General features: G+C 44.1%; 1 protein-coding gene across 1 annotated transcript; it reads right to left on the bottom strand.

Annotated features, from left to right (window-relative positions):
* Positions 1-31403: 31403 nt before the first annotated feature.
* EPGN (epithelial mitogen) lies at positions 31404-111374 on the bottom strand. Its single transcript, XM_073601312.1, has 5 exons — positions 111301-111374; positions 104367-104432; positions 96977-97091; positions 68783-68935; positions 31404-32036 (listed from the first exon to the last, which is right to left on the bottom strand). Exons 1-5 carry the CDS (start codon positions 111335-111337, stop codon positions 31985-31987), a joined length of 423 nt encoding a protein of 140 aa, XP_073457413.1. The 5' UTR covers positions 111338-111374; the 3' UTR covers positions 31404-31984.
* Between the last annotated feature and the right edge of the window lie 10522 nt (positions 111375-121896).

Consider the following 121896-nt stretch of genomic DNA (forward strand, 5'->3'; position numbering starts at 1 on the left):
TTTGTATATTGAAATCATGCCCCCTCTCAAGCGTCTCTTCTCCAGAGAAAATAAGTTCGGTGCTCACAACCTTTCCTCATAACTAATATCCTCCAAACCCTTTATTAGGTTTGTTGCCCTTCTTTGTATTCGCTCCATTTCCAGTACATCCTTCTGGTGCCCAGAAATAGACAGCATACTCTAGGTGCAGCCGGACCAGAGTCTTGTAGAGCGGGAGAATTATTGTTTTATCTCTGGAATTAATCCCCTTTTTAATGCATGCCAATATTCTGTTTGCTTTGTTAGCAGCAGCTTGGCATTGCATGCCATTGCTGAGCCTATCATCTACTAAGACCCTCAGGTCCTTTTCCATCCTAGATTCCCCCAGAGGTTCTCCCCCAGTGTATAGATTGCTTTCATATTTTTGCCACCCAAATGCATTTTTTTACATTTTTCTACATTGAACCTCATTTGCCATGTAGTTGCCCACCCCATTAATTTGTTCAGATCTTTTTGCATGGTTTCCACATCCTGTGGAGAAGTTATTGCCCTGCTTAGTATCATCCGCAAATACAGAGATTGAATTGTTTACCCCATCCTCCAGGTCGTTTATGAACAAATTAAACAGGATTGGTCCCAGCACAGAACCCTGGGGGACCCCACTACCCACCCCTGACCATTCTGAGTACTCCCCATTTATCACCACCCTCTGAACTCGCTCTTGTAGCCAGTTCTCAATCCATGTACTCACCTTATGGTCCATGCCAACGGACCTTATTTTCTACAGTAAACGTTTATGGGGAACTGTGTTAAATGCTTTTGCAAAATCCAGATACACCACGTCTACGGGCCTTCCTTTATCTAGATGGCAACTCACCTCCTCATAGAAGGTTAATAGATTGATTTGGCAAGAACGATTCTTCATGAATCCATGCTGATTACTGCTAATGATACCGTTCTCATTACTAAAATCTTGTATATAGTCCCTTATCATTCCCTCCAAGAGTTTACACACTATTGATGTTAAGCTAACTGGTCCCTATTTTGGGCCCTTTTTGAATATTGGTGCTACGTTGGCTTTTCTCCAATCAGCTGATACCATTCCAGTCAGTAGACTGTCAGTAAAAATTAGGCAGAATGGTCTGGCAATTACTTGACTGAGTTCCCTAAGTACCCTCGGGTGCAAACCATCTGGTCCCGGCGATTTATTACTGTTACGTTTCCCAAGTCTAATTTTAAATCTGTCCTCTGTTAACCATGGAGGTGCTTCCTGTGATGTGTCATGAGGATAAACACTGCAGTTTTGGTTACTGAAGCCCCTCAATTCCCTCGTGAAGACTGAGGTGAAGAATAAACTACGCCATCTCCCCATCCTTTGTAACCAGATGTCCTTCCTCATTCTTTATGGGGCCAATATGGTCTGTCCTCCCTTTTTTACTGTTTACATACTTGAAGAATTTATTGGGATTTTTTTTTTGCTATCCTCCGCTATGTGTCTTTCATGTTCTATCTTGGCCGTCCTTATTGCACCCTTACATTTCTTGTTGCATCCGTTATAAAGTCTGAATGCTGATGATGATCCCTCAACCTTGTATTTTTTTGAAGGCCTTTTCCTTTGCTTTTATATGCATTTTTACATTGGAGTTAAGCTATCCAGGACTTTTGTTCACTCTTTTAAATTTATTACCCAATGGGATGCATTGGCTAATGCCCTTATTTAATATGCTCTTAAAGCAAACCCATCTCTCCTCCATGTTGTTTGTTCCTGATATTTTATCCCAATTCATGCCTTCTAGCAAGGTTTGTAGTTTAGGGAAGTTGGCTCTTTTGAAATTCAGCGTCTTTGTATTCCCCTTATGTTTCCTATTTGTGTGGTTTATACTGAAGCCAATTGACCTGTGATTGCTGTTACCTAAATTGCCCCGTATTTCCACATCCGTGATCAGGTCTGTATTGTTGGTAATCAGCAGATCCAGTAACGCTTTATTTCTAGTTGGTGCGTCTGCCATCTGACCCATAAAATTGTCCTGCAAGACATTTAGGAACAGGCGAGCCTTAGATGAATGCATGGTTCCCTCCACCCAGTCTATGTCTGGATAATTTAAATCCCCCATTATGATAACACTTCCCATCCTTGCTGCTAATCTAAATTGTGATAGGAGATCTGTTTCCCCTTCCTCCCTCAGGTTAGGGGGCCTATAGCATACTCCCAGTATTATTTTCCCTTAGCTTCATCCCTTTGGAGCTCTACCCATAAGGATTCCACCTCCTCCCTAGCTCCCTTAGTGATGTCATCTCTCACATTCACTTGTACTGGGAGAAGTATAATAGAAGTTTTATGAATGGCCGAGGGGACAGGAAAAGGAGGGTGAGTGGCACAAATCCTTTTGTGTCGCAGCCACTGCTTCCCACAGTGTTGGAGGGTCACAGCTATGGGGGGGGGTCTTTGGTATTAAAGAGTGGTGAATTACAGTATCTGGCGGTCAGCAGAATGTGGGTTACACATCATTAAAAAATGTATTAAACTTCAGTCTTAAAGCTTAATTAAAGTTAAAAAAAGAACAAAAATTACACATATACTTCACATTTTAATTCTCAATGGCTTCATCCTGTTGGTTTAAAATGCTGTCTATGGATGAGCCGAACACCCCCCAGTTCGGTTCGCACCAGAACCTGCGAACGGACCGAAAATTTGCACGAACGTTAGAACCCCATTGACATCTATGGGACTCGAATGTTTCAAATCAAAAGTGCTCATTTTAAAGACTAATTTGCATGGTATTGTCCTAAAAAGGGTTTGGGGACCCGGGTCCTGCCCCAGGGGACATGTATCAATGCGAAAAAAACTTTTAAAAACGGCCGTTTTTTCGAGAGCAGTGATTTTAATGATGCTTAAAGTAAAAAAAAAAAAAAAAGTGAAATATTCCTTTAAATATCGTACCTGGAGGGTGTCTATAGTATGCCTGTAAAGTGGCGCGTGTTTCCAGTGCTTAGAACAGTCCCTGCACAAAATGTCATTTTTAAAGGAAAAAAAGTCATTTAAAACTGCTTGCGGCTTTAATGTAATGTCGGGTCCTGGCAATATGGATGAAAATCAGTGAGACAAATGGCATGGGTACCCCCCAGTCCATTACCAGGCCCTTTGGGTCTTGTATGGATATTAAGGGGAACCCGCACCCAAATTAAAAAAGGAAACAGCAGTATACAGGCTCTGTACTCTGAACAGCAGTATACAGGCGGTGCAAACAAGATAGGGACTGTAGGTTTGTTGTTAAGTAGAATCTGTGACCTGGTACAGTTTTAACGTGTTTAGCTCCAGCCAAAAAATCTATTTTAAGCTTTTTGGAAAACATAGGGAAGGGTTATCACCCCTGTGACATTTGTTTTGCTGCCTGTGCTCCTCTTCAGAAGATTTCACCTCACTTTTTGTCCCAATGACAAATGTTTTTTGAAAATGTGTTTTTTTTGTGAAACAAGAATTGGTGATAAAGCATCAGTGGAAAGGAGAAATGTTTTTCCCATATTAACTCTTACAGGAGAGAATTTCCCTTCCTAGGGGTAGATTTCATCTCACTTCCTGTTGTCTCCTTCCGTTTGCAAGTAGGAGTCGTTTGTAAGTTGGATGTTTGAAAGTAGGGGCCTGCCCTATATAATCAGCAGAAATTTGGGCCTTAGGTGTTGTTGTGGCCACAACACTGTAAGCCCTCACAGGGCCCTGTTGTGAAATATTAGATCAAGAATTGTAATTACATGCCCAACAGAGGCAGAAAAATTGGGCCTTTGGTGGTGGTGGTGCTGGTGCCACAACACTGTAAGTCCTCACTCACTCTTGGTGGGTGCAGAAACGGGCCCTGCTGTGAAATATTAGATCAAGAATTGTAATTACATGCCCCTGTTGAACAGGGGCTGAAAAATTGGGCCTTAGGCACTGGTGCTGGTGCCACAACACTGCAACCCCTCACAGATACTCTAGTTGGAATGCAGGAACGAGCCCTGCTGCAAAGTATTGTATCAAAAATTGTAATTACACGCCCCTGTTAAACAGGGGCTGAAAAATTGGGCCTTAGGCACTGGTGCTGGTGCCACAACACTGCAACCCCTCACAGATACTCTAGTTGGAACGCAGGAACGAGCCCTGCTGCAAAGTATTGCATCAAAAATTGTAATTACACGCCCCTGTTAAACAGGGGCTGAAAAATTGGGCCTTAGGCACTGGTGGCGGTGCCCAGAACCAAAAATGTTCTTACAAGCTATCAGCGTGATCATTGAGGAGGAAGAGGATAATTACTCAGGATAGTCACTCAGCATCAGCATAGGCAGTCTTTGAAGGGATCTGAGATTTCAAAAAAAATTATTCGGTTACATCAGCATTAGGTGCTTGGTAGCTGGTGGTGATCCAAGACTGATTCATTTTTATGAAGGTCAGTCGATCGACCAAGTCGGTGGACAGGCGCACCCTGTGATCGGTTACAAAGCCTCCAGCAGCACTGAATGTGCATTCCAAAAGAACGCTAGATGCAGGACAGGCCAGTAGCTCAATTGCATACTGTGCAAGCTCTGGCCAGTGATCCATCCTCAAGACCCAGTAACCCAGAGGATTTTCGGTGGGAAAGGTGTCCAAGTCAGATCTTACCCCTAGGTATTCCTGCACCATGTAAAACAGACGCTGGCGATGGTTGCTGGAACCGATCATACCTTGGGGCTGCGGACTAAAAAATTGTCTGAACGCATCAGTCAGACGGCCACCTTCTCCACCGCTCCTTCTTTGACTGACCAAAGCCTCAGTAACACGTTGTCCAGAAACAGGAGTTTGTAACCTCCCAGTCTCTGGGAACGCGTTGCACAGACCTTTCTGCAAGGCCTCCCGAAGATGTTTCATCCTCTGCTCCCTCTGCGACGGCAAGATAAGGTCTGCAACCTTAACCTTGTAACGTGGATCAAGGAGGGTTGCCAGCCAGTATTGGTCCTTCTCCTTGATACCACGAATACGAGGATCCTTACGCAGGCTTTGCAGGATCAGGGAGGCCATGCAGCGTAGGTTTGCTGAGGCATTCGGTCCGGAGTCCTCTGAGTCACTAAGGACGACATGGTCCGCAGCCACCTCCTCCCAACCATGTACAAGTCCATGTGTTTCTTGGGACTGATCCTTTAAAGACTGCTGCTGATGCTGAGTGCCAGGCTCCACCTCCATGCTGACACAATCCTCCTCTTCCTCCTCCTCCTCCTCGTCCTCTTCCTGTGTGATCGGCGGGCACGCAGGAACACTGTCTGGATAAAGGGGGCCTTGAGAGCTAAGGAAGTCCTCCTCTTCCTGCCTCTGTTCTGCCTCAAGTGCCCTGTCCATTATTCCACGCAGCGTGTGCTCCAACAGGTGGACAAGGGGGACAGTGTCACTGATGCATGCACTGTCACTGCTCACCATCCTCGTGGCCTCCTCAAATGGTGACAGGACAGTGCATGCATCCCTGATCATGGCCCACTGGCGTGGGAAAAAAAACAAGCTCCCCTGACCATGTCCTGGTACCATAGTCGCACAGGTACTCATTGATGGCCCTCTGCTGCATGTGCAGCTGCTGCAGCATGGCCAACGTTGAGTTCCACCTGGTGGGCATGTCACAGATTAGGCGGTTCTTGGGCAGGTTAAACTCCTTTTGGAGGTCTGCCAGCCGAGCACTGGCATTATATGACCGGCGGAAATGCACACAGACTTTCCTGGCCTGCCTCAGGACATCCTGTAAGCCCGGGTACCTGCCCAAGAACCGCTGCACCACCAAGTTAAGGACGTGAGCCAAACAGGGCACATGGGTCATTTGTCCCTGTCGGAGGGCGGAGAGGAGGTTGGTGCCATTGTCGCAAACCATCATTCCTGCCTTAAGTTGGCGTGGCGTCAACCACCTCTGAACCTGCCCCTGCAGAGCTGACAGAACCTCTGCTCCAGTGTGGCTCCTGCCCCCCAAGCACACCAGCTCAAGCACCGCATGGCATCTTTTGGCCTGCATACTTGCGTAGCCCCTTGAACAGCTACAGAGCACCACTGGTTCCGAGGACAAAGCACAGGAAGAGGCCATGGAGGAAGAAGAAGAGGAGGGGGTGGAGGAGAGAGGTGTGTCACAATCATTAGTAGTGGCATTTAGGAGGCGTGGTGGTGGAACAACATCCAACACTACTGCACCTTGTCCTGCATCCTTCCCAGCTGCCAGCAGAGTCACCCAATGCGCCGTGAAACTTAGGTAACGTCCCTGTCCATGCCTGCTGGATCATGTGTTAGTGGTAATATGCACCTTACCGCTGACCGCCCTGTCCAGCGAGGCATGGACATTGCCTTCCACATGCCGGTAGAGAGCCGGAATCGCCTTCCGTGAGAAAAAGTGGTGTTTGGGTACCTGCCACTGAGGAACCGCACATTCCACAAACTCATGGAAGGGGGCAGAGTCTACCAACTGAAAAGGCAGCAGTTGAAGTGCTAGCAATTTTGCCAAGCTAGCATTCAACCGCTGGGCATGTGGATGGCTGGGAGCAAACTTCTTTCGGCGGTGCAGCAGCTGGGGCAGGGAAATTTGCCTGGTACAATCTGACGTCGGTGTACCGAAAGCAGATTGCCCACAAGTACTTGGCTGTGACCCACCTAATTCTACACCTTCATTCCTCTCAGTGCAGGTCTTAGAGAGGACTGAAGGTATAGTGGGGTTGGAGATCTCAGCTGATGAGGAGCAAGGAGAGGTCCTCTTTGTTCTTTGGTGTGGGTCTTTTAGATACGCTTGCCAATGAACTGCATGGCAGGTCAACATATGTCTGGTCAAGCATGTGGTGCCCAAGCGGGAGATGTTTTGGCCACGCGAGATACGCTTGAGACATATGTTGCAAATAGCAGAGGTGCGATCTGATGCACTCGTCTCAAAAAAGGCCCACACCAAAGAACTTTTGGAATAACGCGCAGAGACAGCAGCGCCCTGCACATGCGGAGCTTTGGGGTGTGATGCAGTCAGTGTGCTGCCCTTAGGCTGGCCCCTGGAGGGCATCCTGCCTCGTTGGTGATGTGCCTCCTCCTCCTCTCTCCTATCAGGCACCACGTTGAGTCAGTGACCTCATCATCCCCTCCCTCCTCATCACTGGAGCAAACCTGGCAGTATGCTGCAGCAGGGGGAGCATGACTGCCAGATTGCTGTCCTTCTTGGGCACCACCTCTGTCCGTGCTCTCGTTACTGCCTTCATCTAGCTCAGTATCATCATCAGAGCCTTCTAAACGCTGGGCATCCTCCTGGAGTATATACCCAACACTGTGGTCAAACAGTTCGAGGGACTCCTCAGGAGGACATGGTGGGGCTAGGGAAGGAGTCACTGATGCCATTGAGCCGAGGGAAGAGGCCACGTTGGCAGCTGCTTTGCCAGACAAAGTACCCTGAGCATGGGTGAGAGAGGATGAGGAGGATGAAGACGGCTTGGTCATCCACCAAGTCTTCAGCATGTTGCGGCTCAACACGGCCAGCTGCCGAAAAAAAGGCCAAGTGTGTCCCACAGCAATGTGCTGATGAGGATGCACCGTCTCCACGACCAGCACTGTTGCCTCTAGACACAGAGCCTGCTTGCCCTCTTTTATTGGCTTGTGACTGCCTCTCCTTGTTGGCCTTCCAGACATACTAATGGCCTGTAGATGCACTAAGCTGGGATATATATATATATATATATATATATATATATATATATATATATATACTGATACTACAGCTAGCAAAATCAACTGCCTGCCTGTAGTATGAGAACACCACCAACCTTCTACAGGTAGCTTTAGCTGAACACTGTGCAGAGCTCACAAAAAAATAACTTGTAGCTTATTTAGCTGCCTGCGGTAGTGATAGGATCAGGAAAACACCACCAACCTTCAACCAACACTGTGCAGAGCTCGCAAAAAAATAACTTGTAGCTTATTTAGCTGCCTGCGGTAGTGATAGGATCAGGAAAACACCACCAACCTTCTACAGGTAGCTTTAGGTGAACACTGTGCAGAGCTCGCAAAAAAATAACTTGTAGCTTATTTAGCTGCCTGTGGTAGTGATAGGATCAGGAAAACACCACCAACCTTCTACAGGTAGCTTTAGCTGAACACTGTGCAGAGCTCGCAAAAAACGAACTTGTAGTTTTAGCTGAACACTGTGAGGAGGACGCACTACACTAACTTGTAGCTTTAGCTGAACACTGTGAGGAGGACGCACTACCCTAACTTGTAACTTTAGCTGAACACTGTGCAGAGGCCGCACTACACTAACTTGTAGTTTTACCTGAACACTGTTCAGAGGACGCACTACACTAACTTGTAGCTTTAGCTGAACACTGCGCAGAGGTCGCACTACACTAACTTGTAGTTTTAGCTGAACACTGTGAGGAGGACGCACTACATTAACTTGTAACTTTAGCTGAACACTGTGCAGAGGTCGCACTACACTAACTTGTAGTTTTAGCTGAACACTGTTCAGAGGACGCATTACACTAACATGTAGCTTTAGCTGAACACTGTGCAGAGGTCGCACTACACTAACTTGTAGTTTTAGCTGAACACTGTTCAGAGGACGCACAACACTAACTTGTAGCTTTAGCTGAACACTGTGCAGAGGTCGCACTACACTAACTTGTAGTTTTAGCTGAACACTGTGCAGGGGACGCACTACACTAACTTGTAGCTTTAGCTGAACACTGTGCAGAGGTCGCACTACACTAACTTGTAGTTTTAGCTGAAAACTGTGAGGAGGACGCACTACACTAACTTGTAGCTTTAGCTGAACACTGTGCAGAGGTCGCACTACACTAACTTGTAGTTTTAGCTGAACACTGTTCAGAGGACGCACTACACTAACTTGTAGCTTTAGCTGAACACTGTGCAGAGGTCACACTACACCAACTTGTAGCTTTAGCTGAACACTGTGAGGAGGGCGCACTACCCTAACTTGTAGCTTTAGCTGAACACTGCAGGGGTCACACTACACTAACTTGTAGTTTTAGCTGAACACTGTGCAGAGGACGCACTACACTAACTTGTAGCTTTAGCTGAACACTATGCAGAGGTCACACTACACTAACTTGTAGCTTTAGCTGAACACTGTGAGGAGGACACACTACCCTAACTTGTAGCTTTAGCCGAACACTGTGCAGAGGTTACACTAAACTAACTTATAGCTTTAACTGAACACTGTGAGGAGGACGCACTACACTAACTGTAAATAGTCTAGCTGCCTGACTGTGGTACTAATAGGATCAAAAGAACACTAGCAATTTTCTTCAGGCAGGGCCGGACTGGGAATAACATCCAGCCCTGGAAAAAATTTCATACCAGCCCCACATCATTATTATACCACCGCAACAGCATTAATAAACCAGCGCAACAGCATAACGTCATTGATTTCTTGTTCATGAAAGGGAAAACCATAAAATGCACATTTGAAGAGTGTATTATATATAGATAAGACAGATATGAAATCACATAGGGCTTTATATATATATATATATATATATATATATATATATATATACATACATATATATATAAAAGCAAATTCCAGTTAAAAGTGGTAAGTGATCAATCATCAAGGGGGACCTCAGGATTCAGAACGTGGGAGGGGGGGGAACCACCTTCCGCAGAAAGAATACACTAAAGTAAGGGGGGGTGGGTTACTGATATAAGGCTGTGCTTTATATTGGTGCCGCCTTACATTATCGTATTCACTCCCCTTTACATCAGTGACCCCCCCTTCAGACTGGCCTAGTGGTGCTGTCACTGACCTCCTCTCAGGTGCACCGTGTAGGGCTCAGTCAGTCGGCTTCAGCTCGGTGGCTCTGGTTTTATCCTATAGTCTTCTCTCCACAGTCCACACTTGTCTGACTTCTCCCATGACCCCCATCCCGGCGGTGCTCCCACTCTTGACTCCTCTGCAGACTCCCTCAGAGACTGCAGACATGATACAGGAGATGGTCAGAGACTGCAGACATGATACAGGAGATGATCAGAGACTGCAGACATGATACAGGAGATGGTCAGAGACTGCAGACATGATACAGGAGCTCAATGCAGCCTCACCAGTGCCCATCAAATGCAGCCTCATCAGTACCAATCAAATGCAGCCTAACTGTGCCCATCAATGCAGCCTCACTGTGCCCATCAATGCAGCCTCACTGTGCCCATCAATGCAGCCTCACTGTGCTCATCAAATGCAGCTTTACTCTGCCCATGAATGCAGTCTCACTGTGCCCATCAATGCAGCCTCACTGTGCTCATCAAATGCAGCTTTACTCTGCCCGTGAATGCAGTCTCACTGTGCCCATCAATGCAGCCTCACTGTGCTCATCAAATGCAGCTTTACTCTGCCCGTGAATGCAGTCTCACTGTGCCCATGAATGCAGCCTCACTGTGCCCACCATTGCAGCCTCACTGTGCCCACCATTGCAGCCTCACTGTGCCCATCATTGCAGACGGCCCTGCATACACACACACATATACACACACACAGACACACACACATACACACAGACACACACACACACACACACTGTATTGAAGATTCAGGAAAATTAATCTTTAGGGATGGACTAAGGATATACACACATTCTCTGCAATATGAGATACCTTCAAAGTCCCTTGTTTTGTGGGCTGTAATGATGGGGCCCTAGTACCAGAGTCTAGAACTAAATTAACTTGGTGCATTTAATCTCTCTTTAACCACTTGCTTACTGGGCACTTAAACCCCTCTCCTGTCCAGACCAATTTTCAGCTTTCAGTGCTCTCACACTTTGAATCACAATTACTCAGTCATGCAACACTCTACCCAAATGATTTTTTGTCCTTTTTTCCATACAAATAGAACTTTCTTTTGGTGGTATTTGATCACCTCTGGGTTTTTTATTTTTTGCGCTATAAATGAAAAAAGACCGAAAAATTTGAAAAAAAAACAAATTTTTCTTAATTTCTATGATAAAATTTTGCAAACTGTTAATTTTTCTTCATAAATTTTGGCCACAATTTATACTGCTACATATCTTTGGTAAAAATAACCCAAAATTAGTGGAAATTATTTGGTCTGTGTAAAAGTTTTAGAGTCTACAAGCTATGGTGCAAATCATAAAAAATGTATCACATCTGATGTACTGAAGGCCTATCTCATTTCTTGAGACCCTAACAAGCCAGTAAAGTAAAAATGCCCCCCAAATGACCCCTTTTTGGAAAGTAGACATTTCAAGGTATTTAGTAAGAGGCATAGTGAGTTATTTGAAGTTGTAATTGTTTCCCACAATTCTTAAGATTTTTATTTTTTTATTTTTATTTTTTCACAAAATTGTCATTGTAATAGTTTATTTCTCTCACATGGCATGTGCATACCACAAATGACACCCCAAAATACATTCTGCTACTCCTCCTGAGTATAACGACACCACATGTGTGGGATTTTTTCACTGCCTGGCAACATACAGAGGCCCAACATGCAGGGAGCGCCATCAGGTGTTCTAGGAGCATAAATTACACATCTCATTTCTCAACCACCTTTTACATTTTTGAAGGCCCTGGAGCACCAAGACAATGGAAACACCCACAAAATTACACCATTTTGGAAAGCTAACACCCCAACGTATAATCTATGAGGCATAATGAGTCTTTTGAATGGTTCATTTTTTTCCAGAAGTTTTTGGAAAATGTGGAAAAAAATGAAAACGCATTTTTTTTTACACAAAGTTGTCAGTTTATAAGATATTTTCAACACATAGCATGTAGATAGCAAAAATGACATCCCAAAATACATTCTGCTACTCCTCCTGAATATTACAATACCACATGTGTGGGACTTTTTCACTGCCTGGCCACATACCCCAACATGCAGGGGAGCACCATCAGGTGTTCTAGGAGCAAAAATTACACATCTCATTTCTCAACTACCTATTACACTTTTGAAGGCCCTGGAGCACCAGGACAATGGAAACACCTACAAAATGACCCCATTTTGGAAAGCTAACACCCCAACGTATAATCTATGAGACATAATGAGACTTTGAACAGTGCATTTTTTTCCAGAAGTTTTTGGAAAATGTGGAAAAAAATGAAAACGCTTTTTTTTTACACAAACTTGTCCGTTTATAAGATATCTCCAACACATAGCATTTAGATAGCAAAAATGACACCCCAAAATACATTCTGCTACTCCTCCTGAGTATGGCGATATCACATGTGTCAGACTTCTACACAGCCTGACCACATACAGAGATCCAACATGCAAGGAACACCGTCAGGTGTTCCAGGGACACATAGCATGCACATACCAAGAATTACACCCCAAAATACATTATGCTGAGCAAAGTGTAAACAAAAGATTACCTGTGGTTGTAGTAGCGCAGTTGTACACAGGAGGATAGCACTGGTCCAGGCAGCAGGCAGGGACTTGGTCAGCAACGGCAAACACAATTGTCCAGGCAGCAGGCAGGGATACTGTCCATATACAGTCCAGGGTTAGTGCAGGCAGAAATATTGTCAGAAGTGCCATAAATATTGGTCCTGGTAGTAGGCAGGAATATGTGGTGTGGTAAGTGCAACAGGCAGGGACATGATGGCAGTAAGTCCTACAGGCAGCAGGCAGAAGTAGGGCCTCGTTCAGGACAGAATGGGGACAGGGGTAGAGGCTTCTCCCACCCAAATCTCTTTGAAGCCTCCGAGTCTCCAGACCCTAATCTAGGAATGAGAAAACAATAAAAATAGTTTTCTTCATCCTGAAAAACAATTCTCGAGCCCCTCACATATGTGAGACCCCTGTGTTGAATCCCACTAGTCCAGTTGCAGGGTACAATATCAGTCCAAGAGGCAGGCAAATATCATGGTCAAACAGTCCAAGGTCAGTTCCAGATCAGGCAGAGGTATGTACAGAATCGTTAGGCAGAAGCATGGTCGAATAACAGTCCAGGGTCAGTTCAAGATCAGGCAGCGTTATGTTCATTCATTCGTTTATTGAAGTATGGTAACGGTGAAAACATTCACCTATGCAGAGGCCTGGTTCGGAAGGACATTGGGCATAGTAATAAGATGTGCCTCTTCTGACTCCTGCTCTGGTACACACCTTACATTTTTTTTGACGTCGTTGGCCTGTTGGTCTGGGAGGGAGTCTATCTGGAAAGTGGCGTTTGGAGAGTCGACTAAGAACATCTGATTGGATGTTTTCTGGGGGGCCGTTCGGGAATATAAGGGCAGTGTAAATTTCCTCCTGGTAGCCAAGGAAGCGTTTGGGGTTTTGGGTGGAGTTGCGGTAAATTACATATGAGTTGTATATGGCCAATTGAAAAAAATAAATTGCGACTTTCTTATACCAATGGTATGTCCGTCTTGTGGCAAGGTATGGTTCCAACATTTGGTCACTGAAGTCGACTCCCCCCATAAACAAATTATATTCATAAACGCATTTTGGTTTTTGGATGGGGCCATTTCTTCTAGGGATTTCTACGAAGGTATCATTGTGGATCGAAGACAACATGTAGACAGCCCTTCTGTCCCTCCACTTCACTGCCAAAATCTCCTTGTTCCGCAGACTTGCCGTTTCTTCTTTCCTCCACAGGCGCCTTCTTCCGGTGAAGGTTGTGGAACAGGGGCAGAGATGTGTAGAAGTTGTCTACATACAGGTGGTAGCCTTTCTCCAGTAGGGGGTATATCAGGTCCCAAACAATTTTCCCACTTGATCCCAAGTAGTCTGGGCAATTAGGGGGTTGCAGCTGGGTGTCCTTCCCTTCGTACACTTTGAAGGCATACATGTACCCTGTGACTCGGTCACATAATTTGTATACCTTCACCCCATAGCAGGCTCTTTTGCTGGGAATAAGCATTGCTTGATTTTAAGCCTGCCACTAAATTTAACAAGGTACTCATCCACACATATGTGTTGGTCCGGGGTAAACAGCTGGGGGAATACTTCAGAAAAATAATTTAATATTGGCCGAATTTTGAAAAGTCTGTCATAATTTGGGTCGGGGAGGGCACTGGGTGTTATCATTGAAATGAAGGAATCTCATTATCATTTGGTATCTGGTTCTGGGCATTACCTTGGAGAAGATTGGCATGTGGTGGATGGGGTGGGTTGACCGATAGGAATTCAAGGTGTTTTTTTTGGTGAGTCCCATACAAAATGTGAGGCCTAAAAAAACCTTCAACTCCTCCACCGTTAGGTCTCTCCACTCGTAGGGACGGGCATAATAGGACGTTGGATTATTTTAAATAAATTGCTGTGCATAAAGGTTGCACTGGGCCACAATTATTGATAGCATGTCCCCTGTAAAAATTAAATTAAAAAAATTGATTGGGGAAAAATTTTCCGTGTCCACCTGGACTCCTGGCTGGGCAGTGAAATCCTGAATTAGGAGAAAGCCACAAGGGGTTTTGAAGGGCATAGGGAAGGCTGGCATGGGTCCTTGGCCTTTCTTGCCGAGGTACTGCGGTGCTGGTGGAAGGCACTGCGGTGCTGGTGGATGCCACTGCCTCCTCACTAGAATGCCTTCGTTTGGCGGGCCGAATATCTTCCTCCTCTGAGTCACTCAGTGTTCCACTACTGAGGACTGGCTCATAATTGATGTCCGACTCAGAATCGGAGTTTGAAATGGAATCCGAACAAGAGAGCTCCCAGTTGCTCTCGTTGGCCTGGGAGAGTACCTAGTATGCCTCCTTGGCGGAAAAGCCTCTTTTGGACATGCTTGTTGGTGATGATGCGACTACACAGGTGTGTGCTAAGCCTGCACTGATGGGCACTGATGAGGCAGTACTGATGAGCACAGATGGGCACTGAGGTGGCACAGAGGGCGGTACTGATGAGCACAGATGGGCACTGAGGTGGCACAGAGGGGCACTGATGAGGTGGCACAGAGGGGCACTGATGAGGTGGAACAGATGTGCACTGATGAGGTGGAACAGATGTGCACTGATGAGGCGGCACAGATGTGCCCTGATGAGGCGGCACTGATGAGGATGCACAGATGTGCACTGATGAAGCAGCACAGATGTGCACTGATTACACAAATATGCACTGATGAGGCGGCACAGATGGGCACTGATGAAGCTGCACAGATGGGCACTGATTGATTGCACAGATGTGCACTGAGGCGGCACAGATGGGGACTGATTTATGGCACAGATATGCACTGATGAGGTGGCACTGATGAGATGGCACAGATGGGCACTGAGGTGGCACAGATGGGCACTGAGGTGGCACAGATGGGCACTGATGAGGTGGAACAGATGGGCACTGATGAGGTGGAACAGTTGTGCACTGATTGATTGCACTGATGAGGTGGCACAGATGTGCACTGATGAGGTGGCACAGATGTGGCGGTACAGATGGGCACTGATGAGGCGGTACAGATGGGCACTGATGAGGTGGCCAAGATGGGCACTGGTGAGGCGGCACAGATGGCCACTGATGAGGCGGCACAGATGTGCACTGATTGCACAGATGTGCACTGATGAGGCGGCACAGATGGGCACTGATTGGCACAGGTGGGCACTGATGAGGTGGCACAGGTGGGCACTGATGAGGTGGCACAGGTGGGCACTGATTGCAGATGTGCACAGATGTCCAGACACTGATCACCAATGGCACAGATGGGCACAGGTGGGCACAGGTGAGCACAGATTGGCACAGGTGGGCGCAGGTAGGCACCGATTGGCACAGGTGGTCACCGATTGGCACAGGTGGGCACTGTTTGGCACAGATCCCACTGTACTGGTGGGGCACTGTTTGGGCACTGTTTGGGCACTTTTATTAGAGTAAAATATGTTTTAACACTCACTGAAGGCACAGATCGCTGCAGCTATCCTCTCTCTCCTCACACGCGGTCTCTGTGTGAGGAGAGAGAGACGGCAATTAGAGATGATCTCATATGTTTACATTTGAGATCATATCTCATTGGCACCGTCGATCGCGCTGTAAACGGCCGCTGTGATTGGCCGTTTACCGCGATCTGTGACTGGTTGTGTCCAAGAGACACGGCCAGCACAGAATTTCCCCGATGCGCGCACGGGGAACGAGGTAAGGGGAGGACGTCCCATGGCGGCCTCCCGGGGATTGAGGTCCGCGCTGTAGCCGTCATTCGGCTATGACCCGGACCTCAAGTGGTTAAAGGCCCGTACACACGATGTGAATTTCAGAAGGGAATTGTCGTTCGACAGCCTGTCGTCTGAAATTCTTACCATTAGTATGCTCTTTTCGACATCCGATTTTCATTTTTCATAAGACAAAAGCTGGATGAGCAGACTAGTCAATTTTTGATGAACGACAGTTCAACGTCCGATTTTCAGATGGTCAGTACAGAAATCGTAACACAAAATTCGAAAGCACAAACACGCACGATCGGAATACAGGAACGACCGGAAGAGTTTGGTCTTGTAAACTAGCGCTCGTAATCTAGAATTACCATTCGTGACGCGGCAGTGGAAGAAATCTCGAAATGCAGCGCACATTCTCATCTTCTTTAATAGGATAATAATGAAGCTGTTTTGCTGGTGATGCTGATGAAGTTATGCCAAACGTATTTTAAAAAGCATTTGTTTTGTAGTGATATAAATAATATTAATATTATGGTTGTTGTTTGATTTTTTGGGGATGTTACCACAACACCATTATCCTTGAGTTTTTAAAATCAAAGATACAACTATGTTGGTGTCCCTTGTTAATTTTCCATTGTGTTGTTTTTAATGTAACTGTCTACTCCCAAACTGTCATTTGAAGATCAGGAACGATCTGAAAATCAACACTCGCGAATCAACACTCACCAAACTTCTACTAACATGAAATTAGCAGAAGGGGCCCAAAGGGTGGTGCTTGAGGAATGAACTTCCTCTTTATACTCTCATAGTACGTCACCAATTTCGTGTTTGTCGAATGACAATTTGCGGATAGTTATGCCCCGTACACACGGTCAGATTTTCCGATGGAAAATGTGTGATAGGACCTTGTTGTTGGAAAATTCGACCGTGTGTAGGCTCCATCACACATTTTCCATCGGATTTTCCGGCACACAAAGTTTAAGAGCAGGATATAAAATTTTCCGACAACAAAATCCGTTGTAGGAAATTCCAATCGTGTGTACACAAATCCGACGGACAAAGTGCCACGCATGCTCAGAATAAATAAAGAGATGAAAGCTATTGGCCACTGCCCCATTTATAGTCCAGACGTACGTGTTTTACGGCACCGTGTTTAGAACGATCGGATTTTTCGACAACTTTGTATGACCGTGTGTATGCAAGACAAGTTTGAGACAACATCCGTCGGAAAAAAATCTTAGGATTTTGTTGTCGGAATGTCCGATCAATGTCCCACCGTGTATACGGGGCATAAGTCTGCTAGACAAAATCCTGCACACGCGCTTTTGACAAAACTCAGACGCTCGTATGTATTTTTTTAATAAAAATATAAAAACGCAATCTGCCTCTATATACAATTTTGCTAGTATTGCTAAAATATTATCTAATGCCCAATCCTGCCTTCATCTTTTTTTTCTCAGGTCTTCATTTGTTTCCGTTAGTGATGTCATTTCTTCCGGCGCTGTGTGTAGGAATGTAGATTTCTTATCTATTCTTCAGAATTTGCATGTCACAGATTCCTTCCATAAGAAAGGTTACAAAGACAAAACCATCAACAACAGCATAAACACAGCCTTGAAAACCCGAAGAGAAAATCTCCTCCAATACACAGAGAAAACAACAAATAACCGAGTACCTCTAGTCACCATATACAACCCAGCACTTGAAGGGATCAAAAAGATAATCAAAGATTTACAACCTATTGAAACTCTGAAAGGAATATTCCAACAACCCCCATTATTGGCTTTCAGACAACCACCCAACCTCAGACACAAACTAATCAGCAGGAAACTTCACTCAGATTATGAAATCACAAATAATGGAAGCAAACCCTGCAATAAAAAATGCTGCAAACTATGCAACCAGATCAATCTATCCAAAAGTGTTAGACACACAAATGGGACCTTCAATATCATGGGATCTTACAACTGTACCTCCAGTAATGTTCTGTAACTCAAACCAATGCAAAAGGTGCAGCAAAGGATTATATTGGTGAAACAGGACAGAAGTTGCAAGCGAGGATAAATTTACACAGACATTCCATCAAAGAACATAAAAAAGATGCACACCTGTGGGACATCATTTCTCACAACCGGACCACACTATAGAAGACCTCAATGTTTTAGTTCTTAAAGGGAATTTCAGAACTATCCAGGAAAGGAAAACGTTTGAACTAAGAATGATACTTCTTTTTGACACGAAAAATAATGGCCTGAATTTAGATATTGGTTTCCTTACACATTATGCTAAAGTTTTACAACCTCCTCTGGGACTAGTATCCCCCCCTGCATTCTATAGCTCTCCCTCTGTCTTATCTCACTAACTCTGCTGCTATCTTTATTACCATTGATTTGTATGTGCGGAGGAAGATGCCGGACGAGAACATCGGAGGAAGAACCAGAAGAACCAGAAGAACCAGAAGAAGAAGAAGATGGAGGAAGAAACCGAAGGAAGATAGAAGATAGAAGAAAGAAGTAAGAAGATAGAAGATAGAAGAAAGAAGTAAGAAGATAGAAGATAGAAGAAAGAAGAAGCATTTAAATAAAGGAATTGCCAAAAACTGTCTCTTGTCATTTTTAACATTTTTGACACTTTTTTTGTGAAATGGTAGGGGTACCCCCTTACCATTTCACACAGAGGGGAGGGCCAGGATCTGAGGTCCCCTTGTTAAAGGGGGCTTTCAGATTCCGATAAGCCCCCCGCCCGCAGACCCCCACAACCACCGGGCAAGGGTTGTGGGGATGAGGCCCTTGTCCCCATCAACATGGGGACAAGGGCCTCATCCCCACAACCCTTGCCCGGTGGTTGTGGGGGTCTGCGGGCGGGGGGGCTTATCAGAATGTCCCCATCTACATGGGGACAAGGTGTTTTGGGGGGCTACCCCAAAGCACCCTCCCAATGTTGAGGGCATGTGGCCTGGTACGATTCAGGAGGGGGGGGCGCTCTCTCGTCCCCCCTCTTTTCCTGCGGCCTGCCAGGTTGCGTGCTTGGATAAGGGTCTAGTATGGATTTTTGGGGGGACCCCACGCCATTTTTTTTTTAAATTTTGGCCGGGGTTCCCCTTAAAATCCATACCAGACCTGAAGGGTCTGGTATAGATTTTGAGGGGGACCCCACACCATTTTTTTTTTTAATTTTGGCCGGGGGTTCCCCTTTAATATCCATACCAGACTTGAAGGGCCTAGTATGGAATTTAGGAGGACCCCCCACGTCATTTTTTTTTAAATTTTGATTCGGGGTTCCCCTGTGGGGAATTCCCATGCCGGTTTTATCAATGAACTTTTATGTGTATTGTCGGACCGGCAATTCATTAATAGCTGCGAGTAGTTTTAAATTACTTTTTTCCTTTGAAATGTCATTTTGCTGTCAGACTGTTTTAAACACGGGAAACATGCGCCCCTTTACAGGCATACTATAGACACCCCCCCAGGTATGAAATTTAAAGGAATATTACACTTTTATTGTTTCACTTTAAGCATTATTAAAATCACTGCTCCCGAAAAAAACGTCCGTTTTTAAAACTTTTTTTTGCATTGATCCATGTCCACTGGGGCAGGACCCAGGTCCCCAAACACTTTTTATGACAATAACTTGCATATAAGCCTTTAAAATTAGCACTTTTGATTATTCATGTTCGTGTCCCATAGACTTTAACGGTGTTTGCGTGTTCGAACAAATTTTTTGCCTGTTCGCATGTTCTGGTGCGAACCGAACAGGAGGGTGTTCGGCTCATTCCTATTCGTGGCATATGTTCAACAAGGTGTTGGAAACATTCCTCAGAGATTTTGGTCCATGATAGCATCACGCAGTTGTTGCAGATTTGTCGGTTGCACATCCATTAGGTGAATCTCACAGGCAGGATGGATCCATGCTTACATGTTGTTTACGCCAAATTCCGACCCTACCATCTGAATGTTGCAGCTGAAATTGAGACTCATCAGACCAGGCAATGTTTTTCCAATTTTCTATTGAGCCTGTGCGAATTGTAGCCTCAGTTTCCTATTCTTAGCTGACAGGTGTGTTGTGTTCTTCTGCTGCTGTAGCCCATCTGCTTCAAGGTTCAATGTGTTGTGCGTTTAGAGATGGTATTCTGCATACCTAGGTTGCAACAAGTGGTTATTTGAGTTACTGTTGCCTGTCTATCATCTCGAACCAGTCTACCCATTCCCCTGCGACCTCTGACATCAACAAGACATTTTCATCTATACAACCGCCACTGACTGGATATTTTCTCTTTTTCGGACCATTCTCTGTAAACCCTAGAGATGGCTGAGCGTGAAAATCCCAGTAAATCAGCAGTTTTTAAAATACCCAGACCAGCCCGTCTGGCACCAACAACCATGCCACTTTCAAAGTCACTTAAATCCCCTTTCTTCCCAATTCTAATGCTCGGTTTTAACTTCAGCTATTCATCTTCACCATGTCTAGATGTCTAAATGTATTTAGGGTTTCCGCCATGTGATTGGCTGATTAGCAATTTGTGTTACCAAGCAATTGAACAGGTGTACCTAATAAAGTGGCCGGTGAGTGTATATATTATTTTTGATTATTCTTTTTATATGTAATATTTAGACACTTTTGAGGTTTTGTAAAACTGAATGGATGTTATATTTGTGTTTTTTGGTGTTTTTAATGAGATATGTACAGAGGTTATATAAAGCAAATCTTGAATGAATTAAAAAAAAAGTAAGCATTTAAAATACTCGTTTTTTTCTGTACTGTTACCTGGATTTTTTTCAGTTGCTAACAGTTTTTTTTTTAAACATTCATTTTACTATAGGACAGGCGGGAGCACTATTGTTCTGGAAGGACATCACATGACAGCCTTTCAGAACATGCCATGCATCAGTGCGATCTGTCAAACGATGTGTCCAATGACTGATCAGTGTACCAGCCTGCTGCCAGTGATCAATCACAGCAGATCACACGACAATTATAAACAATGGATAACTTCCTTTCATGCCATCCATTGTATACAATTGTATTGCTCGCTGTGATTGGTCACAGTGACCACATGGTGCAGACAGGGCCAATCACAGCCCATCTTTACCATGTGATTAGCTCTGCAAATCATAGCTAATCACAACAAAACAAAGTGAATGAATCAATTTCATTCAGTAAAATGCTTGCTTATAGCAATGAAATTCACTGCTATAATCAATCATAATGTGCAAAAAAAAAATCTTGATCACTTCCCCACCACTTCACTATGGTAAAACTGTATTGCTCTGATCACAGTGTGTTAGAAAAAAAAATTGTAAAAAAAAAGAAAAAAATGTAATAAAAAAGAAAAAAAAATTGGAAAAAAATGTATTATTATTATTTTTTTTTAACCTCCCTGGCGGTATGATTATTTCATATTTTTGATGCTGAAAGCGGTACAATTATTTTGCATGGAAATTTGACGTTTTATATTGTAGGCCTGTAATTCTTAGCAATAACTCACTTAAATCTGTCCAAACCAGAGTCTAGTAGACATCCCGGGTATGATAAAGTTTGAAAAACGAAACCATAAATTATAATATAATAAATAACTATAAATAATTATAACAAATAATAATATAATAATAATAAAAAATATTCAATAATGTAATCAAATAAAAAAATTACCCACTAATCACTATCGCTCAATTCTGCAAGTGTTTCTAATTTATCATCACTGTTTTCTAGCTGGTCTAAAACCCCTTTTGATATAAAGGGACGGTTTTGGTTGCTATGGACAATCTCCAGTTTCCAGGCAGAAAGAACAGTTTTTATAATATAAAACTGCATGCAGGGCACTGGACAGACCACTAGGGACAAAAGGGATGTGAAATAAATTGATACAGTAATATAATCTGTAAGATTACAGTGTATTGTATATGTATTGTGTGTTTTACTTTTTGAATCTGGCGCCGTTCTCTGTCCAAGTGCATCGCAACGCTCGCAGGGAACGGAGCTTGGCTCCATGATAAAATTATGGAAATGTGATGCTCGCAAATGTTATTAACATGTGTGACAACTTCAAAAAAATCACCATGATTCTTCCAAATACCTTGGACTGTCTACCTTCAAAAAAGGGTTCATTTGGGGGTATTTGTACTGCCCTGGCATTTTCGGGCCTCAAGAAATGATTGATCAATTTATATATATATATATATATATATATATATATATATATATATATATATATACAGGGCTTTTTTGCTCAAACAATAGGTGCTGGAACCACGACCCCCCTAAACTCCCCCCCCCCCCCACACCCTCCAAATCACATCAAATAGTGGGTGTGATCAGATTTTACAAACAGTAGGAGGGTCTTAAAGGGGCATTAAATACCAGGATTGCATTACAGAGTACAGAGTTCAGGGAGGTTACACACAGAGTGCAGAGCTGTCACTTGTAAACACAGAAACCGGACTTACAAGTGATTGTGGTGAGCAGGCACCAAAGGGTCTGAACCAGAAGTGGTGGAACTGAGTTCCACCAGAAAAAAAAACATATATATGTATATATATATATATATATATATATATATATATATATATATACAGTATCTCACAAAAGTGAGTACACCCCTCACATTTTTGTAAATATTTTATTCTATCTTTTCATGTGACAACACTGAAGAAATTACACTTGCTACAATGTAAGTAGTGAGTGTACAGCTTGTATAACCATGTAAACTCAACACACAGCCATTAATGTCTAAACCGCTGGCAACAAAAGTGAGTACACCCCTAAGTGAAAATGTCCAAATTGGGCCCAAAGTTTCAATATTTTGTGTGACCACCATTATTTTCCAGCACTGCCTTAACCCCCTTGGGCATGGAGTTCACCAGAGCTTCACAGGTTGCCACTGGAGTCCTCTTCCACTCCTCCATGACGACATCACGGAGCTGGTGGATGTTAGAGACCTTGCACTCCTCCACCTTCTGTTTGAGGATGCCCCACAGATGCTCAATAGGGTTTAGGTCTGGAGATATGCTTGGCCAGTCTATCGTCTTTACCCTCAGCTTCTTTAGCAAGGCAGTGGTCATCTTGGAGGTATGTTTGGGGTTGTTATCATGTTGGAATACTGTCCTGCGGCCCAGTCTCTGAAGGAAGGGGATCATGCTCTGCTTCAGTATGTCCCAGTACATGTTGGCATTCCTGGTTCCCACAATGAATTGTAGTTCCCCAGTGTCGGCAGCCTCAGACCATGACACTCCCACCACCATGCTTGACTGTAGGCAAGACACACTTGTCTATGTACTCCTCACCTAGTTGCCGCCACACATGCTTGACACCATCTGAACCAAATAAGTTTATCTTGGTCTCATCAGACCACAGGACATGGTTCCAGTAATCCATGTCCTTAGTCTGCTTGTCTTCAGCAAACTGTTTGCGGGCTTTCTTGTGCATCATCTTCAGAAGAGGCTTCCTTCTGGGACGACACCCATGCAGATCAATTTGATGTAGTGTGCGGCGTATGGTCTGAGCACTAACAGGCTGACCCCCCCACCCCTTCAACCTCTGCAGCAATGCTGGCAGCACTTATATGTCTATTTCCCAAAGACAACCTCTGGATATGGCGCTGAACACTTGCACTTAACGTCTTTGGCCGACCATGGTGAGGCCTGTTCTGAGTGGAACCTGTCCTGTTAAACCGCTGTATAGTCTTTGCCACCGTGCTGCAGCTCAGTTTCAGTGTTTGGCAATCTTCTTATAGCCTAGGCCATCTTTATGTAGAGTAACCATTCTTTTTTTGAGATCCTCAGAGAGTTCTTTGCCATGAGGTGCCATGTTCAACTTCCAGTGACCAGTAAGAAAGAGTGAGAGCGATAACACCAAATTTAACACATCTGCTCCCCATTCACACCTGAGACCTTGTAACACTAACAAGGCACATGAAACCAGGGAGCGAAAATGGCTAATTGGGTCCAATTTGGACATTTTTACTTAGGGGTGTACTCACTTTTGTTCCCAGCAGTTTAGACATTAATGGCTGTGTGTTGAGTTATTTTGAGGGGACAGCAAATTTACACTGTTATACAAGCTGTACACTCACTACTTTACATTGTAGCAAAGTGTCATTTGGAGATTATAATAAACTCCTTCTCCAGAGAGAATCTCACTGGATCATGGAGTTAAGTGCCACTGACATACCTGGCCTTAATAGTATCCTTAGTTACAGACCTTTCATAGATGGATTCAATTCTGGGGTATGTGAAAAGGATATGTGAATTATCAAGGTTTTGTTTTTGAATGCTAACTTTATGCATTACATTGTATGGTCAAAATATGTTATTTTGATCCATTAATTTGTATCTCGCCTTTTATATACCTATGTTCCTTTTTGTGAGAATACTGGTGAACCTGTAACGTGTACTATGCTTTCCAATGATGACTGTATAATCCCTTGAGGGTGGGAGAGTGTTTGGTCTGTTATCCCTGCCCATTGCAGTCCTCTACCTCCAGTGTTTTTTTTTTTTGTTTTTTTTAATAAATTTTCAGGGGTTTTTTTGGACCCGTTAGCTTTATTACTGAGCTAATTATATTTTATCATTTTGTGATTAGTTGGTCTACCTACTTTCGTGGGACTGGGCAGTGCTGGTGTTTGTGACCCTGGCGGTTTTCGGCGCTCCTTGCACATTTGGTGTTGGGCTGGTTTGGCGCTGTTTTGTTTATGTGCGGCTTGTTCGGGTGTTTTGTGCTCTGGCCCTTCCGTGTATATGCTGCCATGCATGCGCAGTTGTGGGTTGCTCTTTGTTGGTGCGATCAATGGCTGTTGCGTTCTCGCGAGATTTCGGTGTCATCGCGTCCTTGCACTGGTGCGCAGGCGGCGCTAGGGTTTGGAAGATGATTGACGTGGCGCCATTCTCTGAGCGGGTATTTTGTTTGTAAACACGGCGCCATTGTCATGATGCCCTCTTAATGAATTGTACGCCCTATTGTTGACACCTGACAAATCATGTGATCCCTTTGATTGATGCTGCTGCCCACATGATCAAGTACTCATTATGTTGCAAGCCACTAGAGCTGTTGCCTGATTCACACGGCGCAGACGCCGGCATGTTTGCAGTCTTTTATGAACTTGCTTTTTCAAACATTCATTGCCATCACTGCTCCCTGACTAAAGGCTCTCCTGATACATTGCTTAATAGACGTTAAGGTATTGTTATTGAATTCTGACCATATTTGTATGTGTTAGTTGATATTATTTTACTTTCAAGGTTGAAATTTATTATACTAATTGTTGGAATATCATTACTATTAATTCATTCAGAGTAACATCTCTGTTTGAATTGGATTATATATGGTATTGATTGAACTGAATTTTTCTTAGGTACTCTTAGTACATTGAAATTTTGAAACAGACACAGAGGCAATTTATTATTTTTTGTCCTCTTTACTTGATGCTTTTTTTGCAGTTATGGTACTGACTTTTTATATAGCAACGTAAGGCTGTTCTTTGCCTACTTCCATTATATTATATACTTTGTTGGCGGATTGCCAGTTGACAAATGCCATATACTGCAGCTTTAGTGTAACTATATACATCAACTCAGTATAATATTCTTTATACTTATTTTTCGTTCTTACCTTATAGCACCTGCACTGGCGACTATTACTCACAACTTTTGTTGCTCACATGTGGACATTTTCCAGCCACATTCTCTGGCTTGATTGCCGCTTAACAGCTACTTCTCCAACCTAGTGGCGTTCTTATTACTATGCGGTGCTAATCAGGATTGTTTCAACATTGTGCCTTGGATCCTACTTCCATTTCAAGTCAGGTTTTACCCAACAGTGGAGTTACTTTCTTCCTACATCAGGTTATATTTTAATATATACATAATTTAATTTTTTTTTCACATACTTTTATTATATTTGTTGGAGGTGGGGTTATGTTTGCATGGGTTGGAACTATGATTTTCTGCACTCCCCTGCCCTTAACGATGCTCACTTCATGTATTTTGTATATATGCTTCCCAATGTTGATATATGTTTTTATTATAGATGTACGTTGTTTTCCACAAGGAACCGTCCCTGAAGAAAGGACAAGTTCCTTAAAGGCGTTGGGCGTAATTTCCACTCAGGAGACAATACTTATTTCATTTGAGTATTTTTTGTACATTCTGATATTGTTCTTAAATAGTCAATTGCAATGTTCATGCAGATATTGGCTTTTTACAATATTTAATAAATGACAATTTGTTATAAACTATTACTTGGTTGTGTACCAATATCCAGTTGCCCTTAAAGTCCCAATCCTCTTTGGGGGACCCTTTCTCACTTAACCCCTTGATCGCCCCCTAGTGTTTAACCCCTTCCCTGACAGTGACATTTACACAGTAATCAGTGCATTTTTAGCACTGATCGCTGTATAAATGCCAATGGTCCCAAAATAGTGTCAAAAGTGTCCTATCTGTCCATCGCAATGTCGTAGTCAGGATAAAAATCACCGATCTCTGCAATTACTAATTATTTTTTTTTAACAAAAAAATGTAGAGGAATACATATTGGCCTAAACTGAGGAAGAAAATTTTTTTTATATATTTTTTTGGGATATTTATTATAGCAAAAAATAAAAAATATATATATTTTTTTTAAAAATTGTCGCTCTTTTTTTGTTTATAGCACAAAAAATAAAAACGCAGAGGTGATTAAATACCACCATAATAAAGCTCTATTTGTGGGAAAAAAAGGACGTCAGTTTTGTTTGGGTACACTGTCACACAACTGCGAAATTATCAGTTAAAACGATACAGTGCCGTATCGCAAAAAAAGGATTGGTCGGGAAGGGGGTAAATCCTTCTGGGGCTGAAGTGGTTAATCAATCTTAGTATAGCGGATGCCCACAACCACGCACAATCCATTCATGATTGTTTATGTTCAGGGCATGTTCTAAAGACAAAAGCAAGGAATGCAATGCGTCATATATAAACCTTTTGCTTTATTTATTTTTCTTTCATTTCACTTTTAACATCTTTTCATCGTTTAAAGCCAAATTCTTTTGGTATGTGGTAAAGGTTAACAATAAAAACACATACCAAACTTATCTAGAAAATAAAAATTACATTAGACAATGCATAATATGCAGACCATTGCTTTTTAGTTTGACAGCAATGTAACATCTTTGCATCTCCTGTGTAGGATCATTATTTTTTTTATAATGCAAATTTAATAAATAGGGTATGTCACTGTCTACAGCACAATGATGTATTTATGAATATTAGTTGATGATCATATAGGTAGCCCACATGACTGGGTTTGATCGATAAGGTGGTAAACGTGTAATGTGCGCATTGCTGCAACCAATTATTCCTTTTAGTTAAAAATGTTGAAGGTCATCTCCAATAAACCACTAAGGTTCAATACATATATTTCCATTCATGTGACATTTATCAAATGATCAACCATGGCAGTGGTGTTGCTAGGGGGGTGCGGGGGGTGCGGTCCGCACCCGGGTGCCACCCGCTGCAGGGGTGCCACCATCTGAAGGGTGGGGAAAGCCCTGGCTGACTGTGGAAGTTTTTTTTCTTTCAGCTGGAACAGCGCCGCGGCAGCGGGTGTTCTCCTCGGCTCCTCCTCTGTCTCTCTCACTACGGCGCTGCTGCTTGTCACAATCAATTCTCCACCGAGCGGCATGGCTGCACACTGTCCTTTCCTCTCCAGCTGCTGCCCGGGTGTTCCATGTATCTGAGCTGCCCATGCTAGTGCGGTAACGGGCGGGGGTAAGGGGGTATTGGCTTGCGATGAGGGAGGGAGGGATGTCCTCTGTGGTGTTGACAGGTGGGGGGGGCTGTACTACTGATAAAGGGGGTAGTTTGTCCTGGGGGGCTGTACTGACGGGGGTAGTTAGTCCTGGGGGGGCTGTACTGATAAAGGGGGTAGTTTGTCCTGGGGGGGCTGTACTGATGGAGGGGGTGGTTTGTCCTGGGGGGGGCTGTACTGATGGAGGGGGTAGTTTGTCCTGGGGGGCTGTACTGATGGAGGGGGTGATTTGCCCTGGGGGGGGCTGTACTGATGGAGAGGGTGGTTTGTCCTGGGGAAGGAGGTGTACTGATAGAGGGGGTAGTTTTTCCTGGGTGGCTGTACTGATGGAGGCGGTGGTTTTTCCTGGGGGGGGCTGTATTAATGGAGGGGGGTGGTTTGCCCTGGGGGGGCTGTACTGATGGAGGGGGTGGTTTGCCCTGGGGAGGGGGTGTACTGATAGAGGGGGTGGTTTCGCCTGGGGGGGGCTGTACTGATGGAGAGGGTGGTTTGTCCTGGGGGAGGGGGTGTACTGATAGAGGGGGTAGTTTTTCCTGGGGAGCTGTACTGATGGAGGGGGTGACTATAGTTGGGGGGGTGACACCATGTTTTACCGCATCGGGTGACACCAACCTTAGTGACGCCATTGAACCATGGGCCTGTCACTTAAAAAAATACTGTGCATAAAGCCTGGATTATTGGCCTGATTTACTAAAATGTGAAGAATATTTATTCATCTCCAACACACCAACATCAAGTGTATATAAAGGCAAAAAAAAAAATGTAATACACCTCTGCAATACATACACATTTTCTCCATATTTAATCCTTTTGAAGAACCTGCAAGTACAGAAAAATACCTGATTTTCTTGCAGAATTGTGCTCTTAAGGCATATCATTCTGTAATGAACAAGACAAGAACTAGGAAGGCAACACAGGAAGTGTGTGTGTGTGTTTGTGTGGTTTTTTGTTACGCGTAGCAAACAGGTATATCGAAATTCTTCTAATGTTATATAAAACAGATTAAAACTGGGCTTTTTTTAAGAAGCTAACATCTACGAACTATTATAATTGCATTTCTTCCAAAGCAGGTCTGTAAAGGGTAAGGAAACCAAAACATAAAGCTGAAATGTTTTTAACCACTTGCCGACCGACCCACGCCGATATACGTCGGCAGAATGGCACGGACAGGGATTTTAACGTACCTGTACGTTGCCCTTTAAGACGCGGCATTGTGGGTGCACGCCCGCCGCGAGCTCCGTGAGTGTGATCGCGGGTCCCGTGGACACAATGCCGCGGTGATACCTGCGATCATCTCATGGAGAAGAACGGGGAATTGCTGATGTAAACAAGCATTTCCCCATTCTTCCTAGTGATAGGACACTGATCACCGCTCCCTGTGATTGGGAGCGATGATCAGTGTCGTCACACACGTAGCCCCCCCTCTACAGTTAGAACACATCCCTAGGACACACATTAACCCCTTCAGTGCCCCCTCCTGGTTAACCCCTTCACTGCCAGTCACATTTACACAGTAATCAATGCATTTTTAATCGCACTGATTGCTGTGTAAATGTGAATGGTCCCAAAATAGTGCCAAAATTGTCCGATGTGTCCCCCATAATGTCGCAGTCACGATAAAAATCGCTGATCGCCACCATTACTAGTAAAAAAAAAAAAAATTACTAAAAATGCCATAAAACTATTCCCTATTTTGTAGACGCTATAACTTTTGTGCAAATCAATCAATAAGCGCTTACTGCGATTTTTTTTACCAAAAATATGTAGAAGAATACGTATCGGCCTAAACTGAGGAAAAAAAATGCTTTTTTATATATTTTTTGGGGATATTTATTATAGCAAAAAGTAAAAAATATTGCGTTTTTTTTTCAAAATTGTCGCTCTTTTTTTGTTTATAGTGCAAAAAATAAAAACCACAGAGGTGATCAAATACCACCAAAAGAAAGCTCTATTTGTGGGGAAAAAAGGACATCAATTTTGTTTGGGAGCCACGTCGCACGACCGCGCAATTGTCAATTAAAGCGACGCAGTGCCGAATCGCAAAAAGTGCTCTGGTCTTTGGCCAGCCAAATGGTCCGCGGCTGAAGTGGTTAATATATTTATTTTTAGAAGGCCACTTGAGAGGTTACATAGAAGCAAGGGCTGCCAGAAAGAAGCACTGCAATAATAGCAAGCCATGTAGTGATGAGTAAGCATAGTGTAGCTGTGCGAAACTAGTCCCCCTCTGTTCCGACCTCTGCAACTGCGGTGTGTCATTGTTTGCAAGGAATATTCAATAAATGGACTTCAATCACGTCAGTGTTTAGCCAATTTCTTCCTTTATTAAGCCATGTAATCTAACATACTAGCTCCATGCTGATTTATGGGGTTAATTTACTAAAGGCAAATAGGCTGGTCATGTTTATTTATTTATTTATTACAGATACTTATATAGCACCATCAATTTATGCAGCGCTTTACATATATACATTGCACATTCACATCAGCCCCTGCCCTCAAGGAGCTTACAATCTAAGGTCCACATTCATACATACACATACTGAGGCCAATTTAGAAAGAAGCCAGTCAACCCACCAGCATGTCTTTGGAGTGTGGGAGGGAACCAGAGTACTCAGAGGAAGGGAATTCTCCCTAAGCTTAGTCAATGTGGTGAAAATCCACTTTGTAAATGCCCAAGAAGATTTTTGTCTGCACATGATTGGAAGATAAATGTTAGTGGAGCTTCACAACATGTAAGGGTGAACTTCCTTGCAAAGTGAACAGCCTATTTGCTCCCAGTAAATTAATTGACCCCTATTTATCAGACCTTGAAGAGGTGAAGGATTAGCTTTGTACAGAAAGAACCCCAAGTCTCCACACCACAAATATAAATATAAAATGAAAAAATTCTTTATGGTCCTTTTATAGTCCTGAATAATAATAATAATTATGGCATTCTATGCATTAAGATAAAAAAACCTTCAGTGTGCAGCAGCCCCCCTCAGCCCCCCCTAATACTTACCTGAGCCCTATCTCCACCCATCGATGTGCACTCGGACATCCGGGACTCTCCCTCCTGATTGGCTGAGACACAGCAGCGGCGTCATTGGCTCCTGCTACTGTCAATCAAATTCAGTAAGCCAAAGAAAGGGCAGAACCGCAGCTCAGTGTCCAAATGGAAACACAGAGCTGCAGCTCGGCTCGGGTGCCTCCATAGTATTAGTATCACTTTAACTAATTGTTGTCAAGTGTGAAAATACGCAGTGAACTATTTATCAATGTTTTCACCCCAAGATTCACACAACTTTCATATGCAGATGTGTAAATCTTGGGTGGAAACACAAAAAAATAGACCCCTTAGTATACATTGCAGTGCTTTCAAAAGTACTGAATTGCCTTAGTTTAGAATAGCAATACAGTACGAGAAGTCAATGTTATAAGCACATGACCATCAGGCTCAACATATGTCATAACACTAAACAGAAAAGGTTTCTGCTCAGTTTATCAGTAATGAAAGCTAACCTAATCACTTAAAGGAAATGTATAGTTCTTTTAGTTTTTTCAAGAGCTTGCAAAAGAGGTCATATTGAAATAAATAATGTTATCAATGCATGTTAATAGTTTGAAATTTTATATATATATATATATATATATATATATATATATATATATATAATGACAGCCATATTTGCTAATTACATACATAGGCTTCCTGCTTTGCAGAGACCACAAAAGTTAATGTACCATCTCACAATGCAAGTCTGAGTTGACTGACCCATTGAACATAATGCCCTTCGTATGTGGTTGATATGTAATCGCAACAGTTGTTGAGTAGTTAGACAGCGTGATTGTAACGGCTATATGTTAAATTTTAGCTTGTACACACAAATTGCAAAAATTAGTACTATAATACTTTTTAAGTGCAGTAACATAGCAAAAACATAATTGTCCTTAGATTTTCTCTAGAAGAAAACACGTAATGCCTGTTAGCGGAACCAGTATTCATGAAAGATGTTTTCACAGTCAGAGGGACTCTGCTCAGATGCACTCTAGTAAAAGAAGTAATTAAAGTTAAAGTCTCTGAAGTCACTGCAGTTCTTGAGATAAATAGGAAGACTCAATATCCATGTTTGTGGAGAGAATGAATCGCATCTGAAATGCCGATTGAATTTTCAGCTGCCGCTTTTGCAAATGAAGCATCTATGGTGTATTCTCTCTATTGCACGTTTCGTAATCTGGAGTTGGCTTACATCTGAAAAAAATAAGAAGTGAAAAAAAAAAAACGAATGTGTTTGTTTTTCAGTGTAGAGTTTATAGAGAGATAAAAGCAATGTAATCACTTGATCCAGAATATTTCTTGATTCCAAGTAGATGACATTAGAAGTGGAATAGGAATGTATGTTAAAGAGATAATAACTGTTTTGAACAATTTCAGTGAACACTAAATAGCTATAATCTTACTTTTCTTGTGAAACACCAACATCAACATGCAATATGAATTGACATTTTTTTAAGATTAAAAAAAAAAAAGCCTAACCAAAGGCAAAACTATTTTTTTGTGTTGGATAGAGTGGAGAGGGATTAGAACACTTGTCAGTTTTTATTACTGTCTGTGTCCCCATTAGGGAGATTCACCCTCTCTATTTGTCCTGTTTACCATTATTATTAAAAGTGAAAATAAAAGAAAATCCCAAATTTTGGGTTGTCTCCAGATAAGTAATAGAGGGGAAATCTTCCAATGAGGACACTAGTTCTGGTGACCTGGGGGGGGGGTCCCCAAACGATTCCTTTAATTTGTAGGGATTTCCTCTCACTTCTTGTGTTGGCTATGGGACAGGAAGTGAAGAGAAATCTCCCCAATGGGGCAGGGATGGCTAACAAAAAAAATAGATAAAGGTTATAGTTTTCCCTTAATCTAAAATGAAAAAAAAAACAAGTTTTGCTTATAATTCTACTTTTATTACATTTGTGTGAATAACCATAGAAAAAGTAAAACCTGAATAGTGGGGGTCAAAGAACACAATTACAGCATTACTAGATAATAACGTGGTGTGGTAGTGCAGATAATTTATAGCAAGTATAATAATAATGTTCACAGCAGAAGAATCCCTTTAGAACACAGACATTGTGGAACTTTTGAGGGTAAGGCAATATATAAATATACACAGTAATATATTTGCATAAACCAAATCATGAAGGGAAGTAGGCTATGGACATTTTTTTTTCAAAAAGATTAGAACGGCTCCTACAATTATATGCTAATGGATGGAAAGAACACAAAAGCTGGCCATAAACAGTTAGAAAATTGTTGGAAAAAGCGTTCGATACGCTGGATTGTTCGTTTTTTAAAACGTTAGTTGGCTAATTCTGATTATCAACGTACAAAGTTTTATGGCAAAAAACAAAGCGTCATGTTGGATTTCTTGAACCTAAACAAACAACTTTTCAAACATTAGTAGTGGAATTGATCAAAAACAGTTTGAAAAAATCTACAGAGCATGCGTATGCTAAAATGTAACCCCGGATTGTGTAGCTGTTCGTGAACAATGTACTATTTATGTTATCGATCGATAATATGGTGATAATTAGATGGCGTTATCGCATGCGCGTTCCACAAAAATCCAACTTTTTTTTGTAACCATTTTCTAACCGTGTATGGTTAGCTATAGAAAATGTTAGAGGGTGGGGGATCTTCCATTTAAGATAGACTTTGGTGCATAAAAAATGTAAGGGCTTTGCTAGGTACACAGGAAAGAAGAGGAAAGTGAATGGATACTGTACATTTAAATATTGCCATAATTGGTATGGGACTGGTGAAAATAAATACACCAGCTTTGGTTAAAAAAATCATTTTAACTAAATTAGCACTGCCCATCACGTTACTTGGGGAGGACATTCACCACTTAATTTTTGAAGCCAAAGAATGTAAAAATTGGGTAAGGTTATTAACCAAATAAATGGTTAAGTGGAAGAGCTGCAATGGATTCTGGGACAAGCAGTTCCTTCACAAAAGGCCCCATAGACTGGTATACAGGGAGAACTGCAAACCCCATGATGCTGTGCTGACAGGAAAGTAAAAGACTCCATTTTGTGTCCTGAGGTAAAAGTTCAGTCAGCCATGAGGGAGTGAAGAGACCAGACCTGAAGGAGAGGTGCTGTCTCTCAAATGATCTCCCCACGCCATTCAGGCCTCCACCGCTAGTTGAGACATCCAGCCTGAGAGAAGGGGATCCTCTGTGTATATCGAGGCGCATCTCCACCAACGGTGAACCGTTCCAGTGTGAGGGGACTGGTTGGATCGCCATAAAGCCTGCCTGTTCCAGGACGTTTGTTTGGGTCTTGATCGCAGGATTTGGTGAAAAGGCATTTCTGCCCATCTACAGGGAACAGAGACACTGCACTACAGAAGGAGTTATTTGAACACTGTATCCAGAAATCGTTGCTTGTAGTCATCTTGCTGACACTTGTAGTACCACAGGGATAAAGGATAAGACTACCCATTTCTGGGACATTGTATACAGACATCATTGTCCTCTCACCTTGTTGAATAAAATCCTGTCTGTTTCACCCGATAATCTGGTCCGGTTATATTGTTTGCCCTGCTACCCAGGGGTTAAAGTGCACCAACGAAAGTGGCTAGCTGAAGACACCACAGCTTAACTTTTCTTCAAAAAGGACTGAAACTACTAGTACCATACGGATCCACACACACACACATACTCCGGGCTCTGTATATGTATTGGATGTGTGGGACAGTTTATCTATAAAGTTAAGCCATTACTTGCTGACTTGAATAGGTGTGTAAAGTTGGGCCTGTGGTGTCAGGGGATAGTAGAGAGAGGTCTGACACAAAGGGAGTCATTCCTCTGCTCTCCTCCTGCCTGGACTCATAGAGCCAATCTGAGTAGAGGTAACCAATCTAAATTTGAAGTACCATATTGTGCTTTATTTACTATTAAAGTGTGCTCTTGGGGACCTGTCAGGTTTGGAATCCCCTGAAAGCAGCTTGAATATAGGATTGAAAGCTCTATTGCTCTTAAATCTCAGTTATTGATCTCTAGTTGATTACCCGACTATATAGAGGCATACCCCACTTTTAAGTACACAATGGAGTTTATTTACTAAAGCTGGAAAGTGCGAAATCAGGCTCACTTCTGCATAGAAACCAATGAGCTTCCAGGTTTTATTATCAAAACTTAATTGAACAAGCTGGGGTTAGAAGCTCATTGGTTTCTATGCAGAAGTGAGCCTAATTTCGCACTTTCCAGCTTTAGTAAATAAACCCCATTGTGTACTTAAAAGTGGGGTATGCCTGTACTGTTACTGTTTGTTATTCTTCCACAGAAATATTGCAGTAAAGGCAATTTCTGTGTTTTATCATAACGTGAGCATTTCTCATTGATCATTGCACTTACATTATTGCCAAGTTTGCCAGAGGGGGCTGAGGCTATTATTAGGGTTGAGGGGCAGAGTAACGGACTGAACATACTTAAGCAGCCTCTGCAAGTGTATTGCTAAACTTGCGATATTAAAAGGTCAGAGTCAAGAGGAAAAAGAATGGATTTATATCAGTTTACCCAAAGGCCTGTATTATCCAAGGCTTAATGTACACGGGACATTTTACAACCTCTCCTGAACAATTTAACTTGACAGATAGTAACAGATTTTAAAAATGTCCATTTCGCAGTGTTTAAATGCCGTGTTTGCGTTTACAAGCATTTTTTTTTTTTTCAAATAGTCAAAAATTCAAAACGCCTGTAAACAAAACATGGCTAAATACGAGTTACTGTGGTTACAAGCTGTTACAGGCGTTTCAAATGCCTCTGAACATCCGTCCTGAACGCATTTTTTTTGCTTTCCAAAAAATGCTTCTAAACTCAGCTGCCTAGAAACAAATATAAGCAACCCTGTGTACATGTACTGATAAGATAACATAGAGGAAAAAAACACCCAACTGCTCCTAAACATCTGTTTACTAGCTGCAGTGTACATGAAGCCTTTCTGGTCAATTTAAAAAAAGGAAGAAAAGCATTGATGGGATCAACCAAGTAAATGAAGGCATCAACTACATATAAGGATATTTGCCCTTCTAAAGAGTTAATGCAAAATCCCCTAATAGTGGAAGACATTCATATTAAAATAGCTAAGGGCTCGATGGACAATGCAAAAGAGGCAACAATGGACACTCCTGACTGGTGCGCCTGCAAATAGGAAAGATTTCAGAGATATTTTGATTCATTTCAATTCTGGCTATATAATAGTTTAATCCATTTAGGGATATTCATTAGATGTGCACATCTTCACTGGTCTCACGATTAGATTAGATTATAATTATCCTGTTAACGATTCAATTCAATTCTGCGATGCATCACGATTACTGCCCATGGTTTTCATCAAAAACCCATCAGTGTAGCACTATCAGTGCCCATCAATGCAGCACTATCTTTGCCCATCAATGCAGCCTCATCAGTGCCCGTCAAGGCAGCCTCATCAGTGCCCATCAATGCAGCCTCATCAGTGCCCATCAATGCCGCCTCATCAGCCATGGCGGCCCGTGCACTGTGGGAGCATGGGCGTCGCCCCCCCATCCATGCACCCGGCCCCTTTCAGGACGCCGGACGCATGGATTCCTATGGTGGGGGTGGGAGGGGGTGGTATATTTTGAAGCACATGATTAGAGTCAGAGGCTCTAATAGGCTTCAAAATAGGGTGGGCTTGGGGCACAAAGAGTGCGCCTTGATCCCACCCAATTGTGTGACAATAGTGAATTAATTTTCGCTATTTTCACACTAACTTTCCTCTCGACCAATCAGGAGGCAGGATGTCAGATCTGCTTCCTGATTGGCCAAAGCGCCAGGTCGCCCTATAGGATGCCTGGCTCTTAGTAAGAGGAGTGAGGAGACTCGCGCTGGAGCGGAGGTCGCCGCCCCTCTGAGAGATAAGTCCCCTCGGCTGAGTCGGCTGCATAACACCCACCCCCCCACGTGCGTGGATGGCAGCTCTGGCGCGCAGGGGGGATGCAGCCAAAGCCGCAAACCCCGCGTGTGGGGGTGGGTGGGTGGGCACAGTGGCTGCATTTGGTGGGCACAGGTGGCTGCATTTGATGGGCAAGTGGCTGCATTTCATGGGCATCAGATGGCTGCATTTGATGGGCACAGGTAGCTGCATTTGATGGGCAAGTGGCTGCATTTGATGGGCAAGTGGCTGAATTTGATTGGCACAGGGGCTGCATATGATGGGGAAGTGGCTGCGTTTGATGGGCACAGGTGGCTGCATTTGATGGGCACAATGGATGTGTTTGATGGGCACAATGGATGCGTGGATGGGCACAAGTGGCTGCATTTGATGGGCAAGTGGCTGCATTTGATGGGCAAAGGTGGCTGCATTTGATGGGCACAGTGGATACGTTTGATGGGCACAAGTGGCTGCATTTGATAGGCAAGTGGCTGCATTTGATGGGCACAGTGGCTGCATTTGATGGGCAAGTGGCTGCATTTGATGGGCACAGGTGGCTGCATTTGATGGGCAAGTGGCTGTATTTGATGGTCACATGTAGCTGCATTTGATGGGCACAAGTGACTGCATTTGATGGGCACAGGTAGCTGGATTTGATGGGCACAAGTGGCTGAATTTGATGGGCACAGGTGGCTGCATTTGATGGGCACAAGTGGCTGCATTTGATAGGCAAGTGGCTGCATTTGAAGGGCAAGTGGCTGCATTTGATGGACACAGTGGCTGCATATGATGGGCAAGTGGCTGCATTTAATGGGCACATGTGGCTGCATTTAATGGGCACAATGGATGTGTTTGATGGGCACAAGTTGCTGCATTTGATGGGCAAGTGGCTGCATTTAATGGGCACAGTGGCTGCATTTCATGGGCAAGTGGCTGCATTTCATGGGCACAGGTGGCTGAATTTGATGGGCACAGGTGGCTGCATTTAATGGGCAAGTGGCTGCATTTGATGGGCACAGGTCGCTGCGTTTGATGGGCACAAGTGGCTGCATTTGATGGGCACAGGTGGCTGTGTTTGGGCACAAGTGGCTGCATTTGATGGGCACAGGTGGCTGCATATGATGGGCACAAGTGGCTGCATGTGGGCACAAGTGGCCGCGTTTGATGGGCACAAGTGGCTGCGTTTGGGCACAATGGATGCATTTGATGGGCACAATGGCTGCGTCTGGGCACAAGTGGCTGCATTTAATGGGCACAGGTGACTGCATTTGATGGGCACAATGGATGCGTTTGGGCACAATGGATGCGTTTGATGGGCAAGTGGCTGCGTTTGATGGGCACAATGAATGCGTTTGATGGGCACAATGGCTGCGTTTGATTGGCACAAGTGGCTGTGTTTGATGGGCACAACTGGCTGTGTTTGATGGGCACAATGGCTGCATTTGATGGGCACAATGGCTGCGTTTTATGGGCACAATGGCTGCGTTTGAAAGGCACAAGTGGCTGCATATGATGGGCACAAGTGGCTGCAATTGGTGGAGGAGGGGTTTCAGTAATTTTCAATTTGTTTGCGCCCCCCCAAAAATTTTGAGCACTGGCCGCCACTGCTCCACAGTGCTCATTAGGGATGAGCGAACACCCCCCGGTTTGCGTTGCACCAGAACCTGCGAATGGACCGAAAATTTGCGCAAACTTTAGAATCCCATTGAAGTCTATGGGACTCGAACGTTTGAAATCAAAAGTGCTAATTTTAAAGGCAAATTTGCATGGTATTGTCCTAGAAAGGGTTTGGGGACCCAGGTCCTGCCCCAGGGGACATGTATCAATGCAAAAAAAAGTTTTAAAAACAGCCGTTTTTTCGGGAGCATTGATTTTAATGATGCTTAAAGTTAAAAAAAAAGTGAAATATTCCTTTAAATATCATACCTGGGGGGTGTCTATTGTATGCCTGTAAAGTGGCACGTGTTTCCCGTGCTTAGAACAGTCCCTGCACAAAATGATATTTTTAAAGGAATAAAAGTCATTTAAAACTGCTTGCGGATTTAATGTAATGTCGGGACTCGGCAATATGGTTGAAAATCAGTGAGACAAACGGCATGGGTACCCCCCACCCCCCCAGTCCATTACCAGGCCCTTTGGGTCTTGTATGGATATTAAGGGGAACCCCGCACCCAAGTTAAAAAAAGGAAAGGCGTGGGGCCCCCAGGCCCTATATATTCTGAACAGCAGTATACAGGCGGTGCAAACAAGACAGGGACTGTAGGTTTGTTGTTAAGTAGAATATGTTTGTAATTTTCAACTGGTACATTTGTGTACAAGTGTAGCTCCAGCCAAAAAATCTATTTTAAGCTTTTTGGAAAACATAGGGAAGGGTTATCACCCCTGTGACATTTGTTTTGCTGTCTGTGCACCTCTTCAGAAGATTTCACCTCACTTTCTGTCCCAATGACAAATGTTTTTTGACAATTTGGAGTTTTTAGTGAAACAAGGATTGGTCATAAAGCATCAGTGGAGAGGAGACACATTTTTCCCATATTAACTCTTACAGGAGAGAATTTCCCTTCCTAGGGGTAGATTTCATCTCACTTCCTGTTGTCTCCTTCTGTTTGCAAGTAGGAGTCGTTTGTAAGTTGGATGTTTGAAAGTAGGGGCCTGCCCTATATACTCTGCAGAAATTGGGGCCTTAGGTGTTGGTGTTGCCACAACACTGTAAGCCCTCACACTTTTGGTGGGCACAGGAACAGGCTCTGCTATGAAATATTAGATCAAGAATTGTAATTACATGCCCCTGTTGAACAGGGTCAGAAAAATTAGGCCTTTGGTGGTGGTGGTGGTGGTGCTGGTGCCACAACACTGTAAGTCCTTACAGTTACTCTTGGTGGACGCAGAAACGGGCCCTGCTGTGAAATATTAGATCAAGAATTGTAATTACATGCACCTGTTAAACAGGGTCAGAAAAATTGGGCCGTTGGTGGTGGCGGTGGTGGTGTTGCCACAACACTGTAAGTCCTCACATTTACTCTTGGTGAGCGCTGGAATGGGCCCTGCTGTGAAATATTAGATCAAGAATTGTAATTACATGCACCTGTTAAACAGGGTCAGAAAAATTGGGCCGTTGGTGGTGGCGGTGGTGGTGTTGCCACAACACTGTAAGTCCTCACATTTACTCTTGGTGAGCGCTGGAATGGGCCCTGCTGTGAAATATTAGATCAAGAATTGTAATTACATGCACCTGTTGAACAGGGGCAGAAAAATTGGGCCTTTGGCGGTGGTGGTGGTGCCACAACACTGTAAGTCCTCACAGTTACTCTTGGTGGGTGCAGAAACGGGCCCTGCTGTGAAATATTAGATCAAGAATTGTAATTACATGTCCCTGTTGAACAGGGGCAGAAAAATTTGGCCTTAGGCACTGGTGCCACAACACTGCAACCCCTCAAAGATATTCTAGTTGGAGTGCAGGAATGAGCCCTCCTGCAAAATATTAACATCAAAAATTGTAATTACACGCCCCTGTTGAACAGGGGCTGAAAAATTGAGCTTTAGGCACTGGTGCCACAACACTGCAACCCCTCACAGATACTCTAGTTGGAGCGCAGGAACAAGCCCTGCTGCAAAGTATTCCTCAAAAATTGTAATTACACGCTCCTGTTAAACAGGGGCTGAAAAATTGGGCCTTAGGCACTGGTGCTGGTGCCACAACACTGCAACCCCTCACAAATACTCTAGTTGAGCGCAGCAACGAACCCTCCTTGCAAAATATTGCATCAAAAATTATAATTACATGCCCCTGTTAAACAGGGACTGAAAAATTGGGCATTAGCCACTGGTGGAGGCGCCCAGAACCAAAAATATTCTTACAAGCTATCAGCATGATCATTGAGGAGGAAGAGGATAGTCACTCAGCATAACAGGATAGTCACTCAGCATCAGCATAGGCAGTCTTGAAGGGATCTGACATTTAAAAAAAAATTATTCAGTTACATCAGCATCAGGTGCTTGGTAGCTGGTGGTGATCCAAGACTGATTCATTTTTATGAAGGTCAGTCGATCGACCGAGTCGGTGGACAGGCGCACCCTGTGATCGGTTACAAAGCCTCCAGCAGCACTGGATGTGCGTTCCGAAAGAACGCTGGATGCAGGACAGCCCAGTAGCTCAATTGCATACTGTGCAAGCTCTGGCCAGTGATCCATCCTCAAGACCCAGTAACCCAGAGGATTTTCGGTGGGAAAGGTGTCCAAGTCAGATCTTGCCCCTAGGTATTCCTACACCATGTAAAACAGACGCTGGCGATGGTTGCTGGAACCAATCATACCTTGGGGCTGCGGACTAAAAAATTGTCTGAACGCATCGGTCAGACGGCCACCTTCTCCACCGCTCCTTCTTTGACTGACCGAAGCCTCAGCAACACGTTGTCCAGGAACAGGAGTTTGTAACCTCCCAGTCTCTGGGAACGCGTTGCACAGACCTTTCTGCAAGGCCTCCCGAAGATGTTTCATCCTCTGCTCTCTCTGCGACGGCAAGATAAGGTCCGCAACCTTACCCTTGTAACGTGGATCAAGGAGGGTTGCCAGCCAGTATTGATCCCTCTCCTTGTTACCACGAATACGAGGATCCTTTCGCAGGCTTTGCAGGATCAGGGAGGCCATGCAGCATAGGTTTGCTGAGGCATTCGGTCCGGAGTTCTCTGGGTCACGAAGGACAACATGATCCACAGCCACTCCTCCCAGCCACGTACAAGTCCATGGGTTTCTTGGGACTGTAAATGATCCCTTAAAGACTGCTGCTGATGCTGAGTGCCAGGCTCCACCTCCATGTTGACCCAATCCTCCTCCTCGTCCTCTTCCTCTTCCTGTGTGATCGATGGGCACGCAGGAACACAGTCTGGATAAAGGGGGCCTTGAGAGCTAAGGAAGTCCTCCTCTTCCTTCCTCTGTTCTGCCTCAAGTGCCCTGTCCATTATTCCACGCAGCGTGTGTTCCAACAGGTGGACAGGGGGGAGATTGTCACTGATGCATGCACTGTCACTGCTCACCATCCTCGTGGCCTCCTCAAATGGTGACAGGACACTGCATGCATCCCTGATCATGGCCCACTGGCGTGGGGAAAAAAAAAACCCTGTCCTGGTGCCATAGTCGCACAGGTACTCATTGATGGCCCTCTGCTGTGTGTGCAGCCGCTGCAGCATGGCCACCGTTGAGTTCCACCTGGTGGGCATGTCACAGATTTGGCGGTTCTTGGGCAGGTTAAATTCCTTTTGGAGGTCAGCCAGCCGAGCACTGGCATTATATGACCTGCGGAAATGCACACAGACTTTCCTGGCCTGCCTCAGGACATCCTGTAAGCCCGAGTACCTGCCCAAGAAACACTGCACCACTGTCAGGAGACTAGTAGACCAGACTGTGTGGACTGCACAGAGGAGACCAGAAACACATGTAAGTGAAATGGTGTTTATTAACAAGTGATAAGTGACAGGAACAAACAGTGCAAAAACCCACACAACAACCCACTACAAACAACAATATATATATATATATATATATAAGTAAAGGGAGATACCGTAATCGTAAACAAGCCAAGCCAAGGTCATACACAGGGAAGTCAGCAGAAGGGTAAGGACGGGAACCTGAACAGGACAAGGAGAGGATGGATGGATGGGGTTCAGGGCAGGGATCCAAGGGAGCCAGGAACAGAAGGGACAGGACTGGGAAGGCCTCAGGATAGGGATTGGGTCAGATCAGGACAAGGCAGATAGCAGGCTCAAGGTTAAACAGGCAGCAAGGTCAGAACGCAGGGAGAGAGAAAGATACCAAGGCGAGCAAGTGAGGGCTCGCCGGGTATTTATAGGGCTGACTAATTGGCTTCAAGTTACACCTGAGCGCAGGGAGTGTTGTCTGCCCCCTACTGCCAGGATCCATCCGCTGGTGGACATCAGTACTGCAGCCAAAAGATGACAGGACACCAGCAGGGAAATATTCTCCTGACAGTTCAACACTGCCAGGAGACACCTGCTGGTGGACCCCAGTACTGCATGCCAAATAATATAACTTACCAGCGAATGGACCCTTTCCTGACAGTACCCCTCCCTAAAGGAGCGGCCTCCGGACGCTCCAACTGGTCTTAATTGTCCATGGTCTATGGCATCAGGCAGAATGGTGGAGGAAGGTATGTCAGGCTGGTCATCAGGCACATCTGGGCAGACGGCTGGCATGTCAGAGTCATTAAGCTGGGCAGCAGACGACAGGAACCACTCAAGCTGGGCAGCAGACGACAGGAACCACTCGAGCTGGGCAGAAGACGACAGGAACCACTCGAGCTGGGCAGAAGACGACAGGAACCACTCGAGCTGGGCAGCAGACAGGAACCACTGGAGCTGGGCAGCAGACAGGAACCACTGGAGCTGGGCAGCAGACAGGAACCACTGGAGCTGGGCAGCAGACAGGAACCACTGGAGCTGGGCAGCAGACAGGAACCACTGGAGCTGGGCAGCAGACAGGAACCACTGGAGCTGGGCAGCAGACAGGAACCACTGGAGCTGGGCAGCAGACAGGAACCACTGGAGCTGGGCAGCAGACGGGAACCACTGGAGCTGGGCAGCAGACGGGAACCACTGGAGCTGGGCAGCAGACGGGAACCACTGGAGCTGGGCAGCAGACGGGAACCACTGGAGCTGGGCAGCAGACAGGAACCACTGGAGCTGGGCAGCAGACACCCGGACATCAGGCTGGAGGGCAGACACCCGGACATCAGGCTGGAGGGCCGACACCCGGACATCAGGCTGGAGGGCAGACACCCGGACATCAGGCTGGAGGGCAGACACCCGGACATCAGGCTGGAGGGCAGACACCCGGACATCAGGCTGGAGGGCAGACACCCGGACATCAGGCTGGAGGGCAGACACCCGGACATCAGGCTGGAGGGCAGACACCCGGACATCAGGCTGGAGGGCAGACACCCGGACATCAGGCTGGAGGGCAGACACCCGGACATCAGGCTGGAGGGCAGACACCCGGACATCAGGCTGGAGGGCAGACACCCGGACATCAGGCTGGAGGGCAGACACCCGGACATCAGGCTGGAGGGCAGACACCCGGACATCAGGCTGGAGGGCAGACACCCGGACATCAGGCTGGAGGGCAGACACCCGGACATCAGGCTGGAGGGCAGACACCCGGACATCAGGCTGGAGGGCAGACACCCGGACATCAGGCTGGAGGGCAGACACCCGAACATCAGGCTGGAGGGCAGACACCCGAACATCAGGCTGGAGGGCAGACACCCGGACATCAGGCTGGAGGGCAGACAACCGGACATCAGGCTGGAGGGCAGACAACCGGACATCAGGCTGGAGGGCAGACAACCGGACATCAGGCTGGAGGGCAGACACCCGGACATCAGGCTGGAAAGCTGGAACGTCAGACTGGAAAGCTGGAACGTCAGACTGGAAAGCTGGAACGTCAGACTGGAAAGCTGGAACGTCAGACTGGAAAGCTGGAACGTCAGACTGGAAAGCTGGAACGTCAGACTGGAAAGCTGGAACGTCAGACTGGAAAGCTGGAACGTCAGACTGGAAAGCTGGAACGTCAGACTGGAAAGCTGGAACGTCAGACTGGAAAGCTGGAACGTCAGACTGGAAAGCTGGAACGTCAGACTGGAAGGCTGGAACATCAGACTGGAAGGCTGGAACATCAGACTGGACGGCTGGAACATCAGACTGGACGGCTGGAACATCAGACTGGACGGCTGGAACATCAGACTGCAAAGCTGGAACATCAGACTGCAAGGCTAGAACATCAGACTGCAAGGCTAGAACATCAGACTGCAAAGCTGGAACATCAGATTGCAAAGCTGGAACATCAGACTGCAAAGCTTGAACTTCAGACTGCAAAGCTTGAACTTCAGACTGCAAGGCTGGAACATCAGACTGCAAGGCTGGAACATCAGACTGCAAAGCTTGAACATCAGACTGCAAAGCTTGAACATCAGGCTGGAAGGCTGGAACAGCAGACTGGAAGGCTGGGACATCAGACTGCAAAGCTGGAACATCAGACTGCAAAGCTGGAACATCAGACTGCAAAGCTGGAACATCAGACTGCAAAGCTGGAACATCAGACTGCAAGGCTAGAACATCAGACTGCAAAGCTGGAACATCAGACTGCAAAGCTGGAACATCAGACTGCAAAGCTGGAACATCAGACTGCAAAGCTGGAACATCAGACTGCAAAGCTTGAACTTCAGACTGCAAAGCTTGAACTTCAGACTGTAAGGCTGGAACATCAGACTGCAAGGCTGGAACATCAGACTGCAAGGCTGGAACATCAGGCTGGAAGGCTGGAACAGCAGACTGGAAGGCTGGAACAGCAGACTGGAAGGCTGGAACAGCAGACTGCAAAGCTGGAACAGCAGACTGCAAGGCTGGAACAGCAGACTGCAAGGCTGGAACAGCAGACTGGAAGGCTGGAACAGCAGACTGCAAAGCTGGAACAGCAGACTGCAAAGCTTGAACAGCAGACTGCAAAGCTTGAACTTCAGACTGCAAAGCCGGAACATCAGACTGCAAAGCCGGAACATCAGACTGCAAAGCCGGAACATCAGACTGCAAAGCCGGAACATCAGACTGCAAAGCTGGAACATCAGACTGCAAAGCTGGAACATCAGACTGCAAAGCTGGAACATCAGACTGCAAAGCTGGAACATCAGTCTGGAAGGCTGGAACATCAGACTGGAAGGCTGGAACGTCAGACTGGCAAGCTGGAACGTCAGACTGGCAAGCTGGAACGTCAGACTGCAAAGCTGGAACATCAGACTGCAAAGCTGGAACATCAGACTGGAAGGCTGGAACATCAGACTGGAAGGCTGGAACATCAGACTGGCGAGCTGGAACGTCAGACTGGCGAGCTGGAACGTCAGACTGCAAAGCTGGAACAGGTTGGGTTACTGGCAAGATGGTGTGGGTCGGGAAGAATTTTTGCTTCTTCTTTGGTTTAGCCCGTGCAGTTTTGTATGTAGGTGCAGGGCTGTAAGCAAAGAAAGTAGCTGGATCGAAGGAAGACCAAGGAACTGTAGCTAGAGAGGGGTTTTGTGGGACTGTTACAGGTGGAGGAGGAGAGACAGGTGAATTGAAAGCAGGATAGGTGTGACACTTGGAGACTGGGTGGTAGTATTTGGTAGGGAACTGATTAAACTGGGTTGTAGCTGAGGTTGCCATAGGTGACGGGGAGATAGATCTTTTGGAAGGCAGATGATTAATGGCAGGGCTGGAATGTTGTGGCTTAGCTAAAGACAGGAGATCTGACCATGCCTGCAGCAAAGGTTGAACAAACGCTGATTTACATACAGCCTGACTAACCAGAGATTGTACTGAATAAATGCAATCGGACAACACCTGCTGGGAACAAGCGGAATAATGTTCATCAAAGTAAGCCGGATCATCCTCTAACAACCATACCAGGGATTCCACCTGGTCACAACTGAAAGGAGGGGAGTAATCGTCACTACCTTCGGGAATGCATGACAAGGCTGACTTTATACATAATTGAATCAAAGGCTGAACATCCTCAAATAACGCATGACCTTGATCTACAAATAAATGGGCTGTTTGTATCGTTTCCAGCAGTTGGTCACGGGTCCAATCTTTAAGAGTCTGACAACAATATTCATTATCCTCTGCCGCCAGCAGAGAATAATAGACAATTTCATCAAAGTCCATTTTGCGCGCCCACCGTAACAGGACGGTTTCTCAGTGCAGCCACGTCTGGTCAGGGATGGCCTTGGTATACTGTCAGGAGACTAGTAGACCAGACTGTGTGGACTGCACAGAGGAGACCAGAAACACATGTAAGTGAAATGGTGTTTATTAACAAGTGATAAGTGACAGGAACAAACAGTGCAAAAACCCACACAACAACCCACTACAAACAACAATATATATATATATATAAGTAAAGGGAGATACCGTAATCGTAAACAAGCCAAGCCAAGGTCATACACAGGGAAGTCAGCAGAAGGGTAAGGACGGGAACCTGAACAGGACAAGGAGAGGATGGATGGATGGGGTTCAGGGCAGGGATCCAAGGGAGCCAGGAACAGAAGGGACAGGACTGGGAAGGCCTCAGGATAGGGATTGGGTCAGATCAGGACAAGGCAGATAGCAGGCTCAAGGTTAAACAGGCAGCAAGGTCAGAACGCAGGGAGAGAGAAAGATACCAAGGCGAGCAAGTGAGGGCTCACCGGGTATTTATAGGGCTGACTAATTGGCTTCAAGTTACACCTGAGCGCAGGGAGTGTTGTCTGCCCCCTACTGCCAGGATCCATCCGCTGGTGGACATCAGTACTGCAGCCAAAAGATGACAGGACACCAGCAGGGAAATATTCTCCTGACAGTTCAACACTGCCAGGAGACACCTGCTGGTGGACCCCAGTACTGCATGCCAAATAATATAACTTACCAGCGAATGGACCCTTTCCTGACAACCACCAAGTTAAGGACTAGAGCCAAACAGGGCACATGGGTCAGTTGTCCCTGTCGGAGGGCGGAGAGGAGGTTGGTGCCATTGTCGCAAACCACCATACCTGCCTTAACCCCCCTAGCGGTATTCCCGAGTCTGGCTCGAGGTGGATTTTCAATACCAAAAGCGGTAACCCCTAACCAGATTGGGGATCGCATCGCAGGATCCTTGTAGAGTTTACTTACCTTGTCCCCTGGATCCTGCGATGTCTCCCCGCAGTGTGAGCGGCTCGTCTTCCGCTCGATTCATCACGGAGCCCATCTCCGTTGACTGCGAGCGTTGCGACGCACGGGGATGGAGTTCGGCACCAAATTCAAAAAGTAAAACACACAGTATAGATACAGTATACAGTAATCTTACAGATTACAGAACTGTGTCAAATAATTACACATCCCCTTTGTCCCTAGTGGTCTGTCCAGTGCCCTGCATGCAGTTTTATATTAAAAAATACATTTTATATTATAAAAAACATTTTTTATATTACAAAAATATTCTTTCTGCCAGGAAACTGGAGATTGTCCATAGCAACCAAAACTGTCCCTTTACATCAAAAGTGGTTTTAGACCAGCTAGAAAACAGCGATGAAAAATTAGAATCACTCACAGAATTGAGAGATAGTGATTTGTGGGAAAATCCGTCATCAAACACTGAAGTAATGACAGTTTTTGATTTGATTACATTATTGAATAATTTTTATTATTATTATATTATTATTTGGTATAATTATTTATAGTTATTTATTATATTATAATTTATGATTTCGTTTTTCAAACGTTATCATACCCAGGATGTCTACTAGACTCTGGTTTGGACAGATTTAAGTGAATTATTCCTAAGAATTACAGGCCTACAATATAAAACGCCAAATGTCCATGCAAAATAATTGTACCGCTTTCAGCACCTAAAATCTGAAATAATCATACCGCCAGGGAGGTTAAGCTGGCGTGGCATTAACCACCTCTGAACCTGCCCCTGCAGAGCTGACAGAATCTCTGCCCCAGTGTGGCTCCTGTCCCCCAAGCACACCAGCTCAAGCACCGCATGGCATCTTTTTGCCTGCCTGGTTGCGTAGCTCCTTGAACGCCTACGGAGCACCGCTGGTTCCAAGGACAAATTAACACAGGAAGAGGCCATGGAGGAAGAAGAAGAGGAGGGGGTGGAGGAGAGCGGTGTGGCAGAATCACCACTAGTAGAATTTTGGAGGCGTGGTGGGGGAACAACCTCCAGAACTACTGCACCCTGTCCTGCATCCTTCCCAGCTGCCAGAAGAGTCACCCAGTGCGCGGTGAAAGATAGGTAACGTCCCTGTCCATGCCTGCTGGACCATGAGTCAGCGGTAATATGCACCTTACCCCTGACCGCCCTGTCCAGCGAAGCCAAGACATTGCCTTCCACATGCCGGTAGAGAGCCGGAATCACCTTCCGTGAGAAAAAGTAGCGTTTGGGAACCTGCCACCGAGGAACCGCACATTCCACAAACTCACGGAAGGGGGCAGAGTCTACCAACTGAAAAGGCAGCAGTTGAAGTGCTAGCAATTTAGCCAAGCTAGCATTCAACCGCTGGGCATGTGGATGGCTGGGAGTGAACTTCTTTCGGCGGTGCAGCAGCTGGGGCAGGGAAATTTGCCTGGTACAATCTGATGTCGGTGTACCGATAGCAGATTGCCCGAAGGTACTTGACTGTGACACACCTAATACTACACCTTCATTCCTCTCAGTGCAGGTCTCAGAGAGGACTGAAGGTATAGTGGGGTTGGAGATCCCAGCTGATGAGGAGCAAGGAGAGGTCCTCTTTGTTCTTTGGTGTGGGTCTTTTAGGTACGCTTGCCAATGAACTGCATGGCAGGTCGACATATGTCTGGTCAAACATGTGGTGCCCAAGCGGGTGATGTTTTGGCCATGCAAGATACGCTTGAGACATATGTTGCAAATAGCAGCGGTGGGATCTGATGAACTCGTCTCAAAAAAGGCCCACACCAAAGAACTTTTGGAATAACGAGCAGAGGCAGCAGCGCCCTGCACATGCGGAGCTCTGTGGTGTGATGCAGTCGGTGTGCTGCCCTTAAGCTGGCCCCTAGAGGGCATCCTGCCTCGTTGATGATGTGCCTCATCCTCCTCCCCTCTCCTATCAGGCACCCACGTGGAGTCAGTGACCTCATCATCCCCTCCCTCCTCATCACTGGAGCAAAGCTGACAGTATGCTGCAGCTGGGGGAACATGACTGCCAGATTGCTGTCCTTCTTGGGCACCCCCTCTCTCTGGGCTCACGTTACTGCCTTCCTCTAGCTGGGTACCATCATCGGAGCCTTAAAAACGCTGGGCATCCTCCTGGAGCATGTACCCAACACTGTGGTCAAACAGTTCGGGGGACTCCTCAGGAGGACATGGTGGGGCTAGGGAAGGAGTGACTGATGTCATTGAGCCGAGAGAAGAGGCCGCGTTGGCAGCTGCTTTGCCAGACAAAGTACCCTGAGCCTGGGTGAGAGAGGATGAGGAGGATGAAGACGGCTTGGTCATCCACTCCACCAAGTCTTCCGCATGTTGCGGCTCAACATGGCCAGCTGCCGAAAAAAAGGACAAGCGTGTCCCACGACCACGTGCTGATGAGGATTCACCGTCTCCACGACCAGCACTGTTGCCTCTAGACACAGGCCCTTGGCTTGTGACTGCCTGCCTCTCCTTGTTGGCCTTCCAGACATACTAATGGCCTGCAGTGAGATGTAGCTGCACAAAGCTGGGATGTATATATATATATATATATATATATATATACTGATACTGCAGCTAGCAGAGTCAACTGCCTGCCTGTAGTATTATTAGTATGAGAGCATCAGCAATTGTCTTCAGGTAGCTTTAGGTGCACACTGTGCAGAGGACACAGTACACTAACTGTAAATACTGTAGCTGCCTGCCTGTGGTATTAATATAGGATCAGAAGAACACCACCAATTTTATTCAGGTAGCTTTAAGTGCACACTATGCAGAGGACACAGTACACTAACTGTAAATACTGTAGCTGCCTGCCTGTGGTATTAATAGGAGCAGAACAGCAATTGTCTTCAGGTAGCTTTAGGTGCACACTGTGCAGAGGACGCAGTACACTAAATGTAAATACTGTAGCTGCCTGCCTGTGGTATTAATAGGATCAGAAGAACACCACCAATTTTCTTCAGGTAGCTTTAGGTGCACACTGTGCAGAGGACACAGTACACTAACTGTAAATACTGTAGCTGCCTGCCTGTGGTATTTATAGGAGCAGAACAACAGCAATTGTCTTCAGGTAGCTTTAGGTGTACACTGTGCAGAGGACACAGTAGACTAACTGTAAATACTGTAGCTGCCTGTCTGTGGTATTAATAGGATCAGAAGAACACCACCAATTTTATTCAGGTAGCTTTAGGTGCACACTATGCAGAGGACACGGTACACTAACTGTAAATACTGTAGCTGCTTGCCTGTGGTATTAATAGGAGCAGAACAACAGCAATTGTCTTCAGGTAGATTTAGGTGCTCACTGTGCAGAGGACGCACTGCACTAACTTGTAAATACTGCAGCTGCCTGCGGTACTAATAGGATCAGAAGAACACCACCAATTGTCTTCAGGTAGCTTTAGGTGCACACTGTGCAGAGGACGCACTAGACTAATTGTAAATACTGCAGCTGCCTGCGGTACTAATAGGATCAGAAGAACACCACCAATTTTCTTCAGGTAGCTTTAGGTGCACACTGTGCAGAGGACGCACTACACTAACTTGTAAATACTACAGCTGCCTGCGGTACTAATAGGATCAGAAGAACACCATCAATTTTCTTCAGGTAGCTTTAGGTGCACACTGTGCAGAGGATGCACTGCACTAACTTGTAAATACTGCAGCTGCCTGCGGTACTAATAGGATCAGAAGAACACCACCAATTGTCTTCAGGTAGCTTTAGGTGCACACTGTGCAGAGGACGCACTAGACTAATTGTAAATACTGCTGCTGCCTGCGGTACTAATAGGATCAGAAGAACACCACCAATTTTCTTCAGGTAGCTTTAGGTGCACACTGTGCAGAGGACACACTACATTACCTTGTAAATACTGCAGCTGCCTGCGGTACTAATAGGATCGGAAGAACACCACCAATTTTCTTCAGGTAGCTTTAGGTGCACACTGTGCAGAGGACGCACTACACTAACTGTAAATACTGTAGCTAAAAGGACTAATAGGATCAGAAGAATACCAGCAATTTTCTTCAGGTAGTTGTAAATACTGTAAAAACACCTGCCTGCCTGTCAGTAGGAAGAGAATAACAGGAACTGATCTAGCCAAACTGAATACAGCGTATATATATATATATATAAATATATATATATATATATATATATATATATATATATATATATATACAACACCTAGGATGTATATATATATATATATATATATATATATATACACAATACACTGTAAGTACAGCTAACTGACTCACCTGCCTACTCTATCTAACTTAAATCAAATTACACTGTCTCTCTCTCTCTCTCTATCTCTCTCTCAACGCCGGAATACACTACACAGGGCCGACGTGCAGGTGGCCTTATATAGTGTGGGGCGTGTACTAAACCCCCTGAGCCATAATTGGCCAAAGCCACCCTGCGGGTCATAGTGCATGCTTGGCCAATCATCAGCCAGCAATGCACTGCGATGCCGCAGTGAATTATGGGCCGTGATGCGCCACTCGAATTTGGCGCCAGCGGCCCATATCATTCGTAATTCGACGAACGGTCAAACATGCGATGTTCGAGTCGAACATGGGTTTGACTCGAACACGAAGCTCTTCCCTAGTGTCCATCAATGCAGCCTATTAGTGCACATCAAGGCAGCCTCATCAGTGCCCGTCAAGGCAGCCCCATCAGTGCCTATCAAGGCAGCCTTATCAGTGCCCATCAAGTCAGCCTCACCAGTGCCTGGATCACACAGAGCAAGGATCTCCCGCTGTGACACGGAGCTTGGATTTGAATTTCCTGGCGGTCGTTCTCAACAAGGTCCCGCCTCCTAGACCGGCTCCTATGATATATGTCAAACTGATTCAATTTCCCGGCATTGGATCAGTGTGCCATCTATCATAGGAGCTAGTCTAAGAGGCGGAACTTTGTTACAGCGGCCACCAAGTGTTTCATATTCAAACTCCGTGTCACAGCGGGAGATCCCCACTCTGTATGACATACACCTTCACATTTGGGCATGGAGAGGAGGAGGGAGGGGAGGACTCTGCCAGGGGCCTATGACATCATTGATGCAATCGCGATGAAGCTGTTCTCTACATCGATGCAGAATCTTTTAAGGCTGCATCGAATACACAATTATTTGAACCACTTGCTGCCCGCCATATAGCAATATGTCGGCAAAGTGGTTTAGTTATCCTGATCGGACGTCATATGACATGATCAGAATAACAAGCCGGCATGCGGGGCACGCGGGGCAGGCAGCGTGGCGATCCTAGGTGCTGTGCATCAGTCTGACACACTGCAACTCTGATCGTATTATGGAGCCTCTGACAGAGGCTTCCTACCATGTGGCCAATCACAGCTGATCGCATGAACCAGGAAGTGGCGGTAAACGGCTTTCCTCGGTACACGCTGACAGGGAGAGCAGATTGGCGGCTCTCTCTGTCAGAGGTGGGGTCTGCGCTGATAATCAGCACATTGATTATCAGTGCAGCATCCATCAGAGGTGCCAATCAGCTGCCAATCAGTGCCCATCACCTGCCAGCCTGTGCCCCAAAAATAACACCTGTCAGTGCCCATAAAAGTGCCAATCAGTGCCCTATCAGTAATGCCTGTCAGTGCCCTTCAGATGCCACTCAGTAATGCCTGTCAGTAGCTCCCCATCAGTGCTGTCTATCCAGTGCCACCTATCAGTGCCCATCAGTGCCACCTACCAGTGCCCATCAGTGCCGCCTATCAGTGCACATCAGTTTTTTTCAAAATTGTCGGTCTTTTTTTGTTTATAGCGCAAAAAATAAAAACCACAGAGGTGATCAAATACCACCAAAAGAAAGCTCTATTTGTGGGAAGAAAATGATAACAATTTAGTTTGGGTACAGTGTTGCATGACCGCACAATTGTCATTCAAGGTGCGACAGCGCTGAAATCTGAAAATTGTCCTGGGCAGGAAGGGGGGAAAGTGCCTGGTATTAAAGTGATTAAACACCCCTAATATTCATGCCAGCACTTTGAGTTTTTCAGCATCAAAGCTGAGACCTCCAGGGTATGAGGCTACAAATATTTATTTAAAGCCCCAGCTCTGCCTCTTGGAAGATGTCGGAACTCTGTCTTGTCCAAATACCTGCTTCTTGTATAACAAGAATTGTATTATCTGCACTGTTAACAGCATCTGTGTCACTTAAGAGGCTCGTCCACTGTGCCTGTCTGTGTGACAGGCACAGTGGTTAGGAAGAGAGCCCAGTAATGCCCAGCCAGTAATTTTATCAGGCTGAACATTGCACTGAAGATGAATTGTCAATTATGGACACTCCAGCCATAGTGCCGCTACCCCACCTTAACTTAATGAGTGCCACCTGAGGGCACCCCAGTGGGTCTCTTTGATGACATATGAAAGTAATAAAAGTTACCTGGAGCAAAAGAGTGGCCAGAGGAGTGGATAGGACAGATAACAATGAAAGAGGTTTAAGAACATGTGTAGATGTGCATTGTGTTTGAAGAACATGCAAGACATTAGAGTAGGTGCAAGGAAAACATAGAAAGGTTTCCCGGGGTGGCAGGTAATGAAAAAGTGTGCACAGGGCAGGAGATTATACAGAGGTGTTGTGGAGAAAGAAGGAAAAAGTGGTCGAGGAGAATAAAGAGAGCTGCGTTGGAGTTTTGAATAGGTATGCATGTGAAACCTTGATGATAAAACATGAAGAGAGACTGCAGCGCAACATACAGATGAGTGAAAGAAAAAACACAAGTAGGATTCCCCACTTGGAAACTGTAAAAAGGCTTGCAAGATCTACTTCTGATAAACATAGCATAGGATATAGGATAGGATAGGATAAAAAATTATTATTTTTTTTACTATGCTTTAACTAATTGCTGACTGCCTACCACAGATACGTCATTTCGTGCAATAGACAATGGGGGGGCGCGCCGATGTCCGGCGACCACCTGCGATAATTCCCCAGAGAGGCAGAATGATGATCTGCCTATGTAAACAAGGGAGATCGCCATTCTGACAGTAGAGAAGATGGAGATCTTGTGTTCCTGCTAAGGAGGAACACTGATCTCTGTCTTCATTCAGTCAGAGCAACCCCCACACAGTTAGCAAGCTCCAGTTAGACACACAGTTAACCCTTTGATTGTCCCTGATGCTCCTGTTTGCCCCTGTTGCTTCCCTGCCAGTGTGATTAGTACAGTAATGCCCTGTACACACGATAGGATTTTCCGATGAAAAATGTGTAATAGGACCTTGTCGGAAATTCTGACCGTGTGTAGGTTCCATCACACATTTTCCATAGGAATTTCTGACACACAAAGTTTGAGAGCTTGCTATAAAATTTTCCGACAACAAAATCCGTTGTCGGAAATTCCGATCGTGTGTACACAAATCCGACGCACAAAGTGCCACGCATGCTCAGAATAAATTAAGAGACGAAAGCTATTGGCTACTGCCCCTTTTTTAGTCCCGACGTACGTGTTTTACGTCACAGCGTTCAGAACCATCGGATTTAACAACAACTTTGTGTGACCGTGTGTATGCAAGACAAGTTTGAGCCAACATCCGTCGGAAAAAATCCTATGATTTTGTTGCCAGAATGTCCGATCAATATCCGACCGTGTGTACAGGGCATAACAGTGCAAATTGATAACTGTAATAATGTCACTGGTTCCCAAAAAAGTGATAAAGGTGTCAGTTAGGTATCTGATTTGTCTGCCGCAATGTCGCAGTCCCGCTAAAAATCTCTGATCGCCGCCATTACTAGTAGAAGAAATATAATACAGAAAAATGCCATAAAAATATCCCATAGTTTGTAGACGCGATAACTTTTCCGCAAACCAATCAATACATGCTTATTGGGATTTTTTTACCAAGAATATGCAGCAGAATATATATTAGCCTAAATTAAAGAAGGAATTTGATGTTTTAATTTTTTTTTATTGGATGTGTTTTATAGCAGAAAGTAAAAAATATTGTTTTTTTTTTCAAAATTGTCAGTCTATTTTTGTTTATAGCGCAAAAAATAAAAACCACAGAGGTGATCAAATACGACCAAAAGAAAGCTCTGTTTGTGGGGAAAAAAAGGACATCAATTTTATTTTAGTAAAGCGTTGCACGACTGCGCAATTGTCAATTAAAGTAAAGCAGTGCCATATCACAAAAAATGGCCTGGTGATTAACCCCTTCCCGACCAGCCGACGCAGTTGTCTCAGGGGTGAGGAAAGCGATCTGTTGTTCATACTAAGTATGAACAACGAATCGCTCTCCTCACTCAGGCAGTCCCATCCCCCCACAGTTAAGCCTCATACACACGATCGGATTTTCCGCAGACAAAACCTCGGACTTTTGTCCGAAGGTGTGTGCCTGGATTTTGTCTTGCATACAATCAGCAAGGAATTGTTGGCCAACAAATACAAACGTACCGACGTACTATGTGGTTATTCAGCTCTTTAGCACCACCTTTTGGGCTCCTTCTGCTAATTTTATGTTAGTAGAAGTTTGGTGAGAGTTGATCCGCGCTTTTCATTTCGCGCTTTTCATTTCACGCTTTTCATTTAGCGCTTTTCAGTTCTTGCTTTTCAGTTGGTTTCTCAGCAGCCATTCGTCAACCAGACATGTTGCGGAATCGGAGGAGATAACGTGTTATTTATTATTGGCCTTGGAGTTATTGCTTTGACCCAAGTCCAGTCCAGGAACAGGAGGAGGAGGATTTCTTGGACCAAAAATTGGTTGCTTTATTAATCATGACCAATTATGTCATATGCCTTTGCTGCGGGAGTTCCAGGAGAATAATCCGGATAATTTTCAGAATTATCTCCAGATGATGGACCCCTGCTTTCACCAACTCTTGGCATTGTTGACCCCCTATATTAAGAAGCAGGACACATGCTTGAGGCTTTTATTTTATTTTTTGGTTGAATAATAATGATTTGATTTGGTATATTTTCTATATTTTTGGATGCATAGAATGCACTTTTTGGTTAAGTTCTATTGGCAGACAGCATGTCTAATTTTATTTGTTTTCTTTTTTTAATGCGCAATAAAAAAAATTGTAGAGAATAATACTTGGCTATGTGTTTTACTTAAAATGACAGTTTGGGAGTAGGCAGTTACATTTAAAAAAATGCAATGGGGGTTATTTACGAAAGGCAAATCCACTTTGCACTGCAAGTGCACTTGAAAGTGCACTGAAAATGCACTTGGAAGTGCAGTTGCTATAAATCTAAGGGGTAGATCTGAAATGAGTGGAAGCTCTGCTAATTCTATCATCCAAACATGTGCAAGCTAAAAGCTAAAATGCTGTTTTTTATTTTCCTTGCATATCTCCCTCGGATCTACAGCGACTTTACTTCCAAGTGCGCTTTCAGTGCAAACAGGATTTTCCTTTAGTAAATAACCCCCAATGCAAAACTGACAAGGGACACCAACATAGTTGTATCTTTGATCTTAAAAACTACGGGATAATGGTGTTGTGGTAACTTGCCCAAATAAAAAAGCATAATAATATTATACTTGATATCACTAGAAAAAATAAAAATGCCTTTGAAAATTTTTTTGCAATAACTCCATCGGTATCACTAGCAAAGCAGCTTCATTATTATCCCATTAAAGAAGAAGAGAATGTGCGCTGCATTTCGAGATTTCATAATTTGTCGCGTCACGAATGTTAATTCTCCATTACGAACGCTAGTTTACAAGACCAACCGCTTCTGGCTCGTCCTTGCTTCCCAGCATGCGTATTTGTACTTTGGACTTTTGTCCGACGAACTTGTGTACACACACTCGGCAAATCCGGCAACAGATATTTGTCCGCGGAAAATTTTAAAACCTGTTATCCAACATTTGTCCGCGGAAAGTCCAACAACAATTGTCCGATGGAGCATACAAACAGTCGGATTTTCCGCCAACAGCCTGTCATCACACAATTCCCATCGGAAAATCCGATTGTGTGTACGAGGCTTTAGAATCACACCCTAGGACACACAATTAACCCCTTTACACAGTAAGCAGTGCATTTTTATAGCACTGATCGCTGTATAAATGCCAATGGTCCCAAAAATGTGCCAAAAGTGTCTGATCTGTCTGCCATAATGTTGCAGTCTGATAAAAATCACTGATCACCACCATTACTAGTAAACAAAAAAATAATAATAATAATAAAAATGTCATAAATCTTTCCCCTATTTTGTAGATGCTATAACTTTTGCGCAAACCAATCAATATACGCTTATTGCATTTTTTATTACTAAAAAAAAGCAAACAATTTGCTTTTTTAGAAACAAATTGGGAATATTTATTATAGCAAAAGGTACAAAATTGCGTTTTTCTCAAAATTGTCACTCTTTTTTGTTTATAGCGCAAAAAATAAAAACGCAGAGATGATCAAATACCACCAAAAGAAAGCTCTATTTGTGGGGAAAAAAAAGGACGTCAATTTTGTTTGGGTACAACGTTGCACGACCGTGCAATTGTCAGTTAAAGCAATGCAGTGCCGTATCGCAAAAAATGGCCTCGTCATTGAGCTGCCAAATCTTCCGGGGCTGAAGTGGTTAAGGGTGTAAAACCTTCCAGGGCTGAAGTGGTTGAATTGAACCATTTATTTGGCAATGCAGAGCAAAACAAAAGGTTTACTTATATAACTGGCCTTCCTGCTGCATATACTGGCCTTTCCCTTCACTTGCTGCTGTGATTAGCTACCAGGAGCAAAGAGACATAACTGTCATGGGCCGCACACACGATAGGATTTTCCAACAACAAATGTTCGATGTGAGCTTGTTGTCGGAAGTTCCGATTATGTGTATGCTCCATCGGACATTTGCTGTTGGAATTTCCGACAACAACTTTGAGAGCAGGTTCTCAAATTTTCCGACAAGAAGACTTGTGTGTTGTGTGTACACAATTCCGACGCACAAAAGTCCACGCATGCTCGGAATCAAGTAGAAGAGCCGCATTAGCTATTGAATTTAATTTTTCTCGGCTCGTCGTACGTGTTGCATGTCACCGCGTTCTTGACGTTTGGAATTTCCAACAACATTTGTGTGACCATGTGTATGCAAGACAAGTTTGAGCCAACATACGTCGGAAAAAATCCACGGTTTTGTTGTCGGAATGTCCGATCGTCTGTACATAGCATTAGTTATAGGGTATGTTATGTGATTCTGTCTCCTTTGTCCTACAGAGCGGTGATAGCTGTAAGAGCACCCAATAGCCAGACATGAGAACTGTCATTTGGAGGCAGTGACAGTGGAGTCCTGTGTACGTTCCAAGTGACTTGGATTGTACAAAGGGCTTTTTACTTGTTGCTCCTTATTGATTTTCATTTTAGAATGCAGACATTTGCCGCCACAGTCTGACATATGTAAAAAATTAACATGTCTGCTGAATGATGAACAAATGTGACATTTGATGCATAAGGTAAACAGTACAATATCCAAAATAATACAAATCATACAAATGTGCAGGTGAGTGTCTTTAGAAATACTAGTATGTGTGCCTATATGTAGAACTGTTTGCTGAACAAAAAAGTTAATGTGTAATCAGACAGTAAGGATTTTTTCATTTATGTCGTTTATTAAATGCAGTAACTTGCAAATTATCAGTATGTTGTAAATCTCATTTTAACCTTTGAGCCGGCAGTTTGTGCTGCTGTGCTATAAACAAGATATTTGACTCACTCCAGAAAAATGTGTTCAACCGTATCACTGAAATGTAAGCATGTTCTACTACTATCGTGGCCCTTACTATTTACTGGCTTTTCTTGCATATTATTGACTACAGCTGGCAATAAAAGAGATTTAATAGTAAAACCAAATAACGATTTATTTTAGGATTAGGAGATGAGCTAAGCAAAATGATTTTAGTAAATGTCCCTAACAGCACATTTACGTTTCTCATACAAGCAGATCACATGAACATACATATGGTATTTAGTACATTGATATGGTAATATTTTACAATATTGCCATAAAAAAAAGAAACAAAAATGGTTTTCTTTTAAATAGGCAACATTTTGCTTTGTGTGTTGAATCTAAAAGTATTTATTGTAAAAATATGAACACAATCCGAAAATGTCATACATGGTGCAGTCTGTCAGGAGCAATGACACATCAGTCATTTATTTTTCCAGAGTCCCCCCAACATAGTTTAATTACCTGTTGATCCTGTCAGTTCAACTTCCTTTAAAGTGGTTGTAAACTCTGTTACACCACTTGTACCTACAGGCAAGCCTATAATAAGGCTTACCTGTATGTACTGTGAATATCTCCTAAACTTGCACAGTTTAGGAGATATTCAGAGTGCATGCAGCAGATGACATCAACGGCGCATGCGCTCTGAAGGTTCGGATTACAATGCCGGACCTTCAGAGTCCATGCCGGAAATGGCAGATCCCACGTGCATGCACGGGAGTGACGTCATTGCGCCCCCGGCCACTCATGTAGCCGGAGGCTGCAAACCTGGAAGGAAGACCGGGTGAAGAGATCAGCCATCTCAGCGCTGACATCGTGGCACTGGAATGCTTCGTTCTAAGGTAAGTCCCTCATAATGTGTTAGTATGCGATGCATACTAGCATATTATGACATTGCCTTGCAGGATTTTTTTTTTTTTACCACTGGCAGTTCACAACTGCTTTAACAGACCAAGCTGTCCAGCAAAAGTGGCAATTAGAGGGTTGAAAAAACTATTTTACACTGACAGGGTGTTTACAATGGCCAGATGTTATTCATTTTAATTATAATATATTAATATATAGATAAAACCTTTATCCCAAAAAAAGGTTTCTGTAGCTATTAGAAAAGTATTAGCTACAGTAAGGCTTTAATTTATTAGTCACTTATGTAAAATCCATTTAAATCTGCCAGTCAATTTTAAATTGGTTCTAAAGGCCAGGCATTTTTTACCTTAATGTGTTCCCTGCAATAAGGAAATTTCCCTGTATTTGTATTGCCTCCTCACCCCTCTCTATACTTACATGAGCCTGATCTCGATCCAGCGCTGTGCCCTTTTTCAAGGGCTGTCTCCCCTCTTTTACAGAGGCAGCAGCAGGAGCCATGGGTTTTTGCTGCTGTCAATCAAATCTTGTGAGCAGAGAGCAGGGGGGTGGGGCTGGGACATGCTGTGTGTGTAAAGACTCAATGCCCAACTCAGGAGCAAGCCCACAGGTGTGCCCTCCTATAGGATGCGGCTTCCGATGGTAGTGCACTGAGAAGAGAAAGTTCTGAGCCACTCTGTGAGGTGATTGCACAGAGTAGGTAAGTATAATATGTTTGTAAAGCCTAATTTTTTTAATTAAAATAATAATCACTTTAAGCTGGCCATAGAGGCTTAAGCCGTCAGTCTCAAACCCTTCTAAACAATTAGATCGTAGAACCTACTACAGGAGATTTTGAAATCCAAGATTTGGTGGACCTCGTATTCCTGAGATGGATTGACAGCATGCGTGGCTAAAGAAAAAGTGCAAGAGAATTTATTCAAGAATAGCTTCTTGAGTAGAGATACTAAAAAAGTGTTGGGAAATCTAAATGCTACCCCTGGAATAGCTGCTTAAGTATAGTTGGTTCTGCACTCTGCCCAGGGCTGGCCCTACCATGGGTCTGGAGAGGGGTGGCAAATTGACACCCACATTTTCTTCCAGCAATTTTGTGTGCAGGGGCGTCGTTATTAGTGCATATCTAATAACGGCAGGGGTGCCGCTATTAGTGCATATCAGTCAGGGGCGCTGTGCAGCTCATTGGCCGGCTGGAGTTGGGGACAGGAACAGACAGGAAGGGAACTTCCAGAAGTGAGAAGCTTTGTGTCTGCCCCCGTCCAGGCGGACATAAGGTGCATTTCAGTGAGCAGGCTTTCCAGGCTGCAGGTGGGGCACAAAGCAGCTGCAGCAGCGGGACTGTCCCTGGAGCCCGCGGCCGCCCAGTTAGTCCACAAAATGGCAGGAAGTGGAGACTAGAGGTCAGCTGACTCGTGAGGCCTGCAGTGGGAGGGGCTGGAGGAGACCCCATCTCCTCATCTTGATATAGGTGTCACTGCTGCCAGACACCACGGAGCCGAAGACGCCTCCTAGCATTGTCACTGACCCCCCTCCCAACATTGTCATTGACCCCCCTCCCAGCACTGTCACTATCCCCCCTCCCAGCACTACCACTGACCCCCCTCCCAGCACTGCCACTGACCCTCCTCCCAGCATTGTCACTGACCCCCCTCCCTGCACTGCCACTGACCCCCCTCCCAGCATTGTCACTGACCCCCCTCCAGGTACTGCCACTGGCCCCCTCCTAGCACTGCCACTGACCCCCCTCCCAGCACTACCACTGATCCCCCTCTCAGCACTGCCACTGACCCCCCTCTAAGCACTGTCACTGACCCCCCCCCCCACCCAAGTATCAAGCAAATGTGCTTTCACTACTTTCAGCATTTCTAGTAACATCTCAATCTTTTCTACACATCCAAATACACAACCTTTTTAGGTACTTTTCCCTTGTCAAAGATGTGAAGGGACTCATTATCTGATGTTTCAGATGTTGAGACATTTAATGGTACCTCCACCATGCATGCACCCTGATCTGGTCCCTCTGACTGGATCACTCTCCACAGGGACCAATGCACCCTTGATCACTGACCACTCTGCTACTCCTCCATTGGGTATGCCAGATGTTATGTCCACCCTATTTTTACAAATGGAATGTTTGTCCAGTAATGAAAGTACTTCCCTGCTCCAACTATCTCAGTCTGTGATGTCTCCATCATGGGTGCTCTACTCTAGGAGGCACCTGGAACTCCACAGCTAATACAGTACCTTTATCATCAACTTTATGAACAGCAATGCATTTCATAACATTATCATCAGCATTCCTGACTTTAACTGGCTCATTACCAGCTTGGGCCTGTGGGACATTTAGTACGTCACTTTTCACGTTATGAGAAACACACTCGCCCATCAGGGCGGCTACACAATTGTCCTGGAAAACCTCAAACTTGCAAAAATATTTTCACTGTGGTTATGGAAGTGGAGAAGGCCAAGTGCACTAAAATGGAAGGGCGTTGGGAAGAGGAGTGAGAGTGACAGTCTAGTGTGTCCCTGCATCCCCCTCAAGACACAGTAAATGTGAGAGTTTCCCAGCTGCTGTGGGCATTTCTTTAAAAAAAGATCACTTTTGGCTGCACTAAATACACAGGCTGTCCCAGGTTTGAAAGTCAGTGGCGGAATTACCAGGGTCGCAACAGTCGCACTTGCGACAGGGCCTGGCATTCCGCCACTGTCGGGGGGCCCAGCGGGGTTGCTCTTCACACACGGCTCTAAGCGGAGATCGTGTCTGTCATGGAACAATAGCACAGAGACACCGGCATTAATGTTCTATTTGCCTGTCCGTCCTCTCTCACAGGGGATGAGAGAGGACACACAGCTGATCTCACTGCTCCCCCTTCTCCCCCGTCCCCTCTCCTGTGTGCTCCGTGGGATGTGAGCTATTTAGCTTCACACTTGACTGCCCGCGGAACACACAGGAGAGGGGAGGGGGGAGAAGGGGGAGCAGTGAGATCAGCTGTGTGTCCTCTCTCATCCCCTGCGAGAGAGGACGGACGGGCAAATAGAACGTTAATGCCGTTGTCTCTGTGCTATTGTTCCATGACAGACACGATCTCCGCTCAGAGCCATGCTGTCCTGAGAAGGCAGACGGCACTGATGGAAATGAATAGCATTCACTGATGAGCACTGATAGAAGGCACTGATGAGCACTAATAGAAGGCACTGATGAGCACTAACAGAAGGCACTGATGAGCACTAATAGAAGGTTCTGATGAGCACTGATAGAAGGTACTGATGAGCACTGATGAGCACTGATAGAAGGCACTGATAGAAGGCACTGATGGGCACTGATAGAAGGCACTGATGAGCACTGATAGAAGACACTGATGGGCACTGATGAGCACTGATAGATGGCACTGATGAGCACTGATAGAAGGCACTGATGGGCACTGATAGAAGGTACTGATGAGCACTGTTAGAAGGCACTGATGAGCACTGATAGAAGGCACTGATGGGCATTGATGAGCACTGATAGAAGGCACTGATGAGCACTGATAGAAGGCACTGATGAGCACTGATAGAAGGCACTGATGGGCACTGATAGAAGGCACTGATGGGCACTGATAGGAGGCATTTATGGGCACTGATAAGAGGAATTTATGGGCACAGATGAGCACTGATGGGAGGCACTGATGGGCACTTATAGAAGGCACTAATGGGCACTGATAGAAGGCACTAATGGGCACTGATAGGAGGCACTGATGGGCACTGATAAAAGGCACTGATGGGCACTGATAGAGGGCACTAATGGGCACTGATAGGAGGCATTTATGGGCACTGATAGGAAGCACTAATGGGCACTGATAGGAGGAATTTATGGGCACAGATGAGCACTGAAGGGACGCACTGATGGGCACTGATAGAAGGCACTGATGGGCACTGATAGGAGGCACTGATAAAAGGCACTGATGGGCACTGATAGAAGGCACTAATGGGCACTGATAGAAGGCACTAATGGGCACTGATAGGAGACACTGATAAAAGGCACAGATGGGCACTGATAGAAGGCACTAATAGGCACTGATAGGAGGCACTAATGGTCACTGATAGAAGGCACTGATGGACACTGATAAAAGGCACTGATGGGCACCGATAGGAGGCATTTATGGGCACTGATAGGAGGCACTGATGGGCACTGATAAGAGGCACTGATGAGCACTGATAGGCCACATTGATGAGCACTGATAGGCAGCACTGATAGGAGGCACTAATGTGCACTGATAGGCTGCACTGATAGGTGGCATTGATGGGCACTGAAAGGTGGTACTGATGGGCACTAAGGAACACTGATAGGCAGAACTCAGGCAGTATTCATGGGCTTTGATGGGCAGAATTGAAGAGCACTGATAGGTGGCACTGATGGACGCTGTTAGGCGGCATTAATGAGCACTGATAGGTGGTGCTGATAGGCAGAATTTATGGGCACTAAAAGACGGCATTAATGAGCACTGATAGGTAACACTTGTAGGTGGAAGTGATGGGCACTGATAGGCGGCATTGATGGGCACTGTTAGGCAGCACTGATGGGCACTGATAGAAGGCACTGATGATTGGGGCACTGATTATCAGTGTAAACAATTTACTGACATTCTTGACAGTTAACGGCAGTCCTTTCCTAACACAGACACAGCGTGTGAGGAAAGGGCTGTGGATAACCGGCAAGTCTGTTTACATGTGATCAGCTGATCACATGGTAAAGGGCCGCTGTGATTGCGCTGGATGCATGTCCCAGGGGTCATGCGGGAAGCACGGTTTTGGGAGGATGTCCATGGACACCCTCCCAAAATTGGAAGCCCGGGGCTCGGATGGAAGTGGGGCAGGGGGGCCCATCGTGGTTTCTTGCACCGGGGCCCTGAAGGTTCTAGTTACGCCTCTGTTGAAAGTAATAACAAAGTAATAACAAAATTAAGGAATAGGCAGTCCAGTTGCATAGGCTCTTCCTATGGTGATGAAGGAGAGAACTTGGGTGGTTTAAGGGGGCTGTGAAAGAGCCAGGTGTGGAGTAAAGGTCTTGCACTGACGAGCCCTTTCTTAGGCTCACTCTTGGAAGTGGATGTCAATCTGGATGGCCAGGGAGACTAGGTCATCTTGGTTGGTAGGAATTTCTCAACTGCAAATGTAGGAAAATTGAAGGGATACTGCCCTAACATAACAGTGCCTTAATGGAGATTAAGAAGAACACTTGCTGAGGAGGAAGCTCGAGCAGGCTCATTTCTCAACAGTGCAAGTAGTGCTGCAATACTATTGGTCCCAGGATCAAGCTTCTCCCAGAGTGCAGCAGCCCAGGCCACGGTGTGCCCAAAAATTATGGATATAAGATAACCTGTTTTAGTGCCATCAATGGTAAATGCTCTGGCTGCAGTTGAAAGTGAATATTGCACTGGTTAACAAAGCCACGGCAGGTCTTTGGGACTCCAGAGGAGCAAGGCGATGGTGGCAAGTGAAAAGAGGAAGCCTCCAGGGGGACCAACTGCTAGGCAAGGGGTTTTGGTGGTGGAGGTGCTGCCTCAAGGGAAGCTTGTACTTAACCCATACAGTTGGTACTGGAGTGCAGATGGCAAACCATCTGGACATGGGTGGACTCATGGGCACTGAGCCTTTGGAGCATCCATTGGTTGATGCTTGTGTTTTGGAGATGGTAGTTTGAGCAAACTGTCACACTGTTACAGACGCAGTGGAAGAACTACCAGGGTCGCAGCAGTCCCAATTGTGACTGGGCCCTGGCATTCTGCCACTGTGGGGGGGGGGTGGGGGCTCAAGACATGGCATCTCCCCCTGCACCTCTGTCTGTCAGCTCACTAAGCTTCAGAGAGGGGAGGGGGGGCAATTGGCAGCTTTATAGTGCCCGCAAGATCTCCCTCCAGCCAGCACAGTTCACTTACCTGTGTAGAGATGAGAGGGGAGAGGCCTCTGACCCGGCTAGGTATCGGCTTCTGTGTGAGCGCTCTGCTTCTACACAGAAGCCGATAGCTGCCTAGATCAGAAACGCACTACACAGGGAAGTGAATTATGCTAGCTGGAGGGAGATCCCACGGGCTCTACAGAGCTGCCGATTGCCACCCCCCAATGCATAGTGAGCTGACAACCAGAGGTGCAGGGGGAGATGCTGGAGGCACAACAGAGTTTGAGGAGTGGCCATGGGGTGATCTGCTGGAAGTTCACTGTGTGTGTGTGTGTCTCTATTGGGAAAGAGTGTGTGTGTGTGTACAGAGATGTGATGGGGGTTGGAGGTGCACATCAGGTGGGTACAAAGCACAGATGTGTTTGGCCCTTTCACACTGGCGGACTGATTGGTTCTGGCTGTCAGTTTTTCAGATGGGCCTGATTGGTCCATCCATAGCTCTCTATGGAACCCTGCGTGTAATGCTGAAGCCCCCACCACCATCCGCTCCAATTCTGTCACTAAAAACAGAGGGATGGGGGTCCGTTCCTCATCCTTCCAGTGGATCGGATTGAATGACAGTCGGATGGAAATGGACAGGCGGTCTGTTTCCATTCAACCACCCCATAGAGAGCAGAGGGCTGTGTCCGTGTCTGCTCTGCATCAGCGTAGCAGACATGGACCTGTCATCTATTTGCTCAGCGGGGATCAGCAGAGAGATCCCCCGCTGAGCAAGCAGATGCCGCTGACAGGTCCGCTCCATGTGAAAGGGGCCCTAGGGGTGTGCGGGGTGCCAAGTTTGCTTGGTGCGGTGTACAATGGTATGCTGAAAGGATACAGAGAATGCTGGGAGGTGCAGAGGTGTGTGTGTGTGGGGGGGGGGGGGGGTTGGAGGTGTGGGGGGTGCAGAGATGTGCAGCACAGTATATAGATGTGCTGAGGTGTGCTGGGGAATACAGAGGATGGTGGGAGGTGCAGAGGTGTGTGTATGCATATGTGTTGGGGGGTGTGGATGTGTGCTGGGGGTTAGAAAGGCTTGCTGAGCGTATGAAAGCAAACTTGGGGAATAAAGAAGATTCTAGGAGGTGCAGAGGTATGTGGGAGGCTGGTACGGAGAATGCTAGGAGGTACAGAAGGTGCAGCAATGTGCAAAGGGGTATAGAAGTGTGCTGGGGAGGTCTACGAAGGTGTGCTAGGGGTAAAGGAGTTATTTGGGAGGTACAGAGATGTGCAAGGGGGTATAGAGGCGTGCTGAGGGCTGTAGAGATGTGCAAAGGGGTATGGCATTTGATGGTTCTTGTAGAACCACACATTTTAACCACTTGCTGCCCACTGTATAGCAAAATGACGGCGGCAAAGTGGTTTAGTTATCCTGATCAGACATCATATGACGTGATCAGGATAACAGAGCCGGCGCGTGCCGGCGGTGGCATGCAGCGCGGCGATCGGAGGTGCTGTGTGTCAGTCTGACAGACCGCAACTCCGTTCATGGTATGAGACCTCTGACAGAGGCTTCATACCACGTGATCACCTGTGACCAATCATAGCTGATCATCACTTGAACCAGGAAGTGCCGGTAAACGGCTTTCCTCGGTTCACGCTGACAGGGAGAGCCGATTGGCATCTCTCCCTGTCAGACGGGGTCTGTGCTGATAATCAGCACATTGATTATCAGCACAGCCCCCATCAAAAGGTGCCCATCAGCTGCCAATCAATGCCCATCACCTGCCAGCCTGTCCCCCTTTATAAAGCCTGTCAGTGCCCATAAAAGTGCAGATCAGTGCCCAAAACAGTGCCCAAAAAAGTGCCAATCAGTGCCCCATTAGTAATTCCTGTCAGTGACCCATCAAAGTGCCATTCAGTAAAGCCTGCCAGTAGCTCCTCATTAGTGCTGCCTATTCAGTGCCATCTATCAGTGGCCATCAGTGCCGCCTATCAGTGCCATCAGTGCCGACTATCAGTGCTGCCTATCAGTGGCCATCAGTTGTTTTTTTAAATTGTCGCTCTTTTTTCTTTTATAGCGCAAAAATTAAAACCACAGAGGTGATCAAATACCACCAAAAGAAAGCTCTATTTGTGGGAAGAAAATGATAAACATTTAGTTTGGGTATAGTGTTGCATGACAGCGTAATTGTCAATCAAAGTGTGACAGCGCTGAAAGCTAAAAATTGTCCTGGGCAGGAAGGGGGGAAAGTGCCTAGTATTGAAGTGGTTAAATGGCAGACCAGTAATAAAGATATGTTCTCTGCCTACAATGGCTGGCTTAACACATAGAAAAAAAAAGGTGTCCCTGAAATTTTTATGGAACGGTTGACAAATATGCAGGAAGGGGTCCCGCTGTAGAACATGTGAAAGGGTCCTGCTGTGGGACCCCACAATGGGAGTAAAGAGCCCTGGATCAGTGTTAAGGGCCTCAGGATGGGGTCAGGGGGGCCCTTCATGGTTTCTTGCACCGGGGCCGTAAAAATTCTAATTATGCCTCTGTCACAGGAGATTCTTTCCCCACTGGGGATTTACTGTTTGACCAGAGTACTACGTGGGACACACAGTATTACAGTATGTGGAGCCACAGAGAAGGTTTTTAATAGTGCCCTAGGAGGTCTTAAATTAAAAATGCAGCTTTCGCTGCAATTCTCAACTTTTCTTCCTTGCTGCCTCTCCAGAAATTCCTATCCACAAGTAGATATGCTCCGTCTTTTGGGTTGAATGATGCCCAGTGAATCATTGGGAGGAGCACAAAGATGGGATTTAAAGTCATACCCCTTTGTGAATAAATTATGCCTGCCACGGTAGACATAGGATGCCACCCGCTTATGCATCTTTGTAAAATCCAATGCTTGTATGAATGTTTTATTTCAATATATTTATCAATACTTACCGCTTTTCCTTGTAGCACCAGATAAAGACAATTAATCCACTTAGTAATAATCCCACTAATATTCCAATAGCTATATATGTTACTTCAGATTCTGGTAGGTATACTGGTAGGGTAACATGTTCACATCTTTCTCCTGTGAAGCCCGATACACACCTAAGAAAAACAGAAGAGCAGAACAGAAACTCACCATTTGAAGGAAAAGTCTGAAATGGTTCACATATGCTCATGAATGAGCATAAGATCTTCAGGGTGTGGCCAAACTTCTGTTAGTTGGGTAACAATGCAGACTGAGCACACATGAGCAAGCTCCCTATATATTTCATCATGCAAAATTGAGTTATTTTTGTTCATGGCATTTTCTGTCTTTATCAGAGGACTCATTCCTTCCATGTAATGACCATAAAGTGTCAGTCCTGTACAGAATGTGTTTTCTGAGCACTTATACGATCTATCAGTCCTATCACAGCAATAGAGTATCCAGGACAGCCAATATTTCAAACTATGTACAAGTAAAATCACAAAAGATACAGTAGGTACTGAATACTATTTCTTGTGGTCTATCCTTATAATAATAGTACTTGGATTCAAGATAAAATCAAAAACAGGTTTGTCAGCAAAAACAGGTTATCCAATGACTTTTTCACAATTTTGCATCATTTTGACTTTACAGCTTATACACCACATAAAATGCAGCTTTAAAAATAATCTATGGGATATACTAGTATTTTGTCATATGCAGTACTAAAAATATATTTTCCTGAATCAGATAAATATGCAGTATTGGATATAAGAAAGTAATATTTACCAGCAAGTTGAGTCCTATTAGTATCTGCCATGCTAAAAATAGACCTGAATAGCTGGCATACTGCATATGCCCTCTCCTAACAGAGGTGACAATGACTTAATTAGCTTGAAACAGTAGATAAGTCATAGATCCAACTTGTAATAAACATTTTTAAGTAAAATTAAGATTTACTACTGTACATATTGAAAATCATTTAAAAAATACATTTTTAGCTTGTAAAAAAGAAGGGGAAAATAAAATTGACCAAAAAGCATGGTCTATCAAAAAGCTGAGCTCCTGTCACAAAAGACTTTAATGGAAGCTGCCATTATCTGACTCCATGGTAGCACACTACTACATAGCAATGACTAGGATAAGTACCATACAGCATGTGAGTCACAGAACAGCTATTTTCATCAGAGGCTATTACCTTTTATCAAATAAATACAACAGATGTCAGCTAATAGATGCCAGCACTGCAGTAACACTTGGTGACGTGGCGAGTCCCATAAGTGCAGTCACCAAAAAGAAGACAAACACAGGCCCGTCAAGCCCATAGCGCCCTTCCTGCTGCATTTGCCAATCCGAATTGGGTGCCCACCACTTCTGCAGCACCCGTACTTCCCCCATTCACTGGCCAAACCTGGAATTCAGGTGGAAACAGTTGATTTTATGTCACTTGATTTTTATTTGCTTTTTTTCACGGAAGATCTCGATAGATCTATTGTGGACCAAAGCAATTTGTATGCTGGTCAATTCATCACCTCTAATCCCCAGTTGACCCTTGCCAGAGATTGGACACCTATTACGGTTTCCGAATTTAAGACCTTCCCGGGCCTATTCCTCTTCATGGGTATAACTAAAAAGAGTGAGTTGCGGTCATATTGTTCCACTGACCCAATTCACCATGTGCCCGTGTTCTCTGCCTCCATGAAAGGGACACGATACAAGCAGATCTTGCGGTTCATGCACTTCAATGATAATGCACTCTGTTGTCCTCGGGGTGACCCTGGATTTGATCTGCTCTACAAAATTCAGCCCCTCGTAAACCACTTCAACCAGCAGTTTGCAACCTTGTTTACTCCCGATCAAGTTGTCTGCATTGATGAGTCCCTGATTACGTTTTCTGGCCGCTTGTCTATCAAACAGTATCTTCCCAGCAAGCATGCCAGATATGGGGTCAAGATTTATAAGTTCTGCGACAGGGCAACAGGCTATACATACAGTTTTATGGTTTACGAGGGAAAAGATAGTCACGTACAGCCGGAGAACTGCCCAGACTACATAGGGAGCGCTGGTAAGATTGTGTGGGACTTGGTGTCACCCTTATTCAGAAAGGGGTACCACTTGTACGTGGACAATTATTATACGAGCGTGCCACTTTTTAGTCACCTTTTTGATTGTGGAATTGTCACATGTGGCATCGTGTGATCTAATTGCCGGGGCTTCCCCCAATGGCTTGTAGAATCCCAACTTAGACGGGGGAGAGAGCCTGCTTGAAGTGTAATAATTTGTTAGCAGTGAAGTGAAGGGATTCATGGAATGTTTTCGTTTTGTCCTCCCTTCACGCAGATAAGACAGTCCAAATCTCTACGGTGACTAGTGTTGTGGAGAAACCCCTCTGTGTCCACGAATACAACCTTAACATGGGAGGGGTGGACCTCAACGACCAGTTGCTGGCACCGTACCTAATTGCCGTAAAGCCAGACATTGGTACAAAAAAGTGTCTGTATACTTATTTAATTGGCTCTGCTGAACGCTTTTGTGCTATACAAAGCTTCAGGACGAACGGTATCCTTCCTAAAATTCCAGGAAGAAATCGTCACAGCCCTTCTGTTTCCAAATGGTGCTATGCGCCACCTTCCCAACGCAAATGCAAGGAGCCGGCTGCATGAGAGGCATTTTCCGTATGTCCTCCCTGGTACCCCTGCCCAAAGAACACCGCAACGAAGATGTCATGTCTGCAGAAAACGCGGATTTAGGCATGACACTCGCTTTTATTGCCCCTCCTCCTGTCCTGACCAACCTGGTCCCTGCATTGGGGAATGTTTCAAACGCTACCACACACTAGTGGAGTATTAGCATAGGGTACAGCACTGCACAGTCCTAGGGCGCACTAACACAGGGTCTCGAAAGATGAGATGGCGATCAAATTTTGAGATTCCCTAATCTGGAACGTTCACAGTTTACAGTTTTTATAAAAGTGCAAAAAAAAAACACACACAAAAACACAAAAAAATATATAAAATAAAAAAGCCAAAAATAGTTGTGGTTTTATTTTTCTTCTCTCACTCTCTATAGTTCTCTCTCTTATGTTCGCTCTCTACTGTCCGCTCTATTGTTCGCTCACTATTGTTTTATATCTATTGTTCTCTCTCTGTTGTTACTGTATTTTAGAACTGTAATGTTTTATTTTTACTATTTTTTTTGTATTTGCTTTGCAGGTATGGTATGTCTTACTGTTATACTGTAATGTTACTTTGTTTTATTGTTAACCATCATTTGCTTAGCAGGTACGCCATTCAGCTGCAGCCCGGATTTATTTATTCTGACAGCAACAGTGTTTGCTCCCACAATACGTAAAGCCGTGACTCCAGCGCTGTAGGAGGTGATTTCACCACCACAGTTAAAAAAGAAGAGCATATATGCCAAAACATGGGAGCAGGGGTGGAGGAGCAATTTGCTCTTAACATTAGGGGCAGATTGCCCCCATGCTTCATATATTTTTTAGGCACTGATTGCGTTAAAAAATGTTTTATTTTTACTATGGTATTTGCTTTGCAGGTATGGTATGTCTTACTGTTATACTGTAATGTTAATTTGTTTTATTGTTAACCATCATTTGCTTAGCAGGTATGCCATTCAGCTGCAGCACTGATTTATCTATCTTGACAGCAACACCATTTGCTCCCACGATACGTAAATCAGCGACTCCAGCGATGTAGGAGGAGATTTCACCACCACAGTTAAGAAAAAAATGGTGCATGTATGCCCATCATTAGAAGTGGGTGGATGAAGGGAGGTATTCTAATGGTGGGCATACCCACCGATCAATCTCTTTTTTTCATGCATGCCCAACAAGGACCAACGACGTACTGGTATGTTGCTGGACTTTGAGTGGTTATACCAGAATGATGCCTGCAGGTTTAGGTATCATCTTGGTATCATTCTTTTCAGCCAGCAGTTGGCTTTCATGTAAAAGCAATCCTAGTGGCTAATTAGCCTCTAGACTGCTTTTACAAGCAGTGGGAGGGAATGTCCCTCCCTCCCACCATCTTCCATGGTTTTCTCGGGCTCTCCTGTCCCAAGAGGGAACCCGAGAATGCAGCCGGTGGTTCCACCAGCTTACCATAGAGCTTATCAAAGACCAGAATGGCACAAATCATATCTATGGCCTAAGAAACCGGAAGCTACGAGCATTTCATGACTTATGCCATGTACACACTATTGGAAATTCCGCCAGCAAAACTCCAATGAGAGCTTTTTGTCAGAAAATGCGACCGTGTTCATGCTCCATCGGTCTTTTTCGGTCGGGAAAAGTTCCTATCCGAAAATGCGATCATCTGTGCAAATTCCGACGCGCAAAATTCCTACGCATGCTCGGAAACAATTCGATGCATGCTCGGAAGCATTGAACTTCATTTTCTTGGCTCGTCGTATTGTTGTACGCCACCGCGTTCTTGATGGTCGAAAGTTCAGAGAACTTTTGTGTGACCGTGTGTATACAAGGCAAGCTTGAGCGGAATTCCGTCGGAAAAACCATCCAAGTTTTTTCCGACGGAAAATCCGCTCGTGTGTACGGGGCATTAGGTTTCGCCGGATATAAACAGCACCATTGGGAAATTGGGAAAGCATTTTATCACACCAATCTTGGTGTGGTCAGATGCTTTGAGGGCAGAGGAGAGATCTAGGGTCTAATAGACCCCAATTTTTCAAAAAAGAGTACCTGTCACTAACTATTGCTATCATAGGGGATATTTACATTCCCTGAAATAACAATAAAAATGCTAAGAAAAAACATGAAAGGAACAGTTTAAAAATAAAATAAAAAAGCATAAATAATAAAAAAATAATAATATAATAAAAAAAAAAAAAAAATCACCACTGTCCCCCCGTGCTTACGCGCAAAGGTGAACGCAAGCGTCGGTCTGGTGTCATATGTAAACAGCAATTGCACAGCAATTGCACCAATAGTTGCAACATGCATGTGAGGTATCACCGCGAAGGTCAGATCGGCAATAATTTTAGCAGTAGATCTCCTCTGTAAATCTAAAGTGGTAACCTGTAAAGGCTTTTAAAGGGTTTTTTCAAAATGTATGTAGTTTGTCGCTGCTGCACTTTTGTGCGCAATTTTAAAGCATGTCATGTTTGGTATCCATGTACGCATAAGATCATCTTTTTTATTTCATCAAACATTTGGGCAATATAGTGTGTTTTAGTGCATTAAAATTTAAAAAAGTGTGTTTTCCCAAAAAATTACAACACCCAACATTTTAATCTGTAGGGCATTTGTTTTAAAATATATATATATAATGTTTGGGGGTTCAAAGTAATTTTCTTGCAAAGAAAAAATGTTTTTTCATGTAAACAAAAAGTGTAAGAAAGGGCTTTGTCTTCAAGTGGTTAGAAGAGTGGGTGATGTGTGACATAAGTTTTTAAATGTTGTGCATAAAATGCCAGGACAGTTCAAACCCCCCCCCCCCCCCAAATGACCCCTTTTTGGAAAGTAGACACCCCAAGCTATTTGCTGATAGGCATGTTGAGTCCATGAAATATTTTATATTTTGCCACAAGTTGCGGGAATATGACAATTTTTGTTTTTGCACACAATCATCACTAAATGATATATTGCTCAAACATGTCATGGGCATATGTGAAATTACACCCCAACATACATTCTGCTGCTTCTCCTGAGTACAGGGATACCACATGTGTGAGGCTTTTTGGGAGCCTAGCCGTGTACAGGACCCCGAAAACCAAGCACCACCTTCAGGCTTTCTAAGGGTGTAAAATGGTGATTTCACTTCTTCACTACCTATCACAGTTTTGGAGGCCATGAAATGCAGGGCTGGATTAACGTAGGGGCTATTGGAGCTGCAGCTGCAGCTCCAGGGCCCTACTTTAATATAGGCCCAGCCACCCAAAAGGAACACACTGCTCATGAAAAGCGATGGGCCAACAGAGTTCTCCCTGACGGGCCCTAAATTCCGCATGCACCTCCTGGGTAGGGTGGTGGGATTGATAATGGACACCACATGAGCAGTCCTAATGGAAGCCTGGGGCACGCCAATGCAGGGCTCTTGCAGAAATCTGGGGCTTCCATAGTGTTAGGCCTGCTCGGCTGCACTCTTTCAGCTCAGAGTGTACGCCAATGCACGGCCCTTACGGCAACCTGGTAAGTCAAATGCCAGGCTTCCTTAGTTGGCATGTGCCCTTCAGAGTTTGGGCACATGCCAACACAGGCTCTCAGAAACACAGAAGGGCGCCCAGTAAAAGGTCCACCAAAATCCTCAGCACGAAGCACATGCTGCTCTTAATCTGGCCCTGATGAAATGTCAAGATAGCACAACCCCCCCCCCCCCCCAAATGACCCCATTTTGGAAAGAAGACACTTCCAGCTATTTGCTGAGAGACATGTTGAGTCCATGGAATATTTTATATTTTGCGAAAAGTTTCGGAAACATTATAATTTTTTTTTTCTTTTACAGAAAGTTGTCACTAAATGATATATTGCTCAAACATGCCATGGTCATATGTTAAATTACACCCCAAATACATTCTGTTGCTTCTCCTGAGTACCACATGTGTGAGACTTTTTGGGAGCCTAACCGCGTACAGGACCCCAAAAACCAATCACCGCCTTCAGGCTTTCATTTTTGATTTCACTCATCACTGCCTATCACAGTTTCGGAGGCCATGAAATGCCCAGATAGCACAACCCCCCCCTCCCAAAATGACCCCATTTTGCAAAGTAGACACCCCAAGCTATTTGCTGAGAGGCATGTTGAGTATTTTGCAGATCTCACTTTTTGTCACAAAGTTTTGAAAATTGAAAAAAGGAAAAAAAAACATTTTTTCTTTTCTTTCTTCATTTTCAAAAACAAATGAGAGCTGCAAAATACTCACCATGCCTCTTAGCAAATACTTTAGGGTGTCTACTTTCTAAAATGGGGTAATTTGGGGGGTTTTGTGCTATCTGGACTTTTCAGGGCCTCCGTAACTGTGATAGGTAGTGAGGAGTAAAATCACTATTTTACGCTCTTAGAAATCCTGAAGGCAGTGATTGTTTTTCGGTGTCCTGTACACAGCTAGGCTCCCAAAAAGTCTCACACAAGTGGTATCCCTGTACTCAGGAGAAGCAGCAGAATGTATTTTGGGGGTGTAATTCCACATATAACCATAGCATGTTTGAGCAATATATCATTTAGTGATAAAAAAAAAAAAAAAAAAGTGTAATTTTCCCGCAATTTGTGGCAAAATATAAAATATTACATGGACTCAACATGCCTCTCAGCAAATAGCTTGGGGTGTCTACTTTCCAAAATGGGGTCATTTGGGGGAGTTTGTGCTATCTTGTCATTTTATGACCTTCAAAACTGTGATAGGTAGTGAGGAGTGAAATCAAAAATGTATGCCCTTAGAAATCCTGAAGGCGGTGCTTAGTTTTCGGCATCCTGTACGTGGCTAGGCTCCCAAGAAGTCTCACATGTGTGGTATCCCCATACTCAGGATAAGCAGCACAATGTATTTTGGGATGTAATTCCACATATAACCATGGCATGTGTGAGCAATATATCATTTAGTGACAACTTTGTGTATTTTTTTTTTTGTCATTTTTCAATCACTTGTGACAAAAAAAAAATATTCAATGGGCTCAACATGCTTCTCAGCAATTTCCTTGGGGTGTCTACATTCCAAAATGAGATAGGCAGTCATAAACTAAAAGCTGTGTAAATTCCAGAAACTGTAGCCTAGTTTGCAGACGCTATAACGTTTGTGCAAACCAATAAATATACGCTTATTGACATTTTTTGTACCAAAGACATGTGGCTGAATACATTTTGTCCTAAATGTATGTCTAAAATTGATTTTATTGGATTTTTCTTATAACAAAAAGTACAAAATATCATTTATTTATTATATTATACCAGGACAGCACAAATACTCCCAAAATGACCCTTTTTGGAAAGTAAACAACCCATGGCATGATGAGTATTATATGGATCTATTTTTTTGCCACTTGTTTAAAAAAATTGAGAAAGTAAATAAAATCTTTTTGTTTGTTTTTTTCTTACATACAGCATTGGCATACTTACAATTGCACCCCAAAACAAACGTTGATGCTCCTTTTGAATATGTATATACCAAATATCTGAGACTTTCACTAACTAGCCACGCAGGAGCCCAATTTTAATGAGCACCTTCAGCCTTTCAAGGGGCATAAACAACACATCTGTTTCCTTTACCAGAGTCTCCCTCGCTACCACGCAAATTGTGAACTAAATTCAATAAATAAATAAAATGTTCTCACACCAAAAAATGCAATAAAAATAAATAGTGAAAATGTGGGTGAAAATACTGCACTTACCAAAATCATGTATAATAGACAAGCAGCTAACACAAAAATTGACAAAATTAAAACAGAATGTAGAACATGGTGTAGCACCAGGAAAACAATACAATAAATATCATGTGCAATATATCATATCGTAAAGTGCATGTGAGTCAGCCAGCGGTGCTGAATAATAAAGTACTAAGTGCAAATGTGCAAATTCACTGGACAAAACCAGGTGAAATAAGGGTCACTGGATAGTTAAATGAGTTCAAATAAAAGTGAATTGATGCCAAAATATGCTTAAACAGTCCACAACAAGAGAAGGACTCCAAGATGCAATCCAATTCAGATACAAAGATGAATGAGATAACCACAACCGCAAACAGGTCACCAGGGATGGCGCGTCCTCCACCCGGGGTAGGGGGTAAACACTCTTACCAAACGGTGTGGACTCACATGTCAGCGGCAGTGGGTCAATCAAGCTGAGGAAACCAGTGTTTCCAGTGTTGGATACTGGAACTCCCAGGGAAGGCGAAGAAACTGAAACTCAGGCAGAAGTCACGCAAAATGCAGGCAATGTGTGCCAACACTCTCTGATCATTCATTTCCTTCCAACACCACTTCCGGCCAAAGTTATAAAAATAAATAAAACTCTGTGAAATCAAACAAAACAAAACCATATACATAGCATATAAATCTCTTTCATATGAATGAATAATAAATCCGTGTGACTAAAAAAATATTGTCTGAATATCTTCCATCCCAAAATATAAAGTGCCAAGTCCAAAACGCAGTGTAACATCCACTTATATGCAAATAATAATAGTGAAAAAAATATATAGAAAAAAAATATATATATTAATAATCCACCTCCTTTTTCCTTCCACCTCAATCTGAGTCCATAAAAACTGAAACAGGCATCAGCGAATATTCTAAATGAATCACCACTACAGAGTGCTTTTTCCACCTTCCAAACAGGCTGCTTACCTCAGATTTTGACCTATTGAGAATTAGGTCAATATGCACCTTGCCCTAATCACTTAAGGACCGGAAGGATTTACCCCCTTAATGGCCAGGCCATTTTTTGCGATACGGCACTGCGTTACTTTAGCTGACAATTGCGTGGGCGTGCGATGCTGTACCCAAATTGTAATTTTTTTTCTCTACAAATAGAGCTTTCTTTTGGTGGTACTTGATCACCTCTGTGGTTTTAATTTTTTGTGATATAAACAACAAAAGAGCTACAATTTTGAAAAAAAACAATATTTTTTATTTTCTGCTATAAAACATATCCAATATTTTTTTTCAAAAAATCTAATTCCTTCATCAATGTAGGCCAATATGTATTCTACTACATAATTTTGGTAAAAAAAAAAACCCAATAAGCGCATATTGATTTGTTTGCACAAAAGTTATAGCGTCTACAAAATAGGGTATAGATTTAGGGCATTTTTATTATTTTTTTATTTTTTTTATTAGTAATGGCAGTGATCAGTGATTTTTAGCGGGACTGCAACATTGCGTTGGACAGATCAAACACCTAACTGACATTTTTGACACTTTTTGGGGAACCAGTGACATTATTACGGTGATCAAGCTAAAAATATGTACTTACATTGTACTAATGACACTGGCAGGGAAGGGGTTAACATCAGGGGCGATCAAGGGGTAAACTGTGTTCCCTGGGTGTGTTTACTAACTGCATGGGGGATGGGCTGCCTGGGATAACATACAGATCCATCTTCCTGCATAGCAGAAAGACAAGATCTCTGAGTCATTTCTTGTCAGAACAGAGATCTGCCTTGTTTACGGTGGCCCACTGATTGGCTCCCCCAATGGCCAACTGGCACACACACACGCCCACACAGAGCAGTGAACGAGCCCGACGTACAGCTGCGGCGATTCGCGCAGCCGAGCCATATTGCCACAGTATAACTGAGGCAGCTGGTCGGCAAGCGGTTAAAAGGGCTTTGTCTCCATGCATCCCCACATATGAACACCCTTTCTCCAAAAGTAGCTCAAAGGAACTAAAGGAACCTTACGCACAAAATGAGTGCACTTCATCCAGTGCACATAGAAATGATAGTAGTAAGTAGTAGGTGAGGTTGAAAAAAGACACAAGTCCATCAAGTCCAACCTATGTGTGTGATTATGTGTCAGTATTACATTGTATATCCCTGTATGTTGCAGTCATTCAGGTGATTATCTAATAGTTTCTTGAAGCTATCAATGCTCCCCACTGAGACCACCGCCTGTGGAAGGGAATTCCACATCCTTGCCGCTCTTACAGTAAAGAACCCTCTACGTAGTTTAAGGTTAAACCTCTTTTCTTCTAATTGTAATGAGTGGCCATGAGTCTTATTAAACTCTCTTCTGCGAAACAGTTTTATCCTTATTGTGGGGTCACCAGTACAGTATTTGTAAATTGAAATCATATCCCCTCTCAAGCGTCTCTTCTCCAGAGAGAATAAGTTCAGTGCTTGCAACCTTTCCTCCTAACTAAGATCCTCCAGACCCTTTATTAGCTTTGTTGCCCTTCTTTGTACTCGCTCCATTTCCAGTACATCCTTCCTGAGGACTGGTGCCCAGAACTCGACAGTATACTCCAGGTGCGGCCGGACTAGAGCCTTGTAGAGTGGGAGAATTATCATTTTATCTCTTGCGCTGATCTCCCTTTTAATGCATGCCAATATTCTGTTTGCTTTATTAGCAGCAGCTTGGCATTGCATGCCATTGCTGAGCATATCATCTACTAGGACCCCCAGGTCCTTTTCCATCCTAGATTCCCCCAGAGGTTCTCCCCCCAGTGTATAGATTGCATTCATATTTTTGCCACCCAAATGCATTATTTTACATTTTTCTACATTGAACCTCATTTGCGGAGACGTTATTGCCCTGCTTAGCTTAGTATCGTCTGCAAATACAGAGATTGAACTGTTTATCCCATCCTCCAGGTCGTTTATAAACAAATTAAACAGGATTGGTCCCAGCACAGAACCCTGGGGAACCCCACTACCCACCCCTGACCATTCTGAGTACTCCCCATTTATCATCACCCTCTGAACTCGCCCTTGTAGCCAGTTTTCAATCCATGTACTCACCCTATGGTCCATGCCAACGGACCTTATTTTGTACAGTAAACGTTTATGGGGAACTGTGTCAAATGCTTTTGCAAAATCCAGATACACCACGTCTACGGGCCTTCCTTCATCTAGATGGCAACTCACCTCCTCATAGAAGGTTAATAGATTGGTTTGGCAAGAACGATTCTTCATGAATCCATGCTGATTACTGCTAATGATATCGTTCTTATTACTAAAATCTTGTATATAGTCCCTTATCATCCCCTCCAAGAGTTTACATACTGTTGATGTTAGGCTAACTGGTCTGTAATTCCCAGGGATGTATTTTGGGCCCTTTTTAAATATTGGTGCTACATTGGCTTTTCTACAATCAGCTGGTACCATTCCAGTCAATAGACTGTCTGTAAAAATTAGGTACAACGGTTTGGCAATCACTTGACTGAGTTCCCTAAGTACCCTCGGATGCAAGCCATCTGGTCCTGGTGATTTATTAATGTTAAGTTTCTCAAGTCTAATTTTAATTCTGTCCTCTGTTAACCATGGAGGTGCTTCCTGTGTTGTGTCATGAGGATAAACACTGCAGTTTTGGTTACTGAAGCCCCCCGATTCACTCGTGAAGACTGAGGAGAAGAATAAATTCAAGACCTTCGCCATCTCCCCATCCTTTGTAACCAGATGTCCTTCCACATTCTTTATGGGGCCAATATGGTCTGTCCTCCTTTTTTACTGTTTACATACTTAAAGAATTTCTTGGGATTTTTTTTTGCTCTCCTCCGCTATGTGTCTTTCATGTTCTATCTTAGCCGTCCTAATTGCACCCTTACATTTCTTGTTGCATTCTTTAGAAAGTCTGAATGCTGAGGTTGATCCCTCAACCTTGTATTTTTTGAAGGCCTTCTCCTTTGCTTTTATATACATTTTTACATTGGAGTTAAGCCATCCAGGATTTTTGTTCGCTCTTTTAAATTTATTAACCAATGGGATACATTGGCTAATGCCCTTATTTAATATGCTCTTAAAGCAAACCCATCTCTCCTCCGTATTCTTTGTTCCTAATATTTTATCCCAATTTATGCCTTTTAGCAAGGTTTGTAGTTTAGGGAAGTTGGCTCTTTTGAAATCCAGTGTCTTTGTGTTCCCTTCATGTTTCCTATTTGTGTGATTTATACTGAAACTAATTGACCTGTGATCGCTGTTACCTAAATTGCCCCGTATTTCCACATCCATGATCAGGTCTGTATTGTTGGTAATCAGTAGATCCAGTAATGTTTTATTCCTAGTTGGTGCGTCTACCATCTGACCCATAAAATTGTCCTGCAAGACAACTGGCGAGCCTTAAATGAATGCGCGGTTCCCTCCGCCCAGTCTTTGTCTGGATAATTAAAATCCCCCATTATGATAACACTTCCCATCCTTGCTGCTAATCCAATTTGTGATAGGAGATCCGTCTCCACTTCCTCCCTCAGGTTAGGGGGCCTATAGCATACTCCCAGTATTATTATCCCCTTAGTTTCATCCCTTTGGAGCTACCCATAAGGATTCCACCTCCTCTCTAGCTACCTCAGTGATGTCATCTCTCACATTCGCTTGTACATTATTCTTGATATATAGGCATACCCCTCCCCCTTTTTTACCCTCTCTATCCTTGCGGTATAGGGTATACCCTTGAATGTTTGCCAGCCAATCATGAGAGCTGTTGAACCAGGTCTCTGAAATTCCCACAAAATCCAAATCCTCCTTGTACAACATTATCTCTAGTTCACCTATCTTGTCCGCCATGCTCCTGGCATTGGTGAACATGCCACATAGTTTAGACCAGTCGCATATTGTCCTCGTATTGGGTGTTTTGAGATTGCAACTAGGACTTGCTACTATACTCACCTTGTGTTTTTGTGCTTTGGTTAACCTACCACTAATGCCCCCAATACTACCCTCTGGAATATCTTCCGCGCTGGATATCTCTGTCTCTGGACCCTCCCCCCATCTCCTAGTTTAAAAACCCCTCTAACTTTTTGGCCATCTTCATTCCCAGCAGATCTGCACCCTCCTCATTTAGGTGCAGTCCGTCCCTTCTATAGTACCGGTTACCGACTGAGAAGTCGGCCCAGTCCTCCAGGAACCCAAACCCCTCCTTACTACACCAGCTCTTCAGCCACTTGTTTACTTCCCTAATCTCCCTCTGCCTTTCTGGTGTGGCTCGATGTACCGGTAGTATTCCTGAGAATACTACCTTGGAGGTCCTTTTCCTCAATTTAGCTCCTAAGTCCCTAAAATCATTCTTTAGGACACTCCATCTGCCTCTGACTTTGTCATTGGTGCCAACGTGCACCATGACAGCTGGGTCTTCCCCAGCCCCTCCCAGTAATCTGTCCACAAGATCCGTGATGTGCCGAACCCGAGCGCCCGGTAGACAACATACTGTTCGGTGCTTCAGGTCTTGGTTACAGATTGCCCTCTCTGTCCTTCTAAGAATTGAGTCCCCTACCACCAGAATCTGTCTTTCCTTTCCCTTTGCTGCCCCCCCACTCTCACTGGAGGAGTTCTTCCCCTGGCAGCTAGTATGTTCCTGCCTCTCCTTTAGTATGGAGAGACTTCTCAGTGCTGACAGTTGCTTCCCCAGATTCAGAACCTGGGCTTCCAGGGAAACAATGTGATTACATTTTGCACAGCAGTATTCGCCCTCGATCGGATGATCAAGGAAGCATTACATGCAGCAAGATGTACAAAGAGTCGCCTCTCCACACCCGCCGGGCATCGTACCTATTAAATTTAGTGAGGATTTGGGGATTTTACCCTGTCCAAATTACAGCTAGCTTCCTGGCACTAATACTCAAGACAATACACAGGTTATATGATGGTCACATGATTACCTTTTTAAACAAGCATTTACCCCTTAAGGTTAGACTTTGGCTTCAGATACCTATCAAAGATGACCAAAATCAGTTTTTTGTCAACGTAACAATGTGATCCAGCCACACACTTGACGCATTTCGTCATCCGATCATGACTGCTTCAGAATGCTTCATTTGCATATAAGTGGATGTCACACTGCATTTTGGACTTGGCACTTTATATTTTGGGATGGAAGATATTCAAGTAAAATTTTTTTAGTCACACGGATTTATTATTCATGCATTTGAAAGAGATTTATATGCTATGTATATGGTTTAGTTTTGTTTAATTACACATCTGTTTCCTAACTGCCTTTTAAATTTTTTGGGATCTTGAAGTGCCAGGACAGTACAAACACTTACCAAATGGTCCCATTTTGGAAAGCAGACACCCCAAAGTGAAAAGGTATTCACTGGCACTAGCTGTGATCAGCAAACTGGAAACACTGGCACTGGCTATGATCAGAACCCTGTAAACACTGGTGCTGGCTGTGATCAACAACCTGGAACAATTGGCTCTGGAGGTGATCAGCAAACTGGAAGCACTGGCTGTAATCAGACCCTGCCTGTAATCTGGCACTATCTGTATTTGGGTGCTGGCTGTGATCAGGTTCTGGTTGCAATCTGGTGCTGGCTTTCATCAAGTAGAGGTACTGTGATCAAGTGTACTGGGGAACTGTGGTCAGGACTATTGGGGCACTGTGATTTGAACATTAAATTTTAACACTGGAACATATGTGCGAGAGATAGGGAAGAGCTGGCTGCTTATCACAGCCAGTGTTTACATATATGATTGCTGGGATTCAGTGGCAGATTTAAAAGGGGGCAAAAGGGACAATTGCCGTGGCCCCCCCTGTAGGGGCCCCTTACTTTCTTAATAAAAAAATTGTAATAAATCTAAAATGTATTTTATCATTTAAAAAATTAACAAAGTGTGTTAGGATATGGATTAGTTAGGCCTGATTTCAGAGGCTAAGAAAGGGATAAGGACTTCTGTAAGGTTTTTTACATTTCAATTTCACATATCATTTTACTATTCGAGATGTTTGTTTTAACATGACTGTGTCACAGGATTTATTGCCTTGTTTACAAGAAACAAGTGGATGGGACAAGGGAAATGTTGGAATGTGCCGGGCAACAGCCCTGACCCCATCTTGAGGGAGTGAAGTTTTTGACCAGCATTGATTTATCACAGTGAGAAACATGAAAGAGAAGCTCACTTACTCCCACGCTTGACCCTGATTGGGTCAACGGGAAAATCTGATACCCCATGATCTTGAATAGGGCAAAACGTTCCTAGCCAATATTACCCAAAATTATGAGATTGGTCGAATTTAAGATAGGCATGGCCCTGCATTGGCATTTGGCCAGAATGACATATCAGAGTGTCGGACGAAATTGGCAGAGAGTAGAGGGACCCCTGAACTTGAAGTGCCCTGAGTCCCCCAAGGTCTAAATCCGGTACTGGCGGGATTGGCCACAGCAATCACAAGTTACAAATCTACTATCATTGACTCTTTACTTTCTGTCTGTTATTAGCACATGTCTATTAATGCGTTTTATAACAGTCATTGCTTGCAGTTGTGATCTCTATGATTGCTCACAGGGATCAAAGAAACAAGTGTATTATCCCGCGCTCCCTAATCTACTCAATCCTAAATACAAAACAAACAAACAATAGGCTGCAAACCAAATCATTGTATTTCCACATTTGAAAATAAATCAAAAAATAAATCAAAAAGTGTAAAGTTGTTGTTGATTGTTAGGCGCAGCCAATTTACACTTTTTGCTCACAGGGATCACATGGTATAGGGCCAGACTCACTGGCTCTGTACCTTTTGCCTGTGATCTATACGGTCTGATCACACATGCACACTGGACACACATGCACACTGGACACACATGCACACAGGACACACATGCACACAGGACACACATGCACACAGGACACACATGTACAGGACACACATGTACAGGACACACATGTACAGGGTACAGGTAGGCTGCACAGGACACAGGGAGGCATGCAGCTGCAGATGGACATTATTGACCCTCTGCATTTCTCACCCTCGTCTTATACTCGGGTCAATAAGTTTTTCCCAGTTTTTTGTGGTAAATTAGGGGTCTCGACTTATACTCGGAACGACTTATACTCTAGTATATACGGTAAGTATAAAAATTGTATTTTCTTTATCATCTCTTAAGGGACATAGAAATGTACTAATTCTTAGAAATTTGAGACCAAAAGTAATCCAGCTGAGGGGTGCACAAAAGCCACTGACAGATCTAAGTTCTACAACAACCAGAAGGACCAATGTCTAAATCTGAACCAGAAGAGGTGAAGTTCCCTACAAGACAAAAGAACGACCCAGGGGAGGGCAAGAGGAATGCCTAGCACTCACTGTCAAGGGGAATGAGTACTTTGAAGGACACGGAGTCCACATCAGCAGAATCCATGGATCAAGCAACACCAACAACTGAAGCATATGACTACTAAAAAGAGAAGAGTATACCAACAGATATTATCGACAAAGGGAAAACACTGGGAGGTTTCCCAGTCTCAAACATAGATCCCTTGGTGGAAAATTTGACAACCAGTCCACAATATAAGGCCAGCAGTCTAAAGATAACAAAAGCCCAAGCCATATATTTCTGACCATAGGCATAAGGGAAGAAAGGCTCCAAGAAGGGGTAGGGATATCTAGGAGTCTGTCAATCATGCAATCTCATTTGAGATAAGAAAGTTAAGCTGATCATAGACAGTTCAGAAGGGACCGGATGAGATTTGAACCAGGTATAGGCAGGCTGATTGTACTCATGTTTAGGGCTGCAACTAACGATTATTTTCATAATCGATTAGTTGGCCGATTATTGTTTCGATTAATCGATTATTCGGTTAATAACCTTAAGAAAAAGTATTGTGTATAATTTAGTTAATGTGTAAAGTTTAAAAAAAAGGTAATTTATTCTTAAATACCTCTATGCAGTGGTAAATATAAATAACCAACTATATGGTTAGGGAGCAAAATATTGAATCCACTCTGAGAATAAGACAGAAGATGTACTGTATATTCTATTAGAGGAGATATACTGTATATAATATTAGAGGAGATATACTGTATATACTATTAGAGGAGAGATATACTGTATATACTATTAGAAAAGATATACTGTATATACTATTAAAGAGTGAATCTGGTAAATATCATCAGACTCAGTGATCAAATTTTTTTTATTAAAAACAAAAAAAATGTCTTCCTTCAAAAAAAATGTCTTTTTAAGAACGTTCGTTCTTTCATTCAGTGAATGTACAAAGATTTTTCATCTGAATATTCTTGTCTGAAAATTGATCCGTGTGGCCAGCATAAGGCTCGGAGCACACCTATGCAGTTTGTTTTTGATCTGTTTCTGCAGTGCTTTTTGCTGTGCATTTTGATTTTTGTGCACGTGATTTTGCTGCGATTTGCTTTTTTGCATTTTTTTTTGGCCAATTTGTTGTTGGGCAGATTAAAAAACACATATTGCTGCAAAAACGCATTACATGCTTTTCTGCAGCTTCTCTATTGAAGTTTATTGAACCAAAAAAGTACCGTTTTGCGTGAACGTGTCCAATTGGAAACCATGTAAATGAACTGTAGTGCGTTTCTGCAAAAAGCACCAAAAAACACATAGATGTGAACCAGGTCTAAGACGTTTAGTAACATAACGGAGTGAAAAAAAACTAAAATTGGCCCTTTATAGTACAAAAAAAGCAGATAATCACTACTGTAAGGGGTTCATTTTTTTAGTGTAGAACTGTGAAAGTAATATTTACAGTAGCGATTATTTGCTCTTTTTGTACTATAAAGGGCTCATTTTAGGTTTTTTTAACCCCATTATGTTACTGGCCAATTAATCGATTATGAAAATAGTAATCGATTCATTTCATGATCGATTAGTTGTCGATTAATCGATTAGTTGTTTCAGCCCTACTCATGTTGATCCATCAATCAACTTGGGTACAACCAGCATGTCAAATTTTTAGGATGTGATTATTGCCAATGGCTATTGCTGCTAGAAATAATCACTGTGTTCTCCTGGCAGGAATAACTCCCAGCATTCCTTTCCCCCCTGCAGATAGCTCTGTGGGAGGCATCCCCCATCAACATTGACTGCGTTGATGGGCGAATCAAACAATTAGCATATCATTTATGGTTGGCTTTAGAGAACTATCTAGCATAATACTCCTAATAAATGGTCAAGAGACCATCCTCAACAAACCACCGTAAAACAGAAATACTGACTAGCAAAGGGGAGAAAAAAGAATGGGATGGGAGGACAACCACCCCATAATGGTGTGGCAAAACCAGAAAAAGCAGTAGGGTGCGCAGACTTGTCGACAGGACAACCAACAAATTCATTAAAACCCATAGGGGGAACCCCCTGCATTGTCTGCCCACCTGACACTGGACATTGGACTAAAAAGTAGTCTGACCTGCCTTAAGTAAAGAATCCCAGATAGCAAGGGAAAGACAAAAGAAAAAAAAGAGGCAGAGGCTAAAGAGAATAATCCCCCTAAATCCAACAAGCCCTAAATAAGAAGGAAGGGAGAGTACCCTGACCTTAAAGGAAGGGTCCACTAATCCAAAGGATGCAGAGTTCTTCAGGGAGGATATAAGCTGGTAAGCCTTACTTGTTGGTGACTGATAGTCACCAACAATAGATTCCAACTGGTAGAAGCTTGTTGTTTCTTTCAAGTTGGGCCCTTAAAGAGAATGCTGGCTATTAGAGTCCAGAAACACTGGCCCACTTCAGGTAAGGTCACCTAAGCACCTCACTATATGGATTCCAGGAAAAGGCACTAGGATGGACATAAGTTCCACTGCTTTCAACAACTACAAATTCCCTTGAAGGATACTGAGGGGTCGAGACCCTGCTAGAGGTAGGAGCAGTGGAAACTGGTCCCAGCTGACTCTGTAGTTCATAAACATTTTCTGGGGAGAGGAAACACTGAGGGTCAACAATATCCAATTATATAGAATCCAATTATACAGAATTTGTATGTGTAGGAGAGGAACTGGAGGGACCATAGAGTAAAGGCACAGCTATGTGTAGTAGCACAGGAAAGATGGTGTAGAGAAGTTGAAAAAGATGAAGTCTTCAGTATATTTTCCTATGACCCATGATATAAGCATCCATACGTTAAATTACTGATTTTCCCAGAAGTCTGCACTAAGACACAAATCAGATTTTTGGCATCCCCTGCAATGTGTAGTAGCACAGGAAAGATGGTGTAGAGCAGTTGAAAAAGATGAAGTCTTCAGTATATTTTCCTATGACCCATGATATAAGCATCCATACGTTAAATTACTGATTTTCACAGAAGTCTGCACTAAGACACAAATCAGATTTTTGGCATCCCCTGCAATGTAAATGTAATTTTTGGTGAGATACGTTCAAAGGGAAATCATGTTTAAAGGGATGTAGAGTCATCAGCTTTCCTCATTAGAGCCCTGCAAGTGCAGTAGCTGATTGATAATTATAAAAACACTCCAATACAGATTCACTTTGAACGTGAACACAGACAAACAAACAGCTATTCCTTCAGAATAACAAAAGGAAGGAATCTGCAGCAAAGTTTGTTAAAATCCTTGCAATGTATATACAGTAGATTACCCAAAGGGGAATGTTTTTTTCTCAACAAAAGTGAAATTACTCTTTAAACAAGGGCTTGCACAGATGTGCTACATATGTTTTTCTTAATTTAGCCCTGACGTACATTTTAAAATGTAAAGCTAAAATCCAAGATTTAATTTAGAGCTCGGTTCCACCACCTCTGGCTCAGGTCTTCTGCTCCTTGCTCACCACTATCACTTGGTAACACCTGAAGTCCAGCTCGTTTACAAGTGATAGCTTATCTCCCAGTAGCTTCCACAGGTCAGATCTCCTGTGCAGATCCCACTAAGTGTCGGACAGGGACAAAGGAGATACAGAACAGGTGCCCAGGGTTCAGTGCAGTTATGGTCAGGAGAGGGTGCGTGGTAGGCTGCACCTTCTGTGGTCTCCATTTTTTTCCCTGGTGACCAGTTGTTGATGCTCCTACTGCATAATCTCTTTTGCAAGTGTATAGTATGCTGGGAGGTACTACAGCTGGATAGGTGTTTCAGCTTAATATTGCAACAAAGGTAAGACATATGACAGATGGTGGAGCTTTTAAGGAGGGGGGAGAAGATGAGGGCAGTGGAGGGAGGGTGTTGTATGCAGAGGGAAGAGCTATTATTTGATGCCATTTGGCAGGTATGTGTGTGTGTGGCGGGCATGGTAGAGTTCCTGCACCTATTCTCTGAGAAAAAAAGCCCTGCTTACCTGTGTAGGGATTTTGCACAGAGCAGCCCTGATCCTCCTCTTTTCAGGTCCCCCGCCAGCGCTCCTAGCTCCAACTCCTTGACCAGTGCCCCCAATAGCAAGCTTCTTCCTATGGGGGCACAGGTGTGTGGTCTCTCCCGAGCCCTGCTCTATGGGTTCATAAGACTCATTGAACTGTGTTTTGACCCCGCCCCTGCTCTTTCCTCATTGGCTCACTGGCTGTGATTGATTGGCCAATGAGGTAAGGATATCTCGAAACAGCCAAGGCTCTCGTGCACATTGCTGGACCGAGAGGGGACTCGGGTGAGCATTAGGGGGGGCTGTGGGGAGTGCATGACGATAAAAAACCTTTAGCCTTTACAACCACTTTAACCTTCTGATTGACCAGGTGTAGAGGTGATGGGAAGTACTTGGGGCTAGTCACAATAACAAAGAATATTTTAACAGGAGGTCTCTGTAAAGAATAGAGACCTCATTAGTCTTTTGCTGCTTCTTCACTGTGAGGAAGGGCAGTTACCCAGCCTTGTTGCTTAACTTCAACAGAGAAAAGTCAGGTCACAAGGCTAGCTGTGGTGCCCAGAGAACTGAATGCTTATGTTTATATTTTGCCTTAAAGATGCCAGCACACCCCTAGAACCCCAGAACTCTTTGATCCCTGGGACCTAAGAACAACCATATTGGGGATCTGGTTCAAGTGTACAGTCCAACGGGATGGGTAGGGTTGACTGTTTATATGATCCCTCTTCTTAACTTACTGTACATGCGCAGACCAGTTAGATGCATGCATATATATTCCATAAAAACCCTGATGAAGGAGACTTGGTTTCTCTGAAACGTATTGGGTAAAGGAAGACACATCATACCATTCATTACATTCGGGACAGTTTGTGCACCAGAAGCTTTGTATGCCATATATATGCTTTTATACTTTTTTGATTGTGTATCAATGAAAAAAAAAATTATATTTCAAATTTACATATTTGTGTTGTTGTAAGAGGGCCAAAAAAGTCCTACTTGGGGGAATGTACAAATTTACAAGCACTTTAAGCCTTTGATTGACCATGTGTAAGAGGGATGGGAAATACTTAAAGCCGGTCACACTGACAAAGATCATTCTAAGAAGAGAACTCTGTAAAGAGTGGAGACCTCATTAGTCTTTTGCTGCGTCTTCACTGTGAGAGAGGGCAGTGATCCAGCTTTGTTGCTTAACTTTAATAGGGAAAAGTCAGGTCACAAGTCTAGCTGTGGTGCCTAGAAGGACTGAGTGAATCGCATGACTGGATGGAATGAAATACAAATCTTTTGGCATGTAAAACAGCTCATGTTTTTTAAATGTGTATTTAATTGTTTTCTTGTAGTTTAGCTTTAACAGGCTGATTACTAGCTGTTCCAGTCTACTGTCACTCTTGGACAGGCAGTTATTACATTAAGAGGTAATACTTAGCCGATTCTCTCCAAAAGTTAAAACCTCTTATCCACTCACTTACTCATTCCAGACAGCAAGGGAGTTGTCTCTATGATGTTACGTTTTTCCTGTCAGCAAACATAAAGGTCATGCTGACAAAGGGCCTTGGATGAAACATCATTTAGAATTATCAGGCAAGCACATCATTTAAGTATGTACACTGTTACTTTACTACTTTTGTTCTGATTTAATCCCTTCAGTTTATCCCACATACTGAATTAGATCATTATTGACTTATTTTGCAGAACACGGTATGAACAGAATTGTAATCCCAGAGCTTGTTTGCAAGTTCAAGGCAGGTAGCATAGACCTGAGCAGCAAGGCCATAACAGTGAAGCTTGATATCCTGCTAGATCTACCTACCTAAATCCAAACCTAAACCATATTACTATTGAACCACAAGCTGAGGGTGGTCCAGCTAGTACTAGTAATTCATTGAGCATGAGTTGTGGCTCCTCTGTATTGGCCTAAAACGAATTCTATATTTACACCAAAAACACAACAATGAGCATGATGACTTTTTTCCTCACTTTGAAAGACCAAGTAGGGGCAACAAGGGAACGGTACCCATAAAACACCTACCTACACACTTTGTAGGTGTCCCCAACACTAATGCTATTGGATTTCAAATATATTTGACAGGGCAACAGGTCCCTGTTCCTGCACCAGTACTTAAAACGATATCAAACCCAAAAATAAAATGTACTATATTGCAGTTTACCAATCCTTATATGTGGTGGCTGCATTCATTTTTTTTTTAGTTTTTTTTTAACTTTATTTCATCCGTTGATCCAGCCAGTTTCCTTCTTCCTGTCTTCAGGGGGATTATCAATGGATATACCCTTGGACAGCTGCATTATAAATCTGGGAAAGGGGTAGTCTTCCAAGTATAGCAGGTTTAGATTTAGACTTGACTAACAAATTAAAGTTAAACTCCAGCTAACACTTTTTCAGCAGAGACAGCAACATTTTTTTTTCCTTTTGAAATAAATGTATTATATAAATCAATAAAAGTTTATCAGTGTAAGCACCTGTTTCAGTATTAAATTATTTGTTCCCAACTCCCTAAATGCCACTTTTATTGGACAGCTTGGTCTTATAAATGTAGCTGAAAATAACACTTACTGGCAGGATCTTCAGATGAAAACAGGAAAAAAAGCCCCCCCAAAAAAACGAATGCAGCTGCCACATTTAACATTGTTCTGGATTTAATACTACTTTAATGCCTCTTCTGGTATGTGCACTCCAATGAAAGGACTATTGACACCTCAATAACCTCTCCTCCGCAAGCTCAAAGTTGAACACTAATAATTGATATTATCTTTCGCACTCTCTCTTTCCCCATCATCATATAGCTTGACATTGCTTGTTCTCATCATATTCCAGCCTAATTTTGTGTAACACTGTCTGTAGTTTTCCAACAGACTAGCACAAATCTAATCCACCCTTAGGGCCCTTTCAATGTGAATCAGGGCTGAGATGTGTTTCCTGTGTGTTTCTGGTGCATTTCTAGGTTACCTGTGAAAAATGGACATGTGACTTAAAAACACACCAAAAAACACAAAACGTGGTATGGTTTTATGGCAATTTCCACTAATTTCAATGTGGAAATGCATTTTTAGTGTGTTTGTTTTTCAAAAGTGCCCCAAAGAAGCAGCATGCAGGACTTTTCAAAAGGCACCGCACCCATAACGCAGTGGTGTGAAGAGTCCCATAGGATTTAAAGGGAAACATTTTTCTTGTGTTTTTCTTGCAAGATAAAAATGCAGGAAAAATATATTGGTGTGAAAGAGCCTTTAATTCTGCCGCCTGTCAATCTCTCACCTTGCTTCTTCAAATGTTTCTCCTCTTTTTCAGTCCCTCCACTGGTTGTCAACAACTAAGTGATTTTAATTCAAACTTCTAACCTACTCTTTTTTTAAAGAAAAGTCAAAGGCTTACGTTGCTATACAATTACATCTATACAATACAATTACATCCTTGTGTGAGTTTGCAGGTTATAGGATATGTTAGTTGTTAGTGAGACGATAAGTAAAAAATATAGACAAACACTAGAGAATGGAGAATTATAAAGATAAAAAGAAGGGGGCAGGGAAGGGATTCAGGGAGCTCAGCCCAGGGGTCACTGTGAAGTATTCTCCATCGTTTAACAAAACATACAGTTTCTAACATACATCTTGCTCATACTTATGTAACACTGGGAACTCTTTTTGCCCACATGATGGCAATGTCAGCTATGCCTTGTTTAGTTACTGACTGGCTTTACACAGGGGCAGTCTGGGAGCTGTCGTTTAAAGAAAAATCCAAGCTATAACCACCCCTGGGAAGCAACTATAATACCCATGTGCACCTGAGAGCAAGAGGGGGTCACATAAAAGGAAAAGCCCCAGAATGTGCCAGGGCAGTTGGGTGTTGTGTTATGCTGTGCTTGGAGAGCTGGTCTGGTGCTAAATTCGCTGGATGCTGTTGCGCCTAAGAGTCAGGAGGCTGGATCGGAGAGGGTCTACTGCAGTATTGACTGCCTGGATAAAACTCCATGATGCTGCTGTGGTCCAGGACTTCATAACCCAGATCTGCTGAGGAGGTTGTCACCACACAGGTTGCCACCATCAATCGGCTACAGGATAAAGGGGACCCCCACTATTTATCTAACCCATCCCCATCGGAGAACTGCTGAGAAAGGAGTGGCGAGAGGGACTCAAACCCAACAAATGATTGCAATCACCTGCTAACAACTTACAGTCACAGACTCATCATTAACTTGCAGTTACCTGCTAACAACTTACAGTTACAGACCCCCCACTCCTGCTGTCGTGTGAATTGCCTAAATCATAGTGGACAGAGCCTTACACAGCCCAGTAGTCTGTGTTGTACTCCAAAGTGCTGATATTGTTCCTACCCTCACATCTAACTATTATCACAGGGTATATCTTGGCTCCTGGCTGCTGTATCTGGGTCTGTTTCTTCTTATTATCCATCTACTTTAGAGGAGTTGCCTCTTTTACTAATTTCAACATCTGTGATACATTACTGCAATACCCAATTTATTGACAGACTCTCCTCACCCCATAAATGTCTTTAAAGGGCCCCAACGTAGCTGGCAGAAAATATATCACAAAAGACTCACCAAGTTACTCCATCCTAAAGGCAAAATTGTGTTTAACTATAAGTCCACATTTTGCAGGCATAAACCTTGCCCCTTTGTTTATGAACTCACAAGTGACATAGTTGACCTACACTTGTTATCCTTGTTGGTTACTTATGGTGTATCATCTTGTACAGAGAGCTATTGTCTAGGCCAAAAATATTAAACGTTTTTTTCAATCATATAAAAGCGTGGTAAACAGGTGGCTGGGTACAGCAAAAACGACCCCAGCCACCTGTTTACCACGCTTTTATATGATTGAAAAAAATGTTTAATATTTTTGGAATCGATTCTATTTGGATATGCCTGTATTGATGATCGGATGACTCTGATGTGTTCAATAAATTGATTTTCCGGATTTACACGATGTGGAGGCTCCCTGTTTTTGTTTTTCTACATATGGCTAGAAGACTCACCTACCACCGAGGTCAATACCCGATCCCTAACGGAGGAGGATTTCGTCCCCACACACCGCATCCGCACTGTCATTTGGTGCATGACAGCCTAAGCTTTGATGACTCACCGCCCCCGGCTTGTGAGTCCACCAATGCTGGTAAGAGTACCTCATCTTTTCTCTATGTTGGGGACCGCCACTGGGAAGAACAGTATCTCACCCTTGGTCCATCATTTTTTGGTTTGAGCAGCATATGAAGCATTATGGGACTGTCACTTTTTAATTGTTGAACCCATTTGGAGAATCAAATTACCATATCTGATTTCCATATATGTTTTTGTTGCTAGTACGGTTTCACTTGGTACATTTTGCATATTGTCTGTTCACTAACCTTTTTTATCACAACCTTTTTTATCACAACCTGATTTGAATATTGACTCATGTTCACCTGCATAAGGGGGTTGTTTTATGCTCATTTTTGAATGTAACCTACACACACTTACTCACTTTGCCATATTGGCCTATGTAACACTAACCCAATATATTTTTTTGGGTGAGATTTTTAGGTCATCACCCTTGTTGTTTTATTTTGTGACTACTGATAGTTCTACACATGGTAACCCCCTTTTTTCCCCTTTTTTTCTTTTGGGGGCTACTGCCCTAGTTATTATGACACTACATTAGCGCTACACTTTATTATTTTATATCACCCGTACACAATTTGTCTGATTGTAGTGTTAGCTGCTTTTCCTTTTGTTTATCCCCCTCAGCAGGGATCTGGTGCGTTCCTGTTCTTCCCTTCAGGGACGAATCAGGCCCAAATTTTTGCCGAAATTTGGACCTAAAATGGAGCCAAAGGTGCACAGGACCCTTGTGCAATCAGCTCTGCGGCCATCACGGAGATGTGTGAACCACCTCCATTGAGAGGCGGTCACAGTTTCCTGTCATGCAAATTGGATGCAGGAAAACCCACATCCAATTCACATCTGTGTGAACCCAGCCTAAAAGTTAACAATGAAGTAATGTGAAACCAGCAAATAATTAACTGAATGTACAGCATTCAAAATATGTCATCACTATGCAGCTATGCCACTCCAGGTAGAGTTTATTACATCCTGTCCCTACTTCTGTAGAGGAAGAATTCAAGGTATGTGTCTACACCTTTTTGACTTATGAAAACTTACAAAAACAAATGATGTTTAACATAATAGGTGGTAAGTGAAAAGGATGTAATTAGAATTGTAATTATTTCCTATCATATATCAAAGTATTGGTGCTCATTATTGGTGCCAAAATCGTTTAGATCTACCATGAGGAAATTGAGCACTTCCATGGACACTAAGAATGCAAATGAGAGTGAAGGGGCACCTTAAGCTGGTGCTGACTGATGGAAACATGAAATGATGTTCATTGTCATGATATGCTTGTGTCTTCCTGAATATGCATTAAAGTGGAAAGTCTTTGGCTGCCTTCCAAAGGGGAGGTATTGTGGGGACTACTTCAGTGGGTGCTGAGGACAGTAGCGCTGACCTGACATTCCTCAAGCCATTGGACAAGTTCCCAACCTCCTTTCTGATTTTACCTGTTTATTTTGTCAGATTTATTGGCGATGTTTTCCTTGTCAGGGTTAAAATGGCCCAGTTTTTTTTACGACTTAAGTAAAGTATGTTATGTTAACTCAGAAAAGCCAAACCACATTCCTTTCTAACTTAAAGTGGAACCTAAAATCCTGCTGTGAAACATTGCAAAGTGGGGAGAAGAGGTTGGACCTGTCACTGCTGGAGAAAGGCTCAATGTCAGGTACGTGTGGTATAATGTGCAAGTATTCTGGGCTGTGCATACTTGCACTTTATGGCAAGTGCCCTTTTGCAGCCTGTGGAATTTAGTTCCGCTTTAAGAAGTTTTGATGTTGCATGCACATATTCATGCACAGTTAACTCTCTTTAAACATGATTATTTAGTAACTGCCATCTCTAAAGCTGACCATACATTATACAATTTTCTTATTCTATTTCTTTTAGATTTACCTTCAACTATGTAGTGCAAGGGCCTGCCTGACTGCATACAAATTGAAAGTGTTTAGGTTTGACCTCATATTATATCATTTTGGTAATTATAAAGGAAAGATGTACAAGAAAACTGTATAAAGTATGGCCAGCCTAAGTTGCATTGCAGTAATGCAATGTTATGTGCATTAGTGGGCCGTGGTGATACTCAACACACCTCAATAATGCAATTTCACAATGCGATTCCTTGAGTAACAAAAAATAGAGCAGGTACTATCTGAGATTCATTGTGGTGCATTGAGCAGCCTATTGAAATGAACTAGCTGCAGTAATGAAAGATATGTTAAAGCGCTACAATATGTGTGTTAATGCACACCACACCTGATCAACTTGGTGTGAAGACCTATTGAAGACATGATTAAGAAAAAGTTAACCCATATACTTTCAAAACCATTAAAATAAAATACATTGAAAGATAATTGACAAGCCTTTGCCTAACTTCTTTATAGCTTAATAACATACATACCTGCATATAGGGATATCTAGACCTTTATGAAAAATACAGCCACCATTAATGCAAAAATTTGTATATTTTTCTGGACAAGCAAACTCCTCTTCTGAAAGTTGTGTTGAGTCCTTATCTAATAAAACATGAAAAAAGTGAGACAAATATTTTATGTTTGCTTTGTACAACATTAATTTTAAGCGATCTCAGTTTAAAGATTCTGGATGCCAATGTTTAATAAGGTGATGGTAGAAAGTTAATCAAGCCCCCTATGTACATGCTAGGAATATATATAATTAGGGTTGGCAAATATTACTTCTGAATCAAAATATCCATTTGCTCAGTGAAGGGTAGGAAATACATAGGGGATGTCCTTTAAATACACAAAAAAAGACAGTCACTTCCAGCGCTAAGGGGTCTTCTAAAATGAAGAGCAACCGGGGCATCAGTATTTCAAGACTAGGTGGATCCTTCCTTCCTCAGATGGTGTAATCTGATGAAAACTACATTAAAAAAACAAAATGGAGGGCACGCACACCTAGTGCATTATCAATGACATTTATTACGGTAAATATAATATTTATCGGTGTATAACAAGCACTTTTTCCCCTGAAAATCTGTGGGAAATCATGTGTGCGTGTTATACACCGATTCCTGCTGCATAGGAGTAGAAGGATGGGAGGAGTGCCACTGAATTACACACAGCCGCGATCTCCTGTGTATCCGGCGCTCAGTCACACACAGTCCCGCCCCCCCTGGCCCTGCATTGGACCACTGTTTTGTCCATCATATAACCCGGGCGGATCAGCAAAGGCGAGTCTGCAGATGGACACTAAACAGGCTGCAATGATGGGCATGTTAGAGGCTGCAGAAGGGCACTAAACAGGCTGCAATAATGGGCACATTAGAGGCTGCAGATGGGCACTAAACAGACTGCAATGATGGGCATGTTAGAGGCTGCAGAAGGGCACTAAACAGGCTGCAATAATGGGCACATTAGAGGCTGCAGATGGGCACTAAACAAGCTGCGATGATGGGCATGTTAGGGGCTGCAGATGGGCACAAAACAGGCTGCAATAATGGGCACAGAGGCTGCAGATGTGCACTAAACAGACTTCAATGATGGACATGTTAGAGGCTGCAGATGGGAACTAAACAGGCTGCAATAATGGGCACATTGCTGGCTGCAGATGGGCACTAAACAGGCTGTGATGATGGGCATGTTAGGGGCTGCAGATGGGCACTAAACAGGCTGCAATAATGGGCACATTAGAGGCTGCAGATATGCACTAAACAGACTTCAATGATGGACATGTTAGAGGCTGCAGATGGGCACTAAACAAGCTGCAAAAATGGGCACATTAGAGGCTGCAGATGGGCACTAAACAGGCTACAATGATGGACATGTTAGAGGCTGCAGATGGGCACTAAACAGGCTGCAATAATGGGCACATTAGAGGCTGCAAATGTGCACTAAACAGGCTGCAATGATGGGCATGTTAGGCCCCATTCACACTTGACCTAGACGGTTTCAGGCAGAAACCGCGATTTTGCGGCGTTTTTTACCGTGATTTGTGGCTTTTTTTACCGCGATTTTGTGCAGGGCAAAAGGTCACCAATGTAAAAAGCAGAAAGACGCCCAAATCTGCTCGATTCGCGCAACAAAAAAGGGTCCAGAACTTGTTTGAGCTTCAGGCGTAAGGCTTCAGGCGTTTTGGAGTGGAGATGTGAACCATCTCCATAGAGATTAATTGATTTTTTTCCCTCCAGCGTTTTGTAGCTTCAGGCTTCAAGCTACAAAACGCTCAGGTGTGAATGGAGCCTTAGAGGCTGCAGATGGGCACTAAACAGGCTGCAATAATGGGCATATTAGAGGCTGCAGATGGGCATAGATCAGGCTGTATTGATGGGCACTGGTGAGGCAGCAGATGGTCACTGATAAGACTGCATTTATGGGCACTGACCCTTATTTTAAAATGTAATTTTTTTTCCTGAAACTTCCCTCTTAAAGTTAAGGTGCAGGTTATACGCCTGTGCGTGTTATACGCAGATAAATACGGTAATAAAATCAGTAAAAAGTGGGTACTCAGTGAAGGGTATAACACATGTGCTATAACACATCACAGGGTAAAAGCTGCAGTGTGTTTCCGCACTATTCCACACTGTGTGATTTTATGGCTTATTGAGGGTTGCATTTTGTGAGTACCCACTTTTTACTGATTTTATTATTTAATAAATGTCATTGGTAATGCACTAGGTGTGTGCGCCTTCCATTTTGTTTTTTCTGTAGATGACCTTTAACCGCTTGGCATCCGCGATATAGCCGAATGACGGCTACAGCGCGGACCTACATTCCCGGGAGACTCGGCTGATCACCGATCTGTGTAAGGGGCCGGTCCCGGCCCCTTACCATGTGATCAGCTGTCAGCCAATGACAGCTGATCACATGATGTAAACAAAAGATCGGTAATCGGTTTTTTTTTTTACTCACGCTGACAGCGCGAGTAGAAAAAAAAGCCGATCACCGGATCGGATGTGAGGGACATTGGTCCCCAAGTGGAAGAGGCACATCTGCCTCATCAGTGCCCAATAAAAGTGCCACCTAATAGTGCCCACAGTGCCACCTAACAGTGCCCACAGTGCCATCTAACAGTGCCCACAAGTACCACCTATCAGTGCCCACAAGTACAATGCCCACCTGTGGTGCCAATCAGTGCCACCTGCCAGTGCTGCCCATCACTGCCACCCATCAGTGCCCATCACTGCCACCCATCAGTGCCCATCACTGCCGCCTATCAGTGCCCATCACTGCCGCCTCATCAGCGTACATCAATGAAGGAGAAAAATTACCCGTTTAAAATTTTTTAAAACAAAATATAAAAAAATAAACTTTTTTTTAAAAAAAAATTCAGTTTTTTACATTTTTTTAATAAAAAGTAAAAACCGCAGAGGTGATCAAATACCACCAAAAGAAAGCTCTATTTGTGGTGAAAAAATGATAAAAATTTAATTTGGGTACAGTGTTGTATGACCACGCAATTGTCATTCAAAGTGCGTCAGCGCCGAAAGCTGAAAATTGGTCTGGATAGGAGGGGGGTTTAAGTGCCCGGTAAGCAAGTGGTTAAGTAACTTAACCACTTACGGACCACCACACGCCGATATACGTCCTAACTTTGAAGAGGAATATCGTTGTTATGGCAGCAGCTAGCTAAAAAAGCTAGCTGCCATAACCCTGGTATCCTCTTCTTTGGCCGGTGGTCCACTTCCGATAAAAGTGGTCTCTGCGGCGGATTCGCAGCGAGATCACTTTTATCGGCGGCGGGAGAGGGCCCCCCTCCCGCCACGCTCTTGTGCCCTACGCTGCTTAACAGAGCCAGCGGCAGCTGCGGAGACGATCAGATGTTGTCTCTCTCCTGGGTATGGAGACGATTGAGGGGAAGATGGCCCCCACCCGTCTCCATACCATTGCAGGGCAGAAGCGGTGTCAAAACATCACTTTCGCCCATAGCTCTTGAAGGGCCATATTTTTTTTTTCGTTTTTTTAAATGACTTTTTTTTTTTTTTAATTGCATTTTAGTGTAAATATGAAATCTGAGGTCTTTTCTCATATTTAAGAGGCCCTGTCAATCTTTTTTTTCTATTACAAGGGATGTTTACATTCCTTGTAATAGGAATAAAAGTGACACCATTTTTTTGTAAAATAACAGTGTAAAAATAAAAAATAAAAGGTAAAATAAATAATAAAAAAAAAATGTAAACGCGCCCTGCCCCGCCGAGCTCGCGTGTAGAAGCGAATGCATACGTGAGTAGCGCCCACATATGAAAACGGTGTTCAAACAACACATGTGAGGTATCACCACGATCGGTAGAGCGAGAGCAATAATTCTTGCCCTAGACCTTCTCTGTAACTCAAAACATGCAACCTGTAGAATTTTTTAAACGTTGCCTATGGAGATTTTTAAGGGTAAAAGTTTGTCGCCATTCCACGAGCGGGCGCAATTTTGAATAGTGACATGTTGGGTGTCAGTTTACTCAGCGTAATATTATCTTTCACAATATAAAAAACATTGGGCTAACTTTACTGTTGTCTTATTTTTTAATTTAAAAAAAAGTAAATTTTTTTCAAAAAAAGTGCGCTCGTAAGACCGCTGCGCAAATACAGTGTTACAGAAAATATTACAACAACCATCATTTTATTCTCTAGGGTGTTGGAAAAAAATGTATAATGTTTGGGGGTTCTAAGTAATTTTCTAGCAAAAAAAAACTGTTTTTAACTTGTAAACAACACGTCTCAAAAAGAGGCTCAGTCCTTAAGTGCTCAAAGGACAATTGTAATACAATTTTTTTTTTTTATCATTTTCCCCACCGCCTGGACTTATTTTTTCCCTTAGTCCAATCCAGGGATCAGCATGCACATGCATGCTTCATTCCTATTTGTACCATGGGAAGGTTGTGCTCAGTGACTGCTTGAAGCACAGTTTTCTCATAGAAATGAACCGGGCTGCAGCCTGCATAAAAAGCAGCCATTTTCAAAGGGATTGGCTGTGCAGTTCTGAGCATGGCCACACAGTGAAGAACACTGGATTGGGGTTGAAGGTAAGTATACCAGCCAGTGAACAACACTCAGGAGAAGCGATTCAATGCACCGGCTGCTCTGCATTTCTGGCTGGCTAGGGGGCAGTGTGGTGCATGATTCAGCACTGAATGGGACACATAGGAAACAATTGTTTCCTGTGTGTCCCTGTGGTGACTCATTTTACCGTGCGGTAAAACGTCTGTCACCGCAGATAATGTGAATTGGCCCTTAATGAGAGTGAGCCAGTCCACACTGTCAGGAAACAGGTGTGTGGGGAGGGTTAACCATGAGGCAGAGCTTTGAAGGGAACAGGCAGCACAACTTATTCTTTAAACATTTTAGTGCAATATAACCATTATTCTTCTTTCAAAGTTCAGTTCTATACAACAAGGTCTTATGTATATACCTTTTGCTATCCAGTGTTTGACCCGGTTTGCCTCCGGACTCTGCTGTATCCTGAGTTCCTGTTGCTGACCTTGGCTTGTATCCTAAGCCTTCTGTGTGCTGTCTTGGTACCTCTGCTGGCTATCTGTTATCAACCCAGGCCTGGATTTTGACCTGGCTCCTGTTTCTGATGTGCTACCTCTGCTGTTCAACTGTTGCTGACTCTGGCCTGCAAGTTCCTGAACTTGCTTGGCAAACTAGCTTTCTGTGCAGACCTGTTCTGAGCATTCCCAGCAGCACAGCAAATCCCACACTGTTTTCTGATTTGCTGCTGTTTCTTGGCCCTTTTTCAGGCACATGTGCCACTTCTCATCCTTCTACACCCTGTCTCCAACTCCAGGAGGTACTGGGCCAAGAGATGCAAAGGAAGTTCTCATCAACTTCTACCAGGTACACTCTGAGCAATATCTGCAGCCAGGCCGGGCCACCATGGTTAATGAAAATTCTAAAATAAGGGGCAGCCTCTGGCAGTGCTGCTTCTCCTTTCAGGGATCAGATCTGAGGCACATTGGTCATCAGACAGATCCTGCCACCATAAGAGATTTTAGAAAATAGTTTTTTTACACAGCACCTCTTCACAGTGCTCAGTTTTGGGCTTCCTCTGGAATGGTGGCAATTGACTAACCATTTTCCCCTTCCCCTCTTATTGGTGATCTAATAATGCTGACCACCCAATATACCTGGCGTCTGAGCAAAAGACCCTATTTGCCACAAATAGAAAAAAAAGGGACCCAGAGTCCCTGGTTTTGCTAAGGACAACACTGTCCTCATCAATCTCACCCCACTCATGTACACTAAAAAAGACGCACATTGCAGAGCTCTGTGGGCCTACCTTGGGCATAGCAGTGGCATGTACTTGTGGGGCAGTGATGCCAGATGGATTAGAATGGCTGCTCCTATTAGTCCTCTGCAAGCTGCCCCTGTCCCTGGATAAAATCCATTCTCACTGCTGTTCTGCCTTACCCTCAGGATGTTATTGCTGCTCCCTGCCCAATGTCCCCTCCTTCTATGGTCCTGACCCTTCTTCCTCAATACCTAAAAGGAGAAATACTTGTGCATGACCAAGATTAGCCTCCTGCAGCATGTCATTGACGTTGTAATTTAATAATTTTGTTGACTCCTCATTGCCATTTTGTGGGGATATGGCAGACTTAGCAGAAGAAGAGCAGGATGAAGATGGTGCAATAACAGCAGTTGCAGCCTGGGAGGAGGAAAACAAGAAGGCTTTGTAAGGCACTCAATACCTCCTGCACGTTCTGTGGCTGTACAGCAGGTGTGCCCTGCCTCTCTTTGGTGCCTCCTGACCATCACTTTGTCCTGCAGAACCTGCGGGCTCTCTACTACCTCTGTGTGCAGAACTTCTGCCTCTCCTTTAGGCCTGCCCATTTTTTTTTACATATATGGCAGAAGGGTAATAAAGTCCCTACTTACAGCAGTGAAGTATGCAATGACATGCTGCAAAAAAGAAACAGCACAAGTGTACGCTGCAGACTCTGATAAAGAAAGTCCTTAACAAAATAAAATATACCCACCCCCCCAAAAAAATATATATAAAAACACTGAAACAATAAACTCTGACCCTATTTTTCCTAGCAAACATTAGAAAAAATAGTTTACAAAAACATCAAAACAAAGGTAATATTAAAAAGAACTGTTGGGTCTCTGAACTGTGAACATAGGGAGGTACTCAAGAATATATAGCTCACCACACTGCATTCCTGAGAACTTTAGCACAATATAGCGCAGTATAGTACTGTATAGCAATGTACACTACACAGACTGTGAGCTCTCCCTCTACTACTTCAACACACACTGAAAAATGGCTGCTGGTGACATATCCTTAGTGAAGGGTTGGCATATAAAAAATAGGCACCATTATTGGAACCTTCTAAGGCAGATGGCCTACGTTCAAAGGCCACAAAAATCTTTTGTGTGTAGTAGCCTCCCCAGTACCCCCCTAATTACTTACCTGAGCTCCTTCTCTCTCCAGAAATGTCCACTAATGTCTAAGCCATCCGGGACACTCTTCCTGATTGGCTGAGACACAGCAGGGTTGCCATTGGCTCCCACAGCTGTCAATCAAAGTCAGTCAGCCAATCAAGGGAGAGAGGGGGTCGGGCCGGATCAGGGCTCCGTGTCTGAATGGACACACATAGCTGTGATTCAGGCTCCAGTGCCCCCATAGGAAGTTGCTGACTGTGGGGGGCACTCAATAGGAGGGAGTGGCCAGGAGCAGCAAAGAGGGACCCAAGAAGAGGAGGACTGGGCTGCTCTATGCAAAACCAACTGCACAAAGGAGGTGAGTATAACATGTTTGTTATTTTTTTTTCTTAAACTTCTCAGACTTTACAATCACTTTAATTTAAAAGCAACCAACATTGTTAGAATTACCTTTTGTGACAATTCTTTTATCAGGAACTGAAGGCCCTGTGGTAACTTCACTCAGCACAGTCATCACTGTTAAAATTCCCATGAGATTTAATATTAGAAACAGATATATAAAATATATTTAAACAGAAACATAATGTTCTATGTTATTCATCTAATATGTAGAACTTGTAATGTAAATTACAAATATATTATTACGTGTAAATAACCCTTAAAGCATAACTACTTAAAACACAACAGAAGATTAGAATTAACTAATTAATCAAACTCTTAGTAAGCACTGTTATGAGGATCCTAACATTATTTCAGAAACATTAATTTTACTATGTTGCTACATTTAAAATGCAGGAGAAGCAATGGCTAGGCAAAACAAACTATAGAATATTGGGTAGACGTGCACAGAATTGCACTACACAATGCAATAAGTACAGATGAAAAAAATATTTGTGCTCATGTAATGACATTTAAAAGCAATACGTGTTTGCAAGTTTTATTTGATGGCATTGCTGGTGTCTAATAAAAAGAGCACTGACGGCGGGGGTTGTGAAACATGGAGGAGCTGGAAGTCCTGTATTCATGCTGAAAAATGATTGCCGAGGGCCATTTGTTTCGTTTTTGCAAACCCTGACTCAAGAACAGACCTGGAGCAAAGGGAACCTGGGTGGAGGGTCCACATGACTGGGGGTTGCTGTTAGTGGTTGCACAGGGTGTATCCTGGAAGGGGGTGGTTAAAAGGTTTTAGAATGGGTTTGGTGCAATGAGAGAGATAATATGTAATACATAGGTAACATAGTCAGTGAGGGCGGGGATTAGTCAGTTGGGGGTGAGCAGGAGAGGAGGCAACACCATAGAAACGTTTTGTTTCTGTATTGCACTCACAATGGAAAATTTTGATCGATTGCTGGGGCAGCTGCGCTCAACTCCCACATCGAAGGCCCCAGAGTGGCTTAGCGCGCAGCTGGCTGTGCTTCTGTGGGGGTCGGGGCAGGTTGCTGCTTCCCCTTCACCTGCCAGTCCACGTGCGAGGAGGTCTGAGCCTCCTGCGCGCTTCAGACAGGAGGAATCCCCCAGGGTGAGCCGCCGCTGAGGGAGCCCGATCGTGGACCTTCCAGCACCCAGGGCAAAGAGACCAGCTCCTTCTCCGGCTGCTGGGGCTGGGAGGAATCCCCAGCACAGGCGGGACCCGGCTCGGAGGTTGCGGCAGCCTGCGCGGGGCCTTCCCCCGCCCGCGGTGTGGCGTGGACGGTTGGCAGTTGCTGGCATGGGCCCCTACCCCAGGGTGGACGCGTCCATCGTACACAGCAGCGGAGTTCCCAGTGGAGATGGAGATGGCGGGAGAGCGGCATCTGCTGGCCGGCAGAGGGCTCAACGCGCGCTGCAGTCTACGGTTCTCATTTAAAAGGGGAGGTGAAGGAGAAGATTTGGAAAGGGGACAACGTGGAGATCTTTTCGTTGCTACCACTGGAAAAGTTTAACCTGGACAAGGTTAAGCCTGATGAAAGAAAAAGAGAAAAGGCGCTATAGACTTATTCCATGGACATTCCCCAACTGGCTTCAGGCATTTAATATACTAGCGAGTGTTATAGGGGAGAAGGTGCTGGAGAACTGTTTGGCATTGTTTTGTTACTTGGATTCCATCAGTGAAGCCCAGAGGGTGGATGGGGACGTGGCGTGGCTGCGCTATAATAAGCAGTTCCGGCAGCGGAAGGCTGTGAGAGCGTTGTTACGATGTGATCACAAAGACATCGGCTTGTGGATGAAACTCATGACACAAGCTAGGGTTGCGCCACCTCCCTTTCTTGAGGGGGCCGGGGGTGCCCAAGCCTCTTCACCATTGGCCACTAAGCTCAAGGGGTTCTGTTGGCAGTTTAACGAGGGACCTGCAAATTTGGAGGCTCCTGCTGTTTCCGGCATGAGTGTCCAGGCTGCGGAGGAGCTCACCCCTTGTCAAAATACTTCAGAAAAGGAAAGAAATTGTCCGACGCTGGAAAGAGGGATGACGCCGGTGAGGGTGGAAAAATGGCACTGTATCTAAGTAGGTATCCAAACAGGGTAGCTGCACGGACGCTGTGGTTGGGCTTTAAGGAGGGCTACCCGACCCCAAGTACGTTGGACCGGGTCCCCCCCGGCTATCCTTAAGTCTGCTTATGAACATCCTGATGTAGTTTCTAGTAAGCTGCTGAAGGAAGTGACATTGGGAAGGATGGCTGGCCCATTTGTGTTGCCTCCGGTGGGGGACTTAGTGGTTTCACCAGTGGGTGTCGTACCCAAGCAGGAACCGAATCAATTTAGGCTCATTCACCACCTGTCTCACCCTAAGGGTGGGTCGGTGAACGATGCTATCGATCCTTCCCTTTGTATGGTATCTTACGCCTCATTTGACCAAGCGGTACGGTGGGTGAAGAAGATCGGGAAGGGAGCTCTTATGGCTAAGACGGACATAGAGTCCGCCTTTCGTTTGTTGCCGGTACACCCCGGACAGTGTTCGCTTGTTGGGTTGTCGTTGGGAGGAGGAATTATTTTGTGGACCGTTGCCTACCAATGGGTTGCGCCATTTCTTGTTCTTATTTTGAGATGTTCAGTTCCTTTCTGGAATGGGTCATCAAGGACTTTTGCATTTTGCACTGATCTGGATGATTTTTTGGTGATAGGCCCCCCGGGTGATCGGTCATGTCCCATCTTGTTGGCTACCTTACAGCATATTTTTCAAGTTTTTGGGGTTCTGTTGGCTAAGAACAAGACTGAGGGACCCACTATGGTTTTTCAGTTTTTGGGGATCATTATCGATACCAATTTGATGGAGTGCCGCTTGCCGAGCGACAAGCTGGAGGATCTCCGGTGACTGTGACCGAGGTGATCTGCCGTTCAGAAGTGCAGTTGAGGGAGTTGCAATCATTGTTAGGAAAGCTCAACTTTGCTTGTTGCATCATGCCCATGGGGCATGTGTTTTGTAGACGCTTGGTGGCTGCCATGGTGGGTGTGAAGGCCCCACATCACTTTGTTCGGATTAGTTGGGAATATCGGGAAGATTTGCGGATGTGGGATGTGTTCTTGGAGCAGTTCAACGGCCGGTCTTTTTGGCAAGGGCTGGTGGTGCAGGCGGCGGAGCTGGATCTCTTTACTGACACAGCAGGGTCGGTGGGTTATGCAGCTTATTTCAATGGTCGATGGTTGGTGGCCGGCGGTGTTGTTGGGGTCTGAGCTCTTTCAGAATTTGATGTTGTTGGAACTTTTTCCTATCGTGCTGGCTGTAGAGCTTTGGGGGACACATTTCTGGAACCGGCGGGTTTGCTTTCATTGCAATAATCTGGGGGTGGTGCAGGCCATCAATTCCTTGTCAACATCTTCCCTGCCTGTGGTCCGTTTGCTTCATCACTTGGTGTTGTTGTGTTTACAGTTGAATATTTTTGTGTGTGCTGTTCATATTCCGGGGATTGAGAACGAGGTGGCCGATGCACTTTCGCGGTTACAGTGGGACAGATTCTGGCAGTTGGCCCAGGAGGCGGAGCAGCTTGGAGTCCCGTGCATCGGTTGCTTGTGGGATCACATATTGACACCATGCTGTCAATGGTTCATGAGTCAGTGGCAGAGGCTACTTGGCCGGCTTATGAGCGGGTGTGGAGAGAATGGCAGAAGCTGGTAAGTAGGGTCGGAGGTTGTTCCAGCAATGAAGACCGGCTACACACATTGCTGTACTTTCTGGGTAAGAATTGCGAGGACGGGGTGTCTGTTGCTCGGGTTAGATGGGTTAGAAGGAGCCAGGGTGGTACTAGGGGCAGTGGAGTGTCTGACGTTGTGCCCGGTGGCGGAGATAAGGGAATGGGTGGGGTTGCGGACTCCCGAGCCTGGCCCCTTTTTGGTCCACAGGGATGGGTCAGCGTTTTCTCGGTATAAGTTTGTGAGTGTGTTCCAAAAATGCTTGGAGGCAGGTGGTTTCTCTTTGAGAGCCTATTCTTCTCATTCATTCAGGATTGGAGCAGCCTCTGAGGCGGCGCGTTGGAGTGTCAGCGATCAGATACTTTAGCTTATTGGTCGTTGGGAATCTCACCGATTTCAGTTATATGTACGCCCTCATCTCCTTTGAAGCGGGTGTAAAAGGGGGAGGGGGGATGTGGAGCCCTCAACTCAAGGGGTTGGGTGGTGATGGGGGGGCTGTGTCCTTTTTGGTGTTGTTGTGTGGTGTTGATTGTGTGTGGCCTTTCTGGTCTGAGGATTGGTAGTGCAACATGGTCTGTGTGTTTGGTGTCTTGGGTCTTCTTGCCTATGTTCCTTTTTGTGTTTCTGTTTTTCAGGCCCGGTGTGCCTGATGTGGATCCTGGGTCACTCCTATGTTCACTGGGGGGCTAGGAGGGCTCTGGTTAGACTGGAAGGCAGGCAGCTGGGTTTTTCCAGGGTGGAGGCCACGGTTCGCTGGATCGATATAGCTGGCATGCTGTGGTAACGAGTAGTGCCAGAGACCGGTATGCCAGGATGGATAGGCTTCCTGATGTGCTGCTTCTGCATGTTGGGGTCAATGACCTTAGTATCAGGGCATCCAGGAACCTCATTAGAGACATAAAGTGTGATTTCCTTCGGTTATGTACGGCCTTTCCAGATACTATGGTCTTACTATGGTCAGACATCATTAGCAGAGCAGCTTGGGGGGGGGCTAGGTCGGTGGAAAGGATAAATAAGGCCAGGATCAAGGTCAACAAAGCAGTGACAAAATTTGTGGTCCGCAATGGGGGGCTGGTGGTTCGCCATTGTGAGTTAGAAGGAGATTTTGGCCTATATTTAAGGGGAGACGTGATTCACTTGTCAGCTGTGGGCATAGATATGTAATTCCTGGGGCTCAAGGAAGGTCTCCAACGGGCTTTGCGGCTGTGGCGGGCCACCCACACGTAAGGTATCGCTAGTGGGCTCCTGTGGCAGGGGTCTCTGGTACGTGAAGTTCGGAATGGTGGAAGGTGTACAGTATATGATGTGGAACGGGTTGGGCCTATCTCGGTATGGGTACCTTCCCTATATGGTAATCATGGACTATCGGTCATTGGGCTATATTGGGAAAGAAGGTGGCAATAGTTGTTCCTGAGCTGGCGGGATCGCGGCTAGGGGCCAGGATGCTGAAGTGGTTGTGGTACAGCCAATGCGATAGAATACCTTCCTTCATGAACCTCAGACATAACAGTCAGTATATATGTTAAAAAGTTGTTATATATATTTATAGATATTTATAGATATATATATTTAAATGGAAGTTAATTTATGGAATTTTGTTATGGTTGTTTACAAAGGGGCCAGACGGCCTTTTAATCCAGACAGTGTGGTGTGTTTTATTGGGAAGGTAAGGGTAGTAATACAAGAGTGGGGTGGTTAACAGGTTAAAGAACCATACATCAGCATACACCAGTCAAGAGTTTGAATGAAGACTGCGGAGATGCCTACATATTAAAGTGGTTGTAAAGGCAGAAGGTTTTTTTATCTGAATGCATTTTATGCATTCAGATAAAAAAAAACCTGTGTGCAGCCACCCCCTCAGCTCCCCTAATATTTACCTGAGCCCCATCTTGATTAAGCAATGTTGCACGGGAGACTCAGGTGTCTGGGACTCTCCCTCCTCATTGGCTGAGACAGCAGCACCTTTGGCTCACCTATGCTGTCAATCAAAGTCAGTGAGCCAATGAGGAGAGAAAGGGCTGGAGCCAGGCCTCGGCTCCGTGTCTGAATGGACACACGGAGCGGTGGCTTGTCTCAGGTGCCCCATAGCAAGCTGCTTGCTGTGGCGGCACTCAACAGGAGGGAGGGGCCAGGAGCACCAAAGAGGGACCCAAGAAGGGGAGGATACGGGCTCCTCTGTGCAAAACCACTGAACAGAACAGGTAAGTATAACATGTTTGTTATTTTTAACGAAAAAAAACGAGACTATAGTATTACTTTAAATCTTCTGGAAATTAATTGTACCACCGGCATTTCTAGATATATTTGAGTGCAGTTGTAATTGTAAACATACACCACAGCAAAAATAAGAAAACGTGCTGACTGGATTTATACTACTCCAACTCCAACTACTTGTGGGTTGAACTGAATGGACTTGTGTCGTTTTTTCAACCAGATTAACTATGTAAATATGTAACTGTTTTGGAATTTACAAAAGCACATGAAAGTCCCATTTTGGTATTATTGTGTACACATACTAAGAGAACGAATACACTACCAGCCTCATGGCGTTCAATTTTGCTACAGAGTGACAAAAGCATGAGGAGTCAAATGGGGAAATCTACTGTGGGAATAACCATAGAGTTGGCTTACACTGTAAAGGCCCGTACATGCAATGAGAATATGTGACAAAAAAAACGCATTAATCGTCCGATAATTTATTCGTTAATACATCGTTTTCACGACAGTTCATGTGAAAATATATGAAGGGATCAGTACAAACATTTTTCCAGTAAGATAAGGGAACACACAATTTTTGTGTAATTAGTATGGTATTTGTAAAAAAAAAAAAAAAATCATGTAACCAAGACCATGGATGCTTGAAAATGAAAGAATACATTACAATACAATACAATACAATACATTACATCACTTCTAAGTTCTATTCTGTCCTACGAGAATTTTTGTAACTTTAGTAACCCTATCCGTTTTTGATATGAGACTAGCATGCAAAAAGAAACAGACAATCATTGGTCTGATATTTTCATTGCGTGTACTAGGCTTAAATCAGATAACCATTTCGCATGTGCCAAACATTTGGGCAGCAACAGTCAGGTCAGTACAAAATATTGTTTTCTGTTTTACTAACTCATACTGTAGTCTTTAATAAAATGTTCCTAACTGCATAAACTGAGTACCTGGCAATTTACCTACAATGTACTGATACATGCCAATTACCCATGGCACAAATAAGATAAACACACATAAGGTTTTTAAAGTATCAATAAAAGTGAAAACTTACCATATGCCATAAATAATATTAATATTTGCAAACCCATTGTGGAAAACAGGCAAAATCTCTTCTGTCTGCTTCTCAAGTATTATCAGAATGTTTCAGGTAAAACAGCTTCCCCGATCTTGTCCCTTATATAGAACAGAAAGTCATCTGACTTCTCTAACCAGTCATAACTATCTATGCATCCCACTTGCTACAAAACTCCCCAAGGCCATACACCTAACTAGTGAAACAACTAGATCTATGGGGAGACAACATGCAAATTCAGAATTAGCTAGTGGGTGTGCTGATGAAACTAGGAATGTTTCAATACTTTCTCTCTTTTCTAAATATATATTATAGAATTATGCAGAGAATGCTTAAAGGTTACAAGCAGAATTACCCATCACAGTAGTCCATTCCAAGTCTAATTCATTTTTGTATATTTCCCTCTCTGTTCCAATATATTCTTGACTGTATTTAATTTGGAGATAAAACTTATGCTATTGACTTTTATTAGAGGTGTTGTATTTCCAGGTATTTTTAGATTAAAGCGGCTCATCAACATATAAACAAAAACATAAAAGTCAACAGCTACTGTACAAATACTGTAGCTGCTGACTTTTAATAATAGGACACTTACTGTACCTATCCAGTAATCCAGCGCTGTCCTCACCCGAGCCAGCTTTTCATCCGTCTTCTGGTCCAGGCGTCAGCATATTTACTATTTACTTTGGGGAAGCCAACTTTCCACTAAGCATGCATGAGCCACGCTGTGCTTTGTGAATGGTCCTGCAGCATTCTTGGACCTGACTTATCTCAGAAGGCTGCGAGGGAAGGAGGGAGTGATTTCATTGTGGCAATCCAACTGGAAATGAGAGAGGGTACCTGTCAAAACCAGGTACCTGCACCCCCCCCCCCCCAAAAAAAAACAAAACCTGGCAAAACATGAAGAGGAGGGGGGAGAGGGCAAACAAGCTCCAGGAGTGTATATAGAAATAGCTGTTAAGATGGAAAGCAAGAGTGAGTAAGTTCTGAACAAAACATTTTGATTCCCACTGCTGTTAGTCATGACTGCATCTTCCTATGATAAAATTAGACATGTATTTTAAGATGGACCCAGAAAATTCCATAATGCAGATGGTTTGTGCCAACTTAAAGCAGAACTACACTGCATCTGAGCACCACAAAGCAAAAATGCTATTTAGGTCATTTTTAATATTCAAAGCAAAGTCCCCCATCCATCCATGTTCCCTGGGTGGAAACGCGATCTTCCTCTCTGCCCAGGGTTCATGGCTCTTGATTGGCTGGATTGAAAGCAGTGCAGTCATTGGCTCCCACTGTTGTCAAACAAATCCAATGACGCAGGCGCCGGAGGAGGGGCCGAGTCCGGCATTCTGTGTCTTCAGACGCAAATGCTGGACTCGGGAGCACGCCGGCAAGGTAACCCCCCGGGAGAGCACTTCTCCCAGGGGGTTTACCGATGCGAGGACGAGCCGCAAGCGCTGTCGGGGGACCCCAGAAAACAAGGTTCGGGGCCACACTGTGCAAAACGAACTGCACAGTAGAGGTAAGTGTGATATGTTTGTTATTTAAAAAAAAACAAAAAACAAAGGTTTAGTGTCACTTTCACTTAGATATCACTTTGAAAAACACCTAGCATTTTTGGCCGCGGCCATCTTGAGTAAGGGCAGATGATTCGTGTAACATTGACTTCATGGAATCCATCTGCTCTTAGCTCAGGCATACAAGCAGGTGGGTGTGCTTAGCTGCGAAAAAACCCCTCCTCTCCTCCAGAAGACTCCAGGGATGTATTACATCATTTGCTAGGCAAGAAATCAGGAGGCAACTGAAGAAATGTAAAAAAAAATAATTAAAACAAATAAATATGATATACTTTCCTATTTATTTACTAATGCTATCATCATAATGGTTAAAAATAGTCAATGTTGACTGAGAGAGTGAAGTTCCACTTTAAGCAAGCTAAGAACAATTGAATCAGTAACACAATGCAGATAGGCTTATTTTATGACAACACAACTCTAGAACCATCTCCAACTCATTACTTGGTTTGTGTATTACAGTCAGGTCCATAAATATTGGGACATCGACACAATTCTAATCTTTTTGGCTCTATACACCACCACAATGGATTTGAAATGAAACGACCAAGATGTGCTTTAACTGCAGACTTTCAGCTTTAATTTAAGGATTTTTTCATCCAAATCAGGTGAACAGTATAGGAATTACAACAGTTTGTATATGTGCCTCCCACTTTTTAAGGGACCAAAAGTAATGGGACAATTGTCTGCTCAGCTGTTCCATGGCCGGGTGTGTGTTATTCCCTCATTATCCCATTTACAAGGAGCAGATAAAAGGTCCAGAGTTCATTTCAAGTGTGCTATTTGCATTTGGAATCTGTTGCTGTCAACTCTCAATATGAGATCCAAAGAGCTGTCACTATCAGTGAAGCAAGCCATCATTAGGCTGAAAAAACAAAACAAACCCATCAGAGAGATAGCAAAAACTTTAGGTGTGGCCAAATCAACTGTTTGGAACATCCTTAAAAAGAAAGAACGCACCGGTGAGCTCAGCAACACCAAAAGACTAGGAAGACCACGGAAAACAACTGTGGTGGATGACCGAAGAATTCTTTCCCTGGTGAAGAAAACACCCTTCACAACAGTTGGCCAGATCAAGAACACTCTCCAGGAGGTAGGTGTATATGTGTCAAAGTCAACAATCAAGAGAAGACTTCACCAGAGTGAATACAGAGGGTTCACCACAAGATGTAAACCATTGGTGAGCCTCAAAAACAGGAAGGCCCGATTAGAGTTTGCCAAACAACATCTAAAAAAGCCTTCACAGTTCTGGAACAACATCCTATGGACAGATGAGACCAAGATCAACTTGTACCAGAGTGATGGGAAGAGAAGAGTATGGAGAAGGAAAGGAACTGATCATGATCCAAAGCATACCACCTTATCAGTGAAGCATGGTGGTGTTAGTGTCATTGCGTGGGCATGTATGGCTGCCAATGGAACTGGTTCTCTTGTATTGATGATGTGACTGCTGACAAAAGCAGCAGGATAAATTCTGAAGTGTTTCGGGCAATATTATCTGCTCATATTCAGCAAAATGCTTCAGAACTCATTGGACGGTGCTTCACAGTGCAGATGGACAATGACCCGAAGCATACTGCGAAAGCAACCAAAACGTTTTTTAAGGGATAGAAGTGGAATGTTATGCAATGGCCAAGTCAATCACCTGACCTGAATCCGACTGAGCATGCATTTCACTTGCTGAAGACAAAACTGAAGGGAAAATGCCCCAAGAACAAGCAGGAAATGAAGACAGTTGCAGTAGAGGCCTGGCAGAGCATCACCTGGGAGGAAACCCAGCGTCTGGTGATGTCTATGCGTTCCAGACTTCAGGCTGTAATTGACTGCAAAGGATTTGCAACCAATTATTAAAAAGTGAAAGTTTGATGGATGATTGTTAATCTGTCCCATTACTTTTGGTCCCTTAAAAAGTGGGAGGCACATATACAAACTGTTGTAATTCCTACACCGTTCACTTGATTTGGATGTAAATGCACTCAAACTAAAGCTGAAAGTCTGCAGTTAAAGTACATCTTGTGTGTTTAATTTCAAATCCATTTTAGTGGTGTATAGAGCCAAAAAGATTAGAATTGTGTCGATGTCCCAATATTTATGGACCTGACTGTATACATAGAGACCTCTTCATTCAGGTTATAGTGATAGAGAAATAAATGAGAGAAAATTCTTCCATTTGTAGGGCCAGATGCAGGCCTTCCAAATGACATATATATCAATAAAGACACTCACTCTATATTGCCAGCTGCGTGTTGCTTCTGAACTGTGTTGCTTCAATGTTGCTAATGCAGTGCAAGCATGTGTGCACCTAATGACAGCTTTAATAAGAGCAGAGAAAGGAAGAGGAGCAATAATCAACTCAACACAAACAGGCTGGGCCCCGGCCGCTGACAACAAGCCTGAATCTGGTAGTAAAAATCTCTGATGACAGTGCACACTCTACAATAATGCCCCCTGTACTTGTGATGTCGCCTCCTGCCTATACTGACATGTTTCGATTGGATTTTAAACTTTCAAGAAAGATTGGCGGTATCCAATTGTAGTGCACCCCCTAAGGAGCCGTAAGTAAACTGGGATCCCCCACCCTGTACAGCCAGGCACACTGAATTTCCACAGGCACTCCAGAGTCAGACAACAGTCTGTGACTTTGTTTTTCTGTTTATTAAGGGTAATAACTTGGATAGGGATGGGAGGTTATGGGATGCCCATTTGAGCAAACTTAAAACAAAACTTAAGCAAAACTTTAGGGACACTCTTCCTATATACAGTCCATATACAACTCCACTTCTTCCTCCAGCACACACTTGCTAAAGCCCCATTACAGGAAGGGACTTGCAGCCCCTATACTTGAAGAACAGGGTGATTCAGCTCACACTTTCCCAGCACTTCCTCTCTGTGGTCACTAATCCCAGCACCACCACTTCAGGCCCTGCCAGCCCCTTTGTCTACAGCTGCCCCTTTCACTAGCCCTCCAGGCTAATGTCTAAACCGCTGGCAACAAAAGTGAGTACATCCCTAAGTGAAAATGTCCAAATTGATCCCAATTAGCCATTTTCCCTCCCCGTTGTCATGTGACTCGTTAATGTGTTACAAGGTCTCAGGTGTGAATGGGGAGCAGGTGTGTTGAATTTGGTATTATCGCTCTCACTCTCTCATATTGGTCACTGGAAGTTTAACATGGCACCTCATGGTAAAAAACTGTCTGAGGATCTAAAAAAAAGAATTGTTGAATACATGAAGATGGCCTAGGCTATAAGAAGATTGTCAAGACCCTGAAACTGAGCTGTAGCATGGTGGCCAAGACCATACAGTGGTTTAACAGGACAGGTTCCACTAAGAACAAGCCTCACCATGATGGACCTAAGAAGTTGAGTGCGCGTGCTCAGCGTCATATCCAGAGGTTGTCTTTGTGAAATAGATGGATGAGTGCTGCCAGCATTGTTGCAGAGGTTGAAGGGGTGGGGGGTTAGCTTATCAGTGCTCAGACCATACATCGCACACTGCATTAAATTGGTCTGCATGGCTGCCTTCCAGAAGGATGCCTCTTCTAAAGATGATGCACAAGAAATCCCCCAAACAGTTTGCTGAAGACAAGCAGACTAAGAACATGGATTACTGGAATCGTGTCCTGTGGTCTGATGAGACCAAGATAAACTTATTTGGTTCAGAAGTTGTCAAGCGTGTGTGCTGCCAACCAGGTGAGGAGTACAAAGACAAGTGTGTCTTGCCTACACTTGAGCATGGTGGTGGGAGTGTCATGGTCTGGGGCTGCATGAGTGCTGTCCGCACTGGGGAGCTACAGTTCATTGAGGGAACCATGAATGCCAACATGTACTGTGACATACTGAAGCAGAGCATGATCCCCTCCCTTCGGAGACTGGGCCACAGGGCAGTATTCCAACATGATAACGACCCTAAACACACCTCCAAGACAACTCCACTGCCTTGCTAAAGAAGCTTAGGGTAAAGGTGATGGACTGGCCAAGCACGTCTCCAGACCTAAACCCTATTGAGCATCTGTGGGGCATCCTCAAATGGAAGGTGGGGGAGCGCAAGGTCTCTAACATCCATCAGCTCTGTGATGTCGTCATGGAGGAGTGGAAGAGGACTCCAGTGGCAACCTGTGAAGCTCTGGTGAACTCCATGCCCAAGAGGGTTAAGTCAGTGCTGGAAAGTAATGGTGGCCACACAAAATATTAACACTTTGGGCCCAATTTGGGCTTTTTCACTTAGGGGTGTACTCACTTTTGTTGCCAGCGGTTTAGACATTAATGGCTGTGCGCTGCGTTATTTTGAGGGAACAGCAAATTTACACTGTTATACAAGCTGTACATTCACTACTTTACATTGTAGCAAAGTGTCATTTCTTCAGTGTTGTCACATTAAAAGGTTTTTATAACATTTTTACTAAAATGAGAGGGGTGTACTCACTTTTGTGAGATACTGTACATTGCAAGGAAAAGAACATGAGGTGACCATTCAGTAGGTAGGCACCCGCCTACACCCATCTCAGTGGTAAATGGTTTGTCTCACCCCTATAACTGCCACTTTTTTTGGACAGCTTGGTCTGTTAAACTTACTGGCTGGATCACCAGGTGAAAATAAAGGGAAAAAAGTTTTAAAAAAGAAAACCAATACAGCCACCACATCTAAGATCTGGTAAGCTGCAATGCAATATTTTTTTTTTTTTTTAGTTTAATACCACTTTAACTGTAGAATAGAGACGTCATACATGTAAATATTGCATTTAGCTTATTTTAGAAATGTAGTGGTCCTCTTGCTTACAACCTCATAGTGGTGATTTTGATGTTTGTACATAAACAATTTCTGGTCCAAGACGCTCCTCTTCACTGCTATATTAAACCCCCGGTGTGGGGGGTTATACGAGCCATCTGTACTCACAGACCAAGTGTTCTAATTTAAGAACATCACAAATTAAAAATGGCATTAAACCAATTTAAACCAACAGAGGCATTCAAGTGCTGGCATCCTAAGGTGTTAGTACATGCATTAGTTTGTTCTCTTTAGTCCTCCCCAGTAGACCACAGGGGGCTAGGCACAACATCTAAAGGTACATTGAAGTGTATGTCTGGGAAATCTAAAAAAAAAATATATTAAATACGTCTCTGCAATACATGCACAATTCTTTATTTTTTTACTGCAAGCACAAAAATATTTCTCATGATCTTCCAGAAATCAAGTGAACTCTTAAAGCATAAATCCACTTTTGCAGTCATATTTGATAATTGAGAAAACCCCACAGTATGTTTGTTATGTGTTCTAATTCACACGGCATGCCTACATTTTTTTTTAAGCGTTACCTTTTTTATGTTTTTCAAAAGGAGGTGTCATGGCTGAATGCAAGTTTTTTTGAGAAATGTTAGCGTGAGCCTGTCTCATATCTTTCCTTATTAAAGCGGAGCTCCAGGCAAAAGGGGAAGCCCTGCTTGTTTGCTTCCTCTCCCCCTCTGCTGCCATATTTGGCACCTTTCGGGGGAAGCAGGTACCTGTTTTTGACAGGTACCCGTCCCCACTTTTGGGAGATCTCGCCACGGCAAGGTCCCCGGGAAGTTTGGCCCCCCTCCTCCCTCCACCGCCCCAGGGACATTCAGAAAGTGCAATGCGCTTCACGCATACACAGTAGAAAAACAGCTGTGAAGCCATAAGGGCAATGTTCAAATCTAGTTACAATTTATAATGAAAGATCTGCCTACACAGTACAGGGTTAATTAAAACAAACACTGCTGCCCAGCTACCTAGGACCTTTCTTGCTATAGGGTTCCAAAAACAACTTCTAAAAAAGGTAAGCTGCAAAAAGGTAAGCTGCAATTTTTAAATATTATGTTATGTAAATGGAGACATGTTACAAATATAAAGTAGGTGTTATACCAATTTGGCTGCAAAAATGAAAATATACTTTAACTTTCTATGCAGTCTGCCCCTGCTGCACTGGAATTCCAAGCAATGTTGTCAGCTTTGCCTGAGTTCTCACCTGCTAGACCAGTGATGGCAAACCTTGGCACCACGGATGTTGTGGAACTACATTTCCCATGATGCTCATGCACTCTGCAGTGTAGATGAGCATCATGGGAAATGTAGTTCCAAAACATCTGGAGTGCCAAGGTTCCCCATCACTGTGCTAGACCATTGGGCTGCCTATCTGTTTGACCTTATAGACAGCCCAATGGGCAAAAAAAGTAGAACACACAGCAGACTGGCAGTGCTGCCTCTAATTGCAAAGCTGTGGCTTAATGCTGTCAGCTTACAACAGGATGTACTTTTACTGGCAGGATCAACCGGTAAAGACTTTGCAATAGTTAAAAAAAAATACTTAAGAAAATTGTGTTTAAAATTAACCTAAAATCTAAACCTAAACCCAGTGGCGTAGCGTGGGGGGTGCAGGGGGTGCCGTGGCCCCGGGCGCGATATTTAGGGGGGCGCCAGTATGTGTCACTGGCTGCCTCCTCCTAATTTCTAATTTTGTGTCCCCGGGCTCCGGCCGCCATGTTAAGTGTCCGGCGCCCTGTGATTGGGTGTATGGGGGTCATGTGAGGCGCCCTGCCTCCGCACATGACCCCCATACACCCAATCACAGGGCGCTGGATACTGAACATGGCAGCAAGCAGAGCGCAGGGGTGAGAAGAAAGTGAGCCGCCGCTGTGTTCTCCTCCTCATCCGGATCGATGCAGCCAGGATAAGAAGGTAAGTGAGAGTCATTTTACTGGGAGGGGGAGGGGGGCGAGAGAGAGAGAGACTGTAGGCAGGACAGTGTAGTATAGTATGGAGGTCAGTGTAGTGTCACTATGGGGGGGGCAGTGTAGTGGACAGTATAGTGTAGTATAGTATAGTGGTTAGTGTAGTATAGTATAGTGGTTAGCATAGTGGTCAGTATAGTATAGTGTAGTTCAGTATGGAGGTCAGTCAGTGTAGTGTAGTGGACAGTGTAGTATAGTGGACAGTATAGTGTAGTGGACAGTGTAGTATGGTGGTCAGTGTAGTATGGTGGTCAGTGTAGTATGGTGGACAGTGTAGTATGGTGGTCAGTGTAGTTTAGTGTAGTGGTCAGTGTAGTATGGTGGTCAGTATAGTGTAGTATGGTGGTCAGTATAGTGTAGTATGGTGGTCAGTATAGTGTAGTATGGTGGTCAGTGTAGTATGGTGGTCAGTATAGTGTAGTATGGTGGACAGTGTAGTATGGTGGTCAGTGTAGTATGGCGGACAGTGTAGTATGGCGGACAGTGTAGTATGGCGGACAGTGTAGTATGGCGGACAGTGTAGTATGGCGGACAGTGTAGTATGGCGGACAGTGTAGTGTAGTATAGTGGTCAGAGTAGTGGTTAGTGTAGTATGGTGGACAGTGTAGTATGGTGGACAGTGTAGTATGGTGGACAGTGTAGTATGGTGGACAGTGTAGTATGGTGGACAGTGTAGTATGGTGGACACTGGACAGTGTAGTATGGTGGACAGTGTAGTATGGTGGACAGTGTAGTGTAGTATGGTGGACAGTGTAGTGTAGTATGGTGGACAGTGTAGTGTAGTATGGTGGACAGTGTAGTGTAGTATGGTGGACAGTGTAGTATGGTGGTCAGTGTAGTATGGTGGTCAGTGTAGTATAGTGGACAGTGTAGTATAGTGGACAGTGTAGTATAGTGGACAGTGTAGTATAGTGGACAGTGTAGTTTAGTGTAGTGGTTAGTGTAGTGCTCAGTGTAGTATGGTGGTCAGTATAGTGTAATGTAGTGGACAGTGTAGTATGGTGGACAGTGTAGTATGGTGGTCAGTATAGTGTAGTGGATAGTGTAGTATGGTGGTCAGTGTGGTATAGTGGTCAGTGTAGTGTAGTATAGTGGTCAGTGTAGTGTAGTATGGCGGACAGTGTAGTATGGCGGACAGTGTAGTATGGCGGACAGTGTAGTATGGCGGACAGTGTAGTATGGCGGACAGTGTAGTATGGCGGACAGTGTAGTATGGCGGACAGTGTAGTATGGCGGACAGTGTAGTATGGCGGACAGTGTAGTGTAGTATAGTGGTCAGAGTAGTGGTTAGTGTAGTTTGGTGGACAGTGTAGTTTGGTGGACAGTGTAGTTTGGTGGACAGTGTAGTTTGGTGGACAGTGTAGTTTGGTGGACAGTGTAGTTTGGTGGACAGTGTAGTTTGGTGGACAGTGTAGTATGGTGGACAGTGTAGTATGGTGGACAGTGTAGTATGGTGGTCAGTGTAGTATGGTGGTCAGTGTAGTATGGTGGACAGTGTAGTATGGTGGTCAGTGTAGTATGGTGGTCAGTGTAGTATGGTGGTCAGTATAGTGTAGTATAGTGGACAGTGTAGTATAGTGGTCAGTGTAGTGTAGTGGTCAGTGTAGTATGGTGGTCAGTGTAGTGTAGTATAGTGGTCAGTGTAGTATGGTGGTCAGTGTAGTATGGTGGTCAGTATAATGTAGTATAGTGGACAGTGTAGTATAGTGGTCAGTGTAGTATGGTGGTCAAGTGTAGTGTAGTATAGTGGACAGTGTAGTGTAGTATAGTGGTCAGTATAGTGGACAGTGTAGTATGGTGGTCAGTGTGGTGGTCAGTGTAGTGGTCAGTGTAATATAGTGGTCAGTATAGTATAGTGGTCAGTGTAGTGGACAATGTAGTGTAGTGGACAGTGTAGTTTTGCAGTGTAGTGGTCAGTATAGGAATCAGGTAGGTCAGTACTATTGTATTTGAAGGGACTCAGGGATAGCTAAAAGTCCGCAGGTTGGGGGGGGGGGCGCAAATTACTTGCCTTGCCCCGGGTGCTGACAACCCACGCTACGCCACTGCCTAAACCTTCCCTGACATCTAAAGTTATCATGACAAATGGATGCTATCATTGTCACTAATAAACAGATACAGTAAAATAACCTAGCACTTTAGCGCTACCTACTTGTGTCAGAATAAATGCAATAAATCAAAAACAACATTGTATCAATAAATAAATTATGAAAAAAGAAACAAACATGTATAAATCAAATAAACATAACATA

The sequence above is a fragment of the Aquarana catesbeiana genome, linkage group LG01 (genome assembly GCF_042186555.1).
Source record: "Aquarana catesbeiana isolate 2022-GZ linkage group LG01, ASM4218655v1, whole genome shotgun sequence".
NCBI classification, from domain to species: domain Eukaryota; kingdom Metazoa; phylum Chordata; class Amphibia; order Anura; family Ranidae; genus Aquarana; species Aquarana catesbeiana.

Coding starts and splice junctions, on each gene's coding strand:
- EPGN (XM_073601312.1), bottom strand. CDS start 111,337: ATGGGTTTGCAAATATTAATATTATTTATGGCATATG. Junction 97,092..104,366: donor TAAAAGAATTGTCACAAAAG/GTAATTCTAACA, acceptor ATGTTTTATTAG/ATAAGGACTCAACACAACTT. Junction 32,037..68,782: donor TGGTGCTACAAGGAAAAGCG/GTAAGTATTGAT, acceptor TATTTTTTTCAG/ATGTAAGCCAACTCCAGATT.